This window comes from Gorilla gorilla, chromosome 13 (assembly GCF_029281585.2).
Source record: "Gorilla gorilla gorilla isolate KB3781 chromosome 13, NHGRI_mGorGor1-v2.1_pri, whole genome shotgun sequence".
Lineage (NCBI taxonomy): Eukaryota > Metazoa > Chordata > Mammalia > Primates > Hominidae > Gorilla > Gorilla gorilla.
This window is the reverse complement of record NC_073237.2, coordinates 89408421-89525693: the sequence shown is the minus strand read 5'-3', so window position 1 is coordinate 89525693 and position 117273 is coordinate 89408421. Positions and strand designations below refer to the sequence as shown.

General features: G+C 50.2%; 1 protein-coding gene and 1 long non-coding RNA gene across 3 annotated transcripts; one reads left to right on the top strand and one right to left on the bottom strand.

Annotated features, from left to right (window-relative positions):
- Nucleotides 1-19906: 19906 nt before the first annotated feature.
- FGD3 (FYVE, RhoGEF and PH domain containing 3) lies at nucleotides 19907-91926 on the bottom strand. Of its 2 annotated transcripts, none has more exons than XM_019034182.4 (18): nucleotides 91614-91926; nucleotides 80574-80741; nucleotides 79271-79772; nucleotides 53023-53112; nucleotides 51906-52042; nucleotides 49861-50017; nucleotides 45646-45784; nucleotides 44829-44887; nucleotides 42112-42258; nucleotides 40272-40364; nucleotides 37890-37969; nucleotides 36222-36252; nucleotides 35659-35766; nucleotides 33693-33755; nucleotides 26132-26254; nucleotides 23262-23366; nucleotides 21458-21598; nucleotides 19907-20801 (listed from the first exon to the last, which is right to left on the bottom strand). In XM_019034182.4, exons 3-18 carry the CDS (start codon nucleotides 79721-79723, stop codon nucleotides 20550-20552), a joined length of 2178 nt encoding a protein of 725 aa, XP_018889727.3. In that variant the 5' UTR covers nucleotides 79724-79772; nucleotides 80574-80741; nucleotides 91614-91926; the 3' UTR covers nucleotides 19907-20549. The 2 variants fall into 2 exon arrangements, with proteins under 2 accessions (XP_018889727.3, XP_018889728.3); XM_019034183.3 differs by having other exon boundaries at nucleotides 19910-20801; nucleotides 21458-21595.
- Nucleotides 41157-47998, top strand: LOC109028406 (uncharacterized). Its single transcript, XR_010130281.1, has 3 exons — nucleotides 41157-41174; nucleotides 41613-42919; nucleotides 45593-47998. It is a non-coding gene; the product is annotated as an uncharacterized lncRNA (long non-coding RNA).
- Nucleotides 91927-117273: the final 25347 nt, after the last annotated feature.

Genomic DNA, 117273 nt, shown 5'->3' with positions numbered 1-117273 from the left:
ATGTTCTTCCCACTTGGACTTGTGGGTTACACACGATGACTTACTTCAATCTCCTTTATTCAAAATCAAGCATGTGTATTCTTTCTGCCATGTCGGGAAGGGCAGGGCCATCAGCAGTGCCCACTCCAGACCACACTCTGGGACCCCAGAATGTCTTGCCAAGTGGCCCCTAGCCCACCTCTCAGGCCTGTGTGGTCCCTTCCCTGGTTTTGCCCACCATGCACCACCAGGCAGAAGGCAACTGCCTGAGGTGCATGGACAGGGCTGGGAGGGAGGTCTGGGGCAGCCCTCCAATAGCTGGGTGGAGCTAGGTGGGGATGGAAAACACCAGGCTGCCTGCAGCTCTCTAAGCCACCACGCTGTGACCCAGGCCTTCAGGAGCCTTCAAATGCTAAACACCTGGCCATTTAGAAAGTGTGTTTCCTAGAGCTGTGTAACATAGTACCCCAGACTGGGTGCCTGAGAACAACAGAAATTTATTGTCTTATGGTTCAGGAGGCCAGAAGTCTGAGATCAGGGTGTCGGCAGGCCTGCAGTCCCTCCAAAAACTCCAGGAGAACAGCCTTCCTTGTATCATCCAGCTTCTGGCAGTTCCTTGGCCGGTGGCAACTTAACTCCTGTCTACACATGGCGCTCTCCCTGTGTCTCTCTGTGTTCAAATCTCTCTTCTAAGGACACCAGTCATATTAGATTAGAGCCCACCGTAATGTCCTCATCTTAACTTAAGACCCTATAAAGAGTCTGTAAAGACCGGCCAGGCTCAGTGGCTCACGCCTGTAATCCCAGCACACTGGGAGGCAGAGGCAGGTGGATCATAAGGTCAGGAGTTTGCGACCAGCCTGGCCAACATGGTGAAACCCTTTCTCTACTAAAAACACAAAAATTAGCTGGGCGTGGTGGCGCGTGCCTATAGTCCCAGTTACTTGGGAAGCTGAGGCAAGGAGAATCACTTGAACCCGGGAGGCGGAGGTTGTGGTGAGCTGAGATCGTGCCACTGCACTCCAGCCTGGGCAACAGAGCAAGACTCCATCTTAGAAAAAAAAAAAAAAAAAGAAGAGTCTGTAAAGACCTTGTCTCCAAATAAGGTCATATTTGGAGGTACTGAGGGTTAGGACTTAAACATATAGATTTTGGGGGACACAGTTCAGCCCTGACAGGTGGGATCAAGGAGGACAGAGCATGTTTTTCTGAGCAGTCTGTCGCTTGGTTGGGTTGTGGACATTCAGGCTTGTGGCACTGGGCCTCCATTTGTACTGTTAGGGGACCTGGAGGTGGCCTAAGGACCTCTGTCATGTCGTTTCCACAGGGAACCGTACGCCTTGCTGTGACTCAGAACACCCATTTGCTGCCAAAAGGCCATCTTCAGGAGCTATGGGAGGGATCTGAGGCTGGTTCTGGAGGTGGGCCTGTCACCTATTTGAACACTGATCAGGGCCATCTTGTCCACCTTTTCCCAGGCCCTTGGAATGGTTTGCTCCTAGAAAGCCCAGCTATTCTAGCCATGCACATGGGCGAAACTGAGGCATGTGAAAAGAACGGTACTGGCCCACTAGGGACAACCACCTGGGGTGCCCCCTTCCATGGTGAGAACCATGGCTCTCTGACTGGCTTCCCTGATCCCTGGGGCAGGGGTGGGCACCCTTGCACTGAGTCTTCGTGTTCTCATCTGAGGGGTGGACATGGTCCTGCCACCCTCTCAAGGCAAGTGAGAGACTGTGATATGCTCAGGATGGAGTGGTGGCCTCTAAGCTGGATTGCGAAGGCCCGTCAGCTTTTGAGCTTGGCCCACCCGCTCAGCTGTCCTAGTTGCCTGGTTTCCCAGACTCTCCAAGTCTAGGCACAAACTGGGAGCAGTGCTTAGGCTTTGCCTGCTTGGGTGTGTCTCCTTGCCTTCCTTACCCTCCTCCTCCATGGAGCCCTCCCTGATGGCACACCCTGTCAGAGCCATTTCATGCCGCCTGTCCTTAAGGCCTGCTCAGCCTGTGTCATGTCTCTGAAATGAAGAGGACATGTGGCCAGGTGTGGAGCTACGGACATGTAGCCGGATATGGCCGAGAGGATCACTTGAGGTCAGACACACCTGTAATCCCAGCTACTTGGGAGGCCGAGGCACGAGAATTGCTTGAACCTAGGAGGCGGAGGTTGCAGTGATCTGAGATTGCACCACTGCACTCCAGCCTGGGTGACAAAGGGAAACTGTGTCTCAAAAAAAAAAAAAAAAAAAGCAAAACATATGGGCTTCCCTGCTGGAGGAGGCAGGGGAGGAGGCTAGGAGGAATGGATGGGCTGCTGGCTGCTGGTGAGGCAGGCCGGGAGAAGGAAGCAGAGTCAGGCACAGCCTGAGGAACTGACCAAAGCCACAGCCTCTTCCCAGCTCCATTTGCAACTGGGAGCACACAGTGCACTGTCAGTGGACACTTGTTGGATGGAACCTGGGAGGCAGGGGAGGCCTGCTAGCCCTGGGGCACAGTGTTCCGCTCTGTAACATGGGGGTCTCGTGCGCTGCCAGAGGTTTCCAGAGGAAGGTGAGGGTCTGGCTTGGGAGTTTCCTCTTTCCTCAGACCTTAGCTGAGGTGTTGCCACCCCCAGGAAGCCTTCCTCAACCCTTGATTTGCCTGACTCAGCACCCATGGGCCATGGTGGCCTGGGAGGGGACCCATGCAGAAGTCTGGTGGTGGCAGAGTTCTTGGCTTGGCGAGTTTTTCTAAAATTAGATAATAATTGTGGAAATCTAAAACAGTTTGTTTTGCCTTTTTTTTTTTTTTTTTTTTTGACAAAGTCTTGCTCTGTCACCCAGGCTGGATTGCAGTGGCATGAGTTCAGCTCACTGCAACCTCCACCTCCCGGGTTCATGCAATTCTCCTGCCTCAGCCTTCCAAGTAGCTGGGATTACAGGCATGCACCACCACGCCCAGTTAATTTTTGTATTTTTAGTAGAAACAGGGTTTCACCATGTTGGTCAGAGTGGTCTTGAGCTCCTGACCTCAGGTGATGCACCCTCCCTGGCCTCTCAAAGTGTTGGGATTACAAGTGTGAGCCACCGCGCCCAGCCTGTTTTGCTTTATTCTTGATTTTAGTTTTTACTCAATAGAAAAATGAGATTTTTGTTCTGAAAACCTCTCACAATAGACCACGTCCAGAAAGTTCTTTTGCAAAATGATAAGAGTCAGGGAAGCATTGGTGGCCTCATGGGTGTCCTCTCTTTTTAAAAACTGTATTGCCTTTTAAAAACTAAAAGCAAAAAAAGAAAAAAAAGTAACCTGACCTTGAAGTCCTAGCAGGCCAGATGTTTGCAGAGAAAACAATTTTCCCAAAAATGTTTTCTGCTGGGCCATCTGGAGCCCTCAACACACACCACTTATCCTCCTAAAGCAAGGCAAGAGCCCTGTCCCCACTGTGCAGAGCGACAAAGGCCCCTCCCCGGGGGTACTCCCCTGCTGGGGCCTGAGCTGTGACCATCAGACTGTCCTACCTGGCCGCAGCCTGCACAAGCAGATCAGTCAGCCTGGGTGACATGACATCAAGCTGCCGCCCTCAGGTTCAGAAATGGTGATGCAGAGACACAAAGCAAGGCGCCCGGAGGGCAGAAGAAATGACAGATTCATGGAACAGCTACTACCAAGCACCTACTGCATGCCAGGCCAGTTTAGAAGCTGGGATACAGCTGGGCCTAGGAGGGACAAACTCTGGCCAGGGGCTGCTCCCCCCATCCTCATCCTGCACACCAAGGCCTTTACCTGGCCACCACTGGGCTGGCAGATAGCAGGTCATCTTTTTTCCCACCCCTCAACTCTTTTTGTACTTTCTGAATTTTCCACAATGAGCATGTATCTATTCTCTGATAAGAAACAAGGATTTTAAATGCTTTGTAAATGTAAACTATTGCAAAATTTCCCACGACCATTCTGATGTTCACTTGTCGGGAAAGATGTGGACTGACCCGGGTCCTCGGCTGCTAGGATTACACGGCATTACCATGCTCTAAGGAGTTACAACCAAGCATAGGATTTCAGGTGGGGGGTTGTGCTTTCATTGGCCTGGAGCTGTTCCCAGTTAAGCTGGCAGGTCAGGGGGTGCACAGGTGGGTCAAGTGCAGCCCGAGGCTTAATGCTCAAGAGCCAGTTAAGCTTCTTTGATGCCCGGCACCTGCGCAGTGAGCAGCGTGGGCCGCCAAGTGCCTGGTCACTGGAGAAGGGTGAGAGCCTCGCCTCCTCCCTCTCCACAGGCTTCCTGCCAGCTCCCACCCTGCCCCCGAAAGAGCAGTGGCTGCTCTGCCCTCACCAGCCCCCAGGCTCAGCATGTTTTCATGTTTTCATCCTGCCTCTTCACCAGCCCTCTGGTGGCCTCAGGTAAGCCCACACCCCCTGGGCTCCAGTTTCCCCACCTCCTCTTAAAAAGGGCTGAATCAGAGGGTCCTGACAGCCTGGGGCAGGTGCAGTGTGTCTGGCAGCCATGCCGCTGAATCTCAGAGTCTCTGCTCAGGCCGCTGAGGTTCCCTGGCCTACCACCTGGCTTATACCTTTGGAGGAGGCATTCCTGCCCGCCCCCCCCCCCCGCCAGGGGGGGTGGGGGTTACATCTGGATATGGCCCCCGGGTGGCCTCTCAGTGGCCTGTAAGGCTGGCTGAGACTCATCCATACAGAGACATCAGAGAGACTCAGCCTTAGGAAGCTCCTTGGAAGTCTCCTGTTTTACAGATGGGGAGACTGAGGCCTGCGGCGAGGGGAGAGTCTCCCTACAAACCAGGCTTTGGAGCCTGTCTGGGGTCAGCCTGTGGGACCTGGGCATGTGACTTGGGCTCTCCTTGCCTCAGTTTCCTCCCACTCCCCCACAGAAAATGGGCATGCTAGGACTCCTGTCCCAGGGCCAAAGGTGGAGCCCATGATAGATGGAGCTTTGCTGCATCTTTGGAGGAAAGTGGAGAGCAGGAAAGGCTGCTGGCGGCTCCCTGTCTACACTTGCCTCTCCCTCTGCCTGCGCTGGCAGCTCCAGTTTTCTAATAATCACCCAGTTACGTTGATGAGGGTTTCACCATCCCCATTTTACAGATGGGAAACTGAGGCTTAAGCTTGTGAGTCACATATTTGCTAAGTGGCTGCCTTAGTTGCAAAGGACAAAAACCCAAGTTAAACCCATGGATAAATAAGGAGGCAGGTTGTGGGTGATGGGGAAAGGTGTCTGCAGGGCTCCATCTGTCTCTCCATCGCTCAGCATGCATTTCTCTGTCTATCGGCCTCATTCCACCCCACCATGGATGCTGCAGCTTTGGGGTTCTGAGCAAAGACCTCGCAGCTCACAGTCCTAGAGGCAGGGCAAGGCTCTCTCCCAGGATCCTAACATCTCATCCCAGGATGGATCACCCTCATCACTGTGGCCAGGCAGAGGCACTTGGCTGGGCAAGGGTTCCAGTATCTCTGTACCTGTCACTGGATAACCACAGATACTTCTTAGAATGGCAATAATCCTTTCCTTTGCTCACGAACCTACAATTTAGGCAGGACCCAGCATCTGGTCTCTGCTCCACGGGGAGGTTCAGCTGGAGCATAGATCCATTCCCAGGCCGGCTCATCACAGGCCGACACTCTGGTGCAGGCTGTTGACTACTCTCCCTAGGGCAGCTTGAGCTTTCTCACAGCCTGCTGGCTGGCTTTCCAGGAGCAAGCATTCCAGAGGACAGGAAGTGGAAGCTGCCAGTTTCTCAAGGCCTCAGCCCAGAAACGACACTGCTGTTATATTATTTTCACCAAGCATAGAGCTCAGAGTCAAAGACCTCACTTTCAATGGGAGTGTCAACAAATTGAAGTGCCACTGTGCTTTGGATACGAGCACCAGGCCAGGTTGTTCTCAACCACTTCTTGAGTATCTGCTGTGCACCTGAGCTCCAGAAGCCTGCTCCACATTAGAACACCAAGATCAAGCTGAGACCCAAAATGTAAGCATGATCCCATGACTTTTATTTTCTTTTTTTTGAGATGGAGTCTCGCTCTGTTGCCCAGGCTGGAGTGCAGTGGCACGATCTCGGCTCACTGCAAGCTCCGCCTCCCAGGTTCACACCATTCTCCTGCCTCAGCCTCCCGAGTAGCTGGGACTACAGGCGCCCACCACCATGCCTGGCTATTTTTTTGTATTTTTAGTAGATACGGGGTTTCACTGTGTTAGGATGGTCTTGATCTCCTGACCTCATGATCCGCCCGCCTCAGCCTCCCAAAGTGCTGGGATTACAGGCATGAGCCACTGCGCCCAGCTGCTGCCCAATTTTATTCCATCCACTCATTAATACTGACAGGCTCTGCCTGTCTCCGTGCTCCAAGCTGCTGGCCCTGGAGATCTCCCAAATGCACAGGGCCCAGGAGCAAAGTCCTCACTCCCCAGTGAAGCAGGAGACACCCTCCCCCAGCCTGTCCCTACAGTGTTCCAGCTGCAGTGACTTTCCTCCCCCAGCCTGTCCCTACAGTCTTCCAGCTACAGTGACTTCCCTGCCCCAGCCCTGTCCCCACTGTGTTCCAGCTGCAGTGACTTTCCTGCCCGCTCTGCTCAGCTCTGTGGCCCTGCTAGTGCTTCAGCACTCAGCTCGGGCACCACCTTCTTCAGCAAGGATTCTCTAGCCATCCAGGCTGGGTTGGGCTGGACCACAGGTTTGCTCCCTCCTCAAACCCCCTGCAGACAAATCATACCTCAAGGGCAGGAACCATACCTGGCTCATCTCTGTGGCCCCAGAGCCCAGCATGGGGCCAGGCACAGAGCAGGCACTGGTGACGGTCTGCGAAACATGCAAGTGAGACACAGTCCGAATAGGTAATGTGGTCAATGACACTGGAAAATACCTGTTTTTCTTTTCTCTCCTCTCACCAAATCGAGCTATAGTTCAGAATGTGGAATTTGGCATCAGGCCGCCCTGAGCTGAAACCCTGGTCCTGAGCCAGCTGACTTTGGTCTGGTCACCTGTAGCAGATGCCGTCTGTGCCTGCCATGTCTCCTCAGCCATGCCCACTCGGGGGGCCCTCAGCCCAACTTCTAGCGGCTGGAGACTCCCTCTGGGGGCCCATATTAATCATATTTTTTTATTTTCTGTATTCTGATGCTTTGACATCTTGGGGACTTGCTGACCTGGAGTGACAGCCCCTCCCAGGGATAGCCAGTCCCTAGAGAGTAAAGGACTTGCCTGTGATCATGCCTTTCAAGTGCAAACCAAGCAACCCAGAGCCCACATCTTACGCCTCCTCTCCAGGGCTACCACACTCTGGGCCACCATCCCCCTGCACTCCTCACCCTGAGGCAGGTACCAGACACTCAGCAAGAGCCTCTGTGCCCCAGAGCCCACTGAAATGATTCACACCAGCCAGTACTCAGCCTGCTTACCCTGCCTTGCCCATGCCTTCCTTCAAAACCACAGTAAAGGCTCCGGCCCACACTTCCCCCATTCCCTCTGCCTCCTGACCAACCCTGGTGCTTCCCTGTGTGGCCCTGCAAGGGTGGAGGCCTCTTCCACTTGGGATCTGTGATAGCAAGCTATCTTCTCAATGGTAGTTGTCTACTGATCTGCTGGCCTCACCATACCTGAATAATAATCAAGCCGGAATCATTGTCAAACAGGTCCAGGCCAGGCGCAGTGGCTCACGCCTGTGATCCCAGCACTTTGGGAGGCTGAGGCGGGCGGATCACGAGGTCAGGAGATTGAGACCATCCTGGCTAACACAGTGAAACCCCATCTCTACTAAAAATACAAAAAATTAGCCGGACATGGTGGCGGGCGCCTGTAGTCCCAGCTACTTGGGAGACTGAGGCAGGAGAATGGCATGAACCCTGGAGGCAGAGCTTGCAGTGAGCCGAGATCACGCCATTGCACTCCAGCCTGGGGGACAGTGAGACTCCATCTCAAAACAACAACAACAACAACAACAACAACAACAACAACAACAACAACAACAACAAGTCCAAAGCCCCTCTGCTCATGCAGGGCAGGCCAGAAATGTGGGGGAATGAATTAGTGGTCCCAAGAGCAGCCCTCAACCAGTGTCTCCAAGTGTCTCCTGGTGTCTCCCAGGTGTTGGAGGGTAAATGCCCAGCTGGACGGTACCGGGGTGACTGTCTACCCTGTGAGAAGCCAGAACTAAGCTGGCATTCACAGCTCCTGTTGAACATAAACAATCTCACAGGGCATCAATATCAGACAAGACCACTTCAACATCTTGTCTTGGCACAGAAAAAACAAAGTCACAGGCCAAGTGTGGAGGCTCACGCCTGTAATCCCACCACTTTGGGAGGCTGACGCAGATGGATAAACTTGAGCCCAGGAGTTCAAGACCAGCCTGGCTAACATGGCGAAACTCCATCTCTACTAAAAAAATACAAAAATTAGCTGGGCATGGTAGTAGGCACCTGTAATCCCAGCTACGTGAGAGGCTGAGGCAGGAGAATCGTTTGAACCCGGGAGGCAGAGGTTGCAGTGAGCCGAGATCATGCCATTGCACTCCGCCTGGATGACAGAGAAAGACTCAGTCTCAAAAAAAAAAAAAAAAAAAAAAGGAAAAAAGTCCCTGGAAAGACGATACCAATATCCTGGGTGATACGAGTGGCTGCTGTTTCATACCAATTGCAGCTTGAGCCTCATTTCATTCCTCTGCTTTCTGATGGAATGTATTAAAATACCCAAGCATAGAATTGCTCCCGATAGCATCCAGTGCAGACTGGCTTTTGAACCCCCTTCAAAACCACCTAACACAGCCCAAATCCTACTCTATGTCCTCCCTACCAGCATCCCATTGCAATGCCCTAGGCTTTCCCAACACATGTGCTCCCGCTTATTGCAGTAAGTCTGCAAATCCAACTTTGTTCATCAGCAGATGTGTTCTGGGGCTCTTAACTGGAGGATGGAGTAGTAGCTACCAGACTCCCCAGCAGACTAAGTTCCAGTTGCCTCCAGACCTAATAGCTTAATTACCCACCCTGTGTGTTAGTGTCCCAAGGTCACTGCAACAAAGTACCACAAATCGGGGCCTCAAAACAAACGCATTCTTGGTACTCCTTGGCTTGTAGCTGCACCACTCCAATCTTTACCTCCACCACCACATCTCTGTGTCTTTTCTTCTTATTGGGACATTAGTTATTGGATTTATGGCCCATCCTAATCCATTATGACTTCTATATCTAACTATATCTGCAAAGATCTTATTTCCAAATAAGATCACATTCTGACGTTCCAGGCAGACATAAATTTGCAGGTACACTATTCAACCCACTACAGTTGGAACTCCCAAAGGTTACTGTGGTCCCATGTTCAAAACACATTCACCTCATCCTCCAAAGTCTGAGCGCCTTCCAAAAGGGAGAAAAGGGGCCAGGCACGGTGGCTCATGCCTGTAATCCCAGCACTTTGGGAGGCTGAGGCGGGTGGATCACAAGGTCAGGAGATTGAGACCATCCTGGCTAACGAAACCCTATCTTTACTAAAAATACAAAAAATTAGCCGGGCATGGTGGTGGGTGCCTGTAGTCCCAGCTACTCAGGAGGCTGAGGCAAGAGAATAGCATGAACCCGGGAGCCAGAGTTTACAGTGAGCGGAGATCGTACCACTGCACTCCAGCCTGGGCAACAGAACGAGACTGCATCTCAAAAAACAAACAAACAAACAACCACAACAAAAAACAAAAGGGAGAAAAGGGAAGAAACGAAAGGATCACTTGGTCCTAAGCAAGTCTGAGGCCCAGCAGGCAGCCACCCTCCTGCCACACCCCCCCACCCCACCCCTAGCCTGTCTCTGCACCCATGTCTGCTGTCCTCCAAGACATTCTTCCTTCATTTCATCCCATCCCCATGCCTTTCTTTTTTTTTTTTCTTTTTTTTTAGACGGAGTCTCGCTCTGTTGCCCAGGCTGGAGTGCAGTGGCGCGGTCTCGGCTCACTGCAAGCTCTGCCTCCTGGGTTCACGCCATTCTCCTGCCTCAGCCTCCCAAGTAGCTGGGACTACAGGCGCCTGCCACCACACCAGGCTAATTTTTTTGTATTTTTTTTTAGTATAGACGGGGTTTTCACTGTGTTATCCAGGATGGTCTCCATCTCCTGACCTCAAGATCCACCCACCTCGGCCTCCCAAAGTGCTGAGATTGCAGGCATGAGCCACCACGCCCAGCACCCCCATGCCTTTCAATCCAGGCTGGCAGCATTTCTGCTGGTGTAACATTCTCAGAAATCTTGTTGGTCTCCTGTGTAGTTTACAGGGACCCATGCCATCAGACAAGAGGCTCTATCCACAGATCATTCCTGGATAACCTCATCTCTATTCCTCAATTCCACTGAGATGGTTGATTTGATCCACGAGTCACATTCATAATGTCTTCAACAAAATGTCCAACAACACCCTTGGTGTTCTCTTCACACTTTCTCTCCTCATTTTCTCAATAGTGAATTTGCTAATTTTAGCAATCTGGACAGGCTAAGAGCTTCTCAGATTACCAAGTACAGTTCCTTTTTGCTTAACAGTTCCTTCCTCAATTTATCTCTTTTCTCTTAAAAGAGATAAATTGCTACAAGCAGCAAAGACAAACCAGGCCATACCTTCTACACTGTTTGGAAATCTCCTACTTTCTTTTTTTTTTTTTTTTTTTTTGAGACGGAGTCTCGTTCTGTCGCCCAGGCTGGAGTGCAGTGGTGCGATCTCGGCTCACTGCAAGCTCCACCTCCTGGGTTCATGCCATTCTCCTCCCTCAGCCTCCTGAGTAGCTAGGACTACAGGTGCCTGCCACCATGCCCGGCTGATTTTTTTTTGTATTTTTAGTAGAGACGGGGTTTCACCGTGTTAGCCAGGATGGTCTCGATCTCCTGACCTCGTGATCTGCCTGCCTCAGCCTCCCAAAGTGTTGGGATTACAGGCGTGAGCCAACACGCCCAGCTGGAAGTCTCCTACTTTCTACCCAACACTAGAATGTAGTTCAGCCAACTTCTCTACCACTCTATAACAAAGATCGCTTTTCCTCCTCTTTCCAATAGCATGTTCCTTACTCTCTTCTAAGGCCTCACCAGAAGCACCTGTGATGTTCCTATTTCTACCAACATTCTGTTATTTTTTTTTTTTTTTTTGAGATGAAGTCTCGTTCTGCCGCCCAGGCTAGAGTGCGGTGGTGTGACCTCAGCTCACTGCAACCTCCATCTCCTGGGTTTAAGTGATTCTTCTGCCTCAGCCTCCCCAGTAGCTGGGACTACAGGCGTGTGCCACCACACCCAGCTAATTTTTGTATTTTTAGTAGAGACAGGGTTTCACCATATTGGTCAAGCTAGTCTTTTTTTTTTTTTAATTTATTATTATTATTTTTTGAGATGGAGTCTCGCTCTGTCACCCAGGCTGGAGTGCAGTGGCCCAATCTCGGCTCACTGCAAGCTCCGCCTCCTGGGTTCACACCATTCTCCTGCCTCAGCCTCCCGAGTAGCTGAGACTACAGAAGCCCGCCACCATGCCCAGCTAATTTTTTGTATTTTTAGTAGAGACAGGGTTTCACCGCGTTAGCCAGGATGGTCTCGATCTCCTGACCTCATGATCCACCTGCCTTGGCCTCCCAAAGTGCTGGGATTGCAGGTGTGAGCCACCATACCCGGCCTGTTCTTGATGATATATATATTCTTTAAGATGATAGATTTTGGTTGGGCATGGTGGCTTATGCCTCTAATCCCAGCACTTTGGGAGGCCAAAGCAGGTGGATCACCTGAGGTCAGAAGTTCGAGACCAGCCTGACTAACATGGTGAAACCCCCATCTCTACTAAAAATACAAAAAATTAGCCAGGCGTGGTGGCAGGCGCCTGTAATCCCAGCTACTCGGGAGGCTTAGGCAGGAGAATTGTTTGAACCCAGGAGGCAAAAGCTGCGGTGAGCCGAGATCACGTCATTTGCACTCCACCCTGGGCAACAAGAGTGAGACTCTGTCTCAAAAAAAAAAAAAAAAACAATAGATTTCTCTACATTTTTCTTTGATTTTAAGCCTCATGAGGAACACCTTAAATAAATGTCCACTTTTCTACCAACGAGCACTTGAAGGCCATCTAGGCTTTTTCTATCAAGCACCTCAAAACTCTTCCAGGTTCTACCCATTATTCAACTCGAAAGCTACTTTTGTATTTTCAAAAATTTGTCACAGCAGCACCTCACTTCCTGGTACAAAATCTGTATTAGTTTTCTAGGGCTACTGTACAAATTAATTCTCTCACAGTTCTGGAGGCCAGGAGTCTAAAATCAAGGTGTTGGTAGGGCCAAGACCCCTTTGAAAGCTCTAGGGGAGGAGGATCCTTCCTTGCCTCTTCCTAGTCTCTGGTGACTCCCAGAAATCCTTGATATTCTTTGGCTTATAGAGGCATCACTCCACTCTCTGCCTCTGCTGTCCCATGGCCTTCTTCCCTGAGTGTATCTCTCCTCTTCTTTTTTTTTTTTTTTTTTTTTTTTGAGACGGAGTCTTGCTCTGTTGCCCAGGCTGGAGTGCAGTGGTGCAATCTTGGCTCATTGCAACCTCCACTTCCTGGGTTCAAACGATTCTCTTGCCTCAGCCTCCCGAGTAGCTGGGACTACAGCCATGCACCACCACACCAGTTAATTTTTGTATTTTTAGTACAGATGGGGTTTCACCATGTTGGGCAGGCTGGTCTCGATCTCCTGACCTCATGATCCACCCCCACCTCCCTTGGCCTCCCAAAGTGCTGGGATTACAGGTGTGAACCACTGCACCCGGCCCTCTCCTCTTCTTATAGGGGCAAAAATCATTGGATTTAGGGCCTTTCCTAATCCAATATGGCTGTTATAACTCTCATTCATATTAATGCTGCCTCAGCATCCATCTTGTCCTGTCCCTGGCTTGTCACACCTGATGTACATATTTTGACACAGTCTCCATGCAGTTCCTGTTTTTGCATTTTGGATAGATAAGGTCTCATACTTTGTACTGCAGGGTCACCTTACTTCTGCTTTAAGTCTGGTGAACTTGACAGTGTAGCCAAGTTCCAGTGCTTACCCTCACACTCCCTTTAAATCAACCAATGAGCCCCTGACTCAGGAAACGCACGTAGGTAACACCCTGGACCCCAGTAAAGACTTTGGCCCCCAGATCCCTCTCTTTTTCTCCTTACCTGCTGCTGAGCACATATGTCCCAGACGTCCCCTCCCCTTCCCATGGGCCTTGTGAACCATGCTGCCCTCTGCTCCCTGGGCTTTGTGAATTAGAAACTCAATCCTTTTGCCATTTTGGTCTGAGGTCCCCCACTGACTAAACTGAACCTAACCTAAATGCCTCACTTAAGTGACAAACAGTGACCTCATCTTAATTTAACGAATTGCATCTTATTTCCAAATCAGGCCATGTGCTGAGGTTCTGGATGGACATGAATTTGGAGGTGACATTATTCAACACACTGTACCTTGAAAGGCTTTCAGCCTTTCTCTGCCTCAATCTCCACTCCCCTATTCGGTTTCCTAGATCACTTCCCAAATAAACTCCTTGCATTGAAATCTACATAGCAGGGCCTGCTACTAGGAGAACACGCCTAAGGCATGGCCTCCCCATGCTGAGCTGCACGGTCCTTCTCTCCATGCAGGTGAGGGCAGTAGCCCTTTCCTCTGAGGTTTTGTTGAGGGCAGAGGAGAGAATCCTGTTGTCTCACAGAGCAAAATATTCGTTTCATGACTCTGGGAAGAGGAGTGCTTTGAGACTATACCCCAATATAATTTTTCTTTTCTTTTTTTTTTTTGAGACGGAGTCTCATTCTATCGCCAGGCTGGAGTGCAGTGATGTGGTCTCGGCTAACTGCAACCTCTGCCTCCCAGGTTCAAGTGATTCTCCTGCCTCAGCCTCTTGAGTAGCTGGGACAACAGGCGCATGCCATCATACCCAGCTAATTTTTGTATTTTTAGTAGAGATGAGGTTGTTTCACCATGTTGGCCAGAATGGTGTTGATTTCTTGACCTCATGATCCGCCTGCCTTGGCCTCCCAAAGTGCTTTACAGGCGTGAGCCACCGCACCCGGCCATGATTTTTCTTAAATGTGAATGGGCTATTCAGGTGTCAGCAGTTTTTCAATGTCTCTTTGGGACAGATGTTGTTGGAAGGGGTGGATCTTTTTTTTTTTTTTTTTCTGAGATGGAATCTTGCTTTGTTGCCCAGACTGGAGTGCAGTGGTGCAATCTCGGCTCACTGCAACCTCCACCTCCTGTGTTCAAGCAATTCTCCTGCCTCAGCCTCCTGAGTAGCTGGGATTATAGGCATCCACCACTACGCCTGGATGATGTTTTTGTGTTTTTAGTAGAGATGAGATTTCACCACGTTGGCCAGGCTGGTCTCAAACTCCTGACCTCAGGTGATCCGCCTGCCTTGGCCTCCCAAAGTGCTGGGATTACAGGCGTGAGCCACCATGCCTGGCTGGGGGTAAATAATTTACGTGAGTTTTGATAAGGTAAAGGGAAAGCCAAGCTTCCTTTCTGAGATGGAGATTCATGAGGAAGTTGTGTGTAGAATTTATAGTGGGCAGCACTGGGGCACTGAAGACTGAGCTCTCCAAGGGGGCCAGGCCTGGCCCCGGCAGAAAAGAGGAAGAGATGCTATAAGCCTGGATGCTGGGTGGGGGAAATATGGCCAAGGCAGGAATTTTGGAGAGCAGAGGCTGATCCCTGCAACACAGTGGCTGCTGGGTGGACAAGGACAGCAGTTGGCAGAAAACCTGACTCCACGTGAAATTTATTGACTCATGTAACTACTCTAGATGAAACCAGAGATCTGACTTCCTCCAACCTCTGTTTGGGCCTCACTGGGAGGCTCTTCCAGTTCCAAGATGGCTGCCCAAGCTCAGCAGCCAGGCTCCCTCCTGCCATCAAGGGGTGGGGAGGCCATCTTGGGCCATGTGACCACACAGACCAATCACTGTGGCCAAGGGAATGAGGATGCTGATTGGCTCGGGTCAAGTCACAGGATCCCAAGAGGTGGAGTCTGCTTCCTGAAACACCTTGACTTTCCAGAAATTCGGGGCTCAGCTGACACACACCCAGCCTCTAGCTCTTTCTCTCTTAGGTGATGATACCCATTGCTGTCCCCAAGCCTCCAGGGCACAGCCTTGTGTTTGCCCCACCCTGGCTAGACAGGGAGGGTTGAGTCCAGCCTGGGGCCAGTACTGGGCATCCGTCAACCAGGGTGGGAGGAGACCCCAAGGGAGCAAGGACAGACGCGTGCAAGTGGGCAGGCTGCTGCCGTCAGGGACTCTGGGAACACTCACATCCAAGGCAGCACTAAGGCCTGCACCTCCTGTGGCCCAGCTGGAAGGGGCCTTAGTGCACAAGGGGTTCAGGGTCCATGGAGCCTGACAGCTGGGAGATGGCATGTAGCTGCTGTCTGACCACACAGTTGTCATCCTGGCTAAGCTGCAGCCTTTTGGAGGCTTGCGGGAGCCTCTGTCAGAGCTTCCCACCTAGGAGCAGGGCACCAAGCCCAGAAATCCACCAAGGCAGTGTGAGGAGAGCAGGGTAGGCCCTGGGGCTGGGCGGCCCAAGCGGCTGCTTTCCAGGATAGAATGTGTAGAATGTGGGGTGCGGGCCTGGCTGCTCCCCAACGGCCTGCCCTGCCTCCCTTTTTGGCCCACCCAGACCTCCAGGTGTATCTAACAACCCTGGAACTGAGGGAGGAACCCTGGAGGTAGACTGGAGGTACACTGGAGCCCGTGGCTTCCAGTGGCTCCCTTTCCCCAGCCTCAGTTTTCTCCCCAGTAAATGGAGAGCAATCCTTTACCCAGAGTAACGATGTGAATGATGTTGTGGGCAGGGAGCAGCCTGGCCTCTTGTCGCAGCCAGCTGCTGCAGGGACCACCAGGTGCCCCTGGGGAACCATGACTGCTTCAATCTGGGGCGAGAGGGAGGTCCTGAGGGGAAGGGTGGAGGCGCCTGGACCATACCTGCCCAGTGCCAGGCGTTGCCTGCATGGACATAGTGTTTCAGCTTCAGAGCCAACCGCCGCTGGCCCTGCCTACTGAGGCCCAGAAAGTACGGTGTCTTGGGGTGGGTGCCTGAAGGAACGGGCTGTGGGGTCATGATGCAGCCGCCCCCAGGCACCGGCTGGGCCCAAAGCTCTCCCTGGATGTCCCTGGAGGGATCGTCCAGAGGGAGTTTGTTGGCAGAAACAGAGCAAGCAACCCCAAGGGGAGGTGAGCCCACCCTTCTTCCTGCACGCTCACTGCCAGAACTGGCTGCTCAGAGGGGCTTGGATTCTGGGAAGTGAGAGATGCTCCTGGGGCAGCTGGTGATAAGACAGAGTTCTGGAGGGCCCCATGGCTGCAGGGAGGGCAGGGCTGGGACCACCCAAAGGCCTGGGCTCTGGCCTCTGGGGTAAGCCGCCCTCTTAGGCTGGGGCTTGTGGGGGCCAGTGGCTTTTCAGAGGCCCTGTCCTACTGCAGATCCTGCTGCCTCTGTGGGACGGTGGGAGGCAGGCACAGCGGGAATTGGACTGACCTGCATCCCAGTCTCCCTCTGCCCATGTCCTGGGGGCATGGAAGCTTGTCTGGGTCTTAGTGTGCCCATCTTTACAACAGGACCAACTATCTGAGAAGGAGCTGACTCTGATGTCCCCGAGACCCAGGATGGTGAGTGAGGCAAGGGAGCACTGAGCCTTTATGACCTCAGGCAGCCTCTACTTTCCCATCTATAAAATGAGGATTCCAGACCCAAAGTGCTCAGGGCCCCTATGGCAAGGCAGGAGTCACTGAGCCTTTCCAAGGCTATGGACAGGTATTCACTGAGCACCTACTGTGGGCCAGGCACTGCTAAAGGGGCTGCTTCCTGCCCTCTCGGAGCTTCTATTCTATGTGGGAAAAGAGAGGTTAAACAAGAGAGCAAATGGATAAACAAAAAAGTGGAAAGGCTGGAGGGCTGTCTGCAGAGGCGGTGTCTGAGCACAGTAAGCGTTGAGGAGGCGGCCCACAAAGCCCTGCAGGAAGAGCCCCCAGGCCCAGGGAACAGCATGTGCCAAGGCCCCAGGGGGAAAGGAGGCTGGCGGTTCTGAAGGCCAGGTAGCTGCAGCCTGGTGATGGGGCTAAAAGTGTGACTCTGGCTGGGGCTACAGGTGGTGTTTTGTCCCGTCCCAGAAATCCAAATGATGCTCAGTGCACTTGCTTCCCTATGGGATGGGCACTTGGGAGGCCCACCTCCCCTATGTGGTGGCCCAGGCTGAGCCCCCAGAGAGTCTGCTAGCAGTACCTGGTGCGTGAGCAAATGGAAGAAAAGTAAATTAGGGGCCGGACGCGGTGGCTCATGCCTGTAATCCCAGCACTTTGGGAGGCTGAAGTGGGTAGATCACCTGAGGTCAGGAGTTCCGGACCAGCCTGGCCAGCATGGTGAAACCCCGTCTCTACTAAAAATACAAAAATTAGCTAGGTGTGGTGTGGTGGCGCGCACCTGTAATCCCAATTACTCAGGAGGCTGAGGCGGAGGGTGCAGTGAGCTGAGATCGCACCACTGCACTCCAAGGCTGGGTGACAGAGTGAGACTCCGTCTCAAAAAAAAAAAAAAAAAAGTGAATGAGGGAATCCTGGACAGTCCCTAACTCACTGTATGACCTTGGGAAAGTGCACTTCCTTCTCTGGGTCTCAGTTTCACTATTGCCAAGACGCCTTCTCAGCCGTAATTCTCCTCTCAGGCAGCTGGGGAGTACTGGGCTTGCAGCAGGCCCTCCTGGAGGCTCATTCATCTTCTCCAGGTCTGCCAGGCTGCAGCCAGCACCCTGCTCTGGGCCTAGTGACGTGGGGTGTGCCGGGTGGGGAACCTGCCCATGGCAGAAGCACACTCCCTCCCCTCCGCCCTGGTTTGCTCTCTCCTCCCCGCCCCCGCTCTTGCACCTGTGAAAGCCTTTCTGCTCTGGTGTCCAGTGTGCTCCAACCTCAGGCCCTGGGCTGGTACCAGGAGCCCCCATCCTGCAGGCTGTGGTGCAGGGGAGCCTCGGAAGGGCCCCCAGCCCAGTCCCTCCCTGACACCTGTGGTAATGGACTCCCCAGACTCTGTGCTGCCCCATTCGACGTTCTTCAGGCCCGAGACCCCGGGAGCCACCTCCTACTCAGCCATAGGCATCCCTTCCCCCCACCCAGGGGGTGGTCTCCTATGCCTCTGGAGGGGGGTGGCCTTGGGGAGAAAGGGGAGGGAGGATGGTAAAGAGGCCAAAAGCCAGCATGCGACCAGCCAGCATGTGTCCAGGCTCTGCCACTCCATGGACGGGCAGTGGAGTGTGCCCAGGCCCTGGGCTGTGGGATGGGAGGGCTGGAGCTGGGGGCGGGGCAGTGTGTGGCGAGAGGCCAGGCCCAGGCAGCCAGCTCCCCAGCAGCATCCTTGCTGGGGTGTCCCGCAGGAGGAGTCTCTGGGGACAGACCCTAGGAAGGCCAGCTCTGTAAGGGCACAGCACGCAGGCTCTGCATGCTGGAGGCCTCTCACTGCCCCTGTCTGAGCCTCAGCTTCCTCTTTTGGAAAAAGTGGGAACAGACTACAGCCACCAGTATGACAGCAAACAAGCTCCCATCAGCACTGGCCTCACAGCGGGCGGCAGAGTCTGGGGGCACACCCTGCCCCCAGGCCTGCGGTGACAGACCTTGTCTCTGCCTCCCAGCGGACTAGCCAGGTTGGTGGGTGCAAGAGAGAGGGCTCGAGGCTAGGGGACTCTCCATGGCGACCACACAGCACAGTCCTTGGCCCCAGCAGACACCTGCCCTGTTGGATTTACCATGGCCGGCAGGCCAATTCCAGGTGCCTGCTCGGTTCCGGAGCTGTGGGGCTCTGGGGGTGTCCTCTCTATGACTCAGTTTCCTCAGCTGTCAAGTGGGGATTTCCTGGAGTTGTGGTGAGATGGCAGAAATAGAACTACTGAAGCAGGCAGAGGACGGAGTCCTGACCCTTCAAAGAAGGGCCTTATTAGGGCTGCAGCCGATGCTCAGTAGACGTGTGCGAGGGAGCGGCTCCGGCACTGCTCTGTAGGGGATGAATGTGGGTCAGAGCTCAGCTCTGCAGGGGAGAAGGCAGGGCCAACGGGCTGGGGTCCCCTCGAGGCCTCCTCCACCCCCTGCTCCAGCCTGAGCTGGGTGAGGGGCTTTGCTGCTTCCTTGGGCAGCAGCTGGAGCCGATTGAGATGCTGCTGTGCAGCTGAAAGGGTCTGATTCCATCTCCCCCTGGTGGGCACTGTCCAATGTGGAAGCATGCAGGTTGTTTAGCATCCCTGAGCCTCAGTTTCCTTAGTGTGAAGTGGGACCAGAACATCCAGCATAGCGTGGGAAGCTGTGGCAGAGGCCCAGGTAGCCAGCAGGGGCTCCGTGTGCAGTGGCTGCAGCAGCATCCCAAGCATGGCCCAGCTAGAGCTCGCGGGAGCTCACCTGTGCCCTCACCTGTGCCCCCATCTCAGCTGTCCCCGCCTCACCTGTGTTCTTATCTCACCTGTCCCCCCCATCACCTGTGACCAGTCTCCCATTTCTGGCTCTTCCTCCTGCCCTCTCAGTCCCCCAGGTAGCTGCCCTGCTTGTCTTCCCAGCTGTCTCCACATGGTGCTATATGGATATTAGAGGGGCGGGGGTCCTGACCAGTGAGCACCCCCAATCACTGGTCCCTAAATTCCCCCACTCTCTCCCAGAGGCCCTCAGGGCTCTGGTGCAAACAGCACCCCCACCCCAGTAGCCTTTGCAAGGTCCCCACTGGCACCATCTTGAGTGCCCTGCACCCCACCCTCCCCATCTCTGAGCCTGGCCATCTTCACCTGCCACCTGCCCACCCCCTGGCAGGACAACAGATGCAGAACTGCTTTCCAGGTGGTGTGTGGCCGATGTGATTCCATCACCCTTGTCCCTCAACCCTTTATCAGCCAGCCCACCTTGTGGGGGGACGCTGCTGAGGGGCTGGGGAGAGATCACCGAGGCTGCGCCCACTGCTGGTGGCCAGTGTTTATTTAAGCAGATAAGCACTGTGTGCCACTAGCATCAGGAACAGCCACAAATCTCATGCGCCTGCCACTCAGTGGCTGGGGTAAGTCCTAGCAGAGCTTCTGAGCGTGGTTATTTAGGAACAGTGAGTCCAGCTAGGATGGGGCAGGCCCACCTCCTGGGGGCCGCAGGCAGAACCTCAGGAGAGGACAGAGAAAGGAGGTGGGAAGCGAGTCACGATTCAGCTCACACGGTGTAGACAGGCTGGGCAGAGGCGGGGCGGACCACGCTGCAGACCAGCAGGATGTGGCTGTCCCTGGCAGTGCCCATGCTGCCTCTTTCTGCCTTCCGGGCCAGCATCACCACACGGCCCATATGGATGATGGTTACTTTGGCAGTCGGCCCCTGCTCTGGGCCACACTGCTGGGGCTGGAGGCCAGGCTCTTAGCCAAAACTTGCTGGGTGACCCTTGGCCAGTGGTTGCCCCTCTCTGGGCCTCAGTTTCCTTCCCTCCAAAGCCAAGTGTCCTGAGCTCTGGGCTGTTGGCCCACCCTCAGCAGTCCAGGGCGCTCTTCACGGGGCCTCCAACACCACCTCCCAGGACAGCACAGGTCCAATGTGGTGGTGTGCAGGGCAGTGGGGGACTCAGCTCACGGAGCAGCTGCGCCCATAGGGACCTGAAGCTGCAGGGCCCCCGGGCTGTCCTGGGCCGTGTCTCCATGGGCAGCAGTGCTTAGGGTTTCCAGCCACCGCTGCTGCAGCTCTGCGGAGGAGGCGCTCAGGTACCAGGACTGCTTGGCCCACTGCAGCTTCCACACATGCCCCGAGTCCAGCCTCTCCTCAGGGTCTGGCACACTCAGTTTGCAGCTGGGGAGAGGGATGGTGCGGGGCAGCCGGCCGTCCTGCAGCAGAGGAGCAGATGGTCAGTGGGGCCACAGCTTCCCGGCCTCGGGCTCACCTCAGTGATGGGGGCCTCTCCCAGGAGGCCACTCCCAGACCCTTGCAACGCAAGGCAGGTGCTGAGCCCGAGGGATCTGGTGGCTGTGCCTGCACTGCCTTTTGTCAACAGGAGGACAGTCGGTGGGGGCATCCACTGGTTCTTCCCGAGTGAGATATAGGGAGGGGGATGCCTTGCCCACCTCACCAGACCCCCAGACTCCATGGCCTTCTTTGGGCTGTCTGGCCCCTGGGAAGGCGAGGCAGGACAGGCCAGCCCCTGTGACAGAGTAGCAACTGGGGCTCCAAGGGGCCAGGACAGGTCTGTGTGGGTTCCTGAGTCTCACCTGACAGGTTCTGCGGCTCCTGGCCACCCTTTGTGCCCCCTTGGCCCACCCCTCCTTGCACCCTGGCTGGCTCTGGGGTCCACCCAGATGCCAGTAGGTTCTGTCTCCTGTGACTGGCAAGCAGAGGGAATCCTGCGCTGCTGGGGAAACTGAGGCCCCAGGTAACACTGCTCAAGCAGGTGGACCCCAGCTGGTGGCACAGGCCTGCTGTGGGTGCCTCAGGCCTGAGGCTCTGGGCTGCTGGCCTGAGGGCCTGGTGGGGTTGGGACACGTACCTGGCTGCCTCCCTGCAGGTGCAGCACCTGGGGATCTGACATGGGGATGGCGGCCCACACCTCACTCCAGGTCTCACCGCTCTCTGACAGCCGCAGGGGGCCACAGAGCAGGCTGGGCTGGGGGTCTGCAGTGGGTGTCTTCTGGGGACACAAAGACACAGGTTAGGGGCAGTCTCCCCTGCAGTGGTCACCCCTGTTCTGAGGAGGCTGGGGTAGGGCCAGGGCCACTGCTTGGGAGGAGCTGGCTGTGGAGACATGGCCAAGGCCTGCACAGAGACTGGGACCTGCCTCACCCGGCTTTCAAGGGTCACTAGAAGCCTGCAGGACATAGGCATGTGTGGTATCAGATGGGGTTTGCAGGCTGGGCCCTCCAAGGGGAGGGCATCCATATGCTGGGTCAGGACACATCAAAATCATAGGAAAACCCAACAGCAAGTACCTGAGGGTGGGTCACGGGACAGGGACTTCAAGCGTGTCAGTTCTACACACACCATATACATGCACGTGCGTGCACACACAGCACACACACACACACACCACACATGCCACACACACAGGCCCTCCCTCTGTCATGTCACTGTTGGAGCTACTGTCCACCATTTGGACATGGCTTAGACACCCCCTGCCAGAGCTGGACCCCTCAGACCTGGGCCCCCCTTCGAGGCCAGAGTCCACCTTACAGGGCCCTGGAGGCCCATGCCCCAAGGACCTGGGGCTCTCAGAACACACCTCGGTATTCAAATTGCAGGCATGAGGGAGCTCGGTGGGCAGTGCAAGGTCCTTCTTCACCATCAAGACCATTCAACACTCAGTCCTAATAGACTTACATCCTTGACTTCTTAGACCAAGGACCTAGGTCAGGGCTCCAACCACAGCTGTAAGTCAGAGCAGCTGGGACTCTGAAAACACACTGACCCCCCGATCACCTCACTGAGCCTCTAGGAGGGAGATCAACACTAGAAGCTTCCCAGGAGACCCCAACGTGCAGCTGGCACTGCAAACCGCAGGCTGTGTCGAGTGGAGAGAAAGGGCGATGTGCTTTTCGGGGAACTCATGTTTTCTTTTTCAGCTTTCCTGCAACCCCCCAGAATAGACTATATTCTTGAGGAAGGAAGGCAGGGAAAGCAGCAGCTACTCTCAGAAAGAGGAGTGGAGGAGGAAAAGAGGAAGAGAAGGAGAGGAGTGCCCGGGAGAAGAAGATGGGGAGGAGGAGAAGGGGAGGGGGAGGAGGAGGGAGAGAAAGGAGGAGAAGGAGAGGGAAGAGTAGAAAAAGGGTACGGGGAGGAGAAGGAGCAGGAGGAGGAGGGAGAGGAGAAGTAGAAAGACAGCGAGGCGGAGGGAGAGGAAGAGGAGAAGGGGACGGGGAGGAGGAGGAGAAGGGTACGGGGAGGAGGAGGGGGTGCCTGCCTCCAGGGGCCTGCTCACCCTCTGACAGCTGGAGGTGAGACAGGCAGAGAGAAGGGCAGTATCTCCCCTCAGGTGGGCCTCAAGGCCTGGACTTGAGGGCAGCTTCAATCCATGCCCTCCAACCAGGTGACCAGGAGTGACACTTGTTCCCATCTAACTCCTGGATGCAAATGGTTCCCAAGCCTTGGCCCTGGCTGGTCCCGAGAAGCCAGCGTGCACACACGGGATCTTCCGAGTGTGTTCCCAGCCTGGGGGCCCCACTGAGACACACCCACATCTATCCTGGTCCCAGGGACACTCCGAAAGCAGAGGCAGCTGGAGCTGCTGGGGCACAGGAGCAGGTGTCTGGAGGCTCTGCCGCGCCACCAGGAGGGGAGCAGGAGCTGGGAGCACCCACCTCTGTGCTCTCGGGGGCCACTGGCTGTGTCAGGAAGCACTCTCTGCAGACACGGCTCTGCCGGCTGTTCTCGGCCTTGAACTCGGAGCACTTCCCACAGATGACCTGCCAAACAGAGGGCACGTGTGACCCCAGTGCCCTGGGACAGAGGATTATCCAGGAAGACACCAGAGGAGAGGTAGAGTGGGCGGGAGGTGGAGTGGGCGGGAGGAGACTTAACACAGTGTGGCGAGGGGTAAGAGCTTCTCCTTGAGGGGAGCCCTGTCTGAGGGCAGAGAGCAAGGCTGGCCCTGCTGGGCATCTGGTACCCACCCTCCTGTCCTGGAGGGTCCAGAGTCCAGGAGTCTTGTGTGCATGGGAGGAAGAGTGGGAAGAGCCACCAAGCACACGGGAAGATGCCCCATCACTGGCCATCAGGGAAATGCAAATCAAATTCATAACCAGAAACCACCTCTCACCCCTCAGCATGGCTATTTTCCAGACAAACAATGACAACAGTGACAAAAAGAAAATAGTGTTGGCACGGATGTGGAGAAATTGGAATCCTTGCACTGTTGGTGGGAAGTAAACTGGTGCAGCCTCTGTGGGAAGCAGTAGGGTGGTTCCTCAAAATGTTAAACACAGAGTTACCATATGATGCAACAGTTCCACTCGGGGTATGTACCCACAAGAACTGAAAGGAGGATCTGAAGGGATGTTTGTACATTCATGTCCATAGCAGCGTTATTCACAATAGCCAAAAGCTGGAAGCAACCAGTGTCCATCGGCAGATGAATGGATGAAGTTGTCATGGTCTGTCTGTACAGTGGAATGTGATTCAGATGCATGGGTGGAGCATGGGAATTTAGCCAAGGAGTGCTCCTCAGTGACTTTTCCAGAGCTTTTCCTACCCTGGACACTCCCAGCAGGCCCCTTTGTGCCCCCTCCTCTGGCCCCTGCAGCTGCATCCCATCGGTGGTCCTGTCTCTCTCTGCCTCGGTCTCCCTCCCTCTGCTGGATCCTTTTCCCAGCACAAAGAGGCTCCTGCTGTCTCAGGGCCACCCACACCCACTTCTGCATCTGCTTCTCCTGTTCCATCCTGCCCCACGTACTGAATGTTGCAGAGGACTTGGAGGTCCTTGTTCAAACCTTGGGAAATTCTAGTTTGAATCTAAACCTGCGGGCACTGGCTGCTAAGGGACCATGGCACTCAAACACTGAGCTCATATCGCAGGTCTCAGGAGCCACGGCAGAGGGGAGATTGCTCTTTTTAAGTAGATGGAAGGCACCCTCTTCTGGAGTCCTACTTTTATGAGGATTTTATTTTTGGAATTTCTCTTTTCTCTATCACTTCTTGTGTGAGGAAGCAGGAATACTGGGCAAACCAAGGCAATGAAAGCCAAGCTAAGCCCCAGCAGGCTGACACGGAGATGCAGTGATGTCACTGAGGGCACTGAGCCACCTCTGCTGGGGAAGTCCAGGTTGGCCATGAGGACGCTCACTCCAAGGAAGATTAACGGAGGCCGCAGCTTCTGATCCTGAGCAGTCACAAAGCCTGAAGCCTGGAGCTGAGCAGGGACCTGGGCATGTATTCTGAGGATGGCTCTTAAAGCAACAGATTCTCCTCAGGCCTGATGGGGAAACCAGGTTTTGAGTTAAATCCCCCAATTCTAGAGTACAAACTGGGCCCAAACTGAGAGTTCTTTAAGAGGCACAGATCACATTTCCCATTTGCCTGCCCATCCATCCTCTACCATCCATTCATCCATCCATCATCCATCCATCCATCATCCCTTCATCCACCCATCCATCCATCCACCCATTCATTATCCACTCATTCATTCATCCATCCATCCAACCATTCATCTATCCACCCATCCATCCATACTTCTGTATGCCATCCAACTATTCATCTGTTCATCCATCCATCCATCAATTCTCCAGTCATCCACTTATACTTCCTATATATCCACTTCCATTCATACTTCCATATGCCATTTATCTAACTACCCACTTATCCATCCATCCCCTCATCCATCCATCCACGCATCCATCTACCTATCGATTCACCCACCTCTCCATCCACTCATCCATTCATCCATCCTTCTACCCACCCACCCATCCATCATCCATCCTTCCAAGGACTCATCTACTTATTCCCCTCCCCCTGCTGCCCCCCCGCCATGTGGCAAAGGTATGACAAGCAACATCAACCGCTTCAGGCACAGGTTGCTGGTGCCCTTTGGAAAAACACCTCCAAAGCATTCTGTGCTGAGATCCAGTTGCTAACACAGATTCAACTTTAATCTCTTAACCTAAAGATACTTAAATGATCAGTTCCTTCCTCAGGGATACTTTTACATTCAACATTAAGCATTGAATTTTCTCCATTCTCAGGAGAAAGGGCTTTGGAGTGAGGGGAATGGAGATGGTGTGCAGCTGGGGCGCCAGTAGGAAGCATTGCCTCATCACATGGGCCCACCAGGCCTTCAGCACCACTGGAGCGCTGGGGCAAAGGCCAGCAGTAGGAGCTTCCAGCACAGCCACACCCTTCACCCGTCTCCAATACACCTTGCAAGGAATGAGGACTATCATCTCCTTGTTCTCAAGGTCACCCAGCTAGGGGTTCTCTGGTTCCAAATCCAGCACTTTTTCAACCACAAGTAGTGTTTGTTGAACACCAGAGCTGACCAGAGAAAAGTGATTTGATTCTACTTCGGACAGGACAGTTTTGCACTCAAGGGCATCTATATCCATGAGCCAGGATCAGGAAGCCCTTCCGTGCAGGGCTGGTGTGCATGGCTGGTGTGCTGCTGGTGAGGACTCAGCTGCTCTGTCAGAGCAGAGGACAGGGTGGCCTCCTGTCCCTGTCCCCCTCTCCCGGGACTCACCGCCCCGCACAGCTTGCAGTGATGCCTCCTCTTGGTGATGGAGTTGAAGGTCTCACCACAGCTCTTACAGCTCTGCTTCTCCTTGTCACGTCTGGTCTTAGAGGATAGTTTTCTGGGCTCGAGCTATAAGGAGGCAAATAGATGCCATCAGCTTCCGAATCATGTGTGCACCCTACCCCACACGGCAGTGGAGTGGCAGCTCTCGTGACTGTAAAAGCCACACAGGCTCAAGGCAAAAAGTGGAACATGCAGAAGGGAACGAAGTGAAGAGCCAAGTCAGCCACGTCTCTCTTCCCTCCCTCACCTCCCAGCGGCTGCCTGTGCCCATGGCACCGAGTAAAGATTTTAAGTGGATCAAGATCTTCATGTTTGGAACAACTTGGCCAATTACTTTATCTGGTGCATCTGAGAAACTTGAAAGGAGCCACAGCTGGAGGAACACAGCACTTACTAGGGTGGGCAGTGGGCAGCACAGCCATGGCCTGCAGCCCTGGGGACGGGGGCATCCCTGCCTGCAACTGGAGCCGTGTGGCCATGCGCCTGCTCTATGCTGGGCACCGGGGGCCACACCCTCCAGGCACGCCACATGGATGAATATAGGTGTGCACCCACATGCCTGAGTGTGCAGACAAGCATGGCAACATTTTAGGGGGAGGCTGGACGCAGTGGCTCATGCCTGTAATCCCAGCACTTTGGGAGGCTGAGGCGGGCAGATCACTTGAGGTCAGGAGTTTGAGACCAGCCTGGCCAACATGGTGAAACTTCATCTCTACTAAAAATTATACAAAAAATAGCCGGGCGTGGTAGTGGTAGCGGGTGCCTGTAATCCCAGCTACTCAGGAGGCTGAGGCAGGAGAATTGCTTCAACCCAGGAGGCGGAGGTTGGTTGCAGTGATGCAGCGAGCCGAGATCCCACCATTGCACTCCAGCCTGGGCTATAGAGCGAGACTCTGTCTCAAAAAAAAAAATAAAAAATCTGTGAGGACATGTGAGGAAGCCATGAAGAGCTGAGGCCAGGGTCAGGGGCTGTACCCTCCTCTATCTCCTGTGCCTGAACTGCCTACAGAGGAGGGTGGTGTGGAGGCTGGAGCAGGTGTAGCCTGGGGCTGCCCAGTCCAGCCTTGGTTTCCCTGTCTGATTATGAACAGTGCCAGGTGGAGAGACCCCAGTCTCCTGCCTCCTGTCAGCCCTGTGACCCTGGATGACTCACCTCTCCTTTCTGAGCCTCAGTTTCCTCACCTGTAAAATGGGATGGGTGACTGGTCCCTGGGTCCTAAGCCTCATCACAGTACATAAAACCCCGACTGCGTTTGGCAAGTTGCTAATTACCGTTTCCTGTTACAATAGCCTGCAACCCCTGGAAAGGCCCCATCATTTGATGAAATAACTTCCTGGGCTTTTGAAGCTTGGTCCACACCCAGCATTTCCTCTCTGGGGAGGAGGTGCCTCCCTTGAGACACTTTGTTATGGGTGCAGAAACCACTGTTAAGAAGACTTTAGGAAAAGGCAAAGATATGTATCGAGTTCCCCAGGATGTCAGAGCTGGAGCTGCCACTAGAAATGTTTATCTCAACCTCTCAAGTCAGGGAAACTGAAGCCTGCAGGTGTTTTTCTTTCTTTCTTTCTTTTTTTTTTTTTTCCTGTTTAAAAGAAAACTACCTAAAATAAGCTTACCATTACTGTAGCTGAGCAGAATAAAAAGAGGTCTGGGATATGCTTTAAAATATTACAGAAAATAGAAGTGTGTGTGTGTGTGTGTGTGTGGCGGGGCTGGGGGCTGAGGGGCCATAAGAACAGCACCAGGCTGAGGTTTCTGGAGCTGGGGAGGGATACTCACTGCGGTTATCCCCACTTGTATGGGTCCAAAACTGCCTTAGGAAAATGCTAAACAACATACGCTTAAAAAAAGTTTAACATAAACTCTTCAGGTTTAAGGAGAAGGAGGGCCAGGCGCAGTGGCTCGCACATGTAATTCCAGCACTTTGGGAGGCTGAGGCGGGAGGGTTGCTTGAGGCCAGAAGTTCGAGACCAATCTGGGCAACATAGTGAGACCCCGTCTCAACAAAAATCCAAAAAATTAGCTGATGTGGTGGCACGTGCCTGTAGTCCCAGATATTTGGGGGGCTTAGGTAGGAGGATCGCTTGAGCCTGGGAGGTCAAGCCTACAGTGAGTTGTGATCACACCACTGCACTCCAGCCTGGAGAGCACAGCAAGATCCCAACTCAAAAAAGAAAGAAAGAAAGAAAGAAAGAAAAAGATGAACTGAACTGGTTGGGGGTGAAGAAGCAAGAAAGGGGTGGCTCAGATTGGGCATAAGCATTGGAGGCTGTGATGGGCTGAACTATGTCCCCCCAAATTCGTACATTGAAAATATAATTCCCAGTAACTCTGAATGTGACTATATTTGGAGACAGGGCCTTTAAAGAGACATTAAGTTAAAATGAGGTCTTAGGTTGGGCCCTGATTCAATCTTACTGGTGTCTTTATAAGAAAAGATGAGGACACAGAGACACAGAGGGAAGACCATGTGTGGAAACAAGGAGGAAACTGACATCTCCAAGCCAAGGTGAGGCCTCAGGATAAACCAACCCTGCCCACACCTTGATCTCAGACTTCAGCCTCAGGTGGTATTTTGTTCCGGCAGCCCCAACAAACTGACACCAGTGCCTCTGTGCAAATTCTGGCCGGGCACTTCCAGCTGTGTGGCCTGGTCTGTGGTCCCCCTTCATTGGCCCACCTGCAGGTCCCCCCAGCACCTGCCCTGCTTAGCACAGGAGCCCAAGGGCAGGGCTGGCTTGAGGGTGACAGGGACTCTCACTCGCTGTGCTGCAGCCCCCGGCACCTCTGTTGAATGGGCCTTGCTCCAAAGACACAGGTGAGGTGGCCTGGGCTCCCTCTGCAGTTTCTCTCACACCCAAGACCACAGTGGGGGCTCCAAGCACACTAGGTGGGGAATGGGCATCACTGACCTGGCGGCAAAAACCTCTTCTCCAGGTGGGCACCCAGAGAGGCTGGGAAGTGGGAGTGATGAGTGGAAGGGCAGCCCCGATGTGCACCTCAGCCCAGAACTGCCTGCTCTTGACCCCGGAAGGGGGACCCCGGCCACGGCACCCAGGGGCAGCACTGCATGGTAGCTGAGAACAACACAGGGCGTGCCCATGGGGCAGGGGGCAGCAGGGGCTGAAGGAGCAAAGAACAACCATGTGGGAGGACAGGTACCTGCGGGGCTGGGTGCACAGCAAGAGCTTGGCCTCTGAGGACCAGAGGGACCGGGTCCCAGTGAAGGGACAGACGACAATTCTGGAAGCAGCGAGTGTGGCTCAGGGCTGAGGCAGTGCCGGGAGTCCCACTGGCTTCCTTTATCTGGCAAATCTTCCCAGCTATGGAGCTGAGCTGAGCACTTGGGGTGGGTCCTGGCCCTGCACCAGCTCCCATGGAGCTGAGGTCCGCAGCCCGTCGAGGCCAACCCTCCAGCTCCCATCATCAAGGTGTGGCTGAATTTGTAGGCATGACCCAGTAGCTGAGAGGCAAGAGGCCCACCTTAGTAGCAAGGGATGGTCTCTCGGCCATGCACACGCCCCTTTGTGAATGAAGTTACCACGCAGGTTGACCCAAAGAAGGGAGCTCAGGTTTTCGTTGTGGATGTCGGGATATCAGAAAAGCTGGGCCCAAGTCTCTCCAGGAAGATGGAGAACTGTGGCTTCCTCAGTATCTGACCGAGTGACTTCACCCCCAAAGCGCCCAAAACACACCAGCGTTGACCCAGAAAGTGGTCTCCACCAAGGGCCAATGGGGCTGCCCCCTCCAGCATTTTTTCTTGAGCAAATTGAGCTGCACATCCAGGAACGGGGGGCACAGCTGAGTTACACAGAATTGGAGCCCAGTAAGTGGCCCTGATGAAACCAAGTCAGTTTCATCAGATGCTGGAAATGACCCAGCAGGGGACACAAGCTGTGAGGCGCAGGCACTGCCTGGGGCTATTCCAACGGGAGGGTGGCCAGGCTGAGGCCTGATGCCTCTGCTCCAGCCCTGCCCTGGAGCCCCGAGGGTGGACACAGGGTGTGGCCTCGTCCCAGGAGGGGCAGTGCCTGAGAAGAGGCCCTGGCACTGGCCTGTCAAGGGTGCCCTTAGATGCCTCGCTGGCTCCTTGGAGGGGTTCGTGTGTCACCCATGGTGGGTCTGAGGCCCTAAGAGACCTTTTGGATTCTGACATTTTGTGTTTCTGTTAAGAGCAACTCCACACTTGCCCATCAGGGAAGGCTTTGAATTCTGCAAGGCCCCTTGCAAAACTTCCTGGCTTGGGTGTAGCTTCTCCTAGGAAAGGGGCTTACAGGGACTATACCACTGAATAAATTGGGCTCAGGAAGTAAGCTGAAGTTTGGTATACTGTAGCAAAAATCACTGTTGTTGATGAGAGAATTAACTTGCTTTTGAGTGCTTTGTAAAACGCACACTGAGCTCACCTCCATCACACCACATTCACCCTGTGCAGCTTGACACAGACACTGAGCTGTCCCAGCTCCTACCCTAGTCTCAACTCTGCTGTTTTTGCTCACAGGAAGACACCAGTGAGGAACACAGGGCCAGGCCAGGCCACATCCACTGTGCGTAGGGAGGCCCTGGGCTGGAGCTGAGGTCTGTTGTTGTTTGGTGGTCTGTCGTGGGCCCAGCTCTGGCTTGGTGTGGGTAAGGGACAGAGACAAGAGACCGGAACTGGAATTGTGACCCTGAGTACCTAGCTCCCCAGGCTGCTGCGGAACCTGAGGCAGCTGAGCCCTGGGCCAGGGGAAGTAAAGGGAGTGGGGCAGGCGGTGCTGTCCACCCAGCTGGGCGCACCCATCGAGGCACAGCGGGTCTGCTGGCCACAGCCTGGTCCAGCAGGTGCCCGGACACTGACTGAGGCCCTGAGCCCCAGTTACCTTCTCGCCTGTGACAGAGGCAGGCGGCCAATAGGGGCATCGCCTGTGTGGCCAGCAGCGCCTGACAGCTTCTCTGATCTCTCTGCCCAGAGCCAAGTGAGGCTCAAGAGGCGGCATTTGCTCAAAGCCCTGCTCCAAGGCCATCTCCAAGCTGTGTCTTCCCACAAGTTAAAACATTTTAAACAATGGCCTTGCAGGTTCTTCCAGCTAGAACATTCTCCTGTCTGGGCACCAACCCGGGGTTAGACTCCCCAGGACCCTGTCCCACACGCAGACGCCCTGTGTGGATCCCCTCAGCCAGGCCTGGGCTCCTGCTGTTCCTACAACCCACCCAGGTCCTGCCCACCCAGGGCATCCCTCAGCATGTGGCCTCCACCCACTTCTGCTTCCTTGCCTACCCAAGACACTGAAGGTGTCTCTCCATGTCGTATGGGCTCACACCAAGGACAGATGCATTCACAAACGACAGGTGGCTCTCACTGAGCCTTGATGCCTCTGCGGCAGGACTGTGACCACGGATGTCTCCATAAGCCTGGCCCAGGGCCCGGGGCTGGACATGGAGGGTCATCGGGCAGAGGCCAGCCAAGTTCATTCCTTATGTGAGCTGTGTGTGTGGGAGGCAGTGCTCTGTGCCAGGGCATCACCTGGAAACTGTCAGGGATGTCTGCCCTGGCTGTGGGATGCCAGGCAGTGGGGCTGATCAGGCAGTGCCTCATATGCATGGGTGTGGGCTGTCACGTCCCCACTGTGACCCTGCGATTGTGTGTCCACTGTGGGCAGCTCAAGCTTCTGTGGCTGCACTCACACTATGAGTACACATTGCTTTTCATAACTTTCCTAAATGCTCCAGAAAAGGGCCTAAAGAGCTCTGTGAGTCTGGGGCACAGCCAGCCTCACACTTACTGTTTGGCAATACAAAAAGTTGCTGACGGGCAGATTCCCATCATAGGCTGGGCACGGTGGCTCACGCCTGTAATCCCAGCTGAGGTGGGCGGATCACAAGGTCAAAAGATTGAGACCATCCTGGCCAACATGGTGAAACCCCGTCTCTACTAAAAATACAAAAAATTAGCTGGGCATGGTTGCACGTGCCTGTAGTCCCAGCTACTGGGGAGGCTGAGGCAGGAGGATCACTTGAACCTGGGAAGTGGAGGTTGCAGTGAGCTGAGATTGTGCCACCGCACTCCGGCCTGGGCGACAGAGCGAGACTCCGTCTCAAAAAAAAAAAAAAAGTTGCTGATGGGCGGGTTCCTGTCATTGAGACATTTTTATCAGGGTCCCCCGGGGCAGGCTACGGGGCTTCATAGACTTGGACAGAGCAAACAGCAGGTGTCAAGGCCCTGGGGCCTAGCAGGGCAAGGGGAACCCAGGGCATCTCAGGGGAGGGTGGCCAGGAAGCTGGGTGAGGCCAGACACAAGAAGAAGAGACAAGTGAGAGGAGATTCTCTCCTAGGAGGCCAGGGCACCACTTTCCCCCAAGCTGCCCAGCCCGTGTCAGACTTCCTCGTTTCAGTGTTAATAAGATGTCCCTGCAGGGTGCCTGTCTGCTCTGCAGAGGCCAGGTGGCTGCGCTTTGTGAATCTGGGGTCTCTCCTCTTGCCCGTTCGGATGTATGTGCAAGCCCCCTATGCCTCCACACTCCGTCGTGCCCCTGAAGCACTACATCCTTCCCGAGGCCTCCTGAGTTTCTTCATGGTTTCCCAATGCCCGGCCAGCCCAGATCATGATGGGTGGGGCCTGGTAAAGCTCAGGTCATGGGAGGGGGCAGCCAGCGGCCAGCCCACCTGAAAAGACCCGTCTTGGATGGGGCTAGGGCAGCCATCTGGGGCCATGTCATTCCTGGGCCTGCACAGCATGGGGTGAGGCGAGGAGCCTGGAGAATCACCCTCCTGCATCTGGGCGCAGCAGCCACATCGGGGTGCTCCACGGTGATGTTGCTGTCAGCGTTGGTGAGTGCCAGGCCTGGGCACCAATGATGATGGCTCCAGGTACAGATGCTCTCGGCCCTCATCCTCTTTAACTTCCCAGATTAAATGGAGGGAGGCAGGCCTTATCCCAGTTCCCTGTCCCCTGGCAGGCGGGCGTGTGGACACAGTCTGCCTGGCCGGAGCAGCACTGTTGTGGGCTGGCTGCCATAAGGCACACGAGAACACAGACGGGGAGAGGCAGGGAGGCTCAGGCCTCCCTGGCCGCGGCTTGGGGTGAAGGACTTAGCAGTCCTCTGCATTACCGAGCCGCCTAAGGACCTTACACTGTTAATACATGCTTTATGGGACGATTCACACACGTTAAGAGCATAAATGTTCACTTGGAGCTCAGAGGATTCTCACATGTGTGCCCAGCTGTGTGAGCACCTCCAACCAGGTAATGGACATCCCCACACTGACAGGCCTCTGCGTGCCCACCTTACAGAGTCCCCTGCAGTGACCACACAATTCATCAGTGCCTGGACTCAGGCATAGCTTCACCTCCGCACACCCAGGCCCCCAGTCACAGTGAGCAGGGCAGACTGGCCCCTCAGCCCTCCGCCTCCAGGAGGCCCTGGTCTAACCCTCCCTCTCCATCTTCCCTATAGGTCATCCTGGTCTGACCCCCTGCTCCGCCTTTCACCCCTGCTGACCGCTGAGCATGGGGCACTTACCCCTGCTGCACCCGAACCACCTTCGGTGGTCACCACAGGCTCCACAGGGCTGGTGCTCGTGATCTGGAAGGGACACAGAGGCCGAGTGAGAGGAGATTCCAGGGCCACGCAGCCACTGTGCAGCGGGGGGACAGTTCCTGAAGCCCCCAGCACCTCTGTGCATTGAGGGCAGGCTCGGGAGCAGGAATTCCCAGGCCTAGGATTTGCTGTGCCTCTGGGGAAGCTGCTCCCTCCCTGGGCCTGGCCTGAGCTGGAGGCCTCTCCTAGAATGAGCATCTCCCAGTCAGGTGGGTGGCTGGTGGGTGATGCCTCCCTCTGGCCTGCCCTGTTCAGGGGCTCTAATTTACACCAAGTCACCCAGTGAGTAAGGAGGGTCCCTTTGGGTTCTCTCTCATCCTCCAGGGTTCCTTGTGGAGTCTCTGCAGCCCCCCGACTTTCTCAGCACAGTGAGGCTCTGGGCTCAGCCTCTGGACAGAAAGGGCTTGGCCAGACTTAAGGACAGCCAGGCTCAGTGTCTCACATTCCCAGGTCACCTCCACTCAAGGCAGTCCCAGGACTCCTTCTTTCTGGATGGTGCAAAGTTCTTGCAAAGTAAATGCAGAAAGCAGAAAAAACCTAGCGGACTTGATACAAATATGAAGTGGATATGGGGGAGGTGGGCTGTGCCAGGCAGACCCCTGGAGGTGGTAGGGAGGGTAGAACCAGCCTGGAGTTGGGATTCAGGCCTGTGGGGTCTGGATCAGGCGGTGAGAGTTGGGGCACCCTCACTCTGAGTCATGCCTGGTGCCCCCGTGAAGGCTGGAGCAGAGGGCCTGGCATAGGGTTCAGGGCACCGTCTCTCCTGGGTGCCTCCCTGGATATGTCCTTGCTACACTTCCAACCACTATGCCTTGTCCAGGGCCAGTGACTCCAGGGCCTTCCTCACAGCGGGCAGAGATCGGCCTCCTCACCCAATCCTCTCTCCCTGACTCCAGGGAAGCCCCGGGGGGAGAAATGGCCGAGGCTTGGCCCTGGGGCTGCAGCCCTGACTCCCTGGCCAGGCTTCTCGGCAAGGACCCTGCAGCCCCACCTCTTTCCCAGCCTAAGTCTCCATGTGAAATCCCCCTGGGCCCTTGGGGCAGCTCCAAGTGAGGATGGGGAGTGAGATGCTCCTATTGCTTCCCTCAAGGGGCTCTGAGCCACCATCTCCCAGGGCACAGGGGGCACTGGGGGGGAAATACAATCACAGAAAGGTGTCTGCAGTCATGGGCTGTGCTGGGCCACACAGAGTGGTATGCGGGCAGTGCACCACAGCCCTGTGATGCCAGTTCCACCACCCATGGCCTGGGGACGTCACAGAGCTCCTCAGACTCAGTTTCTGTGGGGATGATGTAACATGCCTTGGTGTGTAGGATGCTGTGCAGAAGGCACTAGACAACCAAACAGGTCATGAAGGAGCGCTTCCTCCACGCCCACATCCTGCTTTCCCGCCCAGCTGGGCGCTGACCACGGGCCTGGGGCCCAGCGGGCTGCAGCGGCACTTAGTGGAGGGTGGGTAGGGGTGAAATTAAGTTCAGCCTAAAGCTGCCATGGAAAGGTGGCCGACTGTTCAAACCATGTTCAAATAAGGCAAACGCGGAACTGTAACCAACCCAGCTGTTTCTGTGCCTCACTTTCCTTTTTCTGTCCATAAATCCTCTCCGACCACACAGCAGCACAGGAGGCTCTCTGGACCTATTCTCGTCTCAGGGGTTGTAGGGGGCGGGTGCTATCCCATCCACAAATAGTTGTTTGCTCAATTAAATTGTTAAATTTAATTTGTCTTAAGTTTTTCTTTTAACACAAGGGAGTGCCCGCTGTCCTGGTCCCTGGTGTAGCAGGAGGAAAGCCTGGAGTTCAAGCTGCCCACCCAGACGCCAGTGCCTTCTGCTCTCCACAGGCAGCCCGTCCCCTGGAGGTCCCTCTGCACCCCGGGCCACTGACTCACAGGCATGTCTGGAGAGAGGCTGGGGTCCTCATCCTGGCTGAAGGCGCCACCGAAAGCCTTGAAGGTCTCGCTGTTCTGTTTGTGCTTCTCGATGGTGGCCTGGATGATCTGGACACAGCAACACAACAGTGAGGACTATAAAGGGGCATAGGAGGATGCTACCCACAGGAGGGACGCGCCTGCCTCTGTCCCGAGGACGGGCCTTGGCATTCCCAGAACAATGCCCAGGCCACTAGTCATCTCCCTTCCCCCCTACCAATGATGTGGTCTCCCCTTGGAGCTGTCCAGATTGAGGAGATCCACCCTGAGCGGGGAACCTGGCCTGTGACTCCACCAGGCCCGCTCATGTTTATTTAGGAGACCTCAAAGAAATGAATGGGTTGAAGGGCTTGTGGCATCTGAAGGTGCTTATGAAGGCACAGTGTGGTCACTGCATCCCTGCAGGGTGTGGCACAGGGCCAGCAGTCCCGGAGGCCAGGGCCCCCACCCTCTGCCCCAACATGAATGGCCTTACTGCTCAATCACTTGGTCATTTGGTTACTTTACAACTTTAGAAGCTTCACCTGAATCCATTCTTTCTTCTCTTCCTCTGTCCTAAAAAACCAAAACGGTCTTGTATTAATCCAGTCTTGGATACTGACTCTAAATGACCAGCCCTCTCTCAACCCTGCAGCACACCCGAGCCACGCACTGGCTTGTCAACACAGCTCAAGGATTGGAAGATTGGCCCCAAGGGCCTCAAAACACTCGTGGCCTGGTGGGGCCAGGTGAGCCATGTGGAGCCCTCTGCAGTGGCTGTAATTCAATGCCTCCTTGGACCATAATGGGTCATTATGAAGATCCCACTGCTGGTGGGGTGTGGGAGAACAGAACTCCCATGTATGGCTAGTCAGAGCACAGCCTGACATCACCTCAAAGGGTAGTGTGACAACAGCCACCAACATTTCAAACAGATGCACTACCCTGTGACCAGCAAATCTATGTCAGCAATCTATCTGATGGCTACAATTACACATATGCAGAAACACCTAAAAACAAGGACACTGCTTGCAGCAGCATTTGTGATGGCCAGGTTCGGGAGGAGCCCAGGTCCTCGTCAGTGGGAACTAGCTAATGATCACAATGGAAAATTATGTTGCTTTAGGAATGGTGTGCAGATATGGGATGATTCTTGACAAATTAAGTGAAAAAGCAAGGTGCAGGACAGGTTATACAGTAAACAGCCATCTGTGATTTAAAACATAGATATATGTGCATGTGCATAGAAAATCCTAGAAGGGGCTGGGCGTGGTGGCTCACACCTGTAATCCCAGCACTTTGGGAGGCCGAGGGGGTGTGGATCACCTGAGGTCAAGAGTTTGAGACCAGCCTGGCCAACATGGTGAAACCCCGTTGGGTTTTTATTCAAACAAAAAAAGCATGGCGTGGTGGCGGGCGCCTGTAATCCCAACTACCCAGGAGGCTGAGGCAGGAGAATCACTTGAACCTGGGAGGTGGAGGTTGCAGTGAGCCGAGATTGTGCCACTGCACTCCAGCCTGGGCAACAAGAGTGAAACTCTGTCTCAAAAAAAAAGAAAAGAAAATCCTAGGATACTCAAGAGAGGACTAAGAATGTGCTGGGCCTGCTGAACAGGAGGTGGGCAGAGGCTTAATTTTCATCAGCTTCCCTTGGTACTGAAACCGCCCCGAGTCCCATAGATAGTTTATCTGATAAACATACAAATTGACCCTTCTGGTCTTGAAGCTTGAAAGTTAATATTTGTTTTATCTGAGTTCCTTCCTCAGAAAACACCTTCAGGCCTCTCAAAAAAACCATCAAGGGACTGAAACTCATCAGGTCACCACATCCAGACAACGAGATGCCCAGACCCTTTATTCGTCATGATTGCTTCCTTGCCTCTCCCTAGTTCCTGTTTTCTTACACATTGTTATATTTATTCCCTGCTGTGTATGCCCCTAGTTTTAGTTGGTCAGGGAGATGGATTTGAGACTGAGTTCCCATCTCCTCGGCCAATTAAATCTTCTTCCTTGGCAATAATCATCTCAGATTGGCTTTCTGTGCAGCAAGCGCAGGACCTAGACAGAACCCTGGTGCTTCGGTAACAGTACTGTTAAATTTTAAGCCATGCATAAATAAAAATATATTACAAGGTTAACCAGTTTAGAAAAAGAAGACATGAGGTCGAAGACATGAGGTCAAATACATTCACTAGAAACAGCCCGTTCCGTACCGCGTCTGCAGCTCCAGGGACCTTTTTCTTCCCGTTATGATGAACGTATGTGCTGTGTTTGGCTTGACGATATCCTGCACCTGAAGGGGCAAGAACAAAGAACAAAGCAAACCCAAGCTGGTCATTTTAGCTCCAGCCTCATGTTTTCTGACTTAGAAGTGTTTCCCCAAGGAGGTAACAGAGGTGAGCCTACAGCCCCACAGTTCTGCAGGGAGAGGGGTGCAGAGGCTCAGGTCAGCGTGGCTGCTACATGAGCTGGTCCATCAGGGACAGCGGGCCTCCCATCCTGCTCAGACACAGCTAGGACCGCTCATCTTCTGTGCTTGGAACTCTGCTGACCAAACCCACCCCCCCGACACCCAGCCCGTCAGGCCTCCTCCCCATGTCGCCCCATCCATCCTCCTTGAAGCCAAGCCATTCCCCACAGGCACCACTGGGCACTGCTCCCCACAGCAGCCACGTCCCCTTAGGATGGAAAGGGATCTGATGAGAAGAGCGAGGATGGCCTTAGCCACCCTGCAGAGTCTGAGCCCCTGAGCAGGTGCGCCCTGAGATTAGAGATGTAAATAGGACAATGTGTGCCCAGAACTAATGAAAATGGGGTCACTTCTTCATAGAACCGCAGCCACAGATTCCATCCTCTTCCATCAGGATAAGACCACAGAGACCATGGCCGGGCGCAGTAGCTCACGCCTGTTCCATGTCTCATTGCAGTGGGGTAGTTGGGGGACTGGAATGGGTCCCTGTCCCCTGTAGGGAGGGCTTTGAATTAATGGGTGCTCCAAAAATATTTGCTAAATCAAAATATGTAATCATTTGCTTAATGCCACCAAAAATCCCTTCTTACCTTGAAATTCTCTGAATTCAGGTTAAGAAAAAAAACACTAACTAGAGAAAATACCTTTTTTTTAAGGTTGTTTCATTATTATTTTTAAAATTATTTTTGAGACAGGGTCTTGTCCTGTCAGCCAAGCTGGAGCACTATGAGTGGCACAATCATAGCTCACTGCAGCCTTGACCTCCTGGGCTCAAGCAATTCTCCCACCTCAGCCTCCCAAGTAGCTGGGAATAGAGATGTGCGCCACCATGCCTGGCTAATTTTTTATTTTTTATAGAGACACGGTTTCACTACATTGCCCAGGCTGGTCCCGAACTCCTGGGTTCAAGTGATCCTCCTACCTCAGCCTCCCAAAGTACTAGGATTGTAGGCGTAAGCCAGCAAAACTACGTGCCCAGCTTTTTATAGTAGTTAGAAGAAACCACTTTTCTAGTGTTTCTCTACAAAAAATCGGTCATGGCTGGGCACGGTGGCTGACGCCTGTAATCCCAGCACTTTGGGAGGCCGAGGTGGGTGGATCACGAGGTCAGGAGTTTGAGACCAGCCTGACCAACATAGTGAAACCCCATCTCTACTAAAAATACAAAAATTAGCTGGGCGTGGTGGCGCGCACCTGTAATCACAGCTATTCCGGAGGGTGAGGCAGGAGAATCCCTTGAACCTAGGAGGTGGAGGTCGCAGTGAGCGGAGATCACGCCATTGCACTCCAGGTTAAGAAATACCATTAAAAATAATGACTAACTAGGCTGGGTGCGGTGGCTCATGCCTGTAATCCCAGCACTTTGGGAGGCCGAGGCAGGTGGATCACAAGGTCAGGAGTTCGAGACCAGCCTGGCCAACATGGCAAAACCCCGTCTCTACTAAAAATACAAAAATTAGCTGGGCGTGGTGGCACGCACCTGTAATTGCAGCTACACGGGAGGGTGAGGCTGGAGAATCCCTTGAACCCAGGAGGTGGAGGTTGCAGTGAGCCAAGATCATGCCATTGCACTCCAGCCTGGGCGACAGAGCGAGACTCCATCTCAAAAAAAAAAAAAAAGGTGGTCATTCTGGACCATGCTACAGATCTGCCTGGAATCCTTCCCCGGCTCCGGTGCAGGAGGACAGGAAAGAGCTCGGGACCCAGGAACCAGGCAAGGGAAGCAGGCCCCTGCCCCAGCCAGGATTTCTCCCTGCAACCCTGGGCTTCATGTTTGGGTTTGTAAATAGGGCCCCGAGTCCCAGTCTCACAGGTGACAGGGTTCAGTCCAGGTCCTGGTGCCATCCCTACTGCCCCCTGCATCCTCCAAGGCTCTGCAGAAAGGGGAGTTGGCAGCAACGTGGCAGGTGGGCCAAGCAGAGAAGGGTGGAATCCTGCCCTTCCAGCCTGGGGCACCAGGACTGAGACAATGCCTTGGTCACAGATAGGGTCTATGGCTTGGAAAAGCAGGTAGGGGTGCCAGGCTGCACAGAGGTGAGTGCCTCAGCGGCCAGAGCCCGGTGTCCCCAGTCCTGCTCAGTGCCCCTTCCAGGGGGACAGGTTTGAGATGGAGGAGCTCACCCACCTGGAGGCCTGAGATGTCCATCTTCTCCCGGACGCTGAACTTCTGGCCCATGAGCCGCAGCTTGGGCACACAGTAAAGGATCATGCTGTTGAACTGCAAGAGGGATGGCACAGGTGAGGAACGAGAGCTGCCCGCAGGCCACCCCAGGGGCCCCAGTGAGCTTCTCACATGGGATCCTTTTCATTTTTTTTTAATGTTATAAAGTGAAAAATATTTTTAAAAGATATGTGCAGTAATTTTAACTACGGTTACATCTTTGAGTGAGGAGACTCTAGTCGCTAGCTTTATTTTTGTTCATTTCTATTTTTAAATTTTTAAACCATGAACATGAGCTAATTGTATAATTTTAAAAAACCCTTTTTTTAATTTTTTTGAGATGGAGTCTTGCTCTCGTTGCCCAGTCTGAAGTGCAATGGCGCAATTTTGGCTCACTGCAAACTCCGTCTCCCATGTTTAAGAGCTTCTCCTGCCTCAGCCTCCCGAGTAGCTGGAATTACAGGCGGGTGCTACCACGCCTGGCTAATTTTTGCATTTTTAGTAGAGATGGGGTTTCGCCATGTTGGCCAGGCTGGTCTCAAACTCCTGACCTCAGGTGATCCGCCCACCTCAGCCTCCCAAAGTGCTGGGATTACAGGTATGAGCCACCACGTCCAGCCAAACCAAATCTTTTGAATGAGCTACTGATACATTCACCAACATGGATGAATCTCTCAAACCCACATGGTGAGCTAAAGGAGCCAGACTCATCTCATGGCATTGATGTGACATTTGGGAAAGGCAAAATTCTAGAAACAGAGAAGAGATCCATGGTTGCCAGGGCAGGCGAGCGCTTGCCCACAAAGGGGTGGGACAAGGGAACTGGGGGGGTGGGCGGGGGCAGTGATCAAATTGTAACTTGGCCAGGTGAGGTGGCTCACGCCTGTAATCCCAGCACTTTGGGTGGGTGGATCACCTGAGGTCAGGAGCTCGAGACCAGACTGATAAACATGGTGAAACCCCATCTCTACTAAAAATACAAAAATTAGCTGGGCGTGGTGGCGCACACCTATAATCCCAGCTACTCAGGAGGCTGAGGCAGGACAATTGCTTGAACCTGGGAGGTGGAGGTTACAGTGAGCCGAGATTGAGCCATTGTACTCCAGCTTGGGTGACAGAGCGAGACTCTGTCTTAAAAACAAAAACAAAAACAAAAACAAACAAAAAAAACTTGTTCTGTAACTTGATTGTGGTCACAACTGTATTAGTCAAAACTCAGAACTGTAAAGCAAAAATGAGTTTTAGTTAACGTAATTTTTAAAAACTTAAAAAAAAACCTTTCAAAGAAATAATTGTTTATTCAAGGAGAATCCGAAGCTAGAGGAAAATGGAGGAGGAAAGAAGAACCACATCTGTTTCTACCGCGCCATGGCACCCGGGGGGTGGGTCTCGAATTACACTTCCATCCCACCTTCCCCCTCCCTCCCGGCCAGGGTTTGGCTCAGGAATAGTTGAAACTGTGATTCGCTGCTACAGTTCTCTGTGCTGTCCTGGTTGCTACAAGCTGAAGTCTGCTCAGTTCTGGGGAGGAAAGAGGTATGGGCTACGAGGGATTAAAAAATGAGGTATTTGCAGCAAATGGGGAAGAGCCGCTGGCAAAAGTTTGGTGTCTGGATGTGGAGGAGGGAGGCTCCCTATGGCTGGGGGAGGGATGCTGAGGGTCTCAGAGGGAGCCACAGTCCCAGTAGGAGAGGCCACAGAAGAGCCATGTCCTTGGGCAGCCAGAGCCCTCCTGGCACTGCCCTGGGCTTGAGGCAAATGGCAAGGGAGGCTCTGCGGCTGGGCTGGCAGGGGCCAGGCTCACCAGGAAGAGGTGGCGGTCCTGGGGGGTGCCGTTCTTGGCTGACAGCTTCTGGATTTGGCCCTCCTTGATCAGTTCATTGGCCGGGTTGACAATGTCTTCTTCCCCACCCAGCTGCTCGTACACCTCCAAGAGCTTGTGCATTTTCTCCTGCAAGAGACATGGGACTCAGGCACCAAAGGTCTGTGAGAGTGGCTGGTGACCTAGAGATGTGTGGAGTCCTTCCCTGCAACCGTGGCCCAGAATCCAGAGAGGGCAATGAGCTACTGACAAGGGTGGGAGGGAAAACAGAGTGATGTTTGAGTTGGGTATTGAAGGATGAATAGGAGTTCACCATGCAGAGCATAAAAACAACGATAAACAGCAACAGAGCTAACCATTGCTGTGAGCCATGTGCTGTTCTACATGATACATGTTTTAACTCACCTAGTGAGGTGAGTGCCATTGTTATCTTCATTTTACAGACAAGGAAACTGAGGCACAGAGCGGTCAGTTGAGTATCTGAGACCCAGACTCAGACAATACATATGTCACCTTCCCCTGGCCATGGTGACTGGTGGGGTGGTCACATGGGTAACCAGCACCCAGAAGTGCGATGGGACAGGGTCAAAGCTCATGGTCCAGCTCTGAGCCAGACGCCAGTGTAGCAGAACGCAGAGCTGAGCCTGCAGCAACCTCGACAACAGCCACATGTCTGAGCCTGTACCTGCTGTGCCTTGGAAACCCCGTCCTTGGACCTGAGTGATCTCAGCCTGTACACCCTGGAGGTGGCTGGGTTTGGCTGACCCTTCCGTCTCTGGCACCAATGCAGGTAGGTGCAAGTGGGCACAGGGTGTGGGGGGCACCAGAGGAGCCAGCAGCAGAGAGCTTAGAGGAGCAGACTAGGGTAGGGGTGAGGGTCTTTTGAGAACTGGGGGAATGGGCAGGTACCTGGTATATACACAGGGGAGCTGGGTGTGCACCTGCCCACTACTGGGGGCTGGGTGTGCAGTTGGTGTGTACCAGGGGGGCTGGGTGTGAACCTGGTATGTACTGGGGAGCTGCGTGTGCAGCTGGTGTCTAATAGTGGAGAAATGCATGCACCTGGCATGTACTGGGAGGGCTGGGCAAGCACCTGGTGTGCACTAAGAGGGCTGGGTGTGCACCTGTCATGTCCCAGGGGGCTGGGTGAGCACAGAGCCAGTCCATGAAGGGACTAATGCAGCTTTAGTGAGTGAATGAATGACAATAACACTGAGCATTGACACTTCCTGCACCAGGCAGGTCCTGTTCTGAGCATTCTATGTAGATTGATTCTTCTTTTTTTTTTTCCCCCTACACCTGGTGGCTCACACGTGTGAGCCACCACACCTGGCTAATTTTTGTATTTTTAGTAGAGACAGGGTTTCACCATGTTGGCCATGCTGGTCTTGAACTCCTGACCTCAAGTGATTCGCCCACCTCGGCCTTCCAAAGTGCTGGGATTACAGCCATGAGCCACCACGCCTGGCCTTGCTGAGGCTTTTGAACACAAAAGTTGCCATGGGCTCAGGCCATTTAGGGCTGAGTTCCATGGTAATACATGGCTGACATTTTCCGGGGCAGGCCGGGGACCACTTTGTGGGGCAGGACTTGGGGCTGACCCTGGACATGTCGCAGCTCTCACTCTCCTTAGTGTTTTAGGAGTCATGAAACAGCTGTTCTCTGAGAGGTGTGTGAGTTTTGGGTGAAAAGACTCGGATTTGTATAATTAAATGAAACTGCCTAGGGAAAGTACCTGGAACATAATGGATACTTAGAAAACAGAGGAAATTCCTTTTTTTTCCCCCTGGTTTTTGTTATACATTTTTTTTTTTTTTGAGACAGAGTCTTGCTCTGTTGCCCAGGCTGGAGTGCAGTGGCGCGATCTCGGCTCACTGCAAGCTCCGCCTCCCGGGTTCATGCCATTCTCCTGCCTCAGCCTCCTGAGTAGCTGGGACTACAGTCGCCTGCCACCATGCCCAATTTTTTGTATTTTTAGTAGAGACGGGGTTTCACCATATTAGCCAGGATGGTCTCCATCTCCTGACCTCATGATCCACCCGCCTCGGCCTCCCAAATTGCTGGGATTACAGGCATGAGCCACCGCGCCTGGCCTAGAGTGATTCTTTTTTTTTTTGAGACGGAGTCTCACTCTGTTGCACAGGCTGGAATGCAGTGGCACGATCTCGGCTCACTGCAACCTCTGCCTCCTAGGTTGAAGCGATTCTTCTGCCTCAGCCTCCCAAGTAGCTGGGACTACAGGCATACACCACTACGCCCAGCTAATTTTTGTATTTTTAGTAGAGACGGGGTTTCACCATATTGGCCAGGCTGGTTTCGAACTCCTGACCTCGTGATCCGCCCGCCTCGGCCTCCCAAAGTGCTGGGATTACAGGAGTGAGCCACCACGCCCAGCCTGTAGAGTGATTCTTTTACTCTCCACAGATGCCCAGTGAGACAGGCTCTGTCGGGGCTCCCATTTTATAGATGGGGAAACTAAGGCATAGAGTGCTAAATAACTCACCAAGGACACAGGTCTATTATAGCAAGGGGCGGGGCGTCCAGCTGACCCCCCTGGGGATGGGGGTGGAAGGAGGTATAAAAGAGTCACTTGTGGAGCCCCCCCAAAGGATAGCGGCGAAGGGGCTGGCCCACAAGGGCCCCTGGCCCTCACTCTTGCTTCACCACCCTGCTGGTCACCACTGGAGCCCCACACTCACCACTTTCCGAATGGCGGCATTGGAGTGGTTGGCGGCTGTGGAGATGAGCTCCAAGGACCCTGCAGGAGGAAGACTGGTTTCAGCCTGGGGCCACGGTGGCTCCGTTTTTGCTTGCCTGAGGGGCTCCAGGGCAGCTGCCTCCAGAGAGAGGATCTGTCTCTGCCCTCAGCCTTTCCCAGGGTGCCTGGGCTACTCTAGAGGACTGGCCCAGAGGAAGGGGGTGACCCTGCCTCTGACCCTGCAGACACATCCCTTCTGGGGCCAATAGCAGGCAGGGGGCTCCCACGATTCTGCACAGATGCCTGTCCAGGCTGCCTGCCAGCCACACCAGTTGCTGCCCTTGGACCAGGAGCAGCCCCCACCAGCCCCATGAGGCCCATTCCTGGGGCCTAAGCTCTGAACAGGGCCAGCATTTAGTAGCACCTTCCCCAGACCAATGTCCACCCGCATACTTCAAGCAGGGGAGATTTTTCTCTGCCCTCAAAGATGCTAAGTCCCTTCCTGGGCTGCTAGGGGGCTCACTTGTTCTCTCTCTTTCTCTCTCTCTCCCCCTCCTTCCTCTGTCTCTGTGTGTCTCTCTCTCCTCCCCTCTGTCTGTTTCTCCCTCCCTCTCCCTCTCTTTCCCTGACATCTCCCTATCTCTCTCCCTGTCTCCATCTCTCTCCCTCCCCTGTCTCTGTCTCTTTCCCTCTGGTCTCTCTGTTTCTCTCTCCCCTACCCCCATGACCCCACGACTCTTTCTCTCCCTCTCTCCCCACCCCCAGAGTTCTTGGCAGGTGCCCCTGCACCCTCCTGGGAGCCCTTGGCCCCAGCTCACTCTCCGCATCCTTCCGGTCTGGGGCATCCTGCGGGAGCCTCTTCAGATAGTCCTTGAGCAGCAGCTCGTACCGGGGGACCCTCTGCACGGGCTCCAGCATGTGGTGCTGCAGCGTCAGGTTCCCGCATACCTCCTGCTTCTGTGGGGACAGAGGGAGCATTGGGCACCCCAAGGACACGTGTGTGGATGCCAGCCCCACCGGCTTCTGGCCACCACAGCCCCAGGAAGCTGCCCAGAACTGGCTGCCCAGAACTGACTGTCCTTCAAGACATGGCTGACACAGACCACACTTTACAACGGGGGAAACTGAGGCTCAGAGAGACTGACCAATGGAGCAAGAACTGGAACCCCAGGCAGGCTGGCCCTTGGCCCAGAGCTGGCTCTCTTATACGCATCCTCGGTGGAGAAAATAAATGCCTGGACAGGACTGTCTCCTCCCGTCAAGAGTGGCTTTTCCCCACTCTCACCCACCCATGGGCCTAAGCAGGGCTCCTTCGACCCCTCTGCTGAGAAATCAGGCAGAGCTTCGCCCAACCATCCCCACTGGGTATCGGGCCAGGGCTTGTCCTTATGCCTAGAAACAGCTCGGGGAGTCCTTCTGCAGATCGCTCTCGATGTAAACGCACCAGTGTTCCAATCAGGTGCTGAGACCCTCGTGCTCCACGTGTACCCAGCTCTGCTCACCGGCTCCCTGTGCCTCCCCTCCCACCCTGCAGCACCTCCTTGCTGCCATGTCTCCATCTGGCATCTGAACCCCAGACACGTGTGCTGAATGCTGCCCACCTGTCACCTCTGTGCTCCCCAATCGGGTCCTCCTGCCCGGGCCACTTTGCCTCTGCCTCCCCTGACAATGCCCACTGGGCAGCCTGTGAGGGCCTGCTGACTTTGTCGTCCTGTCCACCAGCTTCCCCACCCACCTGCCAGGAACTCGAGGGCCTCAACCACCCTCACCTGGCTCAGGGCCCAGAAGAGAACGGCTTCCAGCTCAGATGAGCTCAAAAATGCCTGGGATACAACAGGGTGAGAGAAACCCAAGTTGACAATCTTCATAAAAACAACTGTCTCTGTCAAGATATTCACATAATCTCCAAGTATCTCCCTACAAGAAACTTTTTTTTTTTTTTTTTTTTTGAGACGGAGAGCCCGGCTCTGTTGCCTGGGCTGGAGTGCAATGGCGCGATCTCGGCTCACTGCAACCTCCGCCTCCCAGGTTCAAGCGATTCTCCTGCCTCAGCCTCCTAAGTAACTGGGATTACAGGTGCACACCACCACACCTGGCTAATTTTTGTATTTTTAGTAGAGATGGGGTTTCACTATATTGGTCAGGCTGGTCTCGAACTCCTGACCTTGTGATCTGCCTACCTTGGTCTCCCAAAGTGCTAGGATTACAGGCGTGAACCATCGCGCCTGGCCAAAACTTTTTTTTTTTTTTTTTTGATGGAGTCTTGCTCTGTTGCCCAGCCTGGAGTGTAGTGGAGTGATCTTGGCTCACTACAGCCTCCGCCTCCCCGGCTCAAGCAATTCTGTCTCAGCCTCCCAAGTAGCTGGGATTACAGGTATGAGTGTGCCACCACACTCAGCTAATTTTTGTATTTTTAGTAGAGATAGGGTTTCACTATGTTGCCCAGGCTGGTCTCGAACTTCTGACCTCAGGTGATCCGCCCACCTGGGCCTCCCAAAGTGCTGGGATTAGAGGCGTGAGCTACCACAAGCGGCCAAGAAACTTAATAGGGGAAAAAACCCAGCTTCACCTGAAGAGTCCTGACAGACACGCCCTTTATCAAGTGAATATCCCCAGGAATGGGATGCAGAGACTGCGTCACCGGGCAGGACGCGGGGAGAAGAGCACAGCCTCACTCCAGGAAAAGGCACGGCCTCAATCAAACTGTGGACAAACAGCAGAAAAACCCAAGCAGGCAGTCTACAAGTAACTAGGCTGCACCCCTCAAAAAGACAAGGACAGAGGCCTGTTCCAGACCCAAGAGGACAAATACAATAATGAGCGCAATGTGTGGCCCTGGGTTGGGTTATGGATCAGAAAACAAGAACGTTATTGGGACAATCGGTGACATCTGAGTGTGGGCTGCGGAGTAGATAGCACCAGGACGTCAGTATAAAATCCCCGATTTTGATCACTGTGCTGGGAGTACGCAAGAGAATATCCTTGTTCACATATTTAGTGATAAAGGGTTACGGTGTCTGCAACTTAGTTTCAAAACGCTCAAAAGTCATCATCATCTGTATGAGTTTAGAGAGAATAATAAAGTAAGCCAGACAAAATGTTAATAATGCATAACAATGTCATTTTTGCAACTTTCCTGTAAAGGTTTAAAGTTATTTCAAAATAAAAGTTTAACGTTTAAAATATGCTTTGATTAAAGGAAGGAAACCTGCAAAAGGCCATGGGCAACTTGATTGTCATGCGATCCTGTTTTGTCCACACCAGGGCTTCTCAGCCTGGGCACTATGGACATTCGGGTTGGAGAATTCTCTGCGGTGGGCCATCCTGTCTGCTGCAACGTGTTTTGCAGCATCCCCAGACCCCACCCACCAGATGCTGGGTGCACCCAATGTCTGAAGATATGGCCTGGGATCCCCGGGGGGCAAAGTCACCTTCAGGGAATGGCTGGATGGTACTGAGTCCAGGTGGAGAGCCCTCCCCACAGCCTGCCTGACCCTGTGCCCAATCTGCCTAGGATGAAGGGATGCACAGACCAGTGGCTGGCCTGCAACCAGGGCTGTGTCTGCCTCGAGTGTCCCCAGGCAGATGTCATCCAGGACATGGCAGGCGCGATCTCAGCTCACTGCAACCTCTGCCTCTCGGTTCAAGCAATTCTCCTGAATCAGCCTTCAGAGTAACTGGGACTATAGGCATGCCACGCCCAGCTAATTTTTGTATTTTTAGTAGAGATGGGGTTATATAGTCTTGGGTAGTGGGAAATGCATTTAAAAATAAGCTTTACATTTTAAGAAGTGGTGAATGGAGGTACTTAAAAATAAAAAAATCTGGGCCAGGCGCGGTGGCTCACGCCTGTAATCCTAGCACTTTGGGAGGCCGAGGTGGGTGGATCACAAGGTCAGAAGATCGAGACATCCTGGCTAACACGGTGAAACCCCGTCTCTACTAAAAAGTACAAAAAATTAGCCAGGCGTGGTGGCGGGTGCCTGTAGTCCCAGCTACTCAGGAGGCTGAGGCAGGAGAATGGCGTGAACCTGGGAGGCGGAGCTTACAGTGAACTGAGATCGCGCCACTGTACTCCAGCCTGGGCTACAGAGCGAGACTCCATCTCAAAAAAAATTAAAAAATAAATAAATAAAAATAAAAAATAAAAAATTCTGTATGGCAAACAACACCATAAAGTTAAAAGATCAGGCTGGGTGTGGTGGCTCACGCCTGTAATCCCAGCACTTTGAGAGGCCAAGGAGGGCGGATCATGAGGTCAGGAGATCGAGACCATCCTGGCTAACACAGTGAAACCCCATCTCTCCTAAAAATACAAAAAAATTAGCTGGGTGTGGTGGTGGGCGCCTGTATTCCCAGCTACTCGGGAGGCTGAGGCAGGAGAATGGCATAAACCCTGGAGGCAGAGGTTGCAGTGAACTGAGATCGTGCCACTACACTCCAGCCTGAGCAACAGAGTGAGACTGTCTCAAAAAATAAAAATAAAATAAAAAAATAAAAGATCAGTGGGGGAAAATAATCTGTGACATGCATGACAGAAAGCAGTTAATGTTCTTAGCATATAAAAGCCTTGTGAATCAAGAAGAAAGAGACCAGCCCTATAGGAGACAAGAGCAGCCAGGGCTGTGAGGAGGCTGTTAGCAGAAAGTGAAAAACAAAAAAGCAATGTAACATTTTAACAAAAATGCTTGCAGTAGATATAGAGGGACACTGTGCAATCAGACTGTCCTTTGAATTCAGGTTCCATCAGATAATAGCTCATGATGCTGTAGCTTGCACAGCCTCTTGAGCCACGATTTTCCGATGGGAATGCTGATTCATCTCTGGGAGTTATTGGAAGGCTCAAAGCATCAACAGAACATCTGGGCACATCCCATAATTTTCCTAATTTTCTCTATGTTCCAAAATTTCAGTAATGTCATATTACTTTTTGGAGTAAAATATACATATATATATATGTTTTTAAAAAATAAAACACCAGGCTCTGTGCATCTTGAGAACATCTGTGTCCACACTCCCACTGCCCGCCTTACCTGGATGCTGTGGACAACGTCTTTAAACAGTGGGGAGCGCTGGGTCCACGTGCTCACCAGCCCTACGGCTCGGTCAAAGTTCTTGACGTACTCGCCGTACATCTTCAGGAATGGGGCCAGCTTCTGCAGGATGTCCCCGAGCCGTGGGTTTGTGTCCCTTCGTGGAGAAATGAATCATCAGAGAAATAGCTGGGTGCATTGGGGACTCTGAGGTTAGTGGACATGAACTCCACCAGGGGGGTGTGGGGTGGAGGCCAGCTCTGTGTGATGGTGAGCAAATTGGTCACCCTCTCTGAGCCTTAGCTTCCTCCCCTATGTCATGTAGAGTAGAAAATAGTTAACTGGGCAATTAAATGAAAGATGCCTGTAAAACAGTTAAAAGTGCAAGCTGCAAGCTTAGAACCAGTGACCCAGACACAGGAGATAGCAGTAGTAGCAGAATCGCTTGAATGATGAACCACAGTTATCAAATAGAACCAACAAAATACCATTATGCTCCTTTTAAATGGGCAAGGATTAGAAACAATGGTTCTATCCAATGCTGGTGAAGTCCTGGGGAAAGTAGCTCTTTGTAGTACTGATAATGAAAAAAGCTGCTTTGGACAGAGATTTGCAAATAATTTTCAAGAAACAGAAAAATATACTAATCGTCTTTGACCTTAGGACTGTTTCAAAAAGAAAGAAAAAAGCCACAGGCACAAAGCCATCACTAAGGCATGACTGTGAACTGCACTCATACATTTAATTTAAAGGTCCAGGCCGGGTTTGGTGGCTCATGCCTGTAATCCAGCACTTTGGGAGGCTGAGATGGGCGGATCACAAGGTCAGAAGATCGAGACCATCCTGGCCAACATGGTGAAACCCCGTCTCTACTTTAAAAAAAATACAAATAATTAGCCGGGCGTGGTGGCGGGCGCCTGTAGTCCCAGCTACTTGGGAGGCTGAGGCAGGGGAATGGTGTGAACCCAGGAGGCGGAGCTTGCAGTGAGCTGAGATCGCGCCACTGCACTCCAGCCTGGGTGACAGAGTGAGACTGTTTAAAAAAAAAAAAAATGTCCAAAGGGCAGGGTGGCTAAGTCATTGGACCCCTGTGCTGTTATAAAAGTTGCAGAGGAGGTCACACATGCACTCATGAGTTAGCAGTCTCCAGGGCCTTGCAGGAGAAAACCTGTCTCTACCAAGCATGGATTTTTGTCAGCCAGAAGGCTGCATCCAGTCCTGACTGCCTCAGGGACACAATGTAAACGTGTTCGGCAGCTGGACCATGTGCTTGTACAGATTTATAAATTGACATAGCCCCTCCCTGAGCAACAGGTGAAAGGACTCCCCCTGGCCTCCCATTCCAGTCAAGCCTCTGTGGTCTCCTGGGTTGCAGCTTAGAGAACGGGCTGGTGGGACACAGAATGGCCAGGCTCCTGATGCAGAGGGAAGCCGGGCCTGCGAAGGGCACAGGCAGCAGAGACCCTAAGTCAAACAGCAGCGGCACCCAGAATGAGGGGAAACGCAACACGCAACGTGGGGAACTGATGAGTCTGGGGGCCAGCCTGGGATGTTTCATGAATTGTGACTTGCACTGAGCTGTCCCTCTGCTAATGAACAGAAGCAGCAGTGGGACAGAGGGACAGGCCACAGGGACAGCAGGAGGAGGATCTGAGGTCCACTGTTGAGAGGGAAAAACAGCATTTTTAAAACAAAGGTGGAGTATAAGCTAGGAGGGAAAAGAAAACCAACTAGCACTATCCACTGTGTGGTGTTTCCAGATGTCAAACCTCATTTTAGTTTCAGAGCCCCAAGTGGGGCGTTAAAAGCCCTTCATTCCGCATCATCTGCTTTCTCAGGAACTAAGCCTTGGAGACCGTAAGTGGCCGGTCAAGGTCACCAACCAGGAAGAGGTGGAGTCTGGATCAGACCCAGGACCGTGCAGAGAAGGGAGGCGCCCAGCCACCATGAGACAGTCCCCCAGCACTTGCCTGGCTCTCAGGCACATGAACCCAGGTCTAGAGACCACTTGAGGGGCCCCATGGGCATCCGCAGATGGTACTCACCACTCCTCCGTGATCCGCGTCTTCAGCTCCGGCAGCAGGAACTGCCCGTGGAAGCGGTGGATGGAGGAGATGTTAGAGAATATGCCCATGATGACTTCTGGAGGAATCCCCGCATCCATCAGCCTGGTGCAGAAAACCTGAGCATACAGAAGCCCACGTGTGGCCAGTGAGCCTCTTCTTCCACTGAGCACAGTTGCCGCCCCGCTTGGGCCACAGGTGAGGGCGCTTGGGAGGGGCCGCTGCTGCCACCTTGTGTTTTCTTAATGAATTTCAGAATTATTGTCCTCCCTTTTCATCCAACTGGTTCAGACAACCTCATGGTCTTAATGCAAGCTCATTTATGACTTACAAATGTGGGTGAGGCAGGGACAGTCGCCTGAGGACAGGGAATGACATCTTTCCTCAGCCACCTCTCATGCGAAATGGAAGGTTCAGACTTCCTTTTCTTTCTCGTGAGATAAAAACAGCAGCAGCAAAACCCCAGCTTCCATGGGTGCTTTATTTCCTGTGCTCATAAACCCCACGTTGTTATGTGGATAGAGATAAGTGGCAAACCCTGTCCCAAGTACTTATGCAGAAAAACATCCAGAAGCCATTTACATGCTCAGATCATGCAGCTGCCAAGAAGAAATGTCCCACAGGTGACTTGGCAAAGCCTTTTCCTCAGAGCTACAAGCACTGAAAACAAAAAATAAGTTTCTAGGACGGGCGTGGTGGCTCACGCCTGTAATCCCAGGACTTTGGGAGGCTGAGGCTGGTGGATCACCTGAGGTCAGGAGTTCAAGACCAGCCTGACAAATATGGTGAAACCCCGTCTCTACTATAAATACAAAAATTAGCTGGGCATGGTGGCATGTGCCTGTAGTCCCAGCTACTCGGGAGGCTGAGACAGGAGAATTGCTTGAACTGGAGAGGCGGAGGTTGCAGCGTGCCAAGATCGCGCCACTGCACTCCAGCTTGGGTGACAGAGTGAGACTTTGTCTCAAAAAAAAAAAAAAAGTTTGTAGACCAGACTTAAATTTGTCTGAGTTTTAGTATTTAAGTCATTCACACTGCACCTATAATGCCCAGCCAATGCTAAGAGATACTGAAACTGCCCCCAAGCCATGTGGGCTACCTGGTCCAGCAGGTGCAGCCGCTTCACATAGGTCTCCTCGGTGTGCAGGAGCTCCTGGGCAATGTGGAGAAGCTTCTGGGGGCCAGAGTGCTGTGGAGAGAAGAGATGCAGCTCACCTGGGGAAGATGAGCCTTGGGGAATTGGCACCTAACGGTCTGCCACTGTGTGCAGGAGAACCAGGGGCCACGGGGGTGGCAGGAGGCCACTGGGGCAGGAGGAGGGGCAGGAGGGGCCACTGTGATGGCGATGTGGTGCTCAGTTCTCATAGATGGGCCTTTGACTACAGAGCAGTTGCAGCGACCACGTCAAAATATATTGCACAGTGATGTCAGCAAGATGATGGACTAAACAGCTCTCGGCCCTCCTTCTGCGCAGAGACATAAGGTTAACAACAATATATGGGCCAGAGCACCTGTGTGAGAATTCCAGAGACCAGTTGAGAAGCTACAGCACCCAAGCCATTATAAAGCCAAGAAAAGGTTTCAGTAAAAGGTGTAGGGAAATTGGTGATGTTTGGCAGGCTTGTCTTAGTCCATTTTACCTGCTCTACATGCGTACCACCATGTCCAGCTAGTTTTTTTCTATTTTCGTTTTGTAGAGATGAGGTTTTGCCATGTTGCCCAGGCTGGTCTTGAACTCCTGGACTCAACCTATCTGCCCGCCTGAGCCTCCCAAAGTGCTGGGATTACAGGTGTGAGCCACCGTGCCTGGCCTCCTCCTGTTTTTGACATTGGGCAGGCTAACAACCCTCTGTAAGTTTCAGTGACCCCAAATGCAAAACAGCAGCGTCACCACCTAGTACCTACATCACAGGGATGTTATGAGGATGGAGTGGAACAACACATATGAAACACTTCATGCAGGACAGGGCACAGAGTATGAGCTAATCAAAGCTGGAAATCATCACTATGGAAGTTTTCACTGAAAATGCCTGAGACTGGGTAATTTCTAAACAAAAGAAGTTTATTTCTCACACTTCTGAGGGTTGATTTCTGCTTCCAAGATGGTGGCCTGAACACTATCCCCTCACATAGTGGAAGCAGTAGAAGAGAAAAAGGGAGATGAAGGCTGTGTCTTCACATGGTGGAAGAGCAGAGAGCAAACCCATGAACTTTCTCTTTTATAAAGGCCCTAATGTTATTCATGATGGCTCTGACCTCATTACTTAATCACCTCCTGAAGGCCCTATTGTGGCAGGCCAATTCTCCCTGACAATCACATAGACAGGCCTGCATGACAGTCACACAGACAGATTTCCACAGCATGGCCTTAACATGGAGCAAGTAGTTAAACCTAGGGAAATCAGTGCCCAGACACCAAAGCTAGAAATAAAACACAGTCAGTAGGAGCCTTGCATAAGCTTCTCCCTAACCTGCAGCAAGTCAAAATAATGGAGGCAGTCTTACATTCCTAGTGCCAGGACCCATCTTGGGTCAACGGAATCTGAGACAAGTCAAGGTAACAGAGGCAGCTGTTTGAATAGATTCATTGGAGAGTCTAAGGCAGCTCTCCAGACCAAGCTGTAAAGAAGATAAGATAGAAATAATCACTCCAGTACCACAGTAGACAGGCCTTGAAGGTACTGGGGCTCTTTTAATCAGACTTAGCAAGCATTTTTTGCTTCTGACCTTCTAGATGAAACAAAATTAGCTACAAAGAAACAGAAAAATGTAGCCCAATCAAAGGAACAAAATAAAAAACTTCAAAACTGATCTTAAGGAAACACAGATCTATGAGCTGCTTGAGAAAAAACATTGAAATAGTTGTCATAAAGATGCTCAATGAGATAAAAGAGAACAGATAGATGACTTTTAAAAAAATCAGGAAATGATGCATGAACAAAGTGAGAATATCAACAAAGAGATAGAAACTATTAAAAAGGACAAACCAGACATTCTGGAGCTGAAATACACTTTAATTGAACCGACAAATTTTTAAGAGGGGTTTGACAGCAGACTTGATCAGGCAGAAGAAAAACTGGGCAAACTTGAAGAGAGGTCATTTGAAATCATAGAGTCAGATAAGAAAAAAAAAAGAAAGAAAGAAGAGCAAGGAGAGCCTAAGGGATGTATGGGCCACTATCAAGTAGATCAATATATGCACTTGTAAGTTCCAAAAGAGAAGAGAGAGAAAGGGGCAAAGAGTTTATTTACAGAAATAATGGCTGAAATTTTCCCAAATTTGAGGAAAGCAATGGACTTAAAAATTCGAGAATCTCAAAGACCTCCAACTGGGGTAAATCAACAGAGAACCATACCAAGACATATTATAATTATATAACTGTCCAAAGTCAAATACAAAGAAAATCTTGAAAGCAGCGAGAGAAAAATAATTTGTCTCACGTAAGGGGTCTTCCATAAGATTATGAGAGGATTTGTCAGTGGTAACTTTGCAGACCAGAAGGCAGAGGGAGGATACATTCAAAGTGCTGAAAGAAAAAAAAAACTGTCATCAAAGAATATTGTATTTGATAAAACTGTTCTTCAAAAATGGAGAAATAAACACTTTTCCAGTTAAACAAAAACTGAGGGAGTTCTTTGCCATTAAATGTGCTCTAAAATAAAAAAGATTAAGGAGTACTTTATGTTAAAACAAAAGGATAGTAAAAAGCAACACAAAACCACAGGATAATATAAAGTTCTTCAGTAAAGGTGAACACATGGATAAATACAATAATTTGTACTATTATCCTTTTGGTGCATAGAATTCAATCACAAAAACATTTAAACATTTAAATCTATATGAATAAATAAAGATGAATTCATGACATCAATCAGAGCAGGGAGAGGGAGGTGGAATTGTAAAAGAGTAGAGTTTTTGCATGTGATTGAAGTTGTTATTAGTTTAAAATAGAATGCTATAACTTTAAAATGTTTTATGTAATTGCAATGGTAACCACAAATAAAATATCTATAGATAAAAAAGGAAATGAGAAAGAAATAAAAGCATATCACTACAAAAAAAAATCAATGAAACACAAAGAAAGATAGTAAGAGAGTAAAGGAGGGACACAAAAAACCTATAAGACATCCAGAAAACAACCAAATGGCAGTAGTAGGTCCTTTCCTATCAGTAACTACTTTAAATGTAAATGGATTAAACTTCCCAATCAAAAGACATATTGGCAGCCAGGTGTGGTGGCTCACACCTGTAATCCCAGCACTTTGAGAGGCTAAGGCGGGGGGATCACGAAGTCAGGAGTTTGAAACGAGCCTGACCAACATGGTAAAACCCCATCTCTACTAAAAATACAAAAATTAGCTGGGCGTGGTGGCGGGCACCTGTAATCCCAGCTACTCAGGAGGCTGAGGCAGGAGAATCGCTTGAACCTGGGAGGCGGAGGTTACAGCGAGCTGTAGTGCCACTGCACTCCAGCCTGGGAAACAGAGCAAGACTCTGTCTTTAAAAAAAAAAAAAAAAAAAAAAAAAGAGGTTCCAAGATGGCTGAATAGGAAAAGCTCCAGTATGCAGCTCCCAGCATAAGCGACACATTAGATGGGTGATTTCTGCATTTCCGATTGAGGTACCGGGTTGATCTCACTGGGGCTTGTCAGACAGTGGGTGCAGCCCATGGAGCAGGGTGGGGCATTGCCACACCCGGGAAGCACAAGGGGTTGGGGAATTCCCTTTCCTAGCAAAGGGAAGCCGTGACAGACGGTACCTGGAAAATCGAGACACTCTCACCCTAATACTGTGCTTTTCCAATGGCCTTAGCAAACGGCACACCAGGAGATTATACCCCGCGCCTGGCTCAGAGGGTCCCACGCCCACGGAGCCTCACTCACTGCTTGCACAGCAGTCTGAGATCGAACTGCAAGGCAGCCGCGAGGCTGGGGGAGGGGCACCCGCCATTGCTGAGGCTTGAGTAGGTAAACAAAGCTGCCGGGAAACTCGAACTGGGTGGAGCCCACCACAGCTCAAGGAAGCCTGCCTGCCTCTGTAGACTCCACCTCTGGGGTAAGGCATAGCTGAACAAAAGGCAGCAGAAACTTCTGCAGAGTTAAACGTCCCTGTCTGACAGCTTTGAAGAGAGTAGTGCTTCTCCCAGCACAGAGTTTGAGATCTGAGAATGGACAGACTGCCTCCTCAAGTGGGTCCCTGACCCCCGAGTAGCCTAACTGGGAGACACTTCCCAGTAGGGGCCGACTGACACCTCATACAGCCGGGTGCCCCTCTGAGACAAAGCTTCCAGAAGAAGGATCAGACAGCAACATTTGCTGTTCTGCAATATTTGCTGTTCTGCAGCCTCCACTTGTGATACCCAGGCAAACAGGGAGTGGACCTCCAGCAAACTCCAACAGATCTGCAGCTGAGGGTCCTGACTGTTAGACAGAAAACTAACAAACAGAAAGGACATCCACACCAAAATCCCATCTGTACGTCACCATCATCAAAGACCAAAGGTAGATAAAACCACAAAGATGGGGAGAAACCAGAGCAGAAAAGCTGAAAATTCTAAAAATCAGAGCACCTCTTCTCCTCCAAAGGAATGCAGCTCCTTGCCAGCGACGGAACAAAGCTGGAAGGAGAATGACTTTGGCGAGTTGACAAAAGTAAGCTTCAGATGACTGGTAATAACAAACTTCTCCAAGCTAAAGGGGGATGTTTGAACCCATCGCAAAGAAGCTAAAAACCTTGAAAAAAGGTTAGATGAATAGCTAACTAGAATAACCAGTGTAGAGAAGTCCTTAAATGACCTGATGGAGCTGAAAACCATGGCAGGAGAACTACGTGACGCATGCATAAGCTTCAGTAGCCGATTTGATCGAGTGGAAGAAAGGGTATCAGTGATTGAAGATCAAATGAATGAAATGAAGTGAGAAGAGAAGTTTAGAGAAAAAAGAGTAAAAAGAAACAAACATTAAGCCTCCAAGAAATATGAGACTATGTGAAAAGACCAAACCTGTGTCTGATTGGTGTACCTGAAAGTGACGGGGAGAATGGAACCAAGTTGGAAAACACTCTGCAGGATATTATCCAGGAGAACTTCCCCAACCTAGTGAGGCAGGCCAACATTCAAATTCAGAAAATACAGAGAACGCCACAAAGATACTCCTTGAGAAGAGCAACTTCAAGACACATAATTGTCAGATTCACCAAAGTTGAAATGAAGGAAAAAATGTTAAGGGCAGCCAGAGAGAAAGGTTGGGTTATCCACAAAGGGAAGCCCATCAGACTAACAGCAGATCTCTCGGCAGAAACTCTACAAGCCAGAAGAGAGTGGGGGCCAATATTCAACATTCTTAAAGTATTTTCAACACAGAATTTCATATCCAGCCAAACTAAGCTTCACAAGTGAAGGAGAAATAAAATCCTTTACAGACAAACAAATGCTGAGAGGTTTTGTCACCACCAGGCCTGCCTTACAAGAGGTCCTGAAGGAAGCACTAAATATGGAAAGGAACAACTAGTACCAGTCACTGCAAAAACGTGCCAAATTATAAAGACCATCAATGCTAGGAAGAAACTGCATCAACTAACAAGCAAAATAACCAGCTAACATCATAATGACAGGATCAAATTCACACATAAGAATATTAACCTTAAATGTAAATGGGCTAAATGCTCCAATTAAAAGACACAGACTGGCAAATTGGATACAGTCAAGACCCATCAGTGTGCTGTATTCAAGAGACCCGTCTCACGTGCAGAGACACACATAGGCTCAAAATAAAGGGATGGAGGAAGATCTATCAAGCAAATGGAAAACAAAAAAGCAGGGGTTGCAATCCTAGTCTCTGATAAAACAGTCTCTAAACCAACAAAGATCAAAAGAGACAAAGAAGGCCATTGCATAATGGTAAAGGGACCAATTCAACAAGAAGAGCTAACTATCCTAAATATATATGCACCCAATACAGGAGCACCCATATTCATAAAGCAAGTCCTTAGAGACCTACAAAGAGACTTAGACTCCCACACAGTAATAATGGGAGACTTTAACACCCCATCGTCAACATTAGACAGATCAACAAGACAAAGTTAACAAGGATATCCAGGAATTGAACTCAGCTCTGCACCAAGTGGACCTAATAGACATCTACAGAACTCTACACCCCAAATCAACAGAATATACATTCTTCTCAGCACCACATCACACTTATTCCAAAATGGACCACATAGTTGGAAGTAAAGCACTCTTCAGCAAATGTAAAAGAACAAAAATTATAACAAACTGTCTCTCAGACCACAGTGCAATCAAACTAGAACTCAGGATTAAGAAACTCACTCAAAACTGCTCAACTACATGGAAACTGAACAACCTGCTCCTGAATGACTAATGGGTACATAACGAAATGAAGGCAGAAATAAAGATGTTCTTTGAAACCAATGAGAACAAAGACACAACATACCAGAATCTCTGGGACACATTTAAAGCAGTGTGTAGAGTGAAATTTATAGCACTGAATGCTCACAAGAGAAAGCAGGAAAGATCTAAAATTGACACCCTAACATCCCAATTAAAAGAACTAGAGAAGCAAGAGCAAACACATTCAAAAGCTAGCAGAAGGCAAGAAATAACTAAGATCAGAGCAGAACTGAAGGAGATAGAGACACAAAAAAACCCTTCAAAAAAATCAATGAATCCAGGAGCTGGTTTTTTGAAAAGATCAACAAAATGGATAGACCATTAGCAAGACTAATAAAGAATAAAAGAGAGAAAAATCAAATAGATGCAATAAAAAATGATAAAGAGGATATCACCACCGATCCCACAGAAATACAAACTACCATCAACGAATACTATAAACACCTCTATGCAAATAAACTAGAAAATCTAGAAGAAATGGATAAATTCCTGGACACATAACACCCTCCCAAGACTAAACCAGGAAGAAGTTGAATCCCTGAATAGATCAATAACAGGTTCTAAAGTTGAGGCAATAACTAATAGCCTACCAACCAAAAAAAGTCCAGGACCAGAAGGATTCACAGCCGAATTCTACCAGAGGTACAAAGAGGAGCTGGTACCATTCCTTCTGAAACTATTCCAATCAATAGAAAAAGAGGTTATCTTCCCTATTTCATTTTATGAGGCCAACAACATCCTGATACCAAAGCCTGGCAGAGACACAACAAAAAAAAGAGAATTTTAGACCAATATCCCTGATGAACATCAATACCAAAATCTTCAATAAAATACTGGCAAACCGAATCCAGCAGCACATCAAAAGGCTTATCCATCACCATCAAGCTGGCCTCATCCCTGGGATGCAAGGCTGGTTCAACATACACAAATCAGTAAATGTAATCCATCATATAAACAGAACCAAAGTCAAAAACCACATGATTATCTCAATAGATGCAGAAAAGGCCCTCAACAAAATTCAACAGCCCTTCATGCTAAAAACTCTCGATAAACTAGATATTGATGGGACATATCTCAAAATAATAAGAGCTATTTATGACAAACCCACAGCCAATATCATACTGAATGGGCAAAAACTGGAAGCATTCCCTTTGAAAACTGGCACAAAACAGGGATGCCCTTTCTCACCACTCCTATTCAAGGTAGTGTTGGAAGTTCTGGCCAGGGCAATCAGGCAAGAGAAAGAAATAAAGCATATTCAATTAGGAAAAGAGGAAGTCAAATTGTCCCTGTTTGCAGATGACATGATTGCATATTTAGAAAACCCATCATCTCAGCCCAAAATCTCCTTAAGCTGATAAGCAACTTCACCAAAGTCTCAGGATAAAAAATCAATTTGCAAAAATCACAAGCATTCCTTTACACCAATAACAGACAAACAGAGAGCCAAATCATGAGTGAACTCCCATTCACAATTGCTTCAAAGGAAATAAAATACCTAGGAATCCAACTTACAAGGGATGTGAAGGACCTCTTCAAGGAGAACTACAAACCACTGCTCAACGAAATAAAAGAGGACACAAACAAATGGAAGAACATTCCATGCTCGTGGATAGGAAGAATCAATATTGTGAAAATGGCCATACTTCCCAAGGTAATTTATAGATTCAATGCCATCCCCATCAAGCTACCAATGACTTTCTTCACAGAATTGGAAAAAACTACTTTAAAGTTCATATGGAACCAAAAAAGAGCCCGCATTGCCAAGACAATCCTAAGCCAAAAGAACAAAGCTGGAGGCATCATGCTACCTGACTTCAAACTATATTACAAGGCTACAGTAACCAAAACAGCATGGTACTGGTACCAAAACAGAGATATAGACCAATGGAACAGAATAGAGCCCCCGGAAGTAATACCACACATCTACAACAATCTGATCTTTGACACACCTGACTAAAACAAGCAATGGGGAAAGGATTCCCTATTTAATAAATGGTATTGGGAAAACTGGCTAGCCATATGTAGAAAGCTGAAACTGGACCCCTTCCTTACATCTTATACAAAAATTTATTCAAGATGGATTAAAGACTTAAACGTTAGACCTAAAACCATAAAAACCCTGGAAGAAAAGCTAGGCAATACCATTCAGGCCATAAGCATGGGCAAGGACTTCATGACTAAAACACCAAAAGCAATTGCAATGGCAACAAAAGCCAAAATTGACAAATGGGATCTAATTAAACTAAAGAGCTTCTGCACAGCAAAAGAAACTACCATCAGAGTGAACAGGCAACCTACAGAATGGGAGAAAATTTTTGCAATCTACCCATCTGACAAAGGGCTAATATCCAGAATCTACAATGAACTTAAACAAATTTACAAGAAAAAAAATCAAACAACCCCATCAAAAAGTGGGCAAAGGATATGAACAGACACTTCTCAAAAGAAGGCATTCATGCAGCCAACATACGCATGAAAAAATGCTCATCATCACTGGCCATCAGAGAAATGCAAATCAAAACCACAATGAGATACCATCTCACACCAGTTAGAATGGCAATCATTAAAAAGTCAGGAAAGAACAGGTGCTGGAGAGGATGTGGAGAAATAGGAACGCTTTTACACTGTTGGTGGGACTGTAAACTAGTTCAACCATTGTGGAAGACAGTGTGGCGATTCCTCAAGGATCTAGAACTAGAAATATTATTTGACCCAGCCATCCCATTACTGGGCATATACCCAAAGGATTATAAATCACGCTGCTGTAAAGACACATGAACACGTATGTTTATTGCAGCACTATTCACAATAGCAAAGACTTGGAACCAACCCAAATGTCCATCAATAATAGACTGGATTAAGAAAATGTGGCACATATACACCATGGAATACTATGCAGCCATAAAAAATGATGAGTTCATGTCCTTTGTAGGGACATGGATGAAGCTGGAAACCATCATTCTGAGCAAACTATCGCAAGGACAGAAAACCAAACACCGCATGTTCTCACTCATAGATGGGAATTGAACAATGAGAACACTTGGACACAGAGTGGGGAATATCACAAACTGGGGCCTGTCATGGGGTAAGGGGAGGGAGGAGGGATGGCATTAGGAGATATACCTAATGTGAATGATGAGTTAACGGGTGCAGCACACCAACATGGCACATGTATACATATGTAACAAACCTGCACATTGTGCACATGTACCTTAGAACTTGAAGTATAATAATAATAATAAAAAGACATATTGGCTGAATGGATTAAAAATAACAGCATCCAACTATATGCTGTTGAGAAGAGACTCACTTTAGATATAAGCACACACATAGGCTGAACATGACAGGATGGAAAAAGATACTTCGTTCAAATGGTAACCAGAAGACAGCAGGAGTGGCCATAGTTAGATAAAATAGACTTTATAGCAAAAACTGTTACAAGGCTTGATGCAATGGTGTACACCTACAGTCCCACCTACTCAGGAGGTTGAGGTGGGTCACTTAAGCCCAGGAGTTTGAGGCTATCCTGGGCAACATAGTGAGACCTTGTACCAAAAAAAAAGAAGGAGAGTGATATCAGTAAGATGGCTGACTAGAAACACCTGGCATTCCTCCCCTCATCCCAAGAAGACTAAGGCACAAACAACTAAGATTTGGCTGGCGCTGGAGTGAGTGGTGGAGTAGAGATGCACCTGTGATGATTGAGAGAGCAGTGTGGAAGCACCCAGCCTCTAGTGGTCCCATCTCCCTCCAACCAGATAGCATCTATCCAGAGTCAGGAGGGACTTCCCTTTTCAGGGAAAAAGTATAACACAAGAGAATCCCACAGTCCTCGCAAGCCCCAAGCCCAGTTTGGAGAGTTGTGAGAATTTGCATAGCTACATCACCCGGATTAGGATCACAAAGTGTACACACCCCACCCCCCCAACCACCCACTGTGAACCAGGCTGCTGTGGCATGGCACCATCCTGAGACCAGAGCCACCTCCAGAATGCTCCAGGCAGTAGCTACTGTACCTCTCTAGCACTGGGCTCCATCTCCATTCCACCAAGACCACATGAGTGCTTGAATGCCACAACCCCAGATGCGTAGAGCTTGGGCCCAGGATCAGCTGTGACTCTATTCCTGCACAGCAGGGAAACCAACCCTCACTGCCACACTTTCAGCTAAAAGAACAGTCTGCCACTCCAACCCAGGAGGAGCTCAAGCAATCCTCCCAGCTATTCTTCAGAAAGGAATGAGGAATAAAATCTTTAACCAACAAGCAAAATCTAAGGGAATTCATCACCACTAGACCAGTCTTATAAGAAATGATCAAGACAGTCTTATATCTGGAAGTGAAAAGACAATAAACACCATCTTGAAAACATGTAAAACTATAAAACTCACTGGTAAAGCTGATACACAAAGGATGAAAGAAATGAATCAAACCTTATCACTGCAGAAAACCACCCAACTACAAAAATAAATAATGAGAAGAAGTAACAAAGTAACAAAACAACCAGAACACAATCAATAAAATGATAGGAGTAAGTTCTCACCAATCAATAATAATCTTGAATGTAAATAGATTAAATTCCCCTGTTTAAAAGATAAACTAGCTGAATGGATTAACAAACCAAGACCCAACTATATGCTGTCCACAAGAAACTCCCCTTACCTGTAAAGACACACATAAACTGAAAGTTAAGGATGAAAAAAGATAGTCCATGTAAACAGAAACCCAAAACAAGGAGGAGTAGCTATACTTATATCAGACGAAGAAGACTTCAAGTCAAAAACTATAAAAAGAAACAAAGACAGACATTATATAATAATAAAGGGATTAATTCAGGAGGAGAATATAATTGTAAATATATATGCACCAAATACTAGAGCACCTAGATATAGAAAGCAAATATTATTAAATATAAAGGGAAAGATAGACCTCCAATACAATAGTGGTTGGAGACTTCAACACCCCACTCTCAGTATTAGATAGATCATCTAGACAGAAAATCAAAGACACATCAGATTTAAACTACACCATTAGAACAAATAGACCTAACAGACATTTACAGAACATTTTACCCAATGGCTGCAGAATACACATTCTTCTCATGTACCCATGGAATATTCTCCAGGACTGACAATATGTTAGGACACAAAACAAGCCTCAGAATTTTTTTAAATCAAAATTATATTAGGTATCTTATCTTACCACAATGGAATAAAACTAGACATCAACAACAAGAGAAACATTCAAAGCTATATCAATATATGGAAATTAAATAACATGCTCCTGAATGATGAATGGATGAAGGAAGAAATTAAGAATGAAATTTAAGGGCCGGGTGCAATGGCTCACACCTGTAATCCCAGCACTTTGTGAGGCCAAGGCTGGCATACTGCTTGAGCCTAGGAGTTTGAAACCAGCCTGGGCAACATGGTGAAACCCATCTCTACAAAAAAATATAAAAACTAGCTGGGTGTGGTGGTGGGTGACTGTAATCCCAGCTCCTCAGGAGGCTGAGGCAGGAGAATAGTTTGAGCTAGGGAGGCAGAGGTTGCAGGGAGCCAAGATTGCGCCACTGCACTCCAGCCTGGGTGACAGGGTGAGACTCTGTCTCAAAAACAAACAAACAAACAAACAAATCTCCAAACAAAAAAAGTCCAGGACCCAGTGGGTTCACCACTGAATTCTACTGAACCTATAAAGAACAATTGATACCAATTATCAAACTATTCCAAAAAATTGAATCGGAGGAAATTCTTCCTAACTCATTTTACAAGGTCATCATAACCTTGATACCAAAACCAGGAAAAGACACAACAAAAAAGAAAACTACAGGCCAATATCCCTGATGAACATAGATGAAAAAATCCTCAACAAAATACCTGCAAACCAAATCCAACAGCACATGAAAAAGATAACAAACCACAATCAAGTGGGATTTATCCCAGGATACAAGGATTGTTCCATATACACAAATCAATAAATGTGATACATCACATTCACAGAACTAAGAACAAAAACCATATGATCATTTTAATATATGCTGAGACAGCATTTGATAAAATTCAGCATCCCTTTATTATAAACGCCCTCAACAAACTAGGTATAGAAGGAATATACCTCAAAATAATAAAGCCCATATGTGAGAAACCCACAGCTAACATCTTACTGAATGCAGAAAAGCTGAAAGCTTCTCCTCTAAGAATTGGAACAAGACAAGGATGCCCACTTTCCCCGCTATTATTCAACATAGTACTGGAAGTTTTAGCCAGAAGAGTTAGGCAAGAGAAAGAAATAAAAGGCATCCAAATGGGAATAGAGGAAGTCAAATTGTCCCTGTTTGCAGATTATATAATCTTTTTTGTTTTTTTGATACAGGATCTCACTTGTTGCCCGCACCACCAGACCCAGCTAACTTTTTAATTTTTTTGTATAGACAAGGTCTCACTATGTTGCTCAAGCTGGTCTTGAATTCCTTGGCTCAAGCAATCCTCCCACCTCAGCCTCCCAAAGTTCTGGGATTACAGGTGTGAGCCACTAAACCTAGCTGATGTGATCTTATATATAGAAAACCTATATTGTATCACAAAACTCTTAGAACTGATAAAAAAAATTTCATAAAGTTGAAGGGCACAAAATCAATATATGAACAACAGTAGTGTTTCTATACACAAACAACAAACTAGCTGAAAAAGAAATCAAGAAGGCAATCTCATATACAATAACTGCAAAATAAATACCTAGGAATACATTTAATGAAGAAGGTAAAAAAAAAAACAAAAAAACAAAAAAAAAAACCTCTACAAGGTGCGAAAGGAAAAAAAAACACAGGACCCCAATTCATAATGCCAAAAGAAAAAAATTAAGCTGAAAGCTGAGTCATGCAAGAAACTGCCTTTCCTTTTGTTCCTAAGCAGACAGCTATAGATGAAAGGTTAAATATCTCCACAGGTGGCTGCCCTATGTTTACCTCATCTTATGTAAAGTGCCGATTTACTGAGAACCAGATGAATACATAATTGACTATTCGCCTATCAGCTCCTTTTCTCTTGCAACATGTGGATTAACATACCTTCCCTTTCTCCCCTCCAGCCCACTTTTCCCCTTTAAATACTGAAGCCTTCAAAGTCCTCTTTGGAGAAAGGCACAGGCCACAGATTGTTTTTCTATGATTCCATGCTTATTTCTTCCAAGCATGACCTCAACCTTGGCAAAATAAACTTCTAAATTGATTGAAACCAGTCTCAGATACTTTTTGGTTTACAAAAGAAAACTAAAAAACACTGATGAGGCCAGGTGCGGTGGCTCACGCCTGTAATTCCAGCACTTTGGGAGGCCAAGGTGGGCAGATGAAGAGGTCAGGGGTTGGCCAGGCGTGGTGGATCACGCCTGTAATCCCAGCACTTTGGGAGGCTGAGGCGGGTGGATCTCGAGGTCAGGAGATGAAGACCATCCTGGCTAACATGGTGAAACCCCATCTCTACTAAAAACACAAAAATTATCCAGGTGTGGTGGCACGCATCTGTAGTCCCAGCTACTCAGGAGGCTGCGGCAGGAGAATCACTTGAACCTGGGAGGCAGAGGTTGCAGTGAGCCTAGACTGCGCCATTGCACTCCAGCCTGGGTGACAGAGCAAGACTCCATCTCAAAAACAAAACAAAACAAAACAAAAAAAAACACTGATGAAAGAAATTGAAGAGGATAATGTTTCATGAAAGGGCTGTGCTTGCAGAGACCCCTAAATGCTGAAGGAGTTGAGGAACCAAAGAACAAGGCGGACTAATGTAGTTTCTCAGCAGAGGGTGATTTATTGGGGAACTTACAGACAGGAGCATGGCCTTGGGTGGCCACAAAACAGGTAGATCTTCATGCTGTCAACCCCCAAACCCAGGACTTACATGCCATAGGGAAAGGGTATACAGTGCTTCAGAAGGAGTGTGTAGGACATTGAAATCAACCCCTCAGGGAAAGGCAAGAATGTTGTATTTATCATAGCCTAAGGGCAGGTTTTATGGTAAGTATGTGTTTATGATAATATCAAGGTTGTCATGACCTAAGGTTAAGATTTACAGTAAGTACTTGCTCTTATATAAGGAACAGTAATAAGATAGAAATCTTAGAGGCATTCCTGGAACTATGATTAATCAGAAGTCAACATGGCAGATTAGTGTAAGGTAGGTAGCCAGGCAGACATGATCAGGGGAGCAGGGGCCCCACCACACCAGGAATATCAGGTGACCATCATCAGGTGATGGTCTTGATAGATGCAGGAGGCAGATAAGAAAGGGTCCCTGGAGAATCTCCAACCTGCCCCACAAGCATTTATGCCAGATGTTTTTGTGTAGGTAAGGGAACCTGTGCAGGGTCTTGCCTGGGCATGCCCACAATGGACTGGAGGCCCACAGGTACTGGGGAAATGGAGTGGAGCTACCAGGAATTCGTGCCTTATGCAGGGGAGAAGCCTGGCCTCTTCAACTAGTGTGTGGTGGCCTGGTATTCAATCTGTGAGGTGGGAGCCTGTTGGCAGGACCCCCTCTTTCTTTGCTGAGAGCTTTCTTTTTGTCTAATAAATCCGCCCTCCTCACCCTTCAATGTGTCCTTGTGCCTAATTTTTCCTGGTAATGAGACAAGAACCCGGATTTTAGCTGAACTAAGGAGCAAAAAATCCTGCATTGGTCAGGTGGTTGCTAAACAGCCTCTCTAAAATAATAACTGGTTGCAGCCAGCACCAGGGAAATGCAGTCTCCCAATAGATAGAAAAACCTGAAACAGATCATCAGCTTCCTGATAAGATCTCAAGAGTTGGATAAATGGGCTCATGCATGCGCGCTAAGGGGCGAAATGGTGAAGTGTAATTGGTATATGACCGTCTAGGAACACTTGACAGGTACAGGAAGAACGGCTCAAGTGAGCATGCTGACAACTCCAGTAAACACACTACACATACGGCCCCTCCCAAGTGCTGGTGGGCCACTGGGCATGCAGACAGCCCACCACATGAAAGAATCAGGGGCGAAGGGATGTAACTCCCTGGAAGCATGCCAGTGCAGAATACCCCAAGTCAAAGGTTAAACGGAGCACATGAATCTCTCAAGTCAGAGAGGAGGGACCTTGCAGTCTGCACTGAGTAGAACTGAGGCACCCATGGCCCTCCTAGACAGGAGGCTCATGAGAGTGGTAGGGCTAAAACCTAACACCATGCAATGTGTATTGTTTCCTCTGCTTTTTCTTTTCTTTCCTTTCTTTTTTTTTTTTTTTTTTTTTTGAGACACAGTCTCGCTCTGTCGTCCAGGCTGGAGTGCAGTGGCACTATTTCGGCTCTCTGCAAGCTCCGCCTCCTGGGTTCACACCATTCTTCTGCCTCAGCCTCCCAAGTAGCTGGGATTACAGGCACCCACCACCACACTTAGCTATTTTTTTGTATTTTTAGTAGAGATGGGGTTTTACCGTGTCAGCCAGGATGGTCTCGATCTCCTGACCTCATGATCCGCCCACCTCAGCCTCCCAAAGTGCTGGCATTACAGGCGTGAGCCACTGCACACAGCCTCCTCTGCTTTTTCAACTAAAATTGGTTGTTTTCCAAAAACCCATACTGCCTATTCGCCTGTTTTCTCTGTGTGTATTCTGAAATGGCTTGTGTACTCACTGGACTGTCTACCTCGGAGGCAAGTCTGCCTCTTTGTTTTCACTTTGTATGTCACTTGACTTCTTAAACACACACTCCCTGTTATTCATGCACTCATGGCTCTTGCTGAATTTGTGTGGCAGCAAAGACACAGGCTCCCTTGGGGATACGCCATGAGATTTATACTTGTTTTTACCCTACCAGCTCGGATGTGACCTCTAACCCTTCCCCTGACTACTGGCACATGGCCAGGAAAGACACTAATTGGAACCCTGGCTCTGCCAGCTCCTTCTGACTTACCATGTGCTTTTCATTCCTGTTATGCCCCAGGGCCAAGTTTTCCAGTGGCTTTTGAAGCAGTTTGTCTGCGGGCACAGGGCCTCACTCTGTGGTCCTTTAAGGACCCTGCCTACTTGCTTTTTTGAGTTAGTACCTTTTTGGGATAAGGGAACATTCTTCCTTTGCCATTGCAAGTTCTTACCCCAAGCCCCAAGTCCTCCAGAGGTTCTTCTTTTATGTCAAGAGGGAAAATAAACATTGCCCTCTCAAATGGAAGGGCTGCTATTTTTGTAAGCATATAAAGGCTTTCCATGAGTATTCCTCTCACCTCCTCCCACTTCCTCCTGTAGCCTCCATTTCTCTAATCACTTCCACACCCCTCTCAACATGCATCAAGACCTTCAAGGTCATATTCAAAGGCAGGGGAGTCAGCCCCCTTGTGGCAGTTAGCTGAAAAACAGGCTTCTCATCTACTTAACATGAGAAATGGGACTCTGAGAAAAGAGATCATCATTTTGTTGCCAGAATGCTCCGAGCAAGTCACTATAAGGTCATGGAGATAAAGATATAGGCTGGCTGAAGTCCATAGGCACAAGAGACTCATAGGACAGAGATAAAGGCTGATAGATTATCATTAAAACAGAGATGAAGGCAAGGTTAGGGGTACATGGTAAGACCGGTTCATTCCAGAACCCCAAGGATGAGCAGGGGGCCCACTGTTCACTCTGGTATTTCCTCTGTTGTCAAGTGGGTAATTGTGATGAAATGGGACCAAGGTTAAGGGTACACAGTAAGACCGGTTCATTCTGGAACCCTAAGGATGAATGGGGGATGCCCTATTCAAGATAATAGGAAAGTAAGAAGGGACACATTTTACCTTTTTCCTTTTTTTCTCCACTGTTCTTTCTTCACAGATGGGTAATCACATCTCCATACCACAGGACACACCTCTCAGATGTATTCCCAAAAAGTGGGAAAAGTTTGATCCCCTAAACCTTAAAACAGAAAAATGGGCCAGGCGCGGTGGTTCATGCTTGTAATCCTAGCACTTTGGGAGGTTGAGGTGGGTGGATCACCTGAGGTGAGGAGTTTGAGACCAGCCTGACCAACATGGTGAAACCCCATCTCTACTAAATACAAAAAATTAGCCAGGAATGATGGCTGAAACCCGTAATCCCAGATACTTGGGAGGCTGAGGCAGGAGAATCACTTGAACTCGGGAGGCAGAGGTTACAGTGAGCTAAGATTGTGCCACTGCACTCCAACCTGGGCAACAAGAGCAAAACTCCGTCAAAAACCAAACAAATAAACAAACAAACAAAAATAGAAAAACTAGGTTTTCTTTGTAATACTGTTTTTCCTCAAAATTAACTGGGAAGAAATAACAAAAGTCAGCCTCAGAACCCAGTGCCTCCATGCAGGAAATCCTCAAAGTCACCTCCTCAGTCTTTTATAACTGGGAGTAGAATAAGGAGGACAGGGCTAAGGAAAAAGAGAAATGCAGGGACCAGAGGCAGGCTTAACTACTGGCTGCTCTGCAAGCCCACCAGCCTCCAGGTTGCCCTAAGGACACTCCTTCAGGTAACTGCCATTGGCGTGGGAAGCCAGGCCACTGGAAGGCAAACTGCCCCAGTGGGACAAACGGGAGGAAACCTCACATGGTTTGCCCTCTCTGCCAAAAGCTTGGCCACTGGAAACTGGACTGCTTTGAAGGCTGAAGGGCCCCCAGGACAGAATCCCAACCCCTGATGGCCTTGAGCTGGAGAGCTCTCTGCTCTAGCTGGCTTCCAAATCAGACATTGGCACTAACAGGAAAAAGCCAAGGGTGACTCTGGAGGCAGCAAATAAAATTATAAATTTCCCTTTTGGGTTCAAGAGCTGCCTACTCTGTGCTAATCTCCTCTGAGCAATTTTTCTCCAAATGCAGTCAGGTAATGTGGGCAAATAGCACTCCCTCCCTCCAAAAAAAAAAAAAAAAAAGATTCACACCCCTTTATATTATTTAAGAGACCAATTACCACTTTCCCACCAGTCCCTGGTAGTGTCTAAATACCCTACACCTCTTTGGGGCAAAAATATACTTCTGAATTCATCTTTATCTCTAAGAGCTCTATTTCTCCTGGGAAAGCCACCTAAATCTTTAACCAATAACTTTAACCTGGACAGTCTAACCTCAGGGATTTAGAAATAGCCCACACTTATTTGGACAAACCCTAGCAAAAATCTAACCAAGGCATCTCTCAAGGGGGGATAACTTCTACAGTATGTAGATAACCTCTTTGTCTGCTCCCCCTTCACAGGACCCATACAGCAACATGTAGTATAAACCATAACTTCCTAACAGAAGGAAAATTAATTTGTCTAATTCAAAAGTTATAAAGGTAAAGGTATTGTTGGTAAGGAAGGTTATAAAGAAAAGTGATTTTGCATGAAAAGGATTTTGTATGGTAAATTCTTGTCCCAAAGTAAAATAACTGGTTGTTTAAAAGAGGGATGTTTAGGTCAAGTCAGAAAGTCCAAGCATGCCGTAGATGGTCAGTGCAAGTTGTAAAATGCTTTATAAACTGCGATCATGACTCTTAACTGTACAATTTGCCTGCTTTACAGCTAGGTAAGGCCTGAGGACATACAGAGCTAGCTGTATCCCCTCATCTATGCTGGAAAGAGTCAAATCTTATCTGCATTTCTGTTGGATGTCCTAAGCTCCAAACCTAGTGCATAATTAGAATTGCTTACTTACCAGGTTTTTCACCAAAAGTAAAAGTTGCTAAGAGTTAACAGTGTAACATGTACTTGACACTACTGGAAAAACAGTTTACATGCAAGATGTGTAGGGAAAGCAGAATGTGCTTTTGGTAAAAGATTATAAGAAGGCATGGAAATGTGGATATTTTTGCCTAGTTTAGAGGGTTAAAGGATTGTTTTAAATTATATATGATAAAGATAAAGGTTAAAGCAAGTTGTGGAAGGTTTGTAAAAATTAATCTTGTAAAAGAAATTCTGTATGTGACCATATTGGCTAGAGTTAAAGGAGTATTCAGTTTTTCCATAAATTGAACATTGGAATAAAAGCACAACAGAGTTTTATTAAAGCATTATTCTGCTCCTTATAAATGTGTTATTGGTACATGTTCCAAAATTATGCAAAACTTCTATAATTATGACATAACTTACTATGTTATCACTAATAATAATAATTGTTTTTTGTTTTTTGTTTTTTTTGAGATGGAGTCTTGCTCTGTCGCCCAGGCTGGAGTGCAGTGGTGTGATCTCGGCTCACTGAAAGCTCTGCCTCCCAGGTGCACGCCATTCTCCTGCCTCAGCCTCCCGAGTAGCTGGAACTACAGGTGCCCGCCACCTCGCCTGGCTAATTTTTTTTTTGTATTTTTAGTAGAGACGGGGTTTCACCATATTAGTCAGGATGGTCTTGATCTCCTGACCTCGTGATCCACCCGCCTCAGCCTCCCAGAGTGCTGGGATTACAGGAGTGAGCCACCGTGCCCAACCAATAATGATAATTATTATGTTAAATTAGTGTGCCACAGAGATAACAAATTTCTTTTTCAATTGTGTCTTTGACTGTGGCACCATAAGACTTTTTGTCATCCACAGACAATTGTTGACTTGTTTTAATCCTTTTTAAAAGGTGAATTTTTTTTTTTAGACAGAGTCTCACTCTGTTGCCCAGGTTGGGGTGCAGTGGTACGATCTCAGCTCACTGTGACCTCTGCCTCCCAGGTTCAAGCAATTCTCCTGCCTCAGCCTCCCAAGTAGCTGGGATTACAGGCAAGCACCACCATGCCCAGCTAATTTTTGTATTTTTAGTAGAGACAGGGTTTGGCCATGTTGGCCAGGCTGGTCTTGAACTCCTGACCTCAGGTGATCCATTTGCCTCAGCCTCCCAAAGTGCTGGGATTACAGGCATGAGCCACCGTCCCTGGCCAAAAGGTGGTTTTTATAGTCAGCTATAGGACTCTAACAGGTGCTCCTAAATGCAGGTTCCTGATAACATTGGAGATTGTGATATTAGAATAGAGGAAAAACTTTCAGGACTCTTATGGAGAGCTGAAATGTTCATGATTATCAAGCAGAACAGGAGCTAACTGCATGAACAGTGATCTTGCCGTTGCACTCTAGCCTGGGTGACAGAGCAAGACTCTGTCTCCAAAAAAATAAATGAATGAATACATTCTTTTTAAAAAGAAAAACCATAGAACTACCATATGATCCAGCAATCACACGACTGGACATTTATCCAAAGGAAGGGAACTCAGTATATTGAAGGGACAGCTACACCTCCATGTTTATTGCAGCACTATTCACAGCAGCCAAGATATGGAATCAACCTGGGTGTCCAACAACAGATGAGTGAATAAGGAAAATGTGGTATATATAGACAATGTCATACTACTGAGTCATAAAAATATGAAATCCTGTCATTTGTGGCAACATGGATGGAACTAGACAACATTTAGTTAAGCAAAATAAGCCAGGAACAGAAAGTTAAACACCACATATTTTTACTCATACGTGGAAGCTAAAAAAAGTTGATCTCACAGAAGTAAAAAGTACAGCAGAGAATACTAGAGACTAGGAAGCGTAGGAGGAAGAGAGGGATAGGGAGAGATTTGTTAAAGGATATAAAATTGCAGATAGATAAAAGGAGTAATTTCCAGTGTTCTATGACACTGTAGAAGGACTATTGTTAACAATCGTATAGTATATAGTTTCAATAGCTAGAAGGAGGGTATTGAGTGTTCCCAACACAAAGAAATGATAAATGTTTGAAATGATGGCTATGTTAATTGCCATGATCTAATCACTATGTATTATATGTATCAAAACATCACTATGTAACTCAGGTATATGTACAGCTAGTATCTGTCACTTTAAAAAAAAAAAAGAATCACTGCTGCCAACTGGAAAAAAAATAACTGTTACAAGAAGCAAAGAACGACATTATATAGTGATAAAAAGGTCAAGTCACCAAAAAGATGTAACAGTTATAAATATTTATGCACCAAACCTCAGAGCTCCTAAATATATGAAGGAAACTTTGGCAAAATTGAAGGAAGAAATAGAGATCGGCAAAATAATATTAGGAGACTTTAATATCCCACTTTCAATAAACCAATAAAATAGACAGAAGATCAATAAGGAAATAGAGAACTTGAACAACTCTACAGACAGTTGAACCAAACAGACAATTACAGAACACGCTGCCCAAAAACAGCACAATATATGTTCTTCTCAAGTGTACATGAAACATTCTCCAGGATAGACCATATATTAGGCATAAAACAAGTCTCAACAAACACACAAAGACTGAAATTATACAAACTTTTTCTTTCTTTCTTTCTTTTTTTTTTTTTTTTGAGATGGAGTCTCGCTCTGTCACCCAGGCTGGAGTGCAGTGGTGCGATCTCAGGTCACTGCAAGCTCTGCCTCCCAGGTTCATGCCATTCTCTTGCCTCAGCCTCCTGAGTAGCTGGGACTACAGGTGCCCACCACCACGCCTGGCTAATTTTTTGTATTTTTAGTAGAGATGGGTTTTCACCATGTTAGCCAGGATGGTCTCGATCTCCCGACCTCATGATCCGACCGCCTCGGCCTCCCAAAGTGCTGGGATTACAGGCGTGAGCCACCGCGCCTGGCTCAAACTATCTTTTTCAATCACAATGGAATGAAACTAGAATTCAATAACACAATGAAAATCCACAGACATGTGCAAATTAAACAACACATTTTTTTCTTTTTTCTTTTTTTTTTTTTTGAGATAGAGTCTTGCTCTGTCGCCCAGCCTAGAGCACAGTGGCGGGATCTAGGCTCACTGCAACCTCCACTTCCCCAGTTCAAGCAATTCTCCTGCCTCAGCCTCCCGAGTAGCTGGGATTACAAGTGCCCACCACCACGCCTGGCTAATTTTTGTATTTTTAGTAGAGACAGGGTTTCACCATGTTGGTCAGGCTGGTCTCAAACTCTTGACTCAGGCAATCCACCTGCCTCAGCCTCCCAAAGTGCTGGAATTACAGGAGTGAGCCACCGCACCTGGCCTAAACAACACATTCTTAAACAACCAATGAATAAAAGAAAAAAATGAAATCATCATACTTATGGAATGCAGTAAAAGCAGTGCTAAGAGGGAATTTTACAGCTATAAATACGTACATTTTTTAAAAAAGAAAAATCTTGAATCAACAACCTAACTCTGCACATCAAGAAACTCAAAAGAGAAGAGTAAACTGAAACTGAAGCTAGCAGGAGGAAGGAAGTAATAAAGATCAGACCTATAGAGATATCTATATACATTAGGTATCTGCAATAGAGAATAGAAAGACAATAGGAAAACCAACAACATGAAAAGTTGGTTTTTTGAAAAGAGCAAAAAAATTGACAAACACTTAGCTAGGTTAACTAAGAAAAAAGGAGGCTGGGAATGGTGACTCACACCTGTAATCCCAGCACTTGGGAGGCCAAGGCAGGTGGATCACTTGAGGCCAGGAATTTGAGATCACCGTGGCCAAAATGGTGAAACTTCATCTCTACTAGAAATACAAAAATTAGCTGGGCGTGGTGGCACACGCCTGTAATCTCAGCTACTCGGGAGGCTGGGCAGGAGAATTGCTTGAACCCAGGAGGCGGAGGTTGCAGTTAGCACCACTATACTCCACCCTGGGCAGCAGAGTGAGTGAGACTCCATCTAAAAAAAAAAAAAAATCTATTCTATTGTCTAAATGTATAGATTTTTTTCTAAATGTTGTGATTTTTAAATAGACTGCCTCAAAAAAAAAAAAAAAAGAGAGAGAGAAGACTCAACTAAAATGAAAGAGGGGACATTACAAGAGGTGCCACAGAAATAAAAAGACTAAAAGAGAATACTATGAACAGTAATGGGTAAATTCCTAGAAACATACAGCCTGGGAAGACTGAATCATGAAGAAATAGAAAATTTGAAAGAGCAATAATGAGTATGCAGATTGAATTAGTAATAAAGAACCCCCAAATAAACAAATGTCCAGGACCAGATGGCTTCACTGATGGATTCTATAAACATTTTAAAAAGAAATAAAACCAATCCTCCTGAAATTCTTCCAAAACAATAGAAGAGGAGGGCATACTTCCAGCTCATTCAATAGGCCAGCATTATCCTGATACCAAGGCCATATAAAGACGATACAGGAAAATAAAACTACGGGCCAATATCCCTGATGAATATTGATGCAAAAGACCTCAACAAAATACTAGGAAATGAAATTCAACAGTACATTGAAAGGATTAATCACCATGATCAAGTTTATTCCTGGAATGCAACTCTGGTTCAACATAACAAAAATCAATTAATGTAATACACCACATTAACAGAATGAAGGACAAAAGCCACATGATCATCTCAATTGATGCAGAAAAAGCATTTGAAAGGATTCAACATCCTTTCATGATAAAAAACACTCAACAAACTAGGAACAGAATGAAACTACCTCAATATAATAAAGCTCATATATGAGAAGCCCACAGCTAACATCATATTCAATGGTGAAAGACTAAAACTTTTCCTCTAAGATTAGAAATAAGAGAAGGATGCCCACTCTTACCACTTCTATTCAATATAGTATGGGAAGTCCTAGCCAGAGCAATTAGGAGAGAAAAAGGAAGAAAAGTCATCCAAATTGGAAAGGAAAAAGTAAAATTATTTCTGTTCACAGATGACATGATTTTATACTAAAAAATCCTTAAGATTCCATTAAAAACTGTTAGGACTAACGAACCAGTTCAGTAAAGTTACAGAATATAAAATGAACACAAAAAAATCAGTTGGTGCTGGGCATGGTGGCTCACAGCTATAATCCTGACACCTTGGGAAGCCAAGGCAGGAGGATCACTTGAGGCCAGAAGTTTGAGATGAGCCTGGGCAATATAATGAGATTCTGTCTCAAAGAAAGGGAAGGGAAGGAGAGGGGAGGGGAGGGGAGGGGAAGAGAGGAGTGGAGGGGGGATGGGGGAGGGGAGGGGAGGGGGGTGGGGGAGGGTGAATGGGGAAGGGAGGGGAGGGGAAGGAAGAGGGGGGAGGGGAGGGGAGGGTGCGTGTAACATGCAATTCATGTTCACCTTGGGGTGGAGGCTTAACATTTAAATGTATTACAGTCAGGCTCTGTATGCCAAAAGGTCTTTTCAGGACACAAATGCATGCAAGTGTGCAGCCTCTGCAAACTGGCCAGAGCCAGTCCATACAGGGTCAGTGATCTTCTCACTGAAAGAAAGTTACTCAATCAGTCTCTTGTCCAATCAAAGCTGCAGTTATGGCTGGTGGAATGGGGGTGGGGTGGGGGGGGTGGGCGGTGGGAGTGTCAGTCAGCATCTGGTGGAGCTACAGTTGTTTTAATATTGCTTATTGCTTGTTTAGCTGCTAAAGAAAAAGAAAATACCTCGTGGCTATTAGAATATAGTTTCTTCTTTTTTTTTTTTTTTTTGAGATGGAGTTTCGTTCTTGCTGCCCAGGCTGGAGTGCAATGGTGTGATATCGGCTCACCGCAACCTCCACCTCCTGGGTTCAAGTGATTCTCCTGCCTCAGCCTCCCAATTAGCTGGGATTACAGGCATGTGCCACCACACCCAGCTAATTTTGTATTTTTAGTAGAGACAGGTTTTCTTCATGTTGGTCAGGCTGGTCTCAAACTCCTGACCTCAGTTGATCCACCCACCTCGGCCTCCCAAAGTGCTAGGATTATAGGCGTGAGCCACCTCGCCCAGCCAGAATATAGTTTATTCTTTAAGTGTATGGTGTGTACACTTGCCTGGTCCTGTTTATAATTTGGTATCTTATTGCCACAGAGTCTGTCAGTCTTCTGATCTCTATTTTAAGATTAATGCTGCTCAGTTGTGTGTAAACTACAAAAGTGAGGGAGTAGAATCAGGTGTGTCTGACCTCCCATTCCCATCATGGCTGGGAACTCAAGTTTCCCGCAGAAACCACATTACCGTCTCAGGCCCACAGTTCCCCCTCGAACCCTCTGCCTCCTGACTGACCCTGGGCTTCCCTGTGGCCCCACGGTGTGGTGTGACATGCCCCTTTCTCTTGGAAACTGAGGATGACAAACCATCTTGTCAATGGCAATGGTCTGATCCTTCCTACACCTGAGTGATAATAAAGCCTCCATTGAACACAGCCCTGGCCTCGTCTCCGCCAAGCCGGCTCACAGTGGTCCAGGCACCGGACTGCCCTTCACCTGCCCAGCCTGTCTCCCGATGGTCCCCGTGTCAGCCAGCAGCGTCCCCACCTAGGAGCCAGCAAGCCTGACCCGCAAAGCGCTCCCAGGACCTGGTCACTTGGCAACTTACCCAAGCTGTGCCCCCCATACCCACAGTTTCTCTGAGCCTGAGGCCATCTGCTGCCTCTCCATCTCCCCAAGATCCCAGCACCGAGCCAAGAGCCCCATAAACGCTAATGAGAATGCAAACAAACTCCCTCCATGCAGCTCCATCGTGTTGTGGGAACTGTCTGCTCTGGTCTCCACACTGCACTGCGGGCCTCACAGGTCCTGCCCCACCATGTCCTGAAGAGCACAGGGCACCCAGCCTGTGCCACACCCCATGGGTGACCCTGGCCAGGTACCATGCCCTCTGTGCCTCAGTTTCCCATTGAGGAAAACAGTTTCCCCACTCACACCGTCTCCTCCCAGGAGTTTTATAAAGTCAGCAGTGAGCACTGTGCAAAGGGCGGCTTTGGCAGCACCACCAGTAGGACTGACCATCATACCTTCCCAGGGTCGGGAGGTGCCCACTGTGCAGTTGTGGAAACTAAGACTCAGGACTGAGGTCACTGCTCAAGGTGTCAGGTGGGCTTGGCCTGGCCTGCATGGATTTTTCCCTCAGGCTTTTCTAGGGCAGACTGCATCCCAGGACCTCCCCTTGCACACAGCACAAGCCTGTGTGCCACATTCCTGGAAACAAGGTGTGGGATGACGCCCACTGAAAATCTCAAACCCCTCCTGATGAAAGGCCTGCAGCCCGCAGCGGGGACAGAGAAGGGGAAGCCTACCTGGGCCAGGCCGGCATCCTTGTCAGCCTTCTGGGGGGTGTTCTCAGAATCAGGTTCCTCACCCACGTCGCTGTCCGCCTCCTCCTGGGGGGTGACCTTCGGGACCTGGCTGTCCAGGGCCATCTCTGGGTGCACCCCCAGTACAGTGGGGCTTGGGCTAGCCTCCAAGCCCTCCTCGCAGGGGAAGTTCTCTCCAGCCACACTGGAGGATGGACTGTCGATCCCGCTGTCCCGGTTGGGGATCTTTAAGCTACCACTCAGCTCTCCCGTGGGGCCTGTGTCTGGAGAGCCGTCCCCTGCTGCAGCCAGGCTGACAGGGTCCCCACAGTGGGCTCTGGGCCCAACAGGGAGCGCCTGAAGCTTCCCTAGGGAGGAACTGCCAGGCCCAGTGTCTGGCATCCCTAGGGCAGCAATGGGTCCTGGAGGGGTTGAGGACCCCCCACCTGACTCCATCCTTAAAGCTGAGCTCACTGGGCTCAGGTGGAGGCTGGCCAGGGGCTTCCTGTAGGGGAGAAACAAGCCAGAGTCAGTGCTAGCCAGGCATGGACCAGCCCCCTCAGGTGCAACCCCCAAATGCAGCCCCCAGGCAGTACCCTCCACCCCCCACCAAAAGCCTGGAGCAGGTGGGCTGGGGGTTGTGTGTGAAGTGTGAATGCCCTGGTCAGCTTCAGCTGGGTCTTGTACAGACAGGCTTTTAAAGAACAGAAAATGGAAAATGTTTTGTTTTAAAATTGTTTCTTCCGCATAAAAAAAATTAACCCTGTGGTGTGAAGCTATCTGCTGTTCAATAAATTCAAAATAGATGCTCAAGGTAGTGACCATAACCAAAAGGAACACAGTGGCTTCTGTTTATAATGCATCCGTGGTGCTTTTCAATCCTCTGATACTCCCAGGACATGAGGCCGGTGTCCTCCTCCTCCTCCTCCTCACCACTGCCTACTGGACAGGTCAGAAAACAGCCCCCAGGGGTCCAGGGTCCCAGCTGTCTCTACTATCTCCCTCAGGGGAGGGCTGGGGCAGGAGGTGCGTCTTGCCGGAGGATGTGGACCAAGGTCTTTGCCCCAGAACTCCTCCTCCCTCCTGTGCACTGGAGCCACCTCACACTGGCCCACCACGCCTCTCATGGACCAAATTCAAGTGTCAGTTCTAAGTGCACAGAGAATTCACCGGGTGCCTTTGAGGAGGAGCAAAGGTGAGACGGGCCTAGAGGGAGACTGTCATCCCTCAAAATCATCCTCTTGAACCCAAGACGCAGCTGCCGAGGAGCCTAGGGGCTGCAAGTGGCGGTCACTTATCCCCATACCTGATGTCACCAGCCTTTCTGAGGAGGGTGCTGAGGGTCAGCGGGCACAGGTGCCTGGCTCCGTGCTGGGGTCTGGGGTTGGCCAGCAGGAGCTCGCACACGGTAGATGGTTTCCTTGAAAATCTCTTCCTTGCCCAGCAGGTTCAAAGTAGAGCCATTTAGGAGGTACTGAAAAGACATTAGTAGAGAAAGAAAACCACCTTCTCCAACTGGCATTTGGAGCAGCCAGAGGCCCCGGCTCTGCGGGGGTGCGGAGGAGGGAAGCTCCATGCCACCACTCAGCATGGTGGACCCCAGGATTGGGGAATGGCCATCTGCACAGTCATATCCTCAGCCCCCAGGCTGGCACACAACGCCTCCAAAAGGGTGGGGCCTGCACCAGCAGCCATGCACTGTAGGGTGGGCAATGTCTTGCTCGGCTGGAAACTCTGGGGCCAGGGCTGAGCTTGTCCCTTGCCATGCAGCATCCTGCGGCCCAGGGGAAGGGTCATCTTGAACATGCAGGCACTGTCCAGTGTGAGGTGAGCCGGTGGGCATCGCCAGGCCCCTCCCTAGCCCACACCTCACACCCTCCCCCAGGCACATACAGAGAGGCTCCCTCAAACACTCACACTGATGGGCTGGCTCACACTCACAGTCACACACGCACTCACACTCACAATTAGATATTCCTCTGCCAGCAGCTTTACATGCTCCTGCCTCACTTGCTAAGCGGAATAAAGAAGAAGCAGGCTTCACACAGTGACAGGCACACAGTGAGCTGGCCCTGGCTGCCTTGAGCCTGCCCTGGTTGCCTTGAGCAGGCAGGTGTGCCTCTGGGCAGGGCGTGGCGCAGGCCTGGGCTCTGGCAGCGTCCCGGTGGCTGTGGAGGCCGACCAGCTCCACGGTGGAGCACCCCCACCACACACAGTCTCCTGAGTGCTCGCTGTCTTGGGGCAAAACCCCTTTTGAGTGGATGTTTCTTTAAATGACTCCAGAATTGCTCAGGTGGGCATTTATGATTGGCTACTGCCACATTCCTAACGAGTTCAATGGGGGGCAATATTAAGATTTCTAAACAGAAAATACATGTTTTGCTGCATTCTTCTCATAGCACAAGAGATAAACTCAGGTTTCCAGAGGTCAAACATGGCACAGTAATAAAAATATACTGGATGGAATGTGAGCTGTGCTCAGGCTCGGTGTGTTCAAAGGTAGCTGTCTGGCAAGACAGAGCCTGGTTCAACCCCATCTCAGGGGAATTATGCTTCTGGTCAGGATGGAGTAATAGAAACCAGATTTACTCTCACCTGGAACAGCAACAAAAATGGACAAAACCTACGAAACAAGTTTGCAAGGCTCTACACCAAGCGGTAAAACACTGTGGTCCCTGAGAGACGGGAATGAATGAGGTGAGCCCTCCTATTGCCCCAGCTCACTGCCCGGAGACCATTTCTGGGCCATGGATCAGGGAAGGGGAGCCCTGTGGGGCCCAGTGGACTCTCTGAGTTGAGAAGACAAAACTGGGAGGCCAGAAGACTAAGGTGGCCAGAGTCCACAGCATGGAGCCCTGAAGATGAGAGAGCTGCACAGAGAGAGAGAACCCAGAGATCTCAGAGGGGCTCCTTGAGGACCGTTCAGCATGTGTGCGGTGGGGAGAGCACATGAGGCCAGAGAAAGAACCACCTGTGAGGACCACAGGGAGATTTCACAGGGCAGGGACACACCTATGCCCACCAGCCAGCCCTAAAAGCCCCACAGGTCACGGGGCATTGCGTTGAATACTCAGAGGGTCTTGCTTCAGGAATGATGGATAATTAGCCCTGCAATGATCACTGCTCTGGTCCCACCTAGCAAATATTAACAAACCTTAACAGGAAGAAGTCCATATGTTTACCCAACTGCATCCCTGAACAAAACTAAAAAATATTTATAGAACTACAAAAATATCTAGTGCACGGCAAGGTAAAATTCCCATAGTCTGGCATCCAATCAAAAATCACCAGGCAGAGGCTGGGCACAGTGGCTCACGCCTGTAATCCCAGCACTTTAGGAGGCCAAGGCAGATGGATCACTTGAGGGCAGGAGTTCGAGACCAGCCTGGCCAACATGGAGAAACCCTATCTCTACTAAAAATACAAAAATTAGCCAGGCATGGTGGTGCGTGCCTGTAATCCCAGCTGCTCAGGAGGCTGAGGCAGGAGAATTGCTTGAACTCAGGAGGCGGATGTTGTGGTGAGCTGAAATTGCACAACTGCACTCCAGCCTGGGCGACAGAGCAAGACTCTGTCTCAAAAAAGAAAAAAAAAAAATTACCAGGCATAAAAGGGACTATAAATAATGAAGAGAAAAAATTCAATATAAACTGACCCATAACTAACACAGATGTTGGAATTAGCAAAAAGGGACATTAAAAACTACTATCATGTCTGTGTCATCCTATGTTCTAAAATCCAGTAGAGACGTGGAGAATGTAAGAAGACCCACATTAAACTTCCAGAGATGAAAACTACGAAGTGTGAGACCAAAAACACACTGGAAGGAATTAACAACCAATTAGACATTGCAGAAGAAAAACTAGTGAATTTGAAGAGACAGGAACAGAAACTACCCAAAATGAAACACACACACACAGAGAAACTGAGCAACAGTGAAACGTGGGAAAACTTCAAGTAGTGTAATACATGTGTGATCGGAGTCTCAAAAAGGGGTGGACAGAAAAAATATTTGAGGAAATAATGACAAGTTTTCTAGATTTGATGGAAACTATAAATCTACACATCTAAGAAGCTCAATGTAAAAGAAGCACAAGAAATCCTTGTAGTTAAAACTTTTCCCACATGGAGAACTTCAGGCACAGAGATCTTCACTGGTGAATTCTACAAACATTTCAGGAAAATAATGATGCTAATTCTACACCTACATCTAATGATCTTTCAGACCTTTTTTTTTTTTTTATTGAGATGGAGTCTCGCTCTGTCACCCAGGCTGGAGTTCAGTGGCCACAATCTAGGTTCACTGCAACCTCCGCCTCCTGGGTTCAAGTGATTCTTCCACCTCAGCCTCCTGAGTAGCTGGGATTACAGGCGCCCACCACCACGCCTGGCTAATTTTTGTATTTTTTTTAGTAGAGATGGGTTTTCACCATGTTGGCCAGGCTGGTCTCGAACTCCTGACCTCAACTGATCCTCCCACCTCAGCCTCCCAAAGTGCTGGGATTACAGGCATGAGCCACCACATCCAGCCAGATCTTTCAGACCATTTTTAAAAAGGGAATAGAATACAGATGAATCTAGAAATAACTATGCTGAACAAAAGGAGCCACAGAAGACCTACTGTGTTTTCTCATTACTACAGAATTCTAGGAAGTGCAAAGTAGCCTATGGTGCTAGGAAGCAGATCAGTTGGGTGCCTGGAAGGAATGGGAGGGGCTGTGGGGTTGGTGTGGGGGAGGGGGGTGGATGGGTGGAGGGGCTGGGGAGGTGGGGAGTGCTTACAAAGGAGCACAAGAGCTTTGTGGGATGTTGCACACATATTCATTACCTTGATTGTGGTGATAATTTCATGAGCACACCCCATGTCAAAGTTTATCCAACTGTACACTTTAAACATTATGCATCAATGGTACGCCAAGTATACCTCACAGGGCTGATCAAGAAAAATCCCACCCTAGCCAGGTGTGGTGGTGGGCCCCTGTAATCCCAGCTACTCGAAAGGCTGAGGCAGGAGAATCGCTTGAACCCTGGAGGCGGAGGTTGCAGTGAGCAGAGATCTCACCACTGCACTCCAGCCTAGGGGAAAGAGCCAGATTCTGTCTCAAAAAAAAAAAAGAAAGAAAGAAAGAAAGAAAAGAAAAATCCCACCCTTATCGCCTTTGAACTGTACAAACTTGGTGAGTTTCAGACATTCCTGAGCATCATTTTCCTTACCACACAAGGGAGACTGGATCATGATGGATCATGAGGAGAAGTGAGGAGGTATGTGGTTGCAGCCTAGGAGGCCCAAGCAGCCCGGGTCCCCGGACATCCTGTCCAGAGGAGAGGGGTGCACTGTGCTCATCGGAGGCCCTCAAATCACTCCCATCTTGGAAGGGCTTTTGTCCAAGAGCAGATGAACCAAAACAAATGAAGGACACTCACCTCCAGCTTTGCGTTTGCAACTCTGTATTGCAAACACCTGTGTTATGGATCCTGTCGGTACCCCCCAATTCACACACTGAAGTCCTAGCCCCCAGTACCTCAAAATGAAGGCATGTTTGGAGACAGGGTCTTTACAAAGGCAATCAAATTAAAAGTGAGGTTTTTAGGGTGCCCTTGGTGGGGGCAACCTGGGTTGAGGAGCCCCTAATTGTCACTTCACTTCCTTCTATTCTGTTGCAAGGACTTTTTACATAGTATGCGTTGTTTTAAAATAAAAAAGGTAATGACAACAGAAAACAAAGAGAGCTGGATAGAGGGGCAGGAGAGGGATGAGCTACTTTGGGAAGTGTAGCTGGGCAGAGCCCCTCTGCGGCCAAAGGCTTTGCCAGCAGCAACCCTCCTGGGCTGGTGTGGCCACTGCCTGGCCTTCAAGGCACAGGTGCACGCACACATGCATAAACAAACACACATGTGCACATACATACACATGTGTGCACACGTATGCTGAAAAATAAAAAGACCTGTATCTGAGGAATGCCAGCCCCTTTATATAATCAGGCATTGAGAGGCGCTGTAATGCAACACAGTCATGTGTCACTCCCCATCGAGCAAAATAGGTCCCTCCTGAAACCACTTGCTATGCAGGCTTGAGACTAACAGATGCCAAGTAGCCCTAAAATGCCACATTCCCTGTAGTTCAACAGTGGCTGGCCAATCACTAGCCAGTGTTATTTCTGTGAACCAATGAGAGTTCCTGATGAACAACGGTCACCACCCCCTCTCCTGATTCATCCTTTCTTTTCTTTAAACACTTGAGCCTCTCTTTTGTTCTCCAGACATTCCTTGAGGCAACTTGGAAGTGTCTCCCTGGCTGCAGTCCTCAACCTTGTGCTTGAATAAACTCTCTTTAGACTATATTCTGATTCTCTTGATTATTTTAGGTTGACAATGCATACACACATATAAGGCAAGTACACCCATGCACACCCATGCACAGGTTCAGTGCTGAGCCCTTTCTCACACTCGCAGGGGACGTTTCTGTCCTTCATATGAGGACGCCGAGGCTCAGAGAGGCTGGCCCTGGCACACAGGTGCTGGAAGCCCCTGGGCTTGGGTCACTCTGGTCCGCCCAGGGCTATGCCTATGTTTCCACAGGGGCATTGAGGAAGCCGAGGTCAGTTCTCTGTATGCAGCCACCTCAGCTTTCCCTTTAAGAAGCCCTGAGCTACCTGAGGTGAGCAAGGCTGGAGCTGCTGACCCAGATGAGCCGTGCCCACTGTGGACTCAGCCAGGGAACAGGTCCCAGACACTCAAGGCTGCCACCTTGTAGCACGAGGAAATCCACAAACCTGAAGAAATTTAGAATGCCCCAGAATCCAGGGCGTCCTAGAACTGTTCATGTGTCTCCATCACAGCAGCCAGTGAGCAGGGGGACAAAGTGCTCTGGCCCCCGCCCCATGTCCCTCCACAGTGCAGCGGTCCCCCAAATAGGCAGGGCTGGTCCCACAGATGGGCCACCAGTCTGCCTACCACCCAGCTCTATCTGCCACCAGATGTCCCTTCCCGGGGGGCCGTGCGGGAGTCCCCCCCCATCTGAAATAAACCCACCACGGCACCTGTCCACTGTGCTGCCTAGAACCTAGCAGGCAGGGACCTCCCTTGTCCTGTCGCTGGAGTGGCCCAGTGGCCCCCGGCACACAGGAGGCTCCATAACAACGGCATGTTATGTAGGGAGAGCAGCAAACACGTTAGTGGTGGTTTTTAAACTGCCCGTATATTCTTTGATGCCACTTCAATCTAAAAGCGGACTCTGACATCCCTCCCCTAAATACAGAGCCCCTAAGAGACTCGCTGTAACTAGAGAGGGCAGCATGCGGGAGGCCAGGTCACGAGGGAAGACAGCTCCAGGCTCTCACACTTGGAAGCCAGCACCTCACTGTGAGGGAGCCTTGGCCACTCAGAGAGGCATGCGGGGGCATCCTCGCCGACAGCAGGTGGCAGCCAGGCCTGAAGCCTTTGGGGGAAGCCTTACGCAATGGGTCCCAGCCCTGTGGGCAAGAGCTGCCCGCTGCACCCGGGTGGCCCAGAATCATGAGGGATGATGACGACATGATCTCCCTTGTGGGTTACCCTGTGATAGAGAATCCAGGCAATACTGTAAGTGCCTCTAGGTGATACAATAAACCATGTGAACTGCCTATATCTGCTGGTCCCCATATGGCTTCTCACTGGCTTAACTTTGGTGCCTTGAGGTCCCAAACCCACTGAGGCCACCCACAGTGAGCAAGGCCCAGGGCACCCTGGCCATGCCCAGGTGTAATGCCCAATGGCAGTCAATTAAAGCCACCAGGCTGGGCGCAGTGGCTCACACCTGCAATCCCAGCACTTTGGGAGGCTGAGGCACTTTGGCAGACCTCCACCTGAGGTCAGGAGTTCGAGACCAGCCTGATGAATATGGGAAACCCCATCTCTACTAAAAATACAAAAATTAGCCAGGCGTGATGGCTTGCATCTGTAGTCCCAGCTATTCTGGAGGCTGAGACAGGAGAATTGCTTGTACCCATGAGGCAGAGGTTGCAGTGAGGAGATCACACCACTGCACTCCAGCCTGGGCCACAGAGTGAGACTCCGTGTCAAAAAAAAAAAAAAAAAAAAAAGAAAGAAAGAAAGAAAAAAGAAAAGACAACAAAAATTAAAGCCACCTTGTGACCTAGCGGTGCCTGGAAGCCCAGAGTAATTACCTTGGGGTCTCAGCCTGGGAAATGCCCTGTCTGCTGTGGGCGTGGATGGAGGGGGGGGGGTCTCCATCATCTCTGCTGAGAACTCAGTGAGGTGCCACATGCTCCTGAATTGGGATGGGGGTCAGAGGGGCCTCAGAGAGGGCAGGAAGTGAGGGCAAGCTGAGCAGGGAGAAGAGGAGGCAGATCAACGCAGCAACTCCCCGTTTGCAGTCATGTCATGAGCAGACACTCACAAATATGGCTCACACCGCCACATTTACAAGTTACTTCTACTGTTTAAGACTGTATGAGTCTTCATGACCCATAGCCCTGGCATGATGCTGTGACTGTGGATTGGGAGAACAGGCTGGACAGCCTGGAATCGGGGGCTGGTGGGCGGGGGGTATCTACCTCTCCCAAGGATGCGGCAGCTTTTCTTAGGGCAGCCACATTTACTCCAACACCAGTTTCCCATGTGAGTCCATCTAGTCAAGAATGTTTCTCCCAAAAGATTTGAAAGCAGGGTCTTAAACAGGTACTTGTACACCCACATACATAGCAGCATTCCCTACAACAGCCAAAGGGTGGAAGCCCCTCAAGTGTCCATCCCTAGAAACCTGGATAAAGAAAAGGTGGCCTCTCCACAGAACAGAATCATGTTCAGCCTTAAACAGAAGGAGGCCGGGCACAGTGGCTCATGCCTGTAATCCCAGCATCTTGGGAGGCCGAGGCGGGCGGATCACGAGGTCAAGAGATCGAGACCAGCCTGGTCAACATGGTGAAACCCTGTCTCTACTAAAAATACAAAAATTAGCTGGGCATGGTGGTGCATGCCTGTAGTCTCAGCTACTTGGGAGGCTGAGGCAGGAGAATAGCTTGAACCCGGGAGGCAGAGGTAGCAGTGAGCTGAGATCGCGCCACTGCACTCCAGCCTGGTGACAGAGTGAGACTCCATCTCATAAATAAATAAATAAACCAGAAGGAAATTCTGACCCATGCCACAACAGGGGTGGACCCTGAGGACATTATGCTAAGTGAAATAAGCCAGTAACAAAGGGACAAATCCTATGTGATTCCACCTACGTGAGGTCCTAGAGGAGTCAAATTCACAGAGACAGAAACCAGAATGGCGGCTGCCAGGGCCAAGGGAGGGAATGGAGAGGGTTTAACAGGGACAGAGTTTCAGATTGGGAAGGTGAAGATGCTCTGGAGATGGATGGCGGTGATGGTTGCACAGCAATATGAATGTGCTGAGGGCACTGTACTGATCACTTAAAAACGATGAAGGAGGCTGGGCATGGTGGCTCACGCCTGTAATCCCAGCACTTTGGGAGGCCAAGGCAGATGGATCACCTGAGGTCAGGAGTTCAAGACCAGCCTGACCAATATGGTAAAACCCCCTCTCTACTAAAAATACAAGAAATTAGCTGGGCTTGGTGGTGGGCACCTGTAATCCCAGCTACTTGGGAGGCTGAAGCAGGAGAATCACTTGAACCCGGGAGACGGAGGTTGCACTGAGCCGAGATGGCTCCATTGCACTCCAGCCTGGGAGACAGAGTGAGACTCCATCCCAAAAAAAAAAAGAAAAAAGAAAAAAGATGAAGGTGCTATGTTTTAGGTTATGTGTATTTTACTGCCATTTTTTAAAAAGAAAACTTTTTTAAACGTATGCAGAAGATTCTCATGAGAAGTTTTTTGAATTTGCACCAAAATGACAAGGTGTGAAGGGCAAGGCCCTGCACCAGGCCAGCCTCCTTGTCAACCTCCCTGCCCAGCTGGGGGTGTCCAGGGGAGGCGGGATCGTTAGTGTCCCTTTCTGAGGCTGCGGAGCTCAGCCCGCATTCACACACTCTTGCCCTCCTTCCTTGGTCCACATGCACAGCCACCGCTGCTCCTCAGAAGACTGGCACCCTGGGCAGAGGCCTCATACAGACTCCCAGGTGGGGTGGGCCCTGGGCCGGGCCCATGGGTACAGCCTCCAGGCCTGAGTCTGCGGTGCCCCCACCCGGGGGGTGGGGCTGGGGGACAGCACACCTTGTGGCACAGAGCGGGGGACCCTGTCCTGGAGGGCTGAGATTATTGTTAGGGGTTCAATACTTGCTTTCGGGGAAATGCAGCAACCATTTTCCTGTGGGCTACTTTCCTGAGACCAGGGACACTCACCGGCAGGCGGCAAGCTCAGAAGGAGGGAGTGGGGAAGCTCACGTGTGGGGAGGGAGGCACCACGGGCACAGGTTTGTGTCACTAGGCAGCAGGCAGCTTGTCCCCGGACCCAGACGTGGCTGCCCCCATTTCACAGAGGGCCTGCCCTGCACTGTCCTTGCAGCCAGCCAGATCAAACTGTGGCAGGTTCATGTCCCTGTCTCCCTCCTCAGACAATGGGCCCCTTGTCACCTACCAGGACCCACAATATCTGCAGAAAAGAAGGCAGCACACGGGGAGAAATGTAAGGGATGAATGAAGGTCCTCGTATCCTGTTTCCTTCCCGACCGGCTCAGTCCCCACAGCTGACGGTCGTCCCGCCTAGGGACAGGCAGGCACCACAGTGCCCGGCTCTGCTCTTCCTCCTGTCGTTGTTCATTGTTTTCGGCACATGCTTGCCTCCGAGCCTCCTTGTTCCATAAGCCCAGTCTCACCCTTGTCTAGGTTTCACACCTGCCCAGCACTGCCCTTACTGAGGGGCCTCAGTTTCCTTATCTGTAAACCAGGCTCCTGATAGACCTATTGGGGCGGGTGGGGAGGATGCTTCGGGAGCTCCCAGCACATGCACCAGTGACTCCCAGGTCACTCTTCTAGCCCAGGGACTAACCTGGGAGTCCTCAAGGGGCACAGGCCAGGAAGGTCAGGCCCATCCTCGGACAGTGGTGAGGCTTCTCAGGAAAAGGTCATTTCAGCTCTAACCTCTGTACAACACGACTGCAGGCCTCTGTGTGCAGGGCACTCGGCCTGCTGTCGCTCCAAGGGGTCTTGCTCACTGCGTGGTGCTGGTTTTTGTGTAGACGTGGACCTCCGCCCCCTGAGGAGTGGAACTGGGGCCTCCTCCGGCCTCCTGTAACAGCCCAGCTGGGGACAAACCACTTCCTCCCTTTCACACCCAGCCGGCCAGCCCCACCCGGCTCTGGGGCCACTGAGCAAGTTGTGAAGATTTGTACTGGGGCTCAGTCAGACACTTTGCAGGCTGGGGGGCCCAGGGCAAGTCAGCTGTGTGCCTTGGTTTCCTCCCCTGCAAGAATGGCTGACCAGCATCCGCCCTGGGCATTGGCAAGCACCGATCTGAATGGCAGTGGCACCTGCTGAGCACGTCCAGCCCTGAACTACAGTGAGCCTGGCACAACTCAGTCACCACTTTACAGATGAGTGTGGCCATGCTGTGTGACCTGAACATGCCTCTGCCCCTCGGGCCCACTCTGCACAGTGGGCACAATCACGGTGGCATCGGGTTGTGCCGCCACTGCCGCTGGGACCCTGCCATCAGTCCATGCACCTCTTGAGGTGGCCCCACCACTGTCCCACACTGCCAGGCACAGCACGGGGTGCTGAGGAGGCTTTGGTGGGTGCAGCACTCCTTCCTCACAGCCCCATGCTACACAGGCCCGCATCTGCTAATATCTAAACTGCAGAGTGCAGAGGAAGCTTCTGGAGCCACACTGTGTGGGAAAGCCTAGCACCCAGGACACGTCTGGGACCACCCTCCTCTGTTCAGGCAGAGGAAGTCTCGCGCTACCCCCCGCCCCCCAGGCCTGGGTGACATGAGAGGGGCTGGCCGTGGTCTCGATGCCCTGGCTGGTGCGCTGCCAGCCGATGGGAAAAGGCTCCCTGCATCTGGTCAGCCTCGGACCCGGGCCCCTGCCAGGCTTCGATGGGGATACAGGCAGGCACCGTTCATCTTGTGAGAGCCTAAGCCACCCCCAGACGATAGGCAACACTGTCCCAGCACTCAGCAGTTTACAAAGGCTTTTCACACTTGCCATTCAAGGCCCACAATAACTCTGAATTTTTATACATCATGCTACAGGAACCCAGAGAAAGACAACAGAACAAAAACAAGACACCATTCCGTGCCACCACAGCCACTTCCTGCCTTGAAAACATCCGTCTCCCTCAAATGGCTCCTGCCCTGAATGTTCCTACCACCCCAAAGCTCCACAAAAGCAGTTAGGATCTCGGGGCTCGGTCAACACCTCAGGACCAAGCCCACTCACCTGTCTTCTGAAGGCGAGCGAGTTTCTCCTCCGGGCTGAACTTCGTGCAATAGCGAAACACAACTTCCTTTTTTCTAATTTTCGCAATATGGGTCACAACATGATGGTGCATTTGCATTTCCGCATCATTACGCTGGGTGAGAGGAGCTTGGCTTGCTGATTCTAGAAGGTGCAACTTGCAGGGTGGCGGGGGCAATGGCAAACAAACATGCAATCCACAGCTCTCCACTGATCAGGTGCTAGGCTCACAGCTGCGGCAGCCGTGCTGGTTTAAAGGTTAACAGGGCTGCTCACAGAGGACCCACAACCACCATCCTCCTGCTTCTGCTGGGTGGACTTTTGTGAGTAGATCTGCTGTGTAGATCTTCAGGGAGGAGGGGCCCAGCAGGGAATGAGGGGGCCGGCCCTAGACCAGACAAGCCCAGAGTGAGCCCAGAAACACACCATCAGAGGCTTCCTCAGACCCTCTTGGTTGGAAACAATGAAATGGCCACAAGTTAGAAGGTGAAGAGGCCCCCTGCAAACAGATATTTCAAGATGCTTCCTGGGAGACCTGACCCACAAGGGCTGCTCCAGCAGGCCCAGAATCAATAACTAATAACACCAGGTCCTGAAGGGCTTAGAGTGCAAAGTCTGACTCAATTTTAATAATGCTTGTTAATCCAGCCTTATATTCATTTTTTTTAAAGCAATTTCTCACCTGGGCATGGTGGCTCATGCCTGAAATCCCAGCACTTTGGGAGGCCAAGGAGGGAGGATCACTTGAGGTCAGGAGTTTGAGACCAGTCTGGCCAACTTGGTGAAACCCTGTCTCTACTAAAAATACAAAAATCAGCTGGGCATTGTGACGCATGCTTGTAATCCCAGCTACTAAGGAGGCTGAGGTGGGAGGACCGCTCGAACCCCAGAGGTGGAGGTTGCAGTGAACTGAGATTGCGCCACTGCACTCCAGCCTGGGGGACAGAAAGAGACTGTCTCAACAAAAATAAAATAATAAATAAATAAATAAAAGCAATTTCTCTGGGCCTCAGTTTCCCTGTGCCAGGTGCTGCCGCAGGTGCCCTGTGAATGGTTACTCATTGGGCCCCTTCATGCCCCTGTGAAGTATGGTTATCCCCGTCTGACAACAGGGAAACTGAGGCTCACAACACAGTGGTGTGCCCCTCCCTCCCAAAAGCTAAAGGCTGAGGTGATGTGGAGTTTGTCCCTAAGTTCCCTGCCTTTGTGAGGATGCAGAGCTACACCCAGCCGTGACAAGGATGGGGTGGACAGTGTCACCTGAGCTCGGACGCATGGGTGCTGTGGCCTCAGCCACATTGCTGAACTTCTTCTTTTCTTTTTTCTTTTTTCTTTTTTTTTTTGAGACAGAGCCTCACTCTGTTGCCCAGGCTGGAGTGCAGTGGCGCAAAGTCAGCTCACTTCAACCTCCACCTTCTGGTTTCAAAGATTCTCCTGCCTCATCCTTCCGAGTAGCTGGGATTATAGGTGCCCACCACAATGCCCAGCTAATTTTTTGTATTTTTAATAGGGACTGGGTTTCACCATGTTAGCCAGGCTGGTCTCAACTCCTGACCTCAGGTGATCTGTCAGCCTCAGCCTCCTAAAGTGCTGGGATTACAGGCATGAGCCACCATGCCCGAACATTGATGAACTTCTTGAAGACTCCATTCTTCCTCCATGAAATGGAGAAAATGTGGGATGCATGTGGTGGAGTTTTTGTGAGAAATGAGGGCTTTGCCCATGGTAGGTACTCAAGGGATCCCAGCCACCAACATCTGAATCACCGTTGCTGTGCTGTCAATGTCCGGGCCCTGGAGTCTTGGCTCCTGCCCCCTGAGGAGGCAGCCCTGGACCATCCAGATGCTTCCAGCCCAGGCCAGGAAGGACAGCAGTGCCTGCCACCACCACCTGGTTCAGCCTTCTCCTCTACAGATGTCCCCTGTGCCAGAAGGCCAGCAGTGGGGTCCCATTAGGACCAGGGACACAAACCCAGGTACACTAGGAATACACAACTGTCGTCCTAAGAGGGTCAAGATAAATTCTGGCAGCACAGCAGCAGGCTGGCTGTGATGACCTGAAAGGTGAGGGGTTGTGGTAGGTGAGGAACAAAAAGAGGATGGGGAGGGGTTTGTGGCTTGAAAGTAGAACTGAGGCTAAGTGTCCTGTCGTCCCTGGTGGGGGTGAGTGGGAGGAAGTGGTGCCTCCACCTGGGAGTGACATCATTCGAAAAGAAACATGTTTGTGGCAGCCTGCCCCCCAATGGCCCAGTGATCATCAACTGCTGGTTATCTGCCCCTCCCACTGTGAATAGAGCTGACCTGTGGACACTACTGTACAATAGGACATTACAGAAATGATGAAGGTGACTTCCAAGGCCAGGCCATACATAACACTGCAGCTTTTGCCTTTCCTTGCTGAATCACTCACTGTGGAGGAGCTGGCTGCCATGTTGTGAGGATGCTCAAGCAGCCCTGCAGAGAGGCCCATGCGGAGAGGAACTAAGGCCCCAGGCCAACAGCCAGCAACAACTTGTGATGTGTGAATGAGTCACCTTGAAAATGATCCTCAGTTTCAGTCAGGCCTTCAGATGACACTGCAGCCCCAGCCACCATCTGTAGCCTCATGAGAGGTCCCCAAGCCATAGCCAAGCCACACCCCAATACTGACCCATCAAAACTAAAGAGTTAAGTGTTTCCTATTGTTTTAAAGTGATGTAGTATTTTCATCAGGAAAAAGGGCAAGGGTGACCTGAAGTTGGAGAATGGTGGGATCAGCCCACAGTGGAGAAGCAACCACCAGGAAGTATCAACATATATTCCAATTTCTCTGACCAATTATTTCACTCATGTTCCAATGGCTCAAATGAGTCCTCTACCCTGGAGGGCTCCTGGTGACCATGGAGGGCTCCTGGGGACCACAGTGACAATCCATTGGTGCTATTCAATCTCAAAGCCCTTGAATAACTTTGTGGAGTCAGAGGCTCTGCAGAGAAGGCCCTGTGCCTCCAGTGTCCCTTAGCCTGTCCCTCAGGGGTGCTGCTCATCCTCCCCCAGGTGGCTCACTTCATGAGGGGTGGGTGCCTCTGATGAGAAAGGGGGTTTCCCCAGGACTCCTGCTTTGTCCCAGGGACCCCCAGCCCTGTCTTCCAGGAAAGCTGGCCATGGCCAGGCAGAGGAGCTCTGAAGTCCAGGACCCAGAGGGGCCTGTGTGGGACCACAGAGGCCAGGATGGAGAGAGCCTATGGGCAGAGAACTGTCAACCAGGGGGAGTGCCCACCCACCAGGAGAGAGGCCCAGGGGGAGTACCCTACTAGGAGAGAGGCCTGGAGGAGCACCCACTCACCAGGAGAGAGCCCCAGGGGGAGCACCCACTCACCAGGAGAGGCCTGGGTGGAGGGCCCACCCACCAGGAGAGAGGCCCGGAGGGATCACCCACTAGTAGAGAGGCCAAGGGGGAACACCCACTTACCAGGAGGGAACCCCAGGGGCTCTACCCTGTTCAGCATCCCCTGGCCTAATTTCTCTCAGCTGGCCTAGGGGCTCTTCCCTGGTGGGTGAGTGCTCTCCCTGGGCCTCTGTCCTGGTGGGTGAGTGCTCCCCATCTGACTACAAGGAACAGAGCCCCCACAACTCTCCCATTGCCAGCACTGCACTATGACTAAGCCTGGGACTGTTACGGCACCCAGCTGGCCCTGGCTGTTACACCCCATTCCTTCCCAGGGTTGCTACAAGTTTATCCGCTGTGGGGGAAAGTGTCCATCTGACGTCTAGTAGTGACACCTGGGGTGCATTTTTTCAGGGACGCCATCTTACCCATGGTTATTCTGCAGCCTTTGAATGGAAGGTTTAAGGAGGAAGGCAGCTCATATTTACCAAGCACACAGCATAAGGCAAACTCTGCTCTGGGCTGGTTTATGGGTGACACGAGGACGTGGGGATAGGAGGGGTCCTCATGGGGGAATGAGGACATGGGGATGGGGGACTTGGGGACACGAGGGATATGGAGACATGCAGACATGCAGACATGACAACAGGACATGAGGACATGAGGATATGGGCATTTTGGGACATGAGAGCATGGGAAGTGGAGGTCATGGAGACATGGGGATGTGAGGATAAGTGGACATGGGAACTTGAAGACATAGGGACATGAAGACATGAAGACACGGGGACATGACATGAGAAAATGGGGAAAGAGGACATGGAGACATGAAGAATATGGAGATATGGGGCATGAGGACATGGAGACATGGGGATATGGAGACATGGGAACACAGGGACTCGGGGACATGAGGGATACGGGGACATGAAGAATATGGAGATATGGAGGTTATGGGGACATGAGGAATGAGAACACGCAGACATGAGGAATGTGGAGCCACATGGACATAGGGAAATGAGGGCATGGGGGTACAGGGGACGTGGGGACATGTGGTCTTGGAAACATGGGGGCATGGGGACACAAGGACATGGGACATGCAGACATAAGGGACACTCGCTTCAGCCATCGACCTTCCAAACCACCCACACAAATGAGCAAGGACATTTTATACAGTCTTATTAGCGCTGATTTTTTTTTTTTTTTTTTTTTGAGACTGAGTTTCCCTCTGTTGCCCAGGCTGAAATGCACTGGACCGATCATGACTAGTGCACTGTAGCCTCGACCTCCTGTGCTCGAGGGATCCTCCTGAGTATCTGGGACCACAGGCGTGTGGCACTATGCCTGGCTAAGTTTTTATTATTTGCAGAGACGGACTCTGGCTATGTTTCCCAGGCTGACCTTGAACTCCCAGGCTCAAGCGATCCTTCTACCTCAGCCCTGCAAAGTGCTGGGATTTACAGGCATGAGCCACCAAGCCTTGCCCAATGTCAGAGATGTGCTGAAGGTCCAACAACAGAGAACTAGTTCAACCAATTACCCTATTTCAAGACTTACTATAGTAATTCTATTTTATTAACTAAAATAATTTTATTATAGTAATTATTTCCATTAATAAAATAATTACTATAATACAATAAATTTTGACTGGGCGCAGTGGTTCACGCATATAATCCCAGCACTTTGGGAGGCCAAGGTGGGCAGATTGCCTGAGGTCAGGAGTTCGCGACCAGCCTGGGCAACACAGTGAAACCCTGTCTCCACTAAAAATACAAAAAATTAGCCGGGCATGGTGGCAGGCGCCTGTAGTCCCAGCTACTGGAGAGGCTCAGGCAGGAGAATTGCTTGAACCCGGGAGGTGGAGGTTGCAGTGAGCCAAGATCGTGCCACTGCACTCCAGCCTGGGCGACAGAGCGAGACTCCATTTCAAAACTAAATAAATAATAAAATAAAATAAATTTCAAAAGCAAGACAATGTGGTATTGACATAAGGATAAATCAATGGAAATCAATAAACTAATAGATTTTCATTCATTTGTTCAATTGATTTTCAATGAAGGTGCCAGTACATATCAATAGGGAAAGATACGTCCTTTCAACAAATAGTAATGGAACATTTAGATAGCCGTACCAAAATACGAACCTTGACTGCTTACTTACACTATACACAGAAAATAGCTAGAAATGAATCCAAACCTTAATTGTGAATGCTAAAACTGTAAAGCTTCTAAAAACACATAGGTGAAAATATTCATGAATTTGTGGTTGGTAATGATTTCTTAGGGTATAAAAGGCACTAAGCCACACACACAAAAAACTTTATAAACAACTTCTTCAACCTGAAAATATGTTTCATCAACATAGAAAACTTCTGCTTATCAAAAGGCACCATTAGGAACGTGAAAAGGCCGGCCACATATAGACTCCAAGTGATAATGATGTGTCAGTGCAGTTTCATCAATTGTAACAAATGTCTCCTCTGGGGAGGATGTTGATAAAGGGAGTGTCTCTGAACGTGTGGGGTCAGGGAATATATGGGAAATCTCTGTACCTTCCTCTCAATTTTACTGTGAATGTAAAACTGCTATAAAAAAAATTAAGTCTTTAAGGCCGGGCACGGTGGCTCATGCCTGTAATCTCGGCACTTTGGAAGGCCAAGGAGGGTGGGTCACCTGAAGTCAGGAGTTGGAGACTAGCCTGGCCAATACAGAGAAACCCTGTCTCTACTAAAAATACAAAAATTACCTGGGCATGGTGGTGCGCACCTGTAATCCCAGCTACTCGGGAGACTGAGACAGGAGAATCACTTGAACCCAGGAGGTGGAGGTTGCAGTGAGCCGAGATCATGCCACTGCACTCCAGCCTGGGTGGCAGAATGAGACCCTGTCTCTAAAAAAAAAAAAAATTAAACATTTTAAAAAAATTTCAAAGGCGGCCGGGTGCAGTGGCCTGTATTCCCACTACTTTGGGAGGCTGAGGTGGGCAGATCACCTGAGGTCAGGAGTTCAAGACCAGGCTGGCCCACATAGTGAAACTTCATCTCTACAAAAATACAAAAATTAGCTGGGCATAGTGGTGCACGCCTGTACTCCCAACTACTCTGGAGGCTGAGGCAGGAGAATCACTTGAACCTGGGAAGTGGAGGCTGCAGTGAACAGAGATCATGCTACTGCTGCACTCCAGCCTGGGCAACAGAGCGAGACTCTGTCTCAAAAAAAAAAAAAAAGAAAAGAAAAGAAAAGAAAAGAAAAGAAAAGAAAAGAAAAGAAAAGAAAATTTCAAAGACAAATCACAGATTGGGAGAAAACATTTGCAATACATATATCTGATAAAAGATTTGTGTCCAGAATACACAAAGATTCCTACAAATCAATGAAAAAAAAAGACAAATGATTCCATTTTTAAAATGAGAAAAAAAACTGGAACATATATTCGACTTAAGTTACCTAAATAGACAATAAGTATATGAGCTGGTGGGCAACACTGCCTGCCATCAGGGAAACTAAAAACCACACTGAGGAATGATTACAGCCCCAGCTGAATGGCTACAGTGAAAAAGACTGACAATGCCACCTGCTGGCAAGGATGTGGAGCAAACGTAACTCTCAGTGTGAAACTCTCATGCTGGTGGAAGCAGAAAATTGTACAACCACTTTGGAAAACTGTTTGGTATTTTCTCACAAAGTTAAATATACACCTTCTCTATGACCCAGCAATTGCACTTCTAGGTATCTACCCAAGAGGAAAGAAAACATCTGTCCACACAAAGACCTGTACACAAATGTGCAGAACAGCTGTATTCATAACTCAAAGCTGGAAAAAACTTCAAGTGTCTGACAACTGGAGAATGCGTAATAAGCAAAGTGTGGTGCAGCCATAATATGGATGGAACAGGATCCAGCAATAAAAAGGAGTAAGCCACTGATATAACAATGATGTAGAGCTGGGTATGGTGGCATGTGCCTGTAGTCCCAACTACTCAGAGGCTGAGGCAGGAGATTGCTTGAGCCCCGGAGGTCAAGGTTGCAGTGAGCTATCATTGCACCACTGTACTCCAGACTGGGAGACAGAGCAAGGTTCTGTCTCGAAAAAAAAAAAAAAAGAAAGCAATTATATGGATGGATCTCAAAGCCAGACACAAAAGACTGTTAGATGAAGTTCAAAGACAGGCAGAACTAGTTTCTGAAGTCAGAACAGAGGTGCCCTGTGGTACTCTGGAAGGCAGTGTCTTAGTTTATCCTGGTTATTATAACAAAGTCCCACAGGCTAGGTGGCTGAAAAGTCAAAAATTTACTTTCTCACATTCCAGGAGGCTGGAACTCTGAGATCAAGGTGTTGGCAGGGTTGGTTTCTCCTGAGGCCTCTCTCCCTGGCTTGTAGGCAGCCATCATATCCTTGTGTCCTCACGTGGTTGTCCCTCTGTGAGTCCTCAGCTCTTCTTTTTGGACACTAGTCATGACAGATCAGCACCCACTCTCAGCACCTCATTTTAACTTTGTTACCTCTTTAAAGGCCCTGTCTCCAACACAGTTACATTCGGAGGTACTGGGGATTAGGGCTTCAACATGTATTTTGCAGGGACATAGTCAGGCCCATAATAGTCCTCCAAAGTGAGAACAAGGCAAGGATGCCTGCTGTCACCACTCTTATTCAACACAGTGGAGAAGGTTCTAGCCAGTGCAATAAAACAAGAACAGAAACGAAAATGCATGCTGAGCAGAAAGGAAGAAATAAAATTGTACATGTTTGCAAATGACATGATTGTCTACAAAGAAAATGCCAAGAAGCGAAAACAAACAAACAAACAAACAAAACTCCCAGAACTAGTATGTGAATTTAGCAAGGTCAGGGATACAAAATCAAGTCACAAAAATCACTTTAATTTGTATATACTGGCAATGAACATGCAGACATGGAAATGAAAACTATGTTGTCATTTACACATTAACTGTGGTACATCCATGCCACACAACAGCACTCAGCAATAACAAGGAAACACTATTGACACACACAGCAGCCTAGATGTGTGATGATTCCCCTGCATGAATTCCCTTAGAGGAATCCCAAGGGATTATGCTGGTGGAAGAAAGATAATTTCAAAAGATTACATGCTATATGACTCCATTTATATAACATTCTCAAAATGACAAAATTGTAGAAACAGAGAACAGATTGGCTGCTGTCAGGGGCAGGCAGGGAGCAGGTGGACATCAAAGGGCCACAGGAGGCTCCCTGTGCTGGTGCTGTTCTGTGTCTTGACTGTACCAGTGTCAAGGTCCGAGCTATGATATGGTCCTATATTGTTTTGCAAGCTGTTACCACTGGGGAATCCCAGGTAAAGGCCCACAGTATCTCTGCATTATCTCTTATGTGTCTATACAGTCATTTCAAAATAAAAAGTTTAATTAAACAACTAGCTAGTGGCATCCCTTGGCTCTATTTTTTTTTATTTTTATTTTTTAGAGGGAGTTTTGCTCTCATTGCCCAGGCTGCCTCAGCCTCCTGGGTGGCTGGGATTACAGGCATGCGCCACCATGCCTGGCTAATTTTGTATTTTTTTTAGTAGAGATGGGGTTTCTCCATGTTGGTCAGGCTGGTTTCAAACTCCTGACCTCAGGTGATCCACCCACCTCAGCCTCCCAAAGTGCTGGGATTACAGGTGTGAGCCACCATGCCTGGCCATCCCTTGCCTCTTAAGAGAAGCAGTGAGCCTACAAGTGACTCACAGTAAAGCTGGAATCCTCAGCGTCATCTCAGAGTTGGCCCAGCTGGAACCTGGCCCTTGCAGCCTCCCAGCCCCATTCCTGGCCTCTACAATGATTGGGAGCACCTCTCCCTACCCTCACGGGCCCTGCCTCTCATGTCTGTTCCCTCTGCTCCTTGGCCACCTGACCACACCAGCTTTAGAGCTTCCCTCTGGGTGCAGCTGGCTCTCGGACACATAGACACCACGTCGCCATCACTCTCCAGGCAGACCGTGAGTTCCATGAATGCAGGCAACAATGCTCCAAGCATCCTCTCATTTCTCCTTTTCCAGAAGACAAAGCTGTGGTTCAGAGAGGTGGAAGAAATGTCAAGGCCATGACACTCAGAGCCTAGCAAGATGCAGCTGAGGTGGCTGGTCTCTAGGACACAGCCCAAGGTGCAGGACAAAGAGGAACCAGGAGGCCAGGGCTCAGGGGAGTAAAGAGCTTGGAAGTAAGAGTCCCATTCAATGACCTGGACACTGAGGTTCAGAGAGGCCAAAGTGCCGTCACTCAGTCAGTCAACAACCATTTGCTGAGCGGCTCCTAGGACACAAGAATCCTCGGCAGGCTTTGAAGATGGCCCCTGAGGAAGGAGCAGCTCTGGCCTGCAGAGACCCTCATGGCTGCCACTCCTCCTGTGCAAGGTGACCCCGGCCCCTGCCCTTCTGCTCACTTATTAGGGTCACAGCCAGTCACTTGGGCCACACGGGCACAGGACTCAGAGCCCGGCTGCTTCTCCAATCACCTGCCTGCTTTTGGGAACCGAGAACCACAGCTCTTGGATCCTTCCCAGAACCCTTGAGACCCAAGGATTGGACAAAGTGCCCATGTTGAGTTACTCTCATTCTTCTGACAAGACAGGGAAAAGCCACAAAAATACCACACTAGCTAGGGCAGGAAGTGGGTGGGACCAGAGTAGTCATTCCTGTGTGGCTTTGGATGGGGTCCAAGGGTGGTGCACCTTTGTCAGCGTTCAGGCTCCAAGACAAATCCTACTCAACATGTGACCTAACAATAGACAAGACCCAAGGAAATGAAAGCTCCCGGCAGAGAGGCTGTGTGAAACCCTGAGAGTGACCGTCTCTGGGTGGTGAGCTTCCGGGAATTTTCATTTGCTTCTTGATGCTTCTCAGTAACATATAAATTTCTACGTAGAACATTATATTTGCAGTTGGGAGGAAAGCCAACCTGTTTAAAAATACAAGAATCGAAGTTGCTCATTGGAGATTCCCAGCCAGGAACTATTGCCCAGTGAGCGCCAGCTGTCTCCATGTCTGTTTACATATGGAAAATTTAATTTCTACTTAGCTGTCCTAAATCTCTCTAATGAAAGATGTGGTTGAGAAACCAAAAAAAGAAGGGATACTGAGTGTAATTCTGCTTTCTGAAAACACATTTTTTGCAAAACATTTTCTAGGTTACTTTAAATTGAAATTACATTTGGTCCAAAGGCAGACAATATTTCCTAAACCTTGGCACTGCCCTTAACTTTACCTGCCTTCCTCCCAGGCAGGCAGCTGGGAGAGTGGACAAGCCCAGATCTGGAACTGTGAGGCCCGTGTGCAGGTGACATTGTGTGAGCCCCTTCACCCCAACATGGGGAAAATATCCCTGGACACCAAGTTCCTGGGGGCTCCCTGGGAAAATGTGTGTAAAATGCTACAGTGTGAGCAGCGAGGAGCTGGCTAGTCATCACTCACTATACCTCATTTCTTAAAAGTTGCTTTAAAAATATGTGATGCTTTAGTCATCTTGGCCAAAGTGGAGAGGCAATCCCAGCTTCAAACTCTTAGACCAAGTGGCATTTTGAGAGCTTTCCACTCAGGAGACGTAATTACAGAGCGGCTCTGGCAGTTGGCTATGATAACATTAGAGCCTGAAGTGGAAGCGATTGTTTCTTATCCTTAACAAAGAGCCCTGATGTGTCTATACTTACACAAAAGTGCTGCATCTGGGGCATTTTTTTTTTTTTTTTACCCTGTAGGAAAAAATTATCAATGTGTAAATAGAGAACGATATACATTAAAAAATAAGGCAATAAAGGGGTGGCCACGCCCCCACTCAATCAGGCCCTGAATAAAGGATAATTCCAGCATTGTTATGCAGCAGCTGCACAGCGTCAACCAGAAACACTCATATGCCCAGGGAGGTGCGGGTCCTTTCCTATGCACTCCATGTCCAATCCAGACATCACATTCTGCCAAGTGGTATTCTCACAATCACTTGGATCCACCGTTTACTATTCAATCCTTAGTCTAAGCTCCTGATCAACCAGAGGCTATTCAGAATGCAACAGCACATGTTTATTTAGGTTTCCTTTAAGGGCAGATACTGAGCTGGGGGACCTCGGGGGAAGAAGTAATCAGAAAGCTTAGAATTGGAGGCACCTAAGGGTGATCACAGCAGCACTATTCTAAAGAAGAAAAAAGGGAAAGAAGGAAGGAAGGAAGGAGGAAAAAAGGGAAGGAAAGAGAAAAGGAAGGAAGGAGAGAAAGAAGGAAAGAGAGAAAGAAGGGAGGGAGTGAGGAAGGAAGAGAAGGAGAAAGAGGGGGAAGGAGGGAGAGATTTGAGCCACACTTGCTCAACCTTCATAATGTTAAGGAGGGCCTTAGGATTGGAGGGTAGAGGATGGGGTGGGGGGGCCTTCAGCTTTAAAACAGTTTGATTTTCGGGCCAGGCGCGGTGGCTCACGCCTGTAATCCCAGCACTTTGGAAGGGCGAGGCAGGCGGATCACGAGGTCAGGAGATCAAGACCATCCTGGCTAACACGGTGAAACCCCGTCTCTACTAAAAAATACAAAAAATTAGCCGGGCGTGGTGGCGGGTGCCTGTAGTCCCAGCTACTTGGGAGGTTGAGGCAGGAGAATGGGGTGAAGCCAGGAGGCGGAGCTTGCAGTGAGCCGAGATCCTGCCACTGCACTCCAGCCCGGGCAACAGAGCAAGACTCCATCTCCAAAAAAAAATTTGACTTTCAACAATGATATGTGTATCTATCCTTTGCATACTTGAAAATAAACAGAGATGTGCTCTGGTCACCCCCTGCATTGACTCACATGAGTTGGAAACCAGGGATATTAAGAAGCCCTTGGGGAGTCAAGTGTGGTCTCTAATGGATGAATTAGGGCCACGAATTATTCCTTATGCAGCATAGTTTGTTCTGCAGACAAAATATTTTGGAACTTGTTTAAAAGCAAGATCAGGGAGCGGGTCAAAGAACCAGATGCCCCTTTTGCCACTGAAGATCTTAGACCCTCAGATTTTGTCTGCCCTGGAGCTGGGGGACAGGGGCGTCCTCTCTGCAGCCATAAAGTCAGGGTCTTCTGACTGGGATCCCCCCAAGCCTACTTTGCACCTACTTTGCATGGTCGAAGACCAGCAGTTTTATTCATTCAGTTTACCACCTCCGCAGCTACATGAATCCTTCAGGCACCAGTGTTTCAAGGACCAAGAACATGAGTGTGCTCAGACACAACCCTACATCTGGCAAAATCTACACAACTTTCATTAATTAATTAATTTTTTTGAGACAGGGTCTCGCTCTGTCACCCAGGCTAGAGTGCAGTGGCACAATCACAGCTCACTGCAGCCTCAACCTCTGGGTTCAAGCAATCCTCCCACCTCAGTCTCCCGAGTAGCTGGGACTACAGGCGCATGCCACCACACCTGGCTTATTTGTGTATTTTTTGCAGACAAGGGTTTCACCATGTTGCCCAGCCTGGTCTTGAACTCCTGGACTCAAGCCATCCACCCATCTCGGCCTCTCAAAGTGTTGGGATTATAGGCATGAGCCATCCTGTTTGGCTACACAACTTTATTTTAGGAAGTTACAAGTTCCACGTAAGACACATTTCAATGAAAAATTCTACCTTATGGGTTGTGTCTAGCTGGCATATTCTGGGAAGCAAAATAATTTACCCAGAGAAGGCAAGCTAGGAATACTTAGAATTACTGGATATCAGTAACTAGAAAAATAAAAGGCCTTCTTCATGTATTCATTCAACAAGCACATATTAGTATGCTATATACCATTTTCCTTCTAAAAGCCCCACATTCCTTAAAGGCCTGTTGGAATTCCCTCATGAACACACTAGACCTAGAGCAGGACCCCCAGAGCAACCTGGTGTCTCAGCAGCCCCTGGCCACAACCCTCAGCCTGCAGGGCTCCCACCACCTCTACCACCTTTCTCCTAGGCACCCTTGCCTCTCCTCATTCTCTTCAGGACCCAAGTAGGCCAGGGGCAGCCAGATCTCGGGGAGAAGCCAATCTCCAGTGCTGGACGCAGGGGATGTGGCACAACAAGGACCCTGGCTCCATTTCCATCTGCCTAGGCAGAAAGGGCAGCACTGTCCCTGAGCCATCCCCAGGTCACTTAGGGGCTGTTGTCCACAGATTCCTCCTGGGTGGACTCATCTGCACTGGATTTAATTCTTTAGACCAAATGTCACCAGGCACCCTAGCCACAGACTACCACAGCCTCCACAGTTCATGAGGGCCCCACCAGGGGTGAGAAGGGACTCGGGCTACATTTGCCAGCCTTGAATGAACCCCTCCTGCCCCCTTCTTTCCCCACCATCAGTCAGGGACCCAGGAGTTTTGGTCCAACTCCGGAATCCGCACGGAACAGTCCTGGCCTCTGTGAGCAAGGACTGCCAAGCTGCATGGGGCCGGAGCCTCCCCAGTGTCCTCAGACTTCGTCATCCCCATGACAAGTTCTGTCTGGCAAATCCAACCTGCTCTTCCTGCTCTTACTTTTTACCCATTGGCTTTTTTTTTTTTTGAGATGGAATCTTGCTCTGTCGCCCAGGCTGGAGTGTGTAGTGGCCCGATCTCAGCTCACTGCAACCTCTGCCTCCCGGGTTCAAGCCATTCTCCTGCCTCAGCCTCCTGAGTAGCTGGGACTACAAGCACCCACCACCATGGCCGGCTAATTTTTTGTATTTTTAGTAGAGGCGGGTTTTCACCGTGTTAGCCAGGATGGTCTCGATCTCCTGACCTCGTGATCCACCTGCCTAGGCCTCCCAAAGTGCAGGGATTACAGGCGTGAGCCACTGTGCCTGGCCCCATCTGCTTCTTTTTATCCTTTGCACTCTATGCTGAACCAGATCCTTCCTGGAATAACAGGTGAACAGATGAAGGGAGGAGAAAAAGAAAAAAAAAAGAGGAAGGAAAGAAGGGAGGGGGGAAGGAAGGGAGGAAAAGAAGGGGGTAGGAGGAAAAGGAGAAAACAGAGAAGAGAAAGGGAGTTGATGAATTAGCTGGTTGGTTAGTTGGTCAGCTGTTGGTTAGTTGGTTGGTTAGTTGAGCCTCTGCCAGTGGGCACAAGGCTCCTTGGCCAGCAGGACAGGGAGAGCTCCTCAGAGGGTTGTGGTGGGAGAAGGGAGCCCCACCCCTCACTGGCACACTCGAACAGGGGTGCTGTGGAGGAAGCCTGAGTCTCCCCTGTCCTTCCTGGCACATTTCTGCACACACGAGCACCTTGCCTCTTCTTGGACCACACAGATACACTCAGGGCCAAGAGCCGCTGCCTGGTGGCCCTGGGCAACCTGAGACTGCGGAGCTATGGCTACCACCCAAACCCATCCTGTCCCTGAGGGTGGGACCCTCAAGGAGGGCTGCTGGATATCCCTCGTTGGGATGTCCTGGAGAATGACGATACCCCAAGACCGAACTGATGCTGCAGGACTGAGTCAGCACTGTTGCTCATGAGCTTGGGACACGCAGGGATGATGGGGAAATGGGCCCACATGTCCCCATAGCCAGAGTGGATGGACGCCCCGCTGCAGACTGGCAGGCGCTTGTCAGACACTGTCATGGATGACAGGCTTCCGTATAGGTCACACACAGCGAAAATGCAGTCCTCAGCTCTTTCACCCAACAGCAAGCCACCAGTGGGTGACACATAGCCCCATTTACAAATGGAGAAACTGAGGCACTGGTCCACGGGATGAGGCCAGATTTCCTTCCACACTGCTCCCTTTTCCAGGCACCAGTCCCTCAGCACATGTGCTTCATGGTGACAGGAGGATGTATCCTGCTCTGACCTCCCCCAGATCATATGTGACCCCCTCTCTGGGGTGTCCAGAGAAAAGCCAGTACCACGATGGGCTTGGAGAAGGCTGCAGTCCCCTAGGAGCCCAACTAAAGGCCCAAGGGATGAGCTGTCATAACCCTCATTTTGCAGATAAGGAAACTGAGGCCTCCAGTCCCAGCCCAACCTCTGCCCAGTGAGTCCTGAGGTTTGAGGATGAGGAGGGGTACTTGGGACACAGCCCAATCCCAGAACAGATGGTGTGAGCCGCTAACTCTCAGTGAATGAGCTGGGACCCTGGGCACAACACAGAGAAGGCGTTGTGTCCAAAGCCAGCTGGCCTTCAGCTGACCACCCCCCGCCCCAACACAAGGGCCTGGGAAGAAGAGCTACGGGCAGTGGCCAGAAAGCAGCCAGGTTTCCCTGCTGTTGAGAAATGTTTAACCTTTCTGCACAATATGAAAAAGAGGGTCAACCTCACTGGGGCTGGAGTTTGCTGTCATCCTAATAGTTCACAACATTAAATCCTGTGCACACATACATAGATGTAACACACACACACGCACTCATTGTTTACACTTCAAACTGATTTTAGGCAATGATACCTGTATTTCCCAGCCATCCCAGAAAATGACAACATTCTAACTGCCCTAATTCACAGACACAGAGCATAGGAAACATGCAGTCAAAGAGCCGGAACAACCTGGATCCCCAAGGACCAGAGGCACGAACTACAAAAAGGGGCACGGCCAGCCTTGCGGCCTCTTTCGGCCCATGTCTATCCGAAGAACTGGAGGTCTTAATGAACCTCAAACTTCTGCCTAGCAGCGCCAAAGCACCCGCTTTCGCCCTGGTTTTATACTCTCCCTTATGAGAAGTGACACTTAGGGGAAATGCCGAGTGGCAAGAATAAGGTAACAAAAAGAAAAGACAATCTCAGCATCTGACATGGGGTCCCCGTTGCCATGGCAATCGCCCAGGCAATGACATGTGTTCTTTTTTTCAAGCAGACTATTTTCCTTTCCCATCCATTTGAAAAGAAATGGGAAGAATGGGGAAGGGTGGAGAAGTCCAGAAATAAAACAGGTCTCATCACAGTCCAGCCCAGCACTTAATCATTCAGTAGGTATCCTGGAGAATCCTGTTCCCGAGCCGGGGGTCCCAGGACCCACCGCGAGGACTGCCAAGGTGGTCTTCTTCAGCTCAGTCTCCACTGGGCTGTGCTCAGGAGGGGGCAGAAAGCTGATTAAAACCCCTCTTCAAACTATACACCAGGCAGTCACCTCCTTCTGCAGAAGGGTCTCACCAGCCCGCCCCCTGGAGAAGCCCTGCTCAGCCGCAGACACCCAGAAAACTGAGCCCACACAGGATCTCAAAGCCACCTGAAACAAGTGAAAATTGCCACCTTTTCCAATGTAACCTACTCACCGCCTTCCTCTGGGGACGAAAATTATTAACAAAGCAAACAGGAAAGCTGGAGGCTCCCCCAGCTCCGCACGGGCAAACTCGATACTTGCCGGAGCCGCTTCCAGAGGAGCCCCGGGGAGGTCGCTCACAGTGGGCAGCAGGAGGCTGGGGTCTCCTTGGGGACCTGGAGGGCCGGGCTGTGCTTCCCGCGCCAGTCAGCCCAGGACTGAAGCCCCTGGGGTTCTGAGGAGCGGTCCCGCCTCCCTGGCCCGCCCCTAAGGTCCGCGGCACCCACAGGCAGCCGCCCTGTCTCCTCCTCTCCCGGCAGCTGCAGGGACGCTGAGCCCTGACAAAGCCGCCTGCGGAGAGCCAGCGGGAGGGCTAGGGGCGCCGGCTCGGGTGCACAGGCCGCTCTCCATGACAACAAGGGCTGGGGGCTGAGGGCGGAGCGGGTCCCTTAGGCCAAGGGGGAAATGCTGTTTATTTTTCCTGACACCTCTGCCCGGAGCCATTACCTCTGCCAGACTTTCTAGAGGGTCCTGGGGCAGCAGTAACTTTCTTTGCTCCTTCACCACAAGGAAACCCCTTTTTAGGTGTGTGCACTTTCCTCCAGGCTTAGAGAGGGTGGAGTGGAAAATAGGCACTTGCTTAAAGAGGTGTTGGTGCAGAGGCTGTGCGTGCATGTGCATGTGTGTGCTGTGTGTGTGTGTGCTGTGTGTGTGTGTGCTGTGCATGCTTGTGTGTGCGGTGTGTGTGCAGCGTGTGGCATGTATATGTGGTGTGTGTATGTGTGGTAGGCTGTGTATGGTGTATCTGATGTATGGTGTGTGTAATGCGCTTTGTGGTGTATGTGTGTTGTGTGTACGTGTTGTATGTGGGATGTGATGTGTGTATGGTATGTTTTGTGGTTTTTGTGTGGTGTGGTATGTGTTGTGTTGTGTATGTGGTATGTTGTGTGTTGTGTGTGTGATATGGGGGTGTGTGTGCAATGTGTAGTGTGTGTTGTATGCATGGTGCGTGTATGGTTTATGTGTGCATGTTGTGTTGTGGTATGTATTGGGAATAGGCCCCCAAATTGGGCCATAAACTGGCCCCAAGACTGGCCATAAACAAAATCTCTGCAGCACTGTGACATGTTCATGATGGCCATGACGCCCATGCTGAAGGTTGTGGGTTTACCGGAATGAGGGCAAGGAACACCTGGCCCACCCACGGCAGAAAACCGCTTAAAGGCGTTCTTAAACCACAAACAATAGCATGAGCAATCTGTGCCTTAAGGACATGCTCCTGCTGAAGATAACTATCCATTCCTTTATTTCCCATAAGGAATACTTTTAGTTAATCTATAATCTATGGAAACAATGCTTATCACTGGCTTGCTGTCAATAAATATGTGGGTAAATCTCTGTTCGAGGCTTTCAGCTCTGAAGGCTGTGAGACCCCTGATTTCCCACTCCACACTCTATATTTCTGTGTGTGTGTCTTTAATTCCTCCAGCGCCGCTGGGTTAGGGTCTCCCGGACAGAGCTGGTCTCAGCAGTATGTGTATGATGTTCAAATGGCTTGAACCCAGGAGGCAGAGGTTGCAGTGAGCCGAGATTGTACCACCACACTCCATCCAGCCTGGGTGACAGAGAGACTCTGCCTCAAAAAAAAAAAAAAAAAAAAAAGCAATGAAGAGAAAACATTTTGAAGGAAAAGGATGTCCCTAAGTGCCAAAACCGAGGTCCGAGCCTCGGCCCACACCTCAAGCGAGGGGCCTTGTTACCCTCAGCTGTAAAGTGGACATCTACATCTAGCCGGGCCTCCTTCGGCATTGCCAGAGAATTCCATGGGACACAAATGCACACACGGCCCAGCTCCCGCTCATTGCTCTGTTCATGCCAGCTGGTACCATTCTACTACTCCAGTATTTACATGTGCTTTTTATTTTTTGATCAGACTCTACCAGGCCTGTTATTTTAGGTGTGTTTTTCTCACCCTGCAACATATTGCAACATTTTTGCTTTTAATAAATGTTCTCCTATGGCCATGGGATTCTTCCCACCCTGTCCTTCCTGGGTCCCAGCCAGTTCTTTGCTGGTGCTTCTCTACTCTTTGCCCTTGCAGTCCCTGACAGGAGGTAGACATGGGTGGAAATCAGCAATCGAGCGCTTTTTCCCTTCTCCGACAGGGGCCTCTCTCTCACCAAGCCCTGAGTCACAGACCCTACTCTGCCCAGATAGTCTCAAGGCACCATGAACAATGGCTCATTTTTATACTCTCACACGCCTATCTTACAGAGGGACAGAGAAATTCCTGCAAACCCAGGACACCACACACCACCCAGAGCATGTGGACCCAAGACCCTCCAGACCCATTGTTCTTTTTTTTTATTATTATTATTCTTGAGACGGAGTCTCACTCTGTCGCCCAGGCTGGAGTGCAATGGCGTGATCTTGGCTCACTGCCATCTCTGCCTCCCGGGTTCAAATGATTCTCCTGCCTCAGCCTCCAGAGTAGCTGGGATTATAGGCGTAAGCCACCACACCCTGCCCAGACCCCTTGTTCTTACAAGGGGAGCGCAGGTCTGTCAAGCTGAGGACCACCTGTGGGTCCGCATTTCTGGTTTGTTCTTAGGACTTGTGTTGGGCAAGAACCAGCAGTGTGGCAGGCAGCCTGCACCCCAGTCCCACAGGGTCAGCCTCACGGGGCTGCCAGTTGGTCACTACGTTCTCACATGGCAGGTGACTTCCCATGCAGTGTCTGGACCAAAAGGCAATGCCCAGGGATAGCTCTCAGGACCCAGGTAATCCTGTGCTTCTCATCCCTTCCCGTGGAGACAACTTTGGGTTCCACACTCTAGCTGTCCTGATCTGGCCTTCGCTATGCCGGGAAAAATCCCACAAATAAAAACATAGACTCGTGGTCTAGGAAAAATGCTGTCGTCTCACTAAATGGTTTTTTGCTCCTGAAGAGCTGATGCACAAAATACCATGTGGCTGTTAAAATAATCAGGAGTGTTATGTGGCAACATGGGAAAACACTGCAAACAATGAAAACAGAATCATGAAAGCTGCAATTACCACCTGGTCAAAACTATTTCTGCACATGTGGAGGGGACAGAGCACGTGGTGGGACTCTGTGCAAATATTCTTCTTGTTTTCTTTCGTTGTGATGAGAAATGTATAATAGGCCGGGTGCAGTGGCTCACGCCTGTAATCTCAGCACTTTGGGAGGCCGAGGCAGGCAGATCACGTGGTCAGGAAATTGAGACCATCCTGGCTAACACGGTGAAACCCCTTCTCTACTAAAAATACAAAAAATTAGCTGGGCATGGTGGTGGGCACCTGTAGTCCCAGCTACTCAGGAGGCTGAGGCAGGAGAATGGCGTGAACCCAGGAGGCGGAGCTGGCAGTGAGCCGAGATTGCGCCACTGCACTCCAGCCTGGGCAACAGAGCAAGACTCTGTCTCAAAAAAAAAAAAAAATGTAATATATAATAAACTAAAACCAGGGGGGAAAAAAGGAATTTCCTTTGTTTTCTAAGTATCCATTATGTTCCAGGTACTTTCCCTAGGTAGTGTCATTTAATTATCCAAATCTGGGTCTTTTCACCCAAAACTCACACACCTCTCAGAGAACGGCTGTTTCATGACTCCTAAAACACTAAGGAGAGTGAGAGCTGCAATATGTCCAGGGTCAGCCCCAAGTCCTGCCCCACAAGGTGGTCCCCGGCCTGCCCCGGAAAGTGTTGGCCACGTGTTACCATGGAACTCAGCCCTAAATGGCCTGAGCCCATGGCAACTTTTGTGTTCAAAAGCCTCAGCAAGGACAGGCGTGGTGGCTCAGCCTGTAATCCCAGCACTTTGGGAGGCCGAGGTGGGCAAATCACTTGAGGTCAGGAGCTCGAGCCCAGCCTGGCCAACATGGTGAAACCCTGTCTCTACTAAAAATACAAAAATTAGCCCGGTGTGGTGGCTCACACCTGTAATCCCAGCTACTGGGGAGGCTGAGGCAGGATAATCACTTGAACCTGGGAGACAGAGGTTGCAGTGGGCTGAGATCGCTCCATTGCACTCCAGCCTGGGTAACAGAGTGAGACTCCATCTCAAAAAAAAAAAAAAAAGCCTCACCAAAGAAAAGGTGTCTTCACTTGAGGTTTGAGCAATGTGGATTTCCCCCAGAAAAATGAAGAAACACTTCAATTCCAAGCTTTATTTGTTGGGTTTTTAAATATCCAAGTGGCTGCCCACACCAATAAGATAGTCCTCCTTTGCTACCTAGGAGCACAAAGGTGTGAGTGCCTCATCCCAGAGGGCTGGACATGCTCTCCTTTCTTTGCAGCTTTCAGCCATGAGCTTGTGACATTTCACAGGAGAAGCATCAATTGCAGCTTCCTGTCACTCCAGCGGATGGTCTCACACCCGCTCCTGCTAGCCTCCACCCTCCGGTCTGATTCTGGAGGAGAAGGAACAGGTGGTGGCACCAACTGTTTCCAAACTGCTGAGCCAGGAACAAGCTTCAGCATCTGGGCACGTGGCCACAGGGCACTGGCTGTGTCTGACCTGCCAGAGCCCAGCAGCCTAGGAATGGCAGCCTCCCTCTGAGAGCCTACACAGACATATAACACACTGTGCTGTGTTATATGTTATATAACATATAACACACCGATCAGTGGCCTGAGGTGAAAGCCCACCACAAAACAGAATTTGCTTTCTGTAGCAACTGGTCAAAAGGAGGAGTAAAGTATTACATACTAAATTGGAATTAAATAAGAACTGTTTATGAAATAACCGCATATCCATCTGTACATGGAATATATGATGAATACATAGTTCTAAATACTTTGTACGTGCCAGGCCCTCACACAAGGATATCATTTGCTCCTGGGTGGTCCATCATTAATTCTGTTCCACAGAAGAGGAAACTGAGACTCAGAGGAGGGCGTGGCTCAGCCAAGGCCCCACAGCTGGCCATCAGGGGCGCCCCACAGCAGCCCCTCTATTCCGGTCATGGAGACTGCTTGTCCCACTTGGCTCATCTCCGTCAGCGATGTGTAAAATCCTTCGGGAACAGCAGTTCTGGGTGAGGGTGGGCAGTGAGTGTCCCTGGACACGGGAGCTCCAAGATTCTCCTTCCTGGACTCCTGGGCTCTCTGACCTCAGTGCCAGCCCTGGTAGGCTCTGGAGCTGAATCGGTGGAGCCCTGTCAGCCCCTGGGGACACCAGGGTCCCTGAAAGAGAATGCTCTTCCCCAGGTGGCCTCAAGAAGCACTCCGCTACCTAGTCCAGTTTGCCCCTCCTGCCCTCTGGACTGCATCTGGAGGGGATGGCAGTTTTAATTTTCAGTGGCGATGGCTCTTGGAACACAGCACTGAGACCTGAGGATGCTGGCAGGTCAGAGTGCCGGTGGCCGCCACAGCCGGGTAAGGGACACCAGGGAGGGTAGACCTGCCAGGCATCCAGAGTGTGGGAAAGATGCTTTACTGACACCTGCGCTGCTCCAGAAACTCCCTTGGGGGGACCTCACTTGCAAAATGATGAAATGATGTCTCCTTGCCACCAGGGCCCTCCCTGTCAGGGCCTCACTGCCTCCCTACTCCGTCCCTGCAGCTCCACTTTCCAGCTCCACCCAAGGCTCCAGCACTCCGGGATGATGCATCCCAGATCCCCAATCCTATCATTACCAGCTGTGCAAACCCACGGGAACTAAACACAGGGAAACACACAGTGTTTCCACCCGGCTGAGGCAGGCTGCCTGCCCACAGCTGCTGGTCTGTGTATAGGCCCATGGCAGAATGATGGTAAGGGCAGCATCCGCCTGTCAATGTTCTGGGAATATGCTGTTTAAGACCAGTGCCAACTCAGCCTTGGTAAACGGCGTGTTACAAAACCTCAACTTAGACACTTTTTCCACTTTGCATCAGGGGACCCAGAAGCCCAGTCTAGTCCCCGGCCTGGTGTCCTCTTAGCTTTGACGTCTGGACTTTGTGAGAGAGAAGACTCCAAGCCCCAAGCCATGAGGGCAGCTGACAAGGTTCTCTCCTTAACCAGACTCTACTCAGGCTCCACTGAACTCTCTTTCAACCAAGCCCTGATTTAGGGGTTTCTATGTTTGCCTCTGCGTTGTCCAATTTTTTTTTTTTTTTTTGAGATGGAGTTTCCCTCTGTTGCCCAGACTGGAGTGCAGTGGTGCGATCTCGGCTCACTGCAACCTCCACCTCCAGGGTTCAAGTAATTATCCTGCCTCAGCCTCCCAAGTAGCTGGGATTACAGGCACCTGCCACCATGCCCAGCTAATTTTTGTATTTTTAGTAGAGAGGGGGTTTCACCATGTTGGCCAGGCTGGTCTCGAACTCCTGATCTCAGGTGATCCACCCTCCTCAGCCTCCCAAAGCGCTGGGATTACAGGCGTGAGCCACAGCACCTGGCCTCCATTGTCCAATTTTATCAAGGATCCTACTAAATCAATTTAGCCAGAATACTCCATCCTCAGTCATCTGGTCACCTTCACTAACTGGCCAGACTCCCCATCCCCTACCACACGCTGGGTGCTGTCTGGTCGCTGTGGCCAGCTTTCAGCAGCAATCCTGTTAGGCGGCTTGAGCCAGAATGGCCCTTCCCCCTGCTGTTTTCCCTCCGTCATTCTCCATCCGGCAACCCCCAACCTGCTCTTGGCTCTCAATCCCCAGTTGTCCATGCTGTGTTTGGAACTGAGCCAAATATCTCTCTCCCACTACAAGACCCTGTACCTATCTCAATGGGCCTGAACAAAGTTGGCCTTATGGGGTTTTAAAAAGCACCAGGAATATTTTTTCTTTAACACAGCTGATCCCAACATCCTCCAGCTCTCTGCTCCACCTCTGCAGCCCAACACTGCCCTAACCCAGAGTGGATCTCCACAACCACCCCCTCTTTGACCCTGGGGACAACCTGGACCTCACCCCTCCTTGTCCTGGAGGATGCTCTGATGTTCACCTTCAGGTACTGGCCAGAGTGAAGGTCACCACCACAGTTCCCTGTGCTGTGTGAACTCCATGCTCCAACCCTCTCCCAAGAGTCTGGCGTGCATGCTGGCATCAGCCCTACAGTAGCTCTTCGAGGGGCTGCTGCCATTGCCCCTGCACCTTAGGGAGACCACAGGCCTGGCCAAGGGCCCAGTGGAGGGTGATGGTGGTGACAGCACACTGGACCACTGGATCTGGCTATGTGCTATGTCTTGGGCCTGGAAGACCTCAAGGCTCCTGCCCTCCACATTCATCTAGCACAAGCTCAAGTTCCATCCAAGAGGGAATTGGGGCCCAGAAAAACTTCCAGGTTCCCCACACTGTGTGGTGGGTCAGGTCCAGGTCCCTCTGCCACCCTCACTGAGGGGGTGCCACTGCCACTCTTGCTTAGTGGGCTTCCTTCAACCAACCAGCCTGGTTGGGGCTTGGTTGGGGCTTCCTTCATCTGCAACCCAGCAGCTTCCATTAGCAAGACACCAGGTAGAATATCATTGCTGCACCAGGGCCACACAGGACCCTGCACACAGGAGAGCTCAGACAACTGACAAAATTTAAATGGGCTCTGCTCATCAGAGCAGCCAAACAATGACACCCTATAACAATGAGCATGCTTTGTGCCCACAGCTTGATCCCTAAGCACCAATTTCCAGTAATAGAAATCAGGGTTCTCAGGGGAAGTGACTGACTCCAGAGCTGGGGCAGAGAACATAGAAGACGAGCCTGGAGCATCTTGTATACCAGAAAGTGAAGAGGTACTAAGAGAAAGAAGGAAAGGAGGGGAGGGAGGGAGGAAGGGAGGGAGGGAGGGAGGGAGGGAGGAAGGAAGGAAGGAAGGAAGGAAGGAAGGAAGGAAGGAAGGAAGGAAGGAAGGAATTTGTCCAAATAGGACCCAACCCAACCTGAAGGAGCTCCTAATTGCCAAGGATGGAATAATTTGAGCAACAAAATAAAGGATGATATTAGATTTTAACCCACAGAATAGAATATCCATCATGCCGATATTAGTAATGGCAAAAATCAATAAACAAATGGAGAAGAGATGATGCTTCTTCACAGAATTCCAATGAAGAAATGAAGATAGAAACATTGCCGACAGGCAAACACCAGGAATAAAGGCTGCAGACACAATCCCACAGTAGAGGCAAAAATTAGTGTGTGAAATTTTGGGGGGAATGGAATGTACATAGCCTCCCCCAAGATAGTGAACTACAACAAGAAAGATGGTAATTATAAAGTGGAGAAATTTCATCAAAGTGTACAGTGTAGAAATTTCATCAACTTAACCCGGTGGTCAAGGTTCACATGGCGAGTATCAGACACACAGACATTCTGGGCCTCTCAGTAGGATGCACCAAAAAGGGCATATCGTTTCCGTGGTATTCAGATCAAGACCATCCTGGCTAACACGGTAAAACCCTGTCTCTAATTAAAACTACAAAAAAATTAGCCGGGTGTGGTGGCAGGCACCTGTAGTCCCAGCTACTCGGGAGGCTGAGGCAGAGGAATTGCATGAACCTGGAGGGTGGAGCTTGCAGTGAGACGAGATCGCGCCACTGCACTCCAGCCTGGGCGACAGAGTGAGACTCCGTCTCAAAAAAAAAAAAAAAATGCATACACATAGACGTAGAGTGTGGACTGATAGACAATAGACAGTTGGAAGCATGAGAGAGTGGGAGAGAGTGGGAGGGAGTGGATGATGAGAACTTACTTAATGAGTACAATGTACTTTATACAGGTGATGGATACTCTAAAATCCCTGACTTAACCACTATGTAATCTATGCACGTAACAAAATTGCACTAGTACCCTACAAATTCATACAAATATAAATAAATAATGCTAGAGATGCATGAGCAAGAGGAAGAAGGGGAAAGGGGTACAGACAAAGGGGAACGAGGAGTGACATGTTTTGTCTCATTTTGGTGGTTGGGTTGCTGCCTGGAGATAAAGTTGACAGGAACATTATCTTCTGACTTTCCCCATTAGGTGCAATCCCACAGGCAAGTGGGCTTGCCGAAGAGTCCTGCTCCTGACGCCCAAACAAAGATGAGCCTCTCCCTCTCCTTTCCTGAAAATCTCTTCTCTGTGGCTTGGACAAACTGTTACTGCTTC

Bases quoted from the DNA above. Each gene is read 5' to 3' on its own strand.
- FGD3 (XM_019034182.4), bottom strand. From the start codon at position 79,723: ATGGAGTCAGGTGGGGGGTCCTCAACCCCTCCAGGACCCATTGCTGCC. The intron at 36,253-37,889 runs GTACGGAACGGG...TTGGTTTTTTAG, and splicing joins TCCCTGGAGCTGCAGACGCG to GACAGAGGAAGAGAAGAAAG. The intron at 23,367-26,131 runs GTGAGTCCCGGG...TCTGTTTGGCAG, and splicing joins ACTGCAAGCTGTGCGGGGCG to GTCATCTGTGGGAAGTGCTC.